The following is a 107768-nucleotide window of genomic DNA, read 5'->3' as shown; positions in this document are numbered from 1 at the left end:
ACATCAAGTATAGTTTAAGTAAAATTTTCTAAGTAAACTATATGTTTTCATGATCAAATTTACCCATTATTTTAAAGTAAATTCACTTGTACATACTAAAACAAAAATTTGATGAACCAAAAATCCTTTCTATAGTAAACCATGATGTTCATCACTTACACAAGCTATCACCATTTCCTTACACAAGCTAACCTTTTTCTACACTCCAAACTCTTGCACATTCACTTACACACTTCAACACTTACACATTTACTTACATACTTCAATTCTTACACATTCACTTACACATTCTAAATCATTTACACAAGTTATCCTTCTTTTATACTTCTAACACTCTTTTTCATACAATCTAATGAATTATAAAGTTTCCCAAACCCATTATAAATACCCCCTTAGTCATGAAATCACTTACACCACCATCATCAAATCTTTCTAACATTTTTTCTTATATTTTTACTTCATTAAAATCTTACTACCTTAATACCTATATTATTATTTGAAGAAATTTAAGAAGATGGAACTTAGAATACTCTTTATTTAACTTAAATCAACATCATTATGGAGCATTATTGGGTTATTACTTTGGGTACTTAATGTATCATTATTTTTTGAGTTTGGATTTAATTATTTTAAGAGCTTAGAAGATCATCATTATTTTGGGAGTTTGGATTAATTATCTTTGGAGCATTATTATCTATTTTGGAGGGTCTTATTTCTTATTATTTTCCTAATTAGTACTTAGTATTAATCCTTGGTGTTAGTATGGTATAACTTTTTACCCTCCTTTTTTTGTGGAATTTTACATTATATTTACTTTATAATATGAAAAGTATGAAATATGCTGATATGTTTTAGTAGGAAGTTAGTTTAATGAAATTATGATCAAGATTATATTAAGTATTTGTATGCTAAAAGTATTTTTTAGTATGTTAATTTAATAATCTTTGAACAAGTTTAGGAAGTTGGGTGCAGAATTATATTCGAGTGATATTAAATATGATTCATGTTATAAACTAGTGCTAGTATGTTTAGGAGTTATGTGTTACATTAGGAATGTTGTTATATTTAAGAATTTTTATGTTAAAACTTTATTAATATATTTATGTTAGCCTTTAAATTAGTTTATAAGGTAGTAAGTTATTTTATGAACTTATTTTTTTTTATTAAGTATGGTTATATTAAGAATATTGTTATTATACTTTATTTTGACATTTAAGTTTATCCTTATGGTTATAGTAAATTTCTAAGTTATAGCGTAAAGTTTTAATTTTTGTAAGTGATTATGTTAATTACTTAAATCTAGGATTTAGTATGATAAATTAAATTAAGTCGTTCTTTTTATGTGAAAAGGACTCAAAACACTCATAGGTCATTCGACCTCTATCATATAAAAAAAAGAGAGTGTTCGATTTACTATTTTAAATTATTACAACTATTTTTGTGATAATAATAAAATAACAATTTAAGAATATTTTTGAGAAATTTTTATAAGTTAATGTTGAAGTGTTTTTCTTGAATATATGAAATTTCATAATAAAAGTAACTTTTAATCACTATTTAATACAAAATATTTTATTTGCTAACTATTTGACCAAAATTTATGTAAAATGATGTAAAAGTATTTTTTGTATACTTGCCGCTCAAACTATGTGTGAAATATTGATATTGTGAGATTACAAGTTTTACTTGTTTATAATTAGAAATATTGACTTTTGCGAAAATTATAAGTTTGACTTATTTTAAAACTAGAATTGCTGATTTTTGTGAAATTATAAGTTTTATTTGTTTTATAACTAGAATGTTGATTTTTGAAAACCTAATAAATTTTCTTATTTTTCTAAACTTAAAATATTGATTTTTGGTGAACTTGTAGAATTTTGAAAACTTATCCAAATAATGCAATTTTAACTTGAATTTTAATAAGAATATTTGATTTTTTTAAGAGAATAAAGTTTTATTTATTGTAAAGTTGAAAATGTTAATTTTGAGAACTTATTTAAAGAGAAATAGATTTTAGTAGCTACTTGTGAAAAATATTAATTTGAAGAATATTTATTGAATATTAAGTTATTAGTGTGAATTTAGCGAACTCTTAAAAATAAAGTTATAAATAAAATTTAATGTGTAAAAAAATAATAATGAATATATAAAGAAATAAAGGTTAATTTTACGTTATGATTAAGAATTTTAGTAAATAAAAGAGGTTATCAACTAAGTAGATCAAAGTCAAAGTCAATGTCAAATTGTAGTAATAAAAATGTAATGTATTTGTGTGAATGAATATTAATTGAATGACCCTGATAGTAAAGTAATATGTAAAAATTGTAGTAATTAAATTATTATTTTGTAAATGTAACGTATAATTTCCGTATTTTGAGTTGGATAGGAAGTTATGCTCGGCTTTAAACGTTGATCGATTCAATCGGCTGTCATCCATATCATGGATGGCAGCATTTTGTAGGATTTTGTTCAGGTTCAGATCCAGGCCGCAACAATTACGATTTTTTCGAGAACTTAGTTGCTTTTTGTATCTTTATTGATGACTTGATGATGATGTATTTTTTTCATTTTGAGTTATCAGATGTAATATTTTACTTTTGTTTTAAACAGTTTCAGTTTTTATGATTTAAAGTTTTTAACAGTTCGGCATTTTGAGACTTTCGCAATATTTTTATATTAAGCATTATTATTAAATCTTAATTATGTATCTAGATTGCCGCCCCTGTTACACCAACTGAGCTAGATACCATACTATAATTCCAAATACATATGTAAGTAGGATTCAATAATCACATCCTACAAAACATTTATTTTTTTTGCAAACACAACACTATATAAATACACTATAAAACCTTTTTCAATATTCTTTATTTTCTGTTTTCATAAATCAAATATCTTTCCACTTTTTTTGCCAAAAACATTTCTTTCAAAGTCTAGAAATCATTAATCTATAAATAAAACTTTTTTTTTTTCTATTATCTTTACTAAAACTTATCCTTTCAAAGTCTTTAAATCGTAAATCTATGGAATGGAACGAACTTTCTTTTCCATCGGACTAGCTAGGCCCTCCGGATGACTATTAGACAAAGATCTCTAGTGTGCACGCCCCACAAACGTCCAAACCGTAGCATAAGATCTAAGTCCGAGGTATTGATCAACGTACCCCCTAACTATTATATTGTGTAGTGTCGAGATAATTCCGATGAAGTTCCAATTCCTTGAGACACGAAAGAGGTATTCCTAATCGTTTCAAAACATTAAACCATCTATATCTTTTCTATAACTATTATATGATTTCAAGGTTAAAAAAAATAACTTTCTATATTAGGAAGAACATCTCCCTGTATAACGTATTCAAACCAATCTCAGCTGAAATGAAATACATACCTTTGTATCCTTTTTCATAACTATAAAAGATTTGAGTAAGAAATTCTTCATTTTCGATTACAGCAAGACGATAAGCTTAGTCAATGCGGTTTCTCAATGAAATCAAAATCTTCAATGCAAACATATATGTGCTTACTAACAATAGATTGGACTTAATCAAATAATGAGCTATGCTTAACTTTAATTTTATGAAACAACCACCTTCTTATCCAAACTTTAATTTAACTAATTTTTATATCTTACTTACTCAAACAACCATTTATCCTTAATCATCAAAGTAACTTATATATTAACAATACTAAAACACTCTCAATATGTTAAAATTAATATTAAGGTTCATAATAAAACTGTTAAATATCCCAAATTTGAAATTAAAATGGAAACTCAAAATGGGCATAACTTCATTCTCACAGATCACAATTTGTAATATAATTACACCTCATTCTACAAAGTCATGATCAACTTCTACTTTTTAATTTCATGTGCAATTTACCCATGTCAATCTCACATTCCCAACTCATATAAATATTTCTACAATATATTCAAATACTAAATAAATCTTCAATTGAGGACACTAATCCGGGAGCATTTCTAAATGTCACATTATACAAATTCAAAGCAAACATTAAACAACTCAATTAATATCTAGAATAAATATAAACATCAAATAATATATTTCAAGATTCAACAACTCTTAGCATGAACAAGTAAAACTCAATGTTATTCCTCATTTCTCATCTTTCAATTCTACATCAATTCCTAGATTAATGCCAAGAATACCAAATTTCCCCTTCTCAAAATTCGATATCATAAACCACCTGCAAACTCTAAATAAAATCACAATACAAGGACAATTTATCCCAAAGCTTGTAAGTTTCATGAAATTCCAAGAAGGTTCAATAATACCATTCATTCTATTTCAAGACTAGTAAACTACAAACTTACTGAAATTAACCTCATTATAATTCTATAAAAACACAATCAATCTTTAATTCTTCCAAGTTTACAATTCTCTTAAATCCTAGTGTTTAAAGTAATAACTATTCATCACACAATTTAATTTAAGCTCAATTAAATTTATTTTGGTGAGAGTGTACCTCAATAGTTCAATCTAATCATTTTCCATGGAAAATTTCTTCACACCATCTTCTTCCCTTATTAATGGAGAAGAGGACCAACAATTGTGTGTTGGTCGAGTAAGAAAGCCATCCACGACCAGGATGGCTGACACAGCAAGGTGGGAAAACGAGAAGCTTATCTGGGACTGGTCATCTGTAAAGTCAGTGCGACCTCGTGCAGTCGCCTGCGATGGGTGGCACGGTGGTGCCTTGCTTGGAGAAGACATTTGAGTTTTCTAGAATCGCGTTCAGGTGCAAATCACAGTTCTATGTGAATCGCGAGAACCAAAAAATGTGTTACCTTTTTTAAGAAAAGGTGCTACTTTTACAAAAAAAAAACCGTGTTACTTTTGTTTTTTAAAAAATCTGGTACTTTTTACCAAAAAACAGTAACTGTCAGAAAAAAAATATAAATCCAAAGTAACACGTTTTTCTGGAAAAATAATACTTTTTTATATAAAAAGTAACACCTTTTTATGATTCTCACAGTTCTCATATAAAGATGGTTTTCACTTGAACTTCTTCATATATATATATATATATATATATATATATATATTGAATCTGATTTAGCTTTTTACTTTTCTTTTTTTTAATAAAAAAAATCCTTATCTCATCATTTTTACTATTAATATTTACTTCTTTAAACTACTACTATTACTTCTACTATCATTACTATTACTATTCTTATACAAGGAAGAAAGAATAAACTAATATTGACTTTAATATTTAGAGAGTATTACTTAATTTATTTTTAAATCAACACTTATATTTATTTTATACTATATTATCTTTATTTAAAATTTTTAGTTATTTACTTTTATAGCCTTATAAATAAATACAATATGACGTCACGAAAATAATTCAAACCAAATAAGTCTATTCAATTTAATAACTTAAATATTAAATAAAATCTTTAAACAATATAGAAATTTTTAAATTTAATATTATTAATTAGTTATACTAATCTTACTTTTAAACAATAATTAAGGAGCTTAAAATCATGTATTACAAAAATAGTTATAATATAAATAAACAATCCAAAACAAAGGAAGTATTATATAATTTATTACACCTTAAATTTTTAAGATTTCTTTTTATCTTTTACTAGAGAATTTAAAAATAAATGAGACGACCCTGGTTAAAAATGATGTGATATGTTTAAGGAAAGATAAACACAATTCAAAATTTAATCCAGCAAATGCAATTAGTGTTGTTGCGTTGGAAATTGGTGGAGTATTTAAAATTCAGCTCAAGAATAACCAAAATTGGTCTTCTTCTATTTGAGGCTTGTGTTTTAGAGTTTTTAATCTACATAGCGGCGTTACGCTGGTGATTAATAAAAATTAAGCTTGTTGAAGACAATTGCATACTCTTGATTATAGTCAATCTGCACCTTCAAATTAAATAATGTTGATAAAAAATGTGTTTGATGAGGTTTGAATTTGAGTCAATGCTGTCATAAAGCAAAGCTTCTTACTTAATCAGCACATATAATAGCATTTGTAGATATATGGTTCGTTTTATACATAAGTTGAATGCTAAATTTCTAATCTTTGTGTCATTTAACAACGAGGCTAAATGACTGAAACGGAGTAGTACATACTTCAACGCATACGATTTTTGTCCCTTTGAGTTTGATACTGAAAATGATATATTTTGAGGAGAAAAGTTATTTTAAGTAGCAAACTCAAAAGGACAAAAGGAAAGATAAATATGTCATATCAAATCATTAAAGTATATCCATACTATAAATAGGAAAGGGCATGAGCCAAAACATTTGTAGGTGCATGTACTATGCATGTATCAAATTTATCATCCGATAAAAGACAGTAGTGGTCCATATATTATGATGCTCGATCATTTATCATAAGGGGTCAATGTGTTACTCCAACAACTGAACTTTTTTCATTCATTTTCTAAGTTGTTTGCTTCCCCTAAGTTTTATTCTTAAATTGTTGTGGATGTCATTCTACTCATCCCATTCTCTATGATTTCATATGATCAATTATATACCAACCTGCTTAATATTCGTACGGTGGGCCATCTAAGTACCAACAAATAATTGAGATCCCATGATATGTTATATTCTAATAAGTCTCTTCACACGAGATCTTTTTGGGTTATAAATGTAGATGCAACACAAACTCTCTTTATATTTGGTTCTGAATATTCCTCTTTAAATGAGGGGCAGTTAAGATTCGAATTAACCTTTGACATCTTGTTATGCTGACTTCTGATATCATGTCCAAAAAGCCAACTTAATTAAAAATTTAAGTCTTAAAATGATAATTAAAATCTTATGATATATTATATATTTTAGCAAAGATAATAATACACCAGCATATAAAATTTTAGATGAGATATTTCAAGCGGAATTGAGTTGGTGAATTAAGTTAAATTGAGTTGATCTCAATAAAATCAAATTGAATTCTTCATGCTAAGAAAGTAAATATGAAGTCCATAATCAAACAATAGTGAATTGAAAATATCAAGTCTCTTATATGGACACTCACAATTTTTCTTTAATTCATAAAGAGGGCAATTTTGTGGCTTATAGATTAGCAAAATGGGTTAAATCTAGTGTTTGTGATAAGTCATAAGTTGTAGCTTGATGAGATCCGACTTAGATTTCTAAGATTATTTTTACGCTCAAAATTCATATTAAAAAAGCGTAAATAATCTCGACTTAATTATGAGATATACCCACATGTAACATATCAAATTTAAATTCTTTAAGCAAACTCAATGACTCTAATCCCAATCCTTAATGATCAGGGTTAAGTAGATTCTTTAAAGTTCTAAAGTAATTCAACGTTAAGTATTATTAAAATATAAGCCACTATTTATCTTTTTCCTTTGTCTTCTTCCAATGATATTTGTTTTTGATTTTTATCATTATCTATTGATATTAATGGATATATGTACATTATTATCGTATTTAGTATATTTCGCTTATAAAAAACCTTGATCAGGATATAGAAAAGAAAGAAAAATAATAACCCATACCTATAAAGAAAATGTGGCCAAAAAGTCTTTCACATATAAATTATCTGAAGTTTAGAAAATCTCAACACCCCTAAACGCCTACATAAATTCAATGAACCAATTGGGCCCAATAGATCCATTGAAGAGTTTCACCTGAAATTTAATTAACTAACTCTTGATTAGACAACAAAGACATGATAGATCAATATTAAAGACTACGAATCAACACAAGTATTAGTGCAGAATAATTATTAAAGTTGGCATTTTAGAATAGAAATCTGGTATAATATCTCCATATGCTAGCTTATTAAAGCATGTAATACTTTTTTCGTCAAACAATTTTAAATTAACATAATGTTGTAATTTTAATAGAAGATACCGTTTGTTGAATTAGATTGGGCTTAGTGAATGTCAACATATTAACTAGAAAAATATGAAGTGTACATATTTTATAAGCCAAAGAGATATATGCATTTCAAAACTATGTGACAATGGTAAGAAAGACTATAATAATTTATAAAGCGTATACACCATCTTTAATTTGTCAATGTGAGATAAACCATAACATCTCCTCACGTGCAAACCCCTGTCAAGTTCGCATATGGGAGTAATCAATTAGGGTAGAAACGACATTGTTTTCGTACCTAACATTTTCAATTTTTGATAGAACCATCGGTTTGGATACCATGTTAAATTAGACTGAATAAACCAAATAGATATATACCATCTCAAAATCATATGGCAATAAGAAGAAAGGTTCAAATAACTTATAAAATGTGTACATTATCTTTAATTTGTCGATACAGGATAAACCATCCAATACAGGTATTGAAGGAAGGAAAATGAAAATAGTAGTCGTAGGCTCGTAGCTACACCATTATCTGAACAAGTGGAAGCAGCTGTCAGAACGTCTTATGAACAAACGGCCCATATGTTTAGGGTGATGCTATTTTTCGCCACCCATTTTAATTTTATCGCCACCCCCCTGTAAAATTACATTTTTGCCCCTGTATTTAAAAAAATTACAAAATTGCCACTATACTTAAAAATTAATTAATAAATGTAAATCACACTTAATAACACTAATAAGAATTTAATGCGTAAGATTTGTCTATATATATGGAATTCTGAGATGCGTATGAAGTACGAATTCAAACACGGTACTATCTCTCTAAAAACTGGTATTATCTCTCTAAAAAGTGTTAAAGAAGTGGTAACCCGTAATTGGTTAAATATGGCTAACGAAAGCGACTATGAGTCGGATGCGGTACGTAAAGTTGTCGTTGGAAAATTAAAAAAAACAAAAAAAGGGCACAAATCTGGACGGCTGAACCATGGTTCAGGCGCACAGATCTGGGCGCCTGAACCATGGTTCAGACGCACAGATCTGGGCGCCTGAACCATGGTTCAGGCGCACAAATCTGGGCGCCTGAACCATGGTTCAGCCGCCCAGATCTGTGCGCCTGTGAATTTTTTTTTTTTTTTTCGTATTAATTTTTTTTTAATTATTATTATTATTATTGTTAGTACTATTTTTTATTTTCCGTATTAATTTTTTTTATTTTAAATTTGCAGGAGTTTGAAAACTTTGGAGACAACGTAGACTACTCCGGTAGCTTTGTTACGGATAGGGAATTTATCTCCTTAGATGAGTTACATAGTTGGGCCGATGCGATAGCAATAACAATCGGTTTTCAATTTACACCTGCTTCTTATAAAATGAAAGAAGGACGTTCTAGAGTTAGTGTCTATTTAAGATGTCACCGCTATGGTAATATTAGAGGTGATGTACATAATCTAGATAATACTGCCCGACCTGGTTCTAAAAGTAGAAGTTGCGGGTGTAAATTTATGATTGTAGGAAGTAGTCGTAAACCACCAGAAAGACCTTGGACGGTAAGGGTGTGTCCTGGTGAAAAGGGAAAACATAACCACCCGTTCTTGGTGTACAGAGATGGTCATGTAAGGGCAAATAGGATTAATGTAGACATTCGGGAGCACATACGACAGCTTAGTGCAACCGGAATGCAACCGGCCTTTATTATGAATTCTATTAGAGATAATTTTCCTGGTTTTATGCTAGTATGAATCAAATATATAATATTAGACAATCAATAAGGAGAGAAGAGATGGAGGGTAGGACTCCCCTTCAACACTGTCTTCATATGGCCACAAAACTTAATTATGTGGTCTGGACAGACTTGGATAACGAAGGGCAATTGAGCAGACTATTAATTGCAAATCCTACCTCTATCCAAATGATACGTACGTGGCCGTATGTTGTGCTGATAGATACAACGTACAAAACGAACAAACAAAAGTGGCCACTATGTGAAGTGATCGGAATGACGCCAACCAATCACAATTTCTTGGTTGCGTTTTGTTTGATGCGAGATGAGGCGGCTGTGTCGTATTCGTGGGTGCTGCAGGGATTGAGAGATATTTTCGGCACTGCTCAGACTCCTAGCGTCATTGTAACCGATCGAGACGAAGGTTTATCTGCAGCTATTCGTGACGTCTTCCCAGGTAAAAAGGCTTTGCTGATTCATTATTGTGGTTATATCTAATGATAATGTCTTAATTACGTTCAATGTTTTGTTTAATGTAGATGTGCGGCATTTGTTATGCATCTGGCATATTGGCAACGACGTTGAGAACATGGTGGACAAGTTGTGTGGCGGCAAGAAAAATCAACAAGGGCAGGTATTCAGGAAAAGTAGATGGAACCCCTTGGTTGAAAGTTCTACGATCGAGGAATATGAAGATAAATGGCAAGTGATCGTCAGTACGTGGTCGGTTAGGAACAAAAAGGTCGTTCGGTATTTGACTAGAACATGGATTCCACTGAGAGAGAAATTTGTCTGTGCGTGGACGAATGATTGTTTACACTTGGGTAACCGGACTACCAGCAGAGTTGAAAGCCAACACTCGTCTTTTAAGTATTACCTTGGTAGCGGTAATAGCTCATTCGATACCCTTTTCAAAAGGGCGCACGCACAGATTACAAATCAGCAAGCTACAATCCGACAAGCGCTACAGGATTCCATGTCTTCTGTACCAAGATCGATGCGACAGCATTACTTTAGATCTCTATATCGCCACGTATCTCTCTATGCCTTGGAGCAGCTCCAGCTTGAGTATAACCGCATGTTAGAACTCGGTGATTTTGTGTTTAACAAATGTGGTTGTGTACTTCAACAAACCCATGGATTGCCGTGTGCATGTTATTTACATATGTCCATCGGATCACATGGTGCTTTGTATTTGGATGACATTCATGAATTCTGAAGTACTTTGAGGTACACAGAGGTAGGAGACGAAACCGATGAAGGAGTACGATACCCGAACGCCAATGACAAAGAGTACTTTCAATCTCTGGTCGATGAAGTCCTCAAATCTGATCCCGCTGTTGTTCGCCGAATGTCTCAGTTACTTGAATATGACAGCCATGTAGTACGCTGTCTTCTGGGTATCCATGGCATGCGACCTATGACACAGCCGCATCAATTCAGCAACGGTTATGCATCCGCCGGTGAATGAACCTTTACGCCGAAGCTCAGACAGAGGCTCCCCGAACAGATTGGTGATACCAACCTCCCACTCCGCCTCCGAAGGCTCAGCCGGCAGAGAACCTTCAATAGAAATACCCAATATGCGTTGCACGTCATGCAACAAAATCGTCATCTCTCCCCAGGGCATGTGGAAGGTGTTCGTATCCGGCTGCCACCTCTCGACGAACGCAGATATCAAAGCACAATCAATGTGCTGGTGCATAATGACCGGTAGTCGGCCGAGGGAAGTGGCAGGTAGAACATCGTTTAGCGCATCGGACATATCCTTCAGTCCGATGATGGACTCCACCGGTCTCTTCCTAATACGGCATTCTAGAATCGGAGGCGTATGCTCGGAGCCGTCATAAATTAGTTTAGCTATGTGCCCGCCATAGCTAGGGAACAGTCGCGTATCTGTCGGCCCACCGGGCTGGGGTGATGTCACTAACCAGACCGTGTTAGTGGACTGTGAGGGCTGATTATCGACAAAACTACGTTCTGCGCGCTCAGATGCGGCAGAAGAACTCGGGCCGCCCCGGGCAAATCTGCCGTCGGGGCCGCGAACAACAGCCCAGTCCACTTGGCGACACTCAGTACCTTGGAACTGAACATCATCAGCATCATTATCATCATCACTATAAACCCCCCAACTACTCTGGAGGCTGTCAGCCTGGTTATCAATAGGAGTACGCACTTGGTTCAGCGTACTCGACCTTTGGGCCTCACTGTGTCTGACAGCCTCTTCATGCCTAGCCCTCCTAGCAAAACCCGTCACCCCCCTCTCATGCGGGTCCCCTCTAAGTAAAGTAGGCCTTGAACTATTACCTCTCAACAATTGCCTAAAAAAACCTTTTCCTTTTCCTTGATTACAAGCCATTTTCTACAATTTTTACAGTTTTATTTAAAGATAAATAATAATTTAACAACAAAAAAATTAACATACAAATTTACACTAATAATTTATAAAACAACACATGAACATATTTATAATAATAAAAAAAATAACAATCACATTAATAATAACATAATTAATTATAATAACATTAACATATATTTAATAAAAAAAAAATACAATCACAATAATAATAAAAATAAAATTAATAATAATAACATTAACAACAATAATAACATACTTCAAAATTTAAATTAATTATTCCTAAATATAACGAAAAAAAAAAAATTAAAAAGGGAGGCGCCCAGATCTGGGCGCCTCCCTTTCATTTTTTTTTTCTTTTGCATTCAAAATAATATATAAAATATATTACTAAAAAATATAAAAATTACACATTACAACATACAAATTTACAATAATAATTCAAAATTTATATTAATTAATCCTAAATACACGAAAAAAAAAAAATTCAAAACGAGGCGCCCAGATCTGAGCGCCTGTACCCCGGTTCAGGCACCTAATTTTGGGCGCCTGAACCGGGGTCCAGCCGCCCAGAACTGTGCGCCTCCTTTTCATTTTTTTTTTCTTTTGCATTCAAAACAATATATAAAATTTACTAAAAAATATAAAAATTACACATTACAACATACAAATTTACAATAATAATTCAAAATTTATATTAATTAATCCTAAATACACGAAAAAAAAAAAAAAATTCAAAACGAGGCGCCCAGATCTGGGCGGCTGTACCCCGGTTCAGGCGCCTAATTTTGGGCGCCTGAACCGGGGTCCAGCTGCCCAGATCTGGGCGCCTCGTTTTGAAACTTTTTTTTTCCTTTTGCAACTAATTAAATTAAAAATAACTTACCTCGATTAATAATTTGGGGATTGTACTTAATTTTTGTTCCGAGATTTAGCTTTAGTGACTTGTATTTAGTTGTAGTGAGAATAATTTTAGGTGGAGTGTGGTATATATAGGAATTTTACCCTTAATGGCAATGTTGTTAATTTTTTATAAAGTAAGGGTAAAATGGTAATTTACTCGGGGAGTGGCGATAAAATGAAAAGGGTGGTGGAATATAAGGATTGGGTATATTATGTCGGAGCTTTCTTTTAACATGGAGCAGCCTATGACAAGTAATACTACTTGCATTGCTTAGCTAGTTGGCCTTGGCGTGTGCCTGCCACAAATCATTTGGTCTTTATTTTCATGTAATTTTAGACTTATCTGGTAAATAATTTTTTGATTAACTTTTTGTTTTATTTTATTTTATGTGATTTCTCATTTGATTTTTTTGTTATATTTTAGGTGGGTTAATGGGACTATTTAGAAAGAAGAGAGAAAGGGTAATAAGTAAATTATTAATGGTTCTTTTTTATTTTAATAGTAATTTGGTAATCTGAATAACGATAAGAAGATAAAAAATACTGCTCCATTCGTTTCTTTTTGTTATTCTCATTTACTTTTTGCACGGTTTCAATACAAATTTTAAACCTCAATATCTCAAAATAGATATAATAAAAATTATAAAAAATACATAATAAAAAAGTATATATATATTAAGATGAATCTAACGAGACTCACATGGATATATTTTATCTTTTAAATATGTGTCAAAAACATTAATTTAATTTCTCTCTCTTTAAGATGGAATATTCCAAACGAAAAGAACATTAGAAAACAGAAGGAGTATTATAAATAGAAATGAAACTAATAGGGGGACCTAATCCTATTTGAAAATGGGTCTAATACAATATGAGTGAATATTTGATAAATAATTTTTTAGTTAATTGAAAAATTAGTTTTTATGTCAAACTAAAACTAGCTAGATTAATTAGCGTTTTTAATTGCCATATAAACTCACATTTTTTCTAATAAATACAATTCTTATTGTTAAAGTACATTCATTGGTTCACCACTTTGTCAAAATATCATTTTTGTGATTCAAAAGCAGGTCATGATAAATCCAAGGCAGTTAAATTCTTCTTTTTTAGACAACAAAACTAAAAATCTTCTTTTAACATCTATTAATTGCCTTGGAATAAACGTTTAATTGTCTTAGAAAAATCAACACTCCAATATGATATAAAAGTACGTCCAAACTCCAAAGTAACAAAGTGGCTTAGGTTTAAAGATTTATTTCATTTATTTTGGTGAAAATGGACTTATTTAAAAATTAAGATATAAACGTATAGTTAAGATTACTGTTTACAAATACAATTACTTTTTATTTATATGACAGGTGTCATAATAAGCTAACGAGAAAGTAAATAGCCAACAACTTATATATAGTATTGATTACGAGTGTTGTCCCTCACATGTTGAGTCTTTATGATAAAATAAGTATTTTATCATTGATTGTTGATTTTTCATTTATAAAACTATTATCAATACTAAAAAAACCATCCATTTATTATAAAATTCAACGGCACTCAAAATTATTTAAAAGCAATGCTTGATATTGACTAAAATAGAATAGTAAATATTTTAAACAAAGGATTAACATTGAGCAACTAAAATATAATTCAAGTGATGTATGTGGAATTGTTGATTCTTATAATTATGTGGGGTAATTTTATACACAAATTCTTAAATGAGATTGTCAATGGTGAGACTATTTTATTAGGCTAGCTCAATACATACTTTCCGTCTTAAAGTGATCACTTATAAATTTAAGAAAATTATTTTTTATAGTTTTAGAATGATTACTATTATAACCTTAAAACGATCACTTACGATCTTAAAATAATCAACTAAAGAAATGGGCTAATGTATTGGCCCGTCTCATGGTGAGACGGTCTCAACAAGACGAGATGAATTTTATATGTAGTGTATGATCTCGGGTAGCGGTGTTCATTGGGGTTAATTTTGGTTGGATATATTATAAAGGTTTAAAATTATGTCTTGTGCCCATATTAGTTTTTATGTAATTTAAAATTCATTTTAAAGTCATGTTATAGTCGAGTTTTGTTACAAAATCAGATAAATATCGAATTATAAGATTTGTTTTGAACATCTTTGCTTGGGTGTATTATTTCCATTTATCTTAGAGAAACTTCTGTATTAACTTGGTGTACTTAAAATAGCGTGCACTAACATAATCAAAACTATTCTTTTAATTAATATTGTTTTATTTGTTCAATTTAACATGAAATTACGATAAGATAGATTATTCTTTCTCATAAAAAAATTTGACTTTTATTAGAATAATAATCAAATATTTGGATAATGCAGCTATCTTTTCAAGTAAAACTGTTTTCAATTTGAGGATTAATTAATAATTGTATATGAAATTAATCTACCCTCTTTCGATCATTTAAGTGCTTGCTTTTCAGGCATCCACGATCAAGGGATGCTTTCAAATTATAGGAAAAGTACAATGCATATGAATATATGATCACTTCATGTTTTTTAATTGAAAATCTTATAGCGTGTTATATTTTTAATTTTAATGCGCTTTTATTTTTTTAATTCTTACTTATATATTTAATTTTTTTTATTTACTCATTTCTCATACTTTTTCATAAATTAATTTTTTTTCTTTACTTTTCATTCTTTTCTTAGGTTTTACGAGAATTATACTTGTAATAAAAGTTACAATATAATAGAAAAAAGCACTAATTATAATTCATAAGCACAATAGAGTTTTATTTGATTGAAGGTTATGACTTGACTGTGACGAGCATTATAGATTATTCCACTATGGAAGAAAATATATAGAGGCAAAAGTAAAATACAGTGGAATTTTTTTTACATTTTACCAGAAAAGTTCTTTTTTTTGGGGTATTGTGGAAAATATATCTAAGTTAAAAAGTAAAGAAATGTTATCAAATTTTAGGGTCTGGGCCTGGGTTTTGAGACTCAATAAATCTAGTAAATAGGTTTGGGTCTGGATCTACTCAATTTAAATTCACTTTTTGAATTTATTTAAGATGCGAAACAGCCAGAGTTGTCCTAGATCCACCAGATATGTTCTTGACCTAACCTTTTATACAACCTAAAATTAATTTTATACTCGTTTTAAACCTTTTTTATACATATTTGGACTCAATTTAGACTCAAATATAACTAATAGGCCAATTATTTTACTTAACGTATATTATGTAAAAAAGATATTGAACGCATAATTAAATCATAACCCATTTAGGACCATAGATCCGACCATCAGACTTGACATGCTAGGATCCAGGTCCTAAATTTATAAACCACTAGAGTCTCGGCATGGGTTCACAAAAAAAATGAATCTTGATTTGAGTTTTGTTGGATCCGATCTAAACCCGACCCATAACCATACCTTTTTAGCATTAGTATTTTTATAAAGCTTTTCTCATTCGCTACATAATAATTACTTTCACAATTGCACCACTAAATTATCACATTTCTTTGAGTTTAAATTAGATTGGCTACTAATCTATACGCCAAATATGCATATTTTGTGTTATATATATATATATATATATATATATATATATATATATATATATATATATATATATATATATATATATATATATATATATATATATATATATTCTCTTAATAATCAAATGCTTTGTACAAATAATACTTTTCTAATACAACTAACCATGAAATTGATATCTATTTAAATAGTTTGACCCTTAGGTTAGGCAGGGAGGGAGTAAGAGGGGCCTTGGACACTCATCACCCACTACTAATGTGGGCATTTATTCATTATTAATGTAATTGCATTTGTCGGGGCTCCCATCTTGCTACTTGTCGTCATAGGGTTTAACTACATAGATTGGCAATTGCTTCAATTACAAATGTTTTTTTTTTTTTTTTTTTTTTTTTTTTTTTTTTTTACAAAAAGATAGATAATAATAATTGAAAAGAGAAATTTAATTGGGTAAATAATTAAATATTGAAAAAAATTAAAATGTGTAAATAAGATTAAAAGAATATAATATGGCTCATTTTCAAATAAGAGTATACTTTAGTAGTGTCAACGGTTAAGAGACAAATTCAACTAAATCGTTAGTTGAAGCCTTAGAACATGTTATTACTCTTTCATGAGGTTAAATATTCCACTTAATCATATAAGAGCTTAATGAAACAAAAACTCATGAGATATCACATCAAAATACTATTTCAGCAGAAAAACTTAAACTAATGATTAAACCCCAGCATATCTTATATACTCCATCAACCACAAACAAACATGCATGTACTACCACTCAAATATTTCATTTTGGACTAAAGTTTGGTTAGCTTTCTTATCATAAAGAATAGTCCAATGCAACTTTGCAAGGATTTTTCTCATGTGATAAACAATTATTTTGGTGAAAAAGTAAGCTCACTTAATATTTCATTTTATAAGAGAATATAGAAGTTTGTTTGAACATACTCCTAACTCCTTAGGAGTGATCTAGTTTCCTAAATTAGTGAATAGTTAGTTAAAGAATATAAATAAATAGAAAGTTACTATTTGCAAAATTGCTATATAAAGTTTTAATTAGATTTTGACATAAAATTGGTAAAATAATTATTAAAATATAAAAATATGTTTAAAAGTTAATTATAGTAGTTAATTTCAAAACATTACTTAAAAAGTAATTTGTTTTTACAAATGAGCATTACACGAAGCACTATTTATTATTAGTAGAGATTAATTCAAATCAATTTATTTAAAATTAGCTAATATATTATATCGAACAACACGTAGAGAAGAATGAGATCTTAAACCATGTGTATTGTCTTGTGTAATAATCAGATTTATAATCTTAAAAGTATTCAAATATATAACATATCATATACTATAGGATTACTAATTTCTTAAATCATGTATATTGTCCCTCTAATTTTACATGTATTTTCTCTTATTTTTTCACTTTTAAATTTATGTGTATAATTTTATAATCCCTATTAATTTTTTAATACTTAGGTAAAATGGTGGGGACTTGGAGACTTCTAAGTGATGATGATGGTTGATATACAAATCTAATTTTAGTTGGTAGGGGAACATGATGATAGTACTTCTATTACATTTATTATCATGTACTATTTTTTGGGCTTTGGCCCATTATAATCATAAAATTTTTAGTACTATTTGTACCATATACTATCAATTGGTAGCAAACAGTTTGACCCAAGGAGGTAAGGACAAAGAAATCGTACAACCTCAATATGGGCCACATCATACGAATCCATGTTGTAAAAATCCATTATAACATTTAGTGTTGCCCTACATGTTTTGGAACTTGGAAGTATACCGGCCCGTTTGGTACATGGTTTTAGAGGGCGGTAATGGTAATAAAATTAAGTAATAAAATATTTGGTTGTTTGGATGCCTTCATATATAGATCAAATAGTCCAATAACATATATTAACACATTCTACCATTAATTACTTTAAAATTATAAATGATCACTTTAAAATAATAATTGTAAATTCAATACTTAAAATATTTCACACATATAGTTGCACTACATTTCTCTATATTGTTAGAATCCTAATTATAGAGCATCTTTTCACATTTATAAATTCTCACCATATCAAAATAAAATGAGACATTTACTAGAATTTTGATTTAGAATAGTGGTTGAGATTTTTCTCTTTTACCATTATGACAGATAGTCAATTTTCACCGCCTACAAATACTAGTTAAAAAGATTTAACGCAGATTTTATTGTTTTCTTAATAAATGCATCTCCAATAATAAAACAATAATTATCAATACGAAGACTTTCGAAGAACAATGATGAATAAAATCTCCTGGTGGTTGGTGCAAACACATTCTTATATTAAGAAATATAAACAACAAATCTACAATTGATCAAGATTCTATAGATAATTAATTTATCAACTAATATTTGTTAGTCTGTCATCATCTAACTAATAAATAAACTAAAATTTAATAATGATCTTTTTCTAAAAATATATAAATAATAAATAATTTTTGTTTTGCTTATCATAATTATTGTTTGAGACAGACTAAGATGCCCCTCATAAACGAATTAATTACAATTTTGATTAATTGCTTAGGAAAAATTACCATGACTAATACAACCTCTTGTTAATTTTTTTCCAGTAATACCAATTATTGATTAACTATAAATAATACCAACTTAGGGGGTTATTTTCCTAGAATAATACCAACTTTAGTTTATTAACTAATTTACCAATTTTTTTTTGTCTTATAATCAACGATAGTTTGATTTTTAATATGTTAGGGATTTTCTAGAAAAACACCCCTTTAAATTGGTATATTCATGATTAACCAATAGTTCGTATTATTATAGGGAAATTAACAAAAGTTTGTGTTATTCACGATAATTTTTCCAATTGTTTATTGAAATATTTGTTTGGAATTATTCATAAGAGGGGAGACCAACATAATGTAACATTTGGGAAAAATTAATAATTTAAGACGAGGAGGTTTAAGAGAATTATCAGTGCGAAAATGATCTTAAATACACATCACATAAAATATTCTCAATATTTTCTCTTCTTTTCTTTTTCTTTTAAATTAAAAAAAAATAAAAAAGAATAATAGAAACCAGTTTCACGCATTCCACTATTCATCATCATCTTCAACACAAAAAAAAAAAAAAATCAAACCCTTCTTTGCCTTCTTAAAACCTTCGAAACCCATGCCTCTCATCCCGTCATTCCTTGTCTTCGATTTTCAAAGAAAAATGCAGCTCTACCCATCTTCTTCATCTGATTTCAAAGCAACAATGTCCTCAACCATCTGATTTCGCGCCTAGTTTTTCAAGAAACATACTCCTTTTCTTGATTTTTGAAGGTGACGAATTAAAGCCCATTAGGTATAATCTCCTCGATTCTTTCTTTGATTTTTTCCAATACAGTATTGCATCATTCATTTTACCTGTTCTCTGAATTCGAACCTCAATAAGTGTAGAAGCAGTCGAAATTTCCCTTCCTTGACCCAGATTCTACCAAAATAGGGGAGGTTTGAGTGAGATTTGGTCCTGATTGATTAAACATCAAATCCAAGCCAAAAAATCAAGCTTTGAATTTGAATTCTCGTTTCTTGCTGATGCAAACAGAAGGTAATCCTTCTTGATTTCTTTCCTTGTTGACTAAGACAAGTGTGGACTATGATTTTAGTAGTAGATTATTTGAAGGATTTAGTTGTGGTTAGATCAGTGTTCTTGGATGAAATAATAACCTTTTCAGATTATGATAATGGTTAAATGTTGATTGATTAGTTGTTTTTGAAAGCATCTAGGGTTCGTGTGGAAATTATTAGCTGAATGGATAAACTAGCTGAGTCCTTCTTTTGGATAGTTTGTTAATCTTGTTTAGTTTCTTGGTTTTGAGTCTAGATGAACATGGAAGTGTTTGAATTGGAATACAAAGGGAATTGTAGAGATGTATAATCTTTACAAGAATATAAGCTAGACTAAGACAAGGTTATTTATTTTGATGATATTAAGGGTTGGAGTTAGATCTTGCATAATCTCTAAAATGAGAAATATTAAAATTGAAGATGGAACTAAGATGCATTCTTAGGATGAGATGTAATGAGCTATATGAACCTAGTTGTAGTATCGTATGCTTTGTTGTGATACTATATTTGTTATGCTTCAGAAGGCGACATTATCGAGGAGCCCTTCTAGTGATCGCGGAGTACCAGACTTAGCTTTTTGAAGTGTTCTTTTTGATGAGTAGTAGCAGTCCCTTAAAGGGTCTGATCAGACTACATTCTTAAAAATAAACTTTTTACTAAAGCTCTTTTGAAATTGAAAATTGTCGAGACAAATGTTGTTGTGACTGCTTATGTTGATATTATGATATGGTCAATGGATACGGCTTGTGAGCTGGTCATTGACGGAGTTGAGGGACATTGTTCCCTACTCCCTGTTTTTGAGGCGAATTGTCATTCAGATATTGACTAGCTTCACCCGAGAGCGACATAGCCTTAGAGCTATGGGGCACCTCTCAAACTAGATTTCCTATGCACACATAGATCTAGGAAACTGATGTTGTTTTTAAACCTATAAGTTGAATTACTGTGTTTTGTTGTTTTGGATTGTTATTTCTCATTCAGTTTAATTTAACCTTTTGTTGTTTCCAACTTTTAGTTTGTCTACAGATCGGAACCAGTCGGGAATAATAGATTAGCGGAGGTGATTAGAGGTTCCAAGAATGTATATTGAGCTCACCACGTAGGAATTTGTAGATTTGTATTGGATTTTGGATAAATGTAAATTTGATTTGGTTCAGTTGGTTATATCGGACTTGTAGAGAATTGAATGATTATCCTGTGTTTTAGTTAGATGTTTGTTTTGAGATGTAGTTGAGTTAATTACGTTGAAGAGCTGGTGACCCCTTTGCTCAAGTTTTGGAAGTGTGATTTCAGTTTCTTTGGAAATGAACCCCATAATGACCTTGTTTACTCATTCAACGGTAAGTCGAGTTGTTACACATAAAACGTGCAATAATCAATCAATTAGTAATAAAAATACCAAGTTTATATATTAAGTCAATCACCCATGTACTAGAGTTTAGACATTATTTTTTTGCAAAATGAAAAATAATGCTTTTTTACTAGAAATTTACATGTCTAAGCTTGCTCAAAAGTCAAAACTTGAATTATTTTATTCCAATATTTTGACATTGAATTGAGTAAATTAGAAGCTAGTCATATTTAGTTATGTACTATTCAAGATAAGTTGGGCTTGGGTTCCTGGGTTGTATTAATCATGACCTTTTTAATATCATAAACTATAGTATAAAAAGATTTTATCGAGAAACATGCTTTAAATTTGGGTTAAAATAATTTATATAATATATTACGAGAATATAAGTTTTTTATTTGAGATTATTTCAATATGTATTAACTTTTTTAGCATTTACTAAGATGTAAAAAGAGTATCCAAATTAGATATCATCTTAAAAATACAAATGTAGTATTTACGATCCGTTAGATTAGTGGTATTAAATGGTTATAATGAGAATGATTTATAGTTTAAAATTTCATCAAAAGTTTCATATCATTCCCATATTAATGAAACTTTGATCACAACAAACTTTTTTGTTTACAAATTTTCATTACCACTTAATACCACCTCTCCCAATGGTAATGCATTAGAATGCATTTCATGAAGAAAATTAGATGATTGAAGTTGGACAAAAATGTCCATCAAGATAGCCAAGAGATTTTTCAACCAAAATTACACTAGTTTTTCATTCTCATTACTACCGTTTATTACGACCTACTTAATGTATTTTTAATGCTTTTGTAATTTGTACCATGTATTTTATTCCTTTGCAAGATAAGCTATTAAGTTTTTATTGTTAAATAATGCCATTATTTCCATGTAATTTTAATAGTTGCTATATAAAAATAAGTTATATAATATTTTTTGTTGATTTATTATTAGTTACTACCTAGAATCATGAGTTAGTCTAATATAAAAAAAATTGTAAATTAAGCTTTTCAAGATAAGCTATCCGTTTTTATTTTTAATGAATTATTGTACAATATGATGTCATATTATTTATTACTAACGAGAATCATAAATTATTCTAATAATATTTTTTTTTTCATTGACCCATTTGACAAGAGTTAAAACTTGCTGTATTATTGCATCATTGTGGGGGCAAGTTGAGGAAGACCTGGGAGAACGTGGGAGGAACAGATTAAAAGTGACATGCATAAATTTTCCATCGCTAAGGATCTAACCAGGGATAGAGGTAGTTAGCTGCGCCTTATTCACGTCTTAGATTACTATTCACATCCCTTTTACCCATCATTTGTTATTGTTCATGGGCTTTATACATTGCTCTTTGCCTCCTTCTTTACTTTTATACGTATTCTATTTATTCTTTTTATAAGTTGCAATTATCTCTCTTTGAAGACCTACTTGGACCGCACTCTCCTCTATAGATATAAATTACCGTCGTTCTTCCCTCCACAGACTTATAAATGGGATACACTAAATATGATGATAATACAACTTTCACAAAATTTAATTTTCACTACTCTCTCTCTCTTTCCTATAGAAATTAAACTTCTACTTACTACATTTTCCAACAAAAAATTACCACAAAAATAAACTTGAATTTGTTAGTGATTAAGTTAAACTAAGATCGATCTAAACAATCCAACTTTAAACTAAACTCTAATTAAAAATAAATTATACTCATAAATTGTCATTAGAATAAAAAGGTTTAGTTAATAAATTTTGGTACATGTCAACGGCACTTGTAGGGACAGCTAGCATCACCCTCACTGCCTCCTCCTGATTATGAACTGGCAATAACAAACAGTACTTATCACTGCAAATGGGCCCTACATGGGCTGGTTTCCCAAGCCCAAAGTCAACCCTTTCTAGCCCAAGTCTAGACCATTGTGACAATATTAGCACTCCAACTAAGTCAGGACTTGTTCGATTCTCACTTACTAACTCGATCACTTCCCTTACATATTTATCATCCACCCTTTCCTTTGCTTTTTGTACTAATTCCGAAGCGTAGCCCAAACCCTTTTCGGTTAAATCTTTAACTGTGGTTTGGGCGCACCCTAGTATAAACCCATTTCCATAATACCCAGCGGGTAGACCCGGTTTTATTCTGTTACGGAAATTAACACTAAATAATAGCCTAAGTACTTGGTTTGATGGCATGTTTAATGATTTGGCCCAACATCCCCAAATATGGGCCGAAATAACCTCAAATGACGTATAACTTGTCAAATCACTGAGTCGACTCGTTTGTCGTTTAAGTTGATTGATGTGATATTTACTAAAAACATTTGAAGTTGGGACCAATGTCTCCCTAGAGAATCTTGCTAAGAACCCACAACAATCCTCCACTCGGGTAAACTCAGGATGACTGACTGAGTCAACACGGATACTTAATTTAGATTTGTTGGACGGACTCGGGCCAAGCAAGTGACGATTCCAAACGGGCTTAGGCCCACGAACCGTAACCCCACGAGTTAACTCAGCAAAAGAGTTGATAAACTCAGCACTCCCAATCCCATCACATATACAGTGGTTAAAGCCAAACCCAACAGCCACCGCCCCGTCAGCAAGCCACGTAAGCTGAACAACCAGAGGTGGGGCCCCTTTAAGAACATCATCCACGTGTAACCACAACAATTTCCGCCACTCCTCCACGTAACGTGGGGCCCTCTCGAAATCAGCCATCCTGTACCCAGAAACAGCCTCAACAAAAACAGCTCCTTGGGCCCTGCAAACCATCTGTAAAGCCCCATCACGGGTCTGTTGAACGCGACCCGCAAGAGGGTAATACTGAATCAAAGCCCGACCCAAAGCAGACTTAATACGAGCGAGAAATTCCCTGCGGTGAAGTCCATGAGAAGGAGGGTAGACCAGCAGGTATTCAATGGTGAAACGAAGAAAGAGCTGAGAATCAAGGGTGGAAAGAGAAAGAACAGAATTTGGAGTGGGGTCTACAGGGGTGATTACTGTGGCCTCCTTTACTTGAACAAAATTACTTGCCATCATTGATTATCTTTCCTTGTTCTTGAATCTTATTATTTTTATTTTTTTTTTGGTAATATTTGATGTTCTTAAATCTTAAATATTTGTGGAATAATTTGTGAACATTGCAGTAGAACTTAGAAGAGAAGAGAAGAAGAGAGGGGAAGAATTAGAGGAGGAGGAGAGAGAATAAATAAATTATGTGTGTGTGTGTTGTGTCTGAGTTGTGTGATTTTGTACAGCTCAAAAATGCTTCTCTTACGATATTGGTTCCAAATTTTAGGTTAAATGATCAGAATTGAATTAAATGTTGTAGATATTGATGCTTAGTGGTTGTAATTCGAAAAGATAAATATTGAGATTGTAATTTGCAAAAAATTTATTATTCATTTTATAATGATTATATGTTTTTGGTAGATTGGCGTAAAATTAATAAACTTTTTAAAATTATGCGCAATTTAAAAGTTACGATATTTTTCTAATGGTTTTATATTGAACACTTAACATATATATAACGTAATTTAATATTGAGACTTGTAATTTTATAGGGTCGTGTGTGGTTAAGCATGTAGTCTGAACATCCCTTGTATTTTTGCATATTTTTCACTAATTTTAATTTAACATTTTTAAAATTATTGCCATCTCATTTTCCCCACTAATTTTATTGTAAAATGTTTTAATGTCTTATAATCTCTATATCTCTATTATCTACTTTATTATTACTCATCTAAAAGATTTTATATTTTTATACTCTATGTCTCATCCATTTAATATTATTTGTTAATTTAATCAGTCTTATTTATTTTACATTAAATTCATCCCAATAATTCACTCCTCTTAATAGTAGTTATTATCAATTAATTTTAAAATAAATAAAATTTCATTAAAATTTAATGCAGTTAGCTATTCTTTTGTGTATGTCGTGTTGTTTACAATATCATCAACAAATTTGTTAAAGATATTAGTAATGATATCAAATTTGTAAGGAAAAAAGGGTGACTATGTGTATATTCGTCAGAAAATCTTAGTAAATAACGGTTATTTGTGCCTTATGTGATAGGATTTAATACGGTGACAGTTTTGTTATTTTATTTATTTTTTCTTTTTGTAGTGATTTACAAATCAGTGATTGATTATGAATTTTTATATATTTAGTGCTTAGTGTTTTAAATGAATTCTATTAATTTTTTTGATGAAATTGAGAAAATAACAATTATCTTTCACGTCTTATTCATGTCTTAGGTTACTGATGAAATTGAAAAAATGAATTTTTATATATTTTTAGTTAAACCTCTCGGCGGATCAAACTAGGGATAGGAGTAGTTGGAGACGCCATATCCATGTCTTAGCTTACTGATGTCCTCTTAATTTACCTTTTAGTATCCTTAACCTCTTGTTTTTATCGTTTCCTTTTTATTAGTTCTTTGTTTTCTTTTGTAGTGGTCCTTCTTTTATTTTTATAGGCCTTTACGTTATTTTTCACGTAATATTACGTCTCTTTATCTTCCTCGAGCCGGTGGACTCCTTTAGCCACACTCTCCTTTATGGATACGAGTTACCGCCATCTTTCCCTTTTAGACCTTGATCTTAGTTTTTTATGGACAAAATATACTGGATATGATGATGATGAGAATTATTTACACAAAAGCTTCCCATATCTTTGAGAATTATGTGAGATTCAAAAGGTTGCTTTAATTGACGGTGGCAATTAGTGCATGAGGAAGAAAATATGAACAGTACAATACAAATTTTAGGCTTTTATTATCACCGTACTCAACAGGGTTTTGTCATAAAGATTATTTTCACGATCCCATTACCCTTCCATTATAAATATGTTAATTTATTTATATTATTTTGATAATTTATATGTTGAATTATATATATTTTTTTAAAAAAATTAAATTTTGTAAAAATATACGATTAAATGATTTAAACAAAATTCCACTTGACCATATCTTTTTATACATACTAGCGGTAATATATAAAATAAGTTTGAAAGAAATAATAGTGTTAGCAAGTAGTTCAGAACGGAAAAAGTGTTATCAAACTAGCATATAACACTGTAGATTTAGTATATATCAAAACATATATAAATATAAATTTTAAAGTATATTTATAATAAAATGTAGTAATAACATTAACTTTGTTAATTCTCTGATTTTCATAAATAAATTATTTTAGTTCGTTCCATGTAGTATGCTTAATTACATTTTGATATAATTTCACCTCTTCCTACTAAGTTCTATTTTCTTTATTATTTGAGTTTGCATAAAATGTTTAATCTATAATATAAGTATGATGAAGTATAAATTAAGCATCACTATTAATTATTAAATCCCATGTTTTCATCCCAAAGAAATAAAAATGAAGCAACATGTCAAATCTCAAAACATAAACTTTCAATTGATTTTACTTTATAAACCAGCAAGAGTAGACATTATCTAATGCTACATTGTCATTATATAATTGGCAACACTAATGCTTTATTTTGGGGAAAGAATTGTTTGGATCTTTATAAGATTTGGGTAAGATTCTCCTACTCATCTTAATCTTAGGGTGTCACTCTTGTTTTTATATTATTATTGAGGGGAATTGAAATAATTAACAAAAAATATTAGCTTTCTAATACACTATCATATTATTGGTATTGTTTGGATCCATTCCTTTATAATGTAGGCTCTATATACTTCATCTGATTTTTAATAGTGGCTAACAATTATTGTTCATTAACGATTTTATTTGACATATACTTTAATATTTATAATGTAAAATATAGTCAAGTGAAATCTTATTTGACACGTTTTAATACATATTTTCATAATATTAGCTTTTTTAATTTTTTATCCCATGAAACTTAAGAAATTAAAAATTAAAATTGTTTATTCGATAGCATTAAAATAAAAATACAGCAATCATTAAAAATTAAAATTGTGTGTGTGTTTGTGCTTATTTAAGCTCGTATTAGTATATTTTAGAGCTCGCTACATTTTAGTTTAGATTCAACTTAACTTATATCTTGTCCGTTAGTAATTTTAAGGTTAAACGAAAATTCACTTATTGATTAGAAAAAATTATACTTGGTAATTGGGTGAATTTAAAGGAAAATGATGGATCATCTCGATACATGAGAAGATATTAGGTTAATGCTCAAATTTGTTTTACTTATTATTTGTAAATAAAAAAAAATTCTTAGTGTCCTTTTACTCCTTTAAAACCTTCAGCAAATATACCAGAATCCTTTAAAATTGACTTGTCGGTGGTGGTCTAATTTATTTTTATTACCCTTTTTTTTTGGAGTAATGGATGTTTTTTCTGTCGCAAACCGTACCATAATAATGGTACATAAATATTGATCGAAGATTATTTGTGTTGAACCTGCAGATATATACATGAACAGTTATACTAATACTAAAATATGAACTTTTAATAAAAAAATAATATGAATTTTCTAGTGAAAGATACTCCTTTTATTTTTTTTTCCCATTTACTTTTTATACAGTTTTCAATGCAAATTTTAAATCTCTATATCTCTAAATACACATAATAAAAAAGTATTCATTAAGACAAATCTAACGAGATCTCACATGGATATAATTTATTGTCTAAATATTTGTTAAAAACATTAATTAAATTTCTTTCTTCCTAAGATGGAATATATCAAATGGATAGAACATTAGAGAACGGAGAGAGTATTGTTTTTAGAAGTCAATTAAAAGGATAGAAGAAGTAGAGGATATTACTTAGCTATTCATTCGGGTCATCAAGTCAATATTGGGTTAGGTGTTTCAGGTCGGTTTAAAATCGGATCTTGTATCCACAATGATTTTAATGTAATTTTAAAGAGCTAATCTCTTGAGAGGTCGCTTCTCAGTGAAACGACCTCAAATAAAGAGCTTATAGCTCATAATATGTATAAGGGGTCGTTTGGATTGAGAGTAAATATTTAAGGGGATAAAAAAGTCAAGCTAATGTAACAAAGGCACTTAGAGATGCAAATAAAGTTATTGAAATAATTTTGATAGAGATAAAATGAAAGTAAATTAGAAAAGATGAAAAAAAAATAGATTGATTTCCCTCATGTGGAGGTAAAAAATTCCCCCACTCTTCCCTAGGGTAAATTTATACCTAAAATAACGAAACTAATTGCTATTTTCTATATTTTTCATTACTTTCTAATAGATTCTTCCACCTCTCTAACAATCAAATTTCTTTAATTATCTACTTAGCTGATTTTATTTTCCTAATTTAACTTTTATTTAACCCTTAAATATTTACCTCAATTTATAGGACTCTTATGATAGATTATTTAACTTATACATAGTTTCGATAAGATATCGGTATAAGTCGGAGAGGGAATCAATAAAAAATCGTGCATTGATCTCGTATCAGGAATATGATGCCAAAGAAGTATAATTATTTTATTTTAAAATGAAAATTCATACATGAGATTGAGAGATTCATCCAAAACTTTGGAAGAAACTCTAGATATAGAGACATGAGTCATCCTATAAGTGGTATAAAGAGAGCTAAAAACTAGTATTATTAATTTATTTTTTTCCAGCTATCTTTAATTAGAAAATTGGACTTTTTATGTTGCAAAGAGGATTTGCGTTGATTCCACGGTGATGTTTGTTTTATAGGGTTACCTTGACAATTGACTATTAATTAAAGCTATTAGCCAATTTATTAGTTGGTTTGACCAACTGAAAGTATTAGTTTATTTACTATTTATTTAAGCTAGTTAAATTAAGTCATTTGTTAAGGAGATTATTAGTAAAAATTATTTGATGATTATTAGTTGTTTATTAGAGAAAAAGCATGTCAAAAAAAAGCTACTATAATTACTTTTTTGGTTTGAGTTGAAAGCTAGCTTAAAAGGCTTTCAGGGTACTTTTATATTGACTGGTTGACCAATTAAAAAGTCAAAAGGCAAATAAAAAAATAAATTTGACAACTATCTTTTTTTATTGGTTTTTGGCTTTTGTCTCTTTAGATGATTAAACAGTTCAAAATGGTATTTGGTAAGTATTTTTAAACTAGCTAAAAAATAAATTTTTAGTCAAAATAAAAAACCTGCTTATAATAGCTATTTTATTGGCTTTTGACAATCAACAATTAATTTACCAAATATTTCATTTACAACTAGCTTAAATTTTTAACCTAAACAAATTACTTATCGGACAATATTTTCAACTAATGAAATTAGCTTGGCTAATACGAATACTTGTAATGTCTCCTGAGAAAAGGAACGAAGTGATGATTGACGAGGAATGCAAAGCAAGACTTGAGTGCCTAATGCAGGCTTCTACCAAACAATCACATAATTTGGGTAAAAAGATTTTTTCCGTAGCTTGCACTTTATGTAGTATTGTTGTACAAAAAGAGCAATAAATTTGATGAAATTTTCATAATATTATGTCAGAATATTTATTTTAAATTTATTTGTTTTAAATTTATTACTCATTCTGTCCCAACATAAAAAAAAACTCTTTCTAGTGTTATATATATATATATATATATATATATATATATATATATATATATATATATATATATATATATATATATTTCCTCTTAAGTCTTAATATATTATTAGGATTAACAACAAATTTAAAAAAACAGAGGAGTACGTACATGGACATATTATATCAGTCTGTTTTGTATGAGACCGTCTAATTGCGATGCGAGTCCATACAGAATGTTCATTAGTAAAAGACATAAAAATTAATAAAATCTGAATTCACACATGTAAAAAAAATTTATTTTAATTAATTTGAGCCAACCCAATTGAAATCGATTCACACTAAAATGACTTTAATAAAGAATTAATGCATACTATAATACGCCCTTACCAATAAATGCTAGTTCTACAATTTTTAAAAATGTAACACCGACCTCCTATTACTTCTATGGCTATTCAAGACTTTGTACGTCAACCAAAACAGATAATTTGCTGACATCTTATTTTTTTTTTTATGATTAATGTATGTATTTTTATTTGTTCTTATGCTGGATCGAATATATATACAATCTTAAATATATTAATTTTTATATGAAAAAGGTACAAAATCCCTAACAATAATAGTGTATATATATATATATATATATATATATATATATATATATATATATATATATATATATATATATATATATATATATATATATATATATATATATATATATTAATTTTGCATAGTCTAACTAATTTTCTCATAATTAAAATTATATAGACTCGAGAATTAAGTCTTATCTTTGTTGAATCATGTATTAATTTTTCTAAAAAAGGTTTTAAAATTGATTTTTCTTTTTCTTAACTTATCGATTTATAATATAATAAATAAATTAAATTGGGCCACTAATATTTATGTAGGGATTAGTGTAACTTATCGATTTATAATATGTAGGGATTAGTGTAACCTTCTCCTTTATTAGTGCCACCAATATTTCAGATTTATCGAACACAACAAGTAGCATTCTAATCAAACACAAAGGAACAAGAAATAGGGAATATAATCAAGCACACGTTAAAAAAGAGGTCCCTTTGTCTTCATATGCTATCACTATTTTGATGCATGTGTTTGATTGCATGTTCATTCAACATGTTACCTAGACCTTTCTTTTTTACTACATGCATGTTTCATGGACATTATTATTAGTTATTATTATATATATACTAGTCTAAATTTTTGGAGACCGAGTGAAATAAGAAATTTAAATTAAGGTTTAAAAATTCAAATTTTAAACTACTTAAAGTTTTATTTTTTTTATTTTTACTATTAAATTTTAATTTTGTGATGTTTAAATTGTGCGCCCTTATATTATTTATTACAAATTAGTAAGACGAGCTTCTTTCAACCCTCAATCACTTTACCCCTAATAATAAATGTAGTTGTTTTTTTTTTTTTATAATAAATAAATCTTACAACAAACTCATATATCACCCATCTCATAAAATGTATATTTAGTAAATTGAGTCTTGATAGATAACTCTAAATACTTCAAAATAAAGAGAAATTATTACCATCATTTAAACATTATTATACAAAATAATCTACATCACATGTTAAGAGGAAATTTGGAAATATTATTATTTAGTAACAATAAATTACAAAGTCAAATCCAAAACGTTTGTCTTTCTAACATTGTAATTATATTATAGGCTAAAGATAAACATCACAATAGTATTTATACTCGATCCATATAGCATATAGAATCAATATTTGCCATGATTGTTCTTTTGAGATGGATATGCACGGATCTTTTGCATTGCATGCTAATTCTTGCATGCTCCCTACTTTCAATTTGCATATTTTAATTTGAACTATCCGATTTATTTTTAATATTATTTATACGTTTTAACTATTTTTAAATATGCTATGCATAAATCAATTCCTCTCAAATTATTAGCAAATTCTCATATGTCGCGAAAAACTAACTCATATATATAAATAATACAAATTGAAAATAATGAAAAAAAAATACTTTAAATCCTTAATATTTGTAATTTGTGCCACTTTCCAAATACTCATGTTTTGATAGAATTGCATTAAAGAGAAAAAAAAGGATTTTTAAAAAATGATAATAAATGAAGAGAAAGAATAAATTATGTAAATGAAATTAAAAGAGAGTTAAAATATATGAATGAGATTAAAAAATTAGTAGGCTATTATTTAAAAATAAATTTAATTCAAATTAAATAAAGCGGACTAAAATAAAAAATACTTCAAATTTAATGGGATATAGTGTGTATTTTTTACAACTTGAGTCTTTTAATAAGTCTCATTTAACCATCTTTCACACCTTTTCACAAAAGCAGGAGGCAGAAAAAGATTGACTCCACTTTGTTTTTATTTGATTAAGATTTTGGTACTGTGTTAGATTGGATTTGATTAGAGAGTTGTGATCGTCAAGAATATTAGTTTTGATTGGGTTGTACTAAATAGCTTTTTTTAAAAAAATATATACCCTTTCAACTTTTTCCATATATAATACAGATACTACTAGGAGTAATGTTGAAGATTTCTAAAATTTTCAAAGTATGGTAAAAAAAAAAAAAGGTTTTTAAGGGATGAATAAATTATCAAAAAATCATCATAAAATCAAGAGGGAACCAATATTTAAAATTAGAAAGGTCAAATAGATGATACTATCAAAATAATTATAGTTGAATGATTTAGTTATAGTTTAATGAGATACATTACCATCCTTTTAGTTTTATTCCTCTTACTTAGACTATTAAACTTTACTTGATTTTGTGATATTTAATGAATCATTATATTTTTTAGGTCGAAATATTGATCCGCTAAGAAGTTATTAGAACATGAATATAGCAGATATGTAAATATTAAGGTGAATATATGAGGATACAAAAATTGATAAAATTAGGATCCAGCAGCTGAGAAAGCGAATTAGGGGTTACTCCATTATAAAAAACTGGCATTAAACATTTTGATATGGTTTAGTCTTTTAGACATATGAAGAAAAAACTATCACAATGTTCATGCCTATGTGCATTGTAAATCTATGGAATATCCAAAGACATCCAATAAAAACTATTTATGTACTACAAAAATTATCTTATTTTTCTTTATTCGTCTTAATAAATTTATTTGAATCTATTTTTGATTATAATTCATATTCTTTTTTCTGATACCTTTTTCTTTATTTATTTTCTCATTAAAATATCTATAAAGCAAAGTTAATGAAAAAGACTAACTAACATAATTGGCAAATAGTTAAATTCTAAAACCCATTTTTTAAAGGAAAAAAAGATATTGGTTTTAAAAAAGTTGCAATAATGGTTAATACTTCATTGAGAAAACGACTAGAGAAGGGTAGGAGTTGGGGGAGTATCTAGATTCTAGATTTTAGGAGACTCCAATGTATGATTATGTAGCTTTAATACCAAAAGAGCCATTTCCTAGGATATGCTCTATGCTCTTTACTCTTTTACAGCAAGACAACAACTCATCACAAATAATAACCAATATATACTTCTAATTTAATTTTAATATGCTAAATTAATAGTATAAAACAACTTTTACAAGTATACAATTGATTCAAATGTAATAGAAATGTAAAACTAAAAATTGTATAATTTTTATCCTTGTCTTTTTAAATTTGTATCATTAAACTTAAAAAGGAATCTAATATTTTAATTCTATAGTGCAAACTTAAAGAGACGGAGAAAATATATATACTTTAAGGAAAATGATATTTCTATAAATCTTATAAGCATAGTTGTAAATAAGTATAAAATTCATTTCCTAAAAAAGAACTATATTGTGCAATCATGATATTTTTCACCAAATATTATAATACTTAGTATTTTTCACTAAATATTTTTACTTTTAACGTCTTATACGGCCCTAAGGGTTATACTCTCTCCGTCCCTTGACTTTTCCTCATATCTTAATTTTGTTTCTCTCGTTACTATTTTTGATATGATTCCACCTATAATACCCCACAAAAAACTGAATTTTATTTCTTTTTTATATTAAATCCTATACTCAGTTGATTAAAGAATATTATCGCACCTACAATACTCCACTAAAATACTCACTTTTTCATTTTTCTTAATCGTTATGTTATCTCTGTGGAGCAATATTAGGGGTTGGAAGAGTATATATCATTATCCTAATTTAAATTGATGAGAAATTAAATTGAGCTCAAAATTAATAGGTAGAGGAAATTCAACCCAACCTTTTGGGCTGAATTTAATGCTGATCCAGCTTAAATGAATTGTTTAAAAACAATGGGTTTAGTTGGGCTGACCCAATCCACATAATTGAGCTTGAAAACTTTAACCATTTTAATTAGAAATCTGCCCCTACACGTAAGAGTTATTTTGGTTTGAAGGTACTAATTAAGTAATTAAATTGCTAATGTATTTGAATTAAGGTTGACAAAATTGAAATCGTACTTTAAATTTTGTAGATTTAAATTGCTAATCGAAAGTAGCTTTCAAAATCAAATTATATAATTGACTAATACTATAAATTTAGTAGAATTAATTTACAGATTTAAAAAATTATAGATGTTTGGAAGCTTTTTGAATGTAAAAATTTACTTAGATTTATTAATAATACATCAAAAATATTGCAATACTTAACATAATACCTTTGTCATGTTAAGGCGAGTTAGAAGTTTTGATACTACATTTAAATAAAACAATTAAGTTAAAAGCTAGTTTTATGAAAGACCGTCTTTCGGTGAGATGACCTTAAAAAAATCCATATACTCGTTATGTGTATGAGATGGACTATTTAACACAAATGTAAGACGCGTCTCTCGGTAACACTAAGACCATGAACATACAACAATTTGTGATCAAATTATGGTATTCATGCCTTTTGAAGTGTTCAAGCACATCTCATGTGATTATAGCTCAATTAGACAATTATATCATTAGGAGAGGAGGGAAAATTCAGTCAATGTTGAAATATGCCATTCTCATCAATGCTTTACTTCCAAAACGAAAGATGCAACGTTTGTATATGATTTAATTCGATTATTATATTTTTCCGTGCTATATATAAATATATTATACATTTTAGTATGTTGATAAATTTGTAATTAAATAACTCAAATTATAATCTAAATAGGTTCAATTTCATCTTCAAAGGTGGATTATCCTCTTGTTCAAATGAAGTGGTCAAATTTCTTTAGTGTGGGAAATGACATGAAGATCTATAGTCCACTAATAGATTTAAATCTGATAGAATATAATACTCATAACATATTATGAGGCTATGTTAGAGTCACCTTAAACTTTTGGTTGAATAGGTCAATGACATGGTATCAGAAGCCAACGTGACAAGAGGTTACGAGTTGAATCTCAACCATCCCTCATTTGAAGTGGAATATTTAGCGCCAGGTATGAGGAGGGCATCTGGGCCTATGCTGCATCCACACTTCTAGGCCAATGAGCTCTCGTGTGAGGGGGCGTGTTAGAGTATATAACATATCATGGGCCTCAACCATCAGCTTAAACTTTTTGTTAAGTTGGTTCCCTTGACAGGTTACAATCACAAACTTAAATTTTTGATTGAATTGTTTTTTGACATTGAAATTAATGGCCAAAGTGACGGAAGATTATGAGCTTAAATCTCATGCTCTCGTCATTTCAGTGAATTGTTTAGTGTTAAGTATGAAAAAAATCATATATTATATCAACTTACAGTCTGAAAAATTTTATATCGAAACGTGACAAAAAACACATAAATTATGAGTTATAACCATCAGCCTTAAACTCTCAATTGATGAATTAGTCTTTTAACGTTATCATCGGCCTATATCAATTTTTTGTGGTGATAACTTTTAGGGATGATAAGGTGGCTAGTTAAGAGTGCGACTCGTAGTTAGGCACAGGAAGTATATATGTTAGTATTGTCATAGTCATTACAGTTTTCTAATTTCTAATATAGAAGTATCAATTTTGATACAGTTTTCAAAGTGTAAGGTTCATGTATGTTCTCACTTATAAAAGAAGACTTGGGAAAATGATGGGGATAGTGCATTTAAGTTGCCCCATAGTCATCAGTCGCTTTAAATTTGCTACTGAAAATGACTTTTGAGTAACAAATTTAAAAAGATATGAGCTACTTTTATGAGAGACTGTATCTCGGTGAGACAACCTTAAAATAAGGAGTTAATAAGCAAAATAACTATATTAGTTGGGCTACTCATATATAAAAAACGTCTCATAAAAAAATCGTCTCACATAGAAAATTATGTTTTACTCCAATTTCTCATTCAAACTAAATCTCCTATTTTTTTAGGGTCATTTGTGCTGGTAAAGGTTGCTGCAAATGCTGATTTGCTACTTACACATCCTTCTCAGGCATATACTTTACTATATGTTATGGTATTACCTTTGTGGTAGCTTTTCCATTTATGTATGTGTCAAAGCGTGTAATTTGAGATTTGATATATTTTGATTATAGACAAAGTGTTACATGATTAGGGGTGTTAATGGGTGGGTCCTATTTTGAGCCCTTATTCGACCCGTTTTTAGAAGAGTTTTGTAAGGGTTGGGCCGAAAACCAGTCAAATCGAAAAATGGGCTATATATAATTAAAATGAAACGGGCTATAAAAGGGCTCAATAAGGGACGAAAATGGGCCTTTGTAAATAGCATAATCAATGAATAATTTGAATATTATAAATGACAATGTCAATGAAATTATTAATATTTTTTCATTTTAATAATTATAAATGATAATTTAATTGTTATAAATTGATAAATGGGAATTAAAATAATTATCAGTAGTAAAAATGGGTCAGACCGGGCTTTGCAAGCCCCAACCGTTTTAAGTCTATATTAATTTTAAAGGGCCTTTGTCCGGCTCGGACCATATTTACTTAAGTCCGGTCCGACCGTTATTCGGCCCATTAAATACTACTTCATAGATTTTTCTTAATTTTTCTGACAAATGTTAGTGAGGCAAAATTGGCGAGACAATGAGAGTATTATCATCATCATACTCAGTGTATCTTTCTCATAAAAAACTATAATTATAATCTTGAACACCATAGGTTAAAATGTAGAAAAGTTTTAAGCTAGACATTGGATATACTTCAATTAGGCACCTTTAGTATCGCTTCCACATGTTTTAAAACTCTCTAACAGTATGGATCCTCAAGGGCCCAAGGCCATGGGCCAATGACTATTGTTATCCATTGTGGTAGCTCCTTTGGTTATGATTTTACATTGTGTAGTCATTTAGGCAACTTGTATATTTTGGTTCAATTTCTTTGACAATGTCAGCGGTTTTAAGTTAGAAAAAACAAAAAAAAATTTGTATCCAAATTCATTCATTTATAGAGTTTGTGACTTAAGGTTCCACGACCCATTTAATCAATTCAATGTCAAATCATATTGAAATAATTTTTTTTTGAATCCCAATTTAGTTCGATAGATGTTTCATTCAAAGCCCATTATTATAAAATAAACTTTCTTCCCCAATAAAAATCATATAGATTTTATCAACATTCTACAACATTCAAGAATTTGTAGAATATTTTAAAACTATTTCTTTTATTATATTAAAATAAGACATTCAATTACAATGTTATTATTATTGTTTAACAGAAAAAATTAAAATAAAATAAAAAAGATGAAGAGAGTACGAGTATATATATACCATTTTCATGCTCAAAATTACAATAAACATTAATAGTCAATTACGCTCATTTTTGGTCAGTCTTTTATCGTTTCCAAACTATGATTATAGTGACAATAAGTATAATGTATTGAATATGAATATAATGATGAGGATTGATGAGTCAACATACTTATAAGTATAACTAGTATACTATTCTTTAATAAATGATGGTTTTTCTTTTTTGATGAAAATAAAAGAATCCTAAAATTTTTTTTAGCTTAATTTGTGGTGAATTAGGGTGAACAAAACACATAAATATCACATCAAATAAGAAATGTACAAGATAGTTTTGCCATACACAAATGTAAAGGTTAAATTGCATTTTCAGGACACTAAATATTAATGCCTTGTCCCCTACTCATTTTTATTACTTAAGAGAGCGATATTGCAATATGTGAGTTATATATTTTACCTTTTAAACTTAAAATTTTAATTTCATTTCCCACTATCAAACAATTTGTTTCTTAAATTATAAGGTTATGGAGTATTAATGTATTATACTAGACCCCATCATATATATTTATAAAAAAATCTTTATCAGTCTACATAATAGTCAAATAATTAGTTTAATATATTATTTCAATTTTTAAATTGTTAAAATGTTCGTTATTAATGATAAATCAGATTTAACCTATTTTACTTCTTCTATATCAAAATAAGAATACAAATACATTTACAATTGAAATTTAATCTAGATGGGATCGTAAATAGATATAGAGATGATATATATAATGATTTTGTTGTAGAAATTAAAATTAAAATTAAAATCACCCATATTAATTCTTTCATATACACAATTTAAAGGATACATAATTATTGGTATTAACATAGCTAAAGGTCCTTTTAAACATATTATTTCTTTGTCTTCTAAAATAACCATCTTTTCCGAGTTTAAAACTTAGGAATTAAAATTAAAAAAAATAAAGATAAAGATTAATTAGATGATCATAAAGGAAGTAGATCAGGAACTAGACCAAAGTCATTAATTACATGATCACTTTGGCTAAACTGATCTGAACTTATTAAATACTCTTCCTTGCATAAATTGATATGATTATTATTAACATTATTATGTTGATCTCCTAAACCAAATAAATCATTCTCACTAATATTATAATTAAAAGTATTATTATTACTATAATTATCAGCACATAAGCAGCTAGCAGCTTTGTATTGAGCCAAGCGAGCTCGAGCCACGGATAAGTCGTGCTCGAGCTGAAACATTTGTGTTTGTAAAAGCGCAATTGCGCCTAAGCAACCATATACCGGGTCTTGGAGCCGAGCCTCGGCTTCAAATAATAAAGAATTAACAGTCTCCTCACGGTGTTCTTCAGGGACTTCATTCAGGATCTTGCTTACATTGCTGGCTCCGAATACTTTATGAACATTGGCGAATTTTCGAGGCTCGTTGGCTCGAAAATAAGGTGCGAAGATGCAGCTTGGGCTGCATCTTCGCTTGAGTAGCTTGCAAGCTGCGCAAGATGAGCTTGATCTTGGCTCGTTATTATAGCACTTCTTCATGTTGGCTATTCTTCATTCAACGTAGAAAAATTGATCAAGAAAAAGACATAAGTTTTTGTGCGTGTGCGTGTGCGTGGAACGTTTTATGTTTTAGGTCCTAGGCTTATCTTTCATATTGCAGTGCTCTATTTATACGTGATTGTAGGTATAGGTCACTTTAGATTATGGCAAAGGTTAATTGATTAAAAACTGTATTACTATTTTTTATTTAATTTATTAGTTCTATTTAGTTTTTTATATTTATAGAGACAACATTTTAATTTTTAATATTTCTGATTGTTCTTAATTAAAAATTATAAAAAGTTAATATTAATGATCCTTGTATTAAAACGAATCAAACAAGATCCCACATGATTATGTTTTAGCTTATAAATTAAGAATAAACTACAAAATAAATGAGATTAATGGGTAGAATAGGAGGGAGTAATATTCAATAGTGTGGCGTATAAATGTGTAATCAATCATAAAAATCGTATTGTGTTGTTGGACCACTTATATGTTTTTGTCAGCGTGGCAAATTGTATTGTTTCAAGTCGTGTCGTGAAAAATTTTATGTCGTATCGTGCCGTGCATCACCTTCCAAATATAAATACCATAGAAATCTTATTGTGCATATCATAACTCGTGCCAATTGAAGTTGTGCGTTGAATAATGTTGAGTTGTGTCTTGTCGTGTATTGAAAACGTGTTTAAGAGGTTTGTGTGCCTGTCCACCTACTTCCATCTTTACATATACATGTAAAGATAAATAGTTATCGAGTACATACTAGTATTCTAAATTTGTCATTTTCTGAGTATTACTATTTTAATTTTCTTTTCTTTTGATGGAGTGAAGGAAGGCTTAATGGACACAAAACAATGAATCCCATTGGTGAAAAAGATAATAAAACGACAAATGTTGATGGCTTTATTGCTCCATATCATTCGATCATACCCTTGGAAATTTGGGAATTGTTCATCTAGTCCTTTCTAAAGGCCCCCAAGGAGGGAGAGTGAAATGGTATTAGACTATTAGTAATTACTAATTACTCAGTATAGTGATAAGGAAAATTAATTCTAGTCTAAATCAAAGCGAGTCCCCACATCCGTTTGATTGTTTGATTTAGTATGTTCATTGTATATGTGAATATGTGATTGCATTGTATTGGTTCATTACTTTTGAGTTTTGACTCTTTCATATAGAAGTTTTCTGAACACCGGATTAACTATGTTTTATGTATAGAAACAGTTCACACGGTAATGAATTTTCTTAGAAATGTTCTATAATTAAAAGATTAAATTTTTTTCTTGACAAATTCTCAAATTTGTCGATCTCAAACCATATCTATTGAGTTGGCACAATGTAAATTTTGAGTTCCGATGTGATCGCTTAATAATTTTAAATAATCACTTACAATCTTAAAATGATTAATTATAACCTTAGAATTATATCCTACAACCTTAAAGTAATCACTTACGATCTTAAAGCAATCAATTAAAATTAGTAATTATATGAAATAGTCTTATAGTGAGATAATCTCATATAATAGTCGGTGATTTCTCTTAGTTAGACTCTCCGAGGCTTATGCTTGAAGCATTAAAAATAGAGGCAATACTAATTAATCAATTGTGAGATTGAAGATAGAGCCAATCCTATCAATTAAAGTGATCATATAATCGTTAACTTCATCCTAATTTCATTTATATAATAAACATATAAATAGTTAACTGAAAGCTGAAATCAACAAGGCCCATTAGCTCAGTTGGTTAGAGCGTGGTGCTAATAACGCCAAGGTCGCAGGTTCGAGCCCTGCATGGGCCAATTTTTTGTGTACTTAATTTTTTGGTCCCTAGTGCCTACCTAGTGCCTAGTGAAAAAGGAATAGGATGCACATTTGAACAATTGAACCCCTGTTATTTTGTCTCATGGAGGAAATAGGAATTAGACAAGATTGTTCATTAAAAAAGGAAGTTGATAACACTCATTTGATTTAAAGAAAGAAATGACACTACTTGAAAAGTGCATTATTTCTTAGGCCTTTTTGCTTTGATTTGAAACCTTGCACTATGTAAAAGCAAAGGTCTCTAGTTACCTAGGGTTTTAGGTACTTACATGCCCTACTCCTACTTTGATTTTTAGTTCTCTTATGTTGATGATGAGTGTTGGATGCAATTTTAGAAAATAAAGTGGAGAAACTTTTGCCTTCTTTTATGTCTTTAAATCGAAAAAAGAGCGAGTTTTAAGAGAAGTATAATAAGTTGTGATATTTTGTTATTTAGTGTAATAAATATAATATTAAATAAAGAGAGAAAATAAATTATTGAATAACGTTAAAAGATACAGTTTTAGTGTATAGATGAGATTAAAAAAATGTTTAAGTTTATCTCCAAATAAGGAAATAATACAAATTGAGTTGGACAATTTATAAACAATTAATGGAAATAATACTTATTGGGCGCAGGTATCAGTTGGGGGGTTTCTTGACTGCGCGCATCTCTTTTTACTCTCTCCTTGGGGAAATGTATATGATTTGTCCGCATCTTTCAGAAAAAAACAAAACCCCCCATCCGGACTCTGCCTTATTCGAAACGCTGAAAGTGTTCTTTATCTTTACCTTTTTAATTCAAATTAATAAAAAGATAAAAATAAGATTTGAAAACAGCAGTAGAATTCAAAATCTAGTATATGAATTCCTAAATCTATGAGCTAGATCATAATGGATTAAAAACCTTTCCGTTTTAATACATGGATATCAATGTATTTTCTTTTTTCAGTTGTGATTTTGCATAAATTGATTAAAATTAGTTTTTTAACAATTTAGCAAACCAATTTTGGTTTATTTTGGGTGATTAGTGAGAATGTTGTTTTAATTTTTAAAAAAATGTTTTATTCTAACATTACTTTGTGTTGAAAGTAGCAACTAATGCTTAGAAATTATTTTCATCAATTACTGCCCATTATTTGTAAGATTCTTACTCATATTTGAAATAATATATTATTTTAGTTAAACACAACATACATTTAACAATAATTTAGAATGCTTGTTTTTTCTGAATTCTTTCTATATTATTATTTTCACAACAATTAACCAATAAACTCATGTAATGCTGACGCACCATTAATTGGTATGGAACAAACGAATAAATAAATTAAAATATTAAGGTTGAAAGAACTGTTTTTGAGATTTTGATAAGCTTAGGGCCGGTGAATCTAATTATTATTAGTTTCAAAATGATGTAAATAAATTAAAATATTAGGGCATTATCAGTACCCAAAAGTAAGAAATTAAACATATTATTCTTAAACAAATTAATTTATATCAAAAACACAAATTCTTGCGAGAGATGGTTTTTTTGTGAGACCATCTCTAATTGGGCCGGCTCATCATATATTTTTTAAAATATTATAAGTAGGTATTAAGAATAATGTAAGTAGACATTTAGGATATTGAAAGTAGGCATTATAAATACGGTAAGTAGGCATTAATTTTTAATAGGTTGGATTTGAGACTAAAATAATAGTTATTAATATACATTGATTTCCCTAAGATGCACATAACAATTCTTGAGTATTATTAAATGAAATATTGTTAATAGTTTTTCTGAAGTTGTAATTTATAAATAATAGCTTGTAGTAAATATCAATATATTCTGACTTGTTTTATTCATTCATACTCCATAATCTATATGTTAGCATAGAGTGATCGTGGTTTTAGCCCTATACTAAATACGATTCCAAAATCAAATACGACAATAAAATTACAATAAACTATGCGTTTTTTGAATTAGTAGCAAAAAAAAATAAGAATTTTTTTAAGCAAAAGGTGGACTATTAACAATAATTAAGAGGGACTAAAATCCGTTGATGAAATTAAAAAAGATTTATAATATACAAATGAGATTAAAGAAAATGATAAGTCTTTGATAAAAATAATACAAAATAAGTTGAACAGATAAAAATAATATATGATAATAAATAAGCGAGACGAAAACAGTAAATTCCATTTGTGAGCTTGAAAGATCAAGCATGATGGGTGGAGACTGGAAATGAAAGCGCATTAAGTGGTGCAAATTAGAAGCAATTAGTAGTAAATATTGGATCATCATTTCTAATGAACTATGTTTGTCTCTTCCTAACTAAATTCTTTCTTGATAATTACATTCGTCTTAGTGCTATGATTTTACAAATACTGACATGATAAAACAACAAATTTAATTAATCTAAACGAATTATCCCAAAATGAAAGTGCATTATTGAAGATTTTCCATAAGTTCTTTTAAAATTGCTACTGATTGAGGTTGTTTTCTTTTAGTGTGTCATTAACAGTACTAATAATATCATTCCTAGTTAGTACATTAGAAGTTCAATCTCATTCTCGACTTACTAATATGTTCACTCCGTTCATCAATCGCAAAAGTTGTGTTATCATACAAGTTGATGCACACACAGAAATCTTATGAACCTTTAGCACATAAATTGTTACATTGAAGTTCTACAATTGAGACGTGAATTTAGTACGCCTTATTCTCTTGTTCTTTCATAACGAATCTTTCAAATGTTTCATGTGCGTCTCTTCTAACCATAGCAGACATCCATTTGCTTGAAAACTTGATCATATACAATCGTTTTAGCAACCAAAAACTTATGGTTGTCGTTCTTGCAACCGGAGCAGCATGTCAAGGCACTCGGGTCTCATCTCTTGTCTAAACCCTTGTGCCACTAACCAAACTTTCAACACTTTATTTAGTTCCACCATCTTTCATTTTAGTTTCGACTGTAAATATATTTGTATCTCATTGGTTTATAACTTACACTATGTTTGGATAGTAAATTAGGAGAAAGGAAAGAAATGAAAAGAAAAGGGAGGGAAGGAAGGGGAAGGGGAAGAAAGGAGAGGGATAAGAAGGGAAAGTGTATCTTATTTGTTTAGAAGGAAAGAAAAAAGTATGAAAAATGAGTGTTTTTATTCCAAATCTTTCCACCTTATGAGAGACTATTTTTTAAAAAAAACTTATCCATGTTTTGCTTTCAAATTCCTCCCTTCTTTTTTTGTTATTCAAATAAGAGATTCTCCATCCTTCTAAATTCCTCCTCTTTTTTTCCCTTCATTTCTCTCTATCCAAACATAGTGCTGGTTAATCCAAAACCCGGGTATGCTATTCAATAACAAAACTAAATAATTCTTTTGTTCTTTTTTGACCATTTTACTTTTGTATACATTTCAAAGAAAATAGAGAGTAGGATTTTATCTTCAATACATCCCTCAGAAATCAAATTGAATTTCTCTCTTTTACAATCGACAAACAAAAGAGAACGAGGAAGTAGATTTTTCAGTGGTCTACAAAACTATAAAGACTCAATCCAAACCCCCTGATCCAAACATCACAGATAATTCAAAAAAGCAGAAAAGATAGCACGAAACAAAAATAAGCAAATACTCTCCTTGACCTAAAATACGAGAGTACAAAATGAATGTCTCAAATATTCTACAAAATTTAAGCTGGGAATCCACAGAAGGGTTAAGTGATGTTCCCAGAAAGAAGGGAAAATAATACGAAAACACGATTAAAGAGCGATATAACTGTAAATTATCATCCCATAAATAATCAATCATTCAGTGAACATGTAGCCCAAATTGAAACTTTACTACTTGGGCAGACAAAAAACAGCTCTCTCCCTAAGAACACAAGTGAATGACAAACCTGTGGTCATCATATAAGATCAGCGACGTTTGCAGGGAGCTCCTCGACCACCACATTGTAGAATTTCTGGATATCGTAAAGCATCTTCTCGTCATCACGGGTGACAAAGTTGATTGAAACACCCTTTCTTCCAAATCGACCACTACGTCCTATCCTGTGCAAATAGTTCTCCGGTTGGGTAGGCAGATCGTAGTTAATGACCAGTGATACTTGCTGCACGTCGATACCACGAGCAAGGAGGTCAGTGGTGATGAGGACACGGGATGACCCAGATCGGAATTCACGCATAATGATGTCCCTGGTGTTCTGGTCCATGTCACCATGTGTGGCTGATACGGTGTGATCACGGCTTCTCATTTGATCGGTCAACCAGTCGACCTTCCTCCTTGTGTTCACAAAGATCACACTTTGGGTGATTGCCAAGGTTTCGTAAAGGTCACAAAGAGTGTCAAGCTTCCACTCTTCCTTGTCAACGTTCACGTAGAATTGCTTAATACCCTCAAGGGTGAGCTCATCTCGTTTCACAAGAATTCTCACTGGCTTATTCATGAACTTTCTGGTAATCTCAAGGGCCTCAGGGGGCATTGTCGCAGAAAATACTCCAACTTGGATTTTTGGTGGTAGTAGTTGGAAAATGTCATAAATCTGTAAAAGCATAAGAAATTAATCCTGCGAATCAGACTAATAAGATTAGTATTGACATAAATGAAAACTCGAGCATGTCAAGCCACACCAACATAACATGCTACTCGTTACCTCACCATATAGTATCTATTATTCTTGTACAAGTATAATGAGGGTTCATAGAACTCCGACCAATTTGTTCCTGCCTCACATGTCAGAACTCGACCACAAACTAAAATCGCAATACCAGTAAATAAACCTCACTATAATAGCCTCCAATGAAAATTAGTAACAAGCAAACACAGGCACAGGCAGCACTAAAAATACCAACATAGTTTACATGAACATATCACTTTCTGAGCTATCATTCAACACACAAAGTTCCCAGTCCCTCTTAGTCTAATGTTTCAATTCCGGACAATCAAACTAAACAAAATGGGAGTAGCGGTAAAAAAGGATGGATAAATTTTTCTTTCAAGTACTGAAAGCTATTGGTATCAGATACAGTAATATCAGATTCAGGGACGATTAAGAACAATAAGATATACCGATTCAGAGTTCAAAACTTTTTTTCCAGTAATGGCAAAATGCCAATTAAAAGGCATAAATTAAAAAAAGATTTGTGGTTCAACGTAGCAGTAAGCAACAAACTTGAAGGCACTGATGTATAGCATACTTGTCGGTAAACAATTAATTATAAGAGTCGGGGTTTTAATCTTTTAAAACACAGTAGGCATGAAAGTAGTAACTGTATAAATGAAGTTCTGGATAACAAACACACATAAGATGCCACAACTTTGAGTGAAGGGAAAAAGTTGCAATATTGTCCAAAGACTAAATCATAACTTCAAAAAGTCATGTAAGCCAATTCCAGAACTTGCATATAAATGTGTACCATACCTGATCCTTGAAACCTCTAGAAAGCATCTCATCAGCCTCATCAAGAACAAACATTTTGATATTATTAGCACGAAGAGATTGTCTACGCAACATGTCAAAAACACGTCCAGGGGTACCAACAACGACGTGAACTCCTGAAGCAAGGATTTTTTGATCCTCACGAACGCTTGTTCCTCCAACACAAGCATGAACCTTAACATTCAAGTAATCACCGAGGGCTCGCATAACCTTCTCGATTTGTTGAGCAAGCTCCCTGGTTGGAGCAAGAACAAGAGCTTGGCAATCAATCAATTCATAGTCCAACTGCTGCAGGATACCCGAACAAAATGTGGCAGTCTTTCCAGTACCAGATTGAGCTTGCTGAATCACATCAAGACCCTTGCAAAAAGGAACAATTCCCCTTTGTTGAATGGCAGAGGGTTTCTCAAAACCTAACAAAAAAAGAATAAAATGAACTTAAGAATTAAGATAGATACACACAAAGAATACATGAATAAAAACACCAAATGCTTGAACTTACCATAGGCATAGATTCCTCTGAGAAGGTTCTCATCTAAACCCATTTTATCAAAGCTATCGTGAACTTCATCATACGAGGTGAAAAAATCATTTCCTTCCTCAGATAGTCTACATCAACGCATTCAAACCTTTCAATAACTATTAAAAATCCTCTATATTCAAGGATCGACTTCTATATGATAATAATACTCGAGTAATTCCAAGTTAAGGGATACTAAAACTTACAATTCAGACATTTTGTTGTCATAATGACGAGCATCAAACTGTGATCCTTCAGGTGCGAGTCCAGCCATAACTACATTGATCAAATAATACTTACACTCCATAAAATCACACAGTAAACTCACTCAAACAAAACATTGCTCAACAATCCCAATCAAGATAATTTTGAAAAGAAACATTACTCCCCAAAATCCAAACTCTTGCCTAGGCGAGAGTCACTCGACATTGCGTAATAGCATGTTTTTTGTTTCTCTACAAACCCAGCCTAGACAAGAGCCACACGCCATTTAGTTATAGCATGTGTACTTGTTTGAATGTTATTAATCTTCAAACAATGAAACATCTTCCAGCTAACCGTATATTGCAATCAAACAATCAAAAAACCTCTGATTAACCTCCAAAAATACCAATATAAACGATATCCAAAATCAATATGTCAATAAAATAATCCGACACAGTTAAATCCTCAAATTACACAATTTATTCACTCAAATCTTACTAGCTAACCATATATTGCATAAATACAAGCAACAAAAGCATCGACAAGAACAAGTATATTACAGGTTCATTTCGAAAACATTACAAGTTTGAACCAAAATCCACCAAAAACAAGACATAAACTTTCCGTTTTGATTAATTTACAGATGCGATTCATTAACTCAACAAATTTAGAGCAACAATTAAGAACTGTATCAGAATAGAACTTTCTGAACATGGTAATACAAAAAAAAAACCCAAAAGTATCAAACATCAAGAACATCAATAAAGATCGAAACACTTTCAACAGAAAAACACAATACAGCCCAAAATTTTCCAATTGTTTTACATAAAACATCGATTAAAATCAAATTTTAGACCAAACCAGATTTCAAAACAAAGAAAATTATACTTGTATAGATGTATGAATCAGTGAAGTGAAGAACAGAAACTTACTTGGGATCTGAAAGGAGAGAAAAGCTTATAGGTCTAAGAGAGTATTTGATGCAAAGAGAAACAATAGCTGCTATCCCAGCCGTATTTATATTAGGGTTTTTACAATCTTAAAGATCTGGAGCATTTATTGGACATGGGCAGGGCCCTACTTCGGTCCATGACCCGACCGAGTTTGCTATATACTCTGCAGAGTTCGATATCTGATTGGGCTTTTGATTGGTCTTTTATTATCGGATACTTTCATTTGGTCTTTTATTATCGGTTACTTTCATGTGAGACGGCCTTAGCCGTGCAACCGACCTTGACCCAATAATTTTTTAGAATATTCTAACATATTAATTTTAAGACTTAAAAGAACAATTTCAAAACTTAAAAATTCAATTTTAAGACTTAAAAGGCCAATTTCAAAGTTTTTAATATCAACTTTAATGTTTGAGTTATCCTACTTTTATAGTTGAAATGAGAATTTTAAGTCTTAACAATTAGTCGTTTAAGTCTTAAAATTGATTTTTAAAGTATTAAAGTTTACCTTTTAAGTCTTAAAACCGTCAAATTTCATGACTTAAAATGTCAATTTTAAATCCTTGAAATTGGTGTTTTTGGACTTCAAATTGGTCTTTTCACTCTTAAAAATTGACATTTTAATTTGTAAAATTGGTAAAAAATATATACAATTGGACCGACCCAATAAAACGCGTCTCACAAGTGAGACGGTCTCACCCAAGTTTTTGTGTTTTATTATAGAGTAGCTCAATGTCCAAAAAGAATAAAACTACACAAATTTACGTTTAAGACGTCTTATTTTGAGCACTAAGACGGTTGTATGGTGATATCATTTATATTGGGCTGAATTAATATATATTTTTTGTCTTAAAGTGACCACTTACAATTTTAAAATAATCACTTTTTATAGTCTTAGAGTAATTACTTATAACATTAAAACGATTACTTATGATCTTAAAGCAATCAATTAAAGAAATGGGCTAATTATATGTGTCCATCTCATGGTGAGACGGTCTCATACAAGATAGATTGTGCAAAATATTGGTTGAAATATAGACTTTTATATTTATACTTAAAATAATTGCAAAAACTCACAGAGAAAAGACTGTTTAAGTATGAGACGAGTAATAATGGGCTGGCCTAAACTCAAAAATTTTTATAAAAAAATTCAATTTCAACTTAAAGTTATCATTTCTGACATTAAAATGAGTAATTTCAACTTAAAGTGAATCTTAAATAGATCAATTAAAATAAAATATTTTAATTTTACCTAAAAGTGATCGATTTCTATGTACTATAGTTTATAACCTTAAACTGATTAATTATTTTAAGGTCTTCAATTTCGACGTTAAAATGATGAATTCAAACCTTAAAGTGATCAATTAATTATAAAATGATGTGATCACTTATAACATTTACAAGAAATCAATTTTGACCTTAAATGTATCAATTATGACCTTTAATCAATTATTGATCATGTATTGTAAAAATTTATAATTGGGCTGATTAGGCTATTTGGTCTCACATAAGGTATCTCTTGCATTACCTACTTTAAAATAATTACTTTTGATTGGTTAATGTTTAATATGACATTTTGAATGTTAAAGAGCATGGTTGACAAATGGTTGTAAATTGGAGTTGTTGGCTAAAATTTTGTTTAAGCCAACTGTTATAGAGATATTTGATTAAATTTATTCTTTGGTTGTTGGCTATTTATTAGAGCAACAGTTGCCATCAAACCAAAAGTTAATAAAAATATTACTATGAGTAGGTTTCTTTTATTTTTTATTTTATTTTATTTTTTTTTTGCCTGAAAGTGAACTTTTTGACTTGTATAAAAGTCTAAATATTTTTTAGTTGTTTGATGAACTGAAAAGATAAAAGCTAACCAAAAGGCTAACAAAAAAGCTAATTGTCAGTTACCATCAAAATCGACAGTCAATACTCTTGTGATGTATCCTCTCTTAATATAACAAATTCAAAAATAAAAATCTTATATTTTCATATTTTGATTAAAAATTAATAATTATTTTTAAATAATCACTAATAATCTCAACCCTAATATTAAAACTTCATAAATTTAAATTGCCTTAAATCTTTATAAAAGTACCTCTTAGAAGAGATAAGTATTTACACAAAGATCAATTTTTACATCTACATAAGAATCAAAATTAACTCATTTCCGCATCACTTTGACTATCACATTTATTATACCCGCCCAAAATCATTCCCAAAATCATTGCAATCAATAATTCATCATTATATATATAAGCCAGTCATAACTGACTCATTAATCCAAATTGAGCATTACACGACCCAAAACAACCTACATATAAAATCAAATATGATTGTTGGTATATATTTATATACAATCCTTCTTGTATGAGACCATCTTACTGTGAGACGAGTTCATACAAAATATCTATTATATTAAAAGTTTCTATTATTGGATATTTCACCTAAGTATAGGGCACGTCTTACATTGAGACTGTTTTATACAAGGATTTGTGATATTTATATATACATAAAACCAAAATCAATCAGATTCAAGATATCGTATTCGAAACTCAACCAAGCACTCAAATGGAGACATCTAAATCCGATTTATATACACAATACATGCACATCTAAAACAAGGTACCCATTTCAGCCACCACAACCGCCGCCACAAGTAGTAATTGTAGAACGACCAGCCGTTCCTACAATTTTCAACATCACCACGAGTCTCAGTACTATTGATTTTACAGCAAATGCATCCTAGAATACAAAAACAAAGGTATACAGAAGCTACGGCGCCAAACGCAACAAGCACCCCAAAACCAAAAGGGCTCATTTTTTTCGACTTTTGAATTTTGTGGCTTGTGCTATATCATTATTCATTATATATACTGTTGTAGCAGCTGATCATGTGCTAATAAAACTTGGTCAAGTCAAGTGTTTTTTGATGAATTTTCTTCGTGAATTCTTGTAAGAAGATGATCGTCGCCCTTCATTGATTTGGCTATCAGTATTAATGTACAAACTACCGAGATAAACTCGGCAACCATTAGCTCTATTCTAGGCTAGGATTATGCTAGGAGATATACACTTGCTAAACTTGATTATTTACCATAAATACAAAGTCAAAGAATATATTTGTAATATATTCTAACACTCCCCGCAGTCGTAGCGGGAGCATCACGGATGCTAAGACTGGCACGAAAGTCATCAAACAAAAGCCGTGGAAGGCCCTTCGTAAAAATATCTGCAATCTGATAACGAGAAGGAACATGTAATACTCGTACCTTGCCCTTAGCGACCTTTTCTCGTACAAAATGAACATCCATCTCAATGTGTTTTGTACGTTGATGTTGCACTGGATTGCCAGAGAGGTAGATGACACTCACATTATCACAATAAACAATAGTCGCTTTACGAATAGGAAAATGAAGCTCAAGCAACAAATTTCTAATCCAACAAGAATCAGATACTACATTAGCAACCCCACGATATTCGGCCTCTGCACTTGATTTAGATATAGTAGGCTGCCGTTTAGAAGACTAGGATAGCAAATTATCACCCAAAAACACGCAATAACCCGAAGTAGATCGCCTAGTGTTGGGGCAACCCCCCCAATCCGCATCCGTATAAGCTACCTATTTGTCAATAGAAGACTTATACAAATGCAAGCCAAAAGATAAAGTACCTTGTAAATAGCGCAAGATACGCTTCAGGGCACCCATATGGACATTGCGCGGATCATGCATGTGAAGGCAAACCTGTTGAACAACATAAGAAATATCTGATCTAGTAAAAGTCAGATATTGAAGAGCACCAACAAGGCTTCTGTAATTAGTGGGATCTTCATAAGGCTCACCATGAGAGGCACTAAGCTTAGATTTCGTGTCAACAGGTGTTAGACAAGGGCTACAGTTAGACATGCCAGCCTTGTCAATGATAGAAGAAGCATACTGTTTCTGAGATAAGAACATCCCATTCTTTGTACGAGTTACAGCAATGCCCAAAAAGAAACTTAGAGGACCTAAATCCTTCATTGCAAATTCAGAGCTCAAACGATCCATAGTATGTATCCTAAGACGGTCAGATGAAGTTGTAAGAATGATATCATCAACATATAACAGAATATAAGCAGTATCAGATCCCTGCCTATAAATAAACAGAGAATGATCAGAGTTACTGTTAGCAAATCCAATAGAGGTGACAAAATCTGCAAACCGCTGATAGCAGGCTCGTGGAGCCTGTTTTAGACCATAGCGAGGGCCTCTCAATAGACAAACATGATCAGGGCGACTTTTGTCACGAAAACCCATGGGCTGATGCATATAAACTGTTTCATTGAGATAACCATGCAAAAAAGCATTCTTGACATCCAACTGATGGATCGACCAAGAGTGAGAAATAGCAATGCTTAGAACAGTACGAATAGTAGTTGGTTTTACAACCGGACTGAAAGTCTCATCACAATCAATACCTGGCTGCTGAGTCTTACCATTAGCAACAAGACAAGCCTTGTATCGCTCAAAAGAACCATCAGAATTTCGTTTATGTCGAAAAATCCACATAGAGCGAATGAAATTCACATTAGGGGCCGAGGAACCAAATCCCATGTATGATTATCAATAAGAGCATTAATTTCATCTAACATTGCATTTTTCCAATTAGGGTCACTAATAGCACTAACTGGGTCCTTCGGTATAGGAGATATAGAGGTAGTGGTCATTGTGTTTAGGTTGAAAAAGTATTTGGGGTTAGGCTTTATAATGCCGTCCTTAGCTCGGGTGGTCATAGGATGAGAAGGGGGGGTAGGAAAGGGTGACGCGGCATGACTACTGGTGGTAGCAGACCTGCCGGCGGTGGCAGACGTGGGCTGGGATTGATCCTCACGTTGTGAGGAAGTGAGGATGGGCCTGTCAAACACGGGTTGGTGCAAAGTGGGGGTGTGCTGGGCTTCGGTGGTAGGAGAGCCCAGTTGCAAGGGTGTGACAGTGGAGCTTATTTGAGATGGTGAGATAGCGGGTGGAGGAGTGGGAGGCCCATTAGAAGAGATTGGGGATGTGGGCTGGGCTGGGGAAGGAGGAGGGTGTGGATGATTGGCGCGCAAATGGGGAGGTTGAGTTAATGGACTTGAATCCAAAAAATCGTAATCATCAAAGTTGGTTTGTGATATTTTGAGAATGGAAATTCGTTTTCTATAAATTTCACATGCCTACAAATGATGATTTGTCCATTTGATAAATTATAGCACTTCGAACCACAATGATTTGGCACGGGGCCAAGGTAGACACAAGGAGTGGACCGTTCTTGCAATTTGTTTATAGTAGTGGAAGGGAAAAGAGGAAAACATAAGCAACCGAAGACACGTAATGCCGAATAAATTAGATTACGTTGGTATAAAATTTGAGTGAGAGATTTATAATTTAATACTTTGGTTGGAAGATTGTTGAGAAGATATGTAGCCATGGCTAGAGCATGATGCCAAAAGGAATGGGGCAATGAAGCATGAGCAAGAAGTGTCCGAATGATATTGTTTATTGTTTTAATGTGGCGTTATGCTTTTCCATTTTGAGGAGAGGTGTGGGGACAAGATAGACGAAAGAGCATGCCTTGGTTTTCAAAAAAATTTTTAAGAGTACTATTAACATATTCAGTGCCATTGTCACATTGAAAGGTCTTAATGTTACGTTCAAATTGCGTTTGGATTATTTTATGAAAAGACTGGAAAAGATGTTTGACATGTGTTTTTTTTTTAAATTGGATAAGTCCATAAAAATTTGTTGTAGTCATCAAGAAATAATAGATAATAGCAATGACCAGAGGAACTAATAATAGGGGAAGTCCAAAGGTCACTATGAATAATATCAAAAGGAAAAACAGTGTGCGACATTGAATTATAAAAAGGAAGTTTAACGTGTTTCCCTAAAGGGCACAAAGAACAAAAAGAAGTACAAGCCTTATTACATTCAATAAATTGTTAACTACCTAAAGATCTAAGTACAACATCGCTAGGGTGTCCTAATCGATTATGCCAAAGATCGGAAAAAAGAGCAGTACAATTTGAATGTGTGACTCAAGAGTTGCCTTGACTGGAAGGAAAGATTGGATAAAGGTCACCGGAACTGTCAAAAGAAAGGGAAAGGAAGAGAGAAATAGAAGAGGAAGATTGATTGTCTTATTTCTTAATTTGTGAATCACAATTACAAATCTTTATATAGACAAGCTAACAACCAACTAACTTTCTCGCCAAAACCAACCAACTAACTAACTAATAACAACTCTTAACAAAACAACTAACAAAACAAAAAGAAGAAAGAAATAGAAGAGGAAGATTGATTGTCTTATTTCTTGATTTGTGAATTACAATTACAGATCTTTATATAGCCAAGCTAACAACCAACTAACTTTCCCGCCAAAACCAACCAACTAACTAACCAATGACAACTCTTAACAAAATAACTAACAAAGCGGAAATGATTACAATATTTTCCTTATTTAGTCAATTGACTAACTATCAACAATTAATTGTAACATGATGATAATTACAAAAACAGTTTGCTTGAAGGAATTTATAAGGTGTTAAATTTAAATGGATGATTCTGTTGAATTAGGGTTTGATCGGTTGAATATTTTGGAGCTTATTTTTGAAATATTCTTTTGGGAACTATAAAGCATAGAATTTACTAAGATTGTGTAAAGCTTGTTTCGGATTTGAATATTGATTAAAGGAGTGAGGAGTCAAATGGGTATGCTATTATATGAGGAAAATTTGGTTATTCTCTGTAATGTCACATAAAAAATTTTATGTTTTCTATGATTTTATACTTAGAATAAGTATTATTGGGGCAATTTTCTGTGAATTTTTGGATTTTTCTTTTTGTATTAACTTTGGATTGGAATGTGGAAGCTTGATGCTTAGATTTTGATTTAGAATATATTCAAATGTGATTTTGGGAAATTTAGATTGGGTATTTTCATTAGCCTGAAGTTGATTAGAAACTGTTCAAATGTAATTATGGAAAGATTAAGAGTGGGTATTTTCATAAGTCTAGTATTTTTGAAGGATTACAGGGTAAGCTGAGAGAAGAGGAGGGTTAGGTGAGAATCAAATTCAGTATCTTACTTGAGTTGAGAAATATTACTTGCGTTAACTGAGATAAGACTCATACCTAGTGAGTTCTTGATTCTTTCCCATTAAGTGTTAATTTGTTTCTGCGTACAATGAACTATGACGGCAAAGAGGGGCTGGAGGACGAATATATGGTGCATTTCAATTTGCAAAGAGATACAAAGAGATTGCAAAAAATGATGGTATGTGATTGGGGAAGTGAGCCTACTCCTAGATTAAGATGGTTCTGTTTAAACCGCATAACAATGGAGTCTGAAAATATATTTTGATGAACATAGTTCTAACGTTTAAAGAAAAAACTGTACTGGTAATTGGCTGCTTGTTGAATTTTTTGAGAAATATATTTTGATGAACATAATTCTAACGTTTAAAGAAAAAATGGAGTCTGGAAATATATCTAGGGGTAATTTGATATGGTAATTGTATATTTGTAACTTGCAGATCTTTGAGAATGTCAAGAAGAACATCATTTTGGGAAAACGTTCAGCAAGTGCACTGATCCTAAAATGAAATCCGATCCCTACGCCAGGCAGCAGGTAACTCCTCTCCTCTTGTTGGGCGTTTATATTTAAATAAACAACAAAATATTTTCTGAGTTGAGAAAGAAACTAAAAAAAGGCAAGCAGCACGATGGAAAGAAACCGCAAAATACGATAATAAAATGATTTTGGGTTGTTTCAATTGTTGGCTTTGCATGAATGGTTGGATTGTGTGTTCAATACAGTGTAACATAATTCGCCAGTTAATTCGTTTTTTGAATTCGCGATTCGCTCAAAATGATCATGTAATAGCCCAAACCGACCGAAATTCGCAAGAATGTTAGTGAATTATGTGACAATGATTGAAAAATTCATTCACAAGGAAATGTCTTGATGAATATTGAGTAGGTATGACCATCCAAATTTATGACTTGAGGATGTTGTATAGTTGAATTCAATCTTAAAATCAATAAAATATCAGGGCCTTGATTATGTTAGCATCATTGAGTGTCACAGATACATATTGAAGGAATTATTTTTGTTTTCTATTACAAGAAAAGAATTTTTATAGAATTATTTTCGAAGAAGAAATTTCTTTGCCTTGTAAGTTGACTTTCTCCGTCTCTTTGAAGTAACAATAATAAAAACTAACACATGAAGTGGTGAAGACTTTTAAATTGTATGAATGATGTTTAAAGAGATAAAAAATGCGTAGATTATGTTGAGTGTTCATTTTAAGTCTTACACCAAAAAAAAAGAAAGAGTTGACTAATATATAAGTGATCGAATTCCAAATTAATATGAAACCTTTTGAAAATGTGTCCAAAAACAAATACGTGCGAGTTTGGTTTAAAGCGAATAATATTAGAAAATTATACTAATGTGAATCATTCATGGCTGTTAGATCCAACATATGGATTTAAAGTAAGTTCGGGGAGAATTTTATAAAAAGAAAATGTGAAAGATAAAAGGAACAAACTAAAAAGGAACGTACAACTATTTCAAACGGTTTGAGGGCGTAGTTTGCAACTTGCAAGTAAATTTCTGCAAGTGAAAGGTCGACCTCAATCTATTTAAATTAAGACTTTAATATTATAAAATGCCTTAAAAGGTACATATTTAATCTCTAGTCCAATTTCATTTTTAGTCTGCATGAACATTTAATTTTAAATATTTAATACGACCATATTAAAAAAATGATCGGCATTTAAGCTTTTTTCTGGTCTTAAGAAAATTATACATGAATCCAAACATTCGTAGGTGTTATTCTAAGCCTTTATAATCTAAATTTATCTAAAAAAAAACATTTTAAAGAACTTTTAATATGCTAATATAAAATTAGTTTTACCAAGCAACATACCAACAACCACAAAGGGTTGTATGGAAAGTTGGAGCAACCAACCAACTCCCTCCAATTTTTTTTGTTTGTACTTTTGTAGCAAAATGGACCATAAAAAAGTAAAAAGTTAAAATTTGAAAGAATTAATAAGATGATGAAAAAACTGTAGCATATAAGTGGAAAAATATGAAAATTTTAGAATTATTAGTTGAGATGTAGAAAATGAAAATGAATAAAGAAAAATCTATATGAAGGACCATTTGAACTGATTTACTCTCAGATTGATTGTTATGTAGCTGACCTCAATTTTTCGAGATTAAGACTTTGACATTATTGTTGATAGAAACAAAATAATGCGAAAGCTGTATTTCATGTACCAATCATATAGTCACCCAACCAATTCAATAATATTTCATTAACTCAATGCCATTATTAGTTCTTATGCAGAATTTAAGGACGATGAAACTCGAATCTACACAACATTTCTCCTAAATCGAGCTTAATAGCTTTAAAGTTTCCTAACCAATCCATATAAATATACAATTAACAACTACATTAAGAAGTTATGACTAGTCAATACAATGATCGATTTTTTATAGGAGAAAATATGTGATTAATTCATTGATATTAATACTATAATTTATCTTAGGTCAACAACCAACCAAGCAGCCAAAAAAATGCAGGAAGATGTAGAAGTTGAGAATTAAAAGATCACCATGAATACATCTTCTCAACCTCTTCCAATGTTTTCGGGTTTTCCTCCTACCGAGCCTTTAATAGCATCGTTGATCACGATATCCAACGAGATTTCCTCAATCACTAAAAACCCACCTGTACAAATCAAAAACATCACAGCCATGACTCGAAGAATCAAACTTCTTTCTCCTCTGTTTACTGAGGCTCATGAGATAAAAACGCCGCTTCTTCCATCAACAATCCTTTGTTTTACTGAGCTTTTATCTTTGTTGTCGAGAGTTAAACTTCTAATCCAAGGTTGTATAGAGGGTAGTTACCTGTGGAGCCTTATTCAAACCGAAACCCTTTCAAAGGAATTTAACACAATTTTAAAGGAAATCGGTAAGGCTCTTGAAATATTACCTCTGCAATCATTGAACATAGAAATGGATGTTAAAGAACAAGTGGAACTTTTGCACAAACAGGTAAAACGAGCTAATTTATTACTCGATCCAAAAGAGTTGATACGAAGAACAGAAGTTTTGCGTATAATAGCGAATACCAAAGAAAATAATGATAAAAACTTTAATTTTCTTGATGTTGGAAGAACAAGAGAAATATTTAGTACAATTGGCTTGAAAAGTTCAGTTGACTATGCTAAGGAAATCTCAAAGCTGAAGGCAGAAGCAGTAAGTCAGGGCGGTACAGGTGGGCCCATAGTAGTTTCTAGAATTAATAGTCTTGTATGTTTACTTACATATGTAAGGTCTATGATTTTCAGTTATGAAGAGAGTGAGATCATTCTCGAACCGTCGAAGAAGAAAATTGGTTCTTCGTCTTTTCGAGCCATACTGTCGGATGTTCCTGATGGATTCCGGTGCCCAATTTCACAAGAGATAATGAAAGAGCCTGTAACTGTGGCGACAGGACATACATATGATCGAGACTCGATTACAAAGTGGGTTGATTCGGGGCGCAAAACTTGTCCGAAAAGTGGGTATAAGTTGACTCATTTTGCACTAATACCCAACTATAATCTAAAGAGTTTGATCCATCAATGGCACCAGGAGAACAATATCCATTTCGATGAATACACGTGGTCTTCCTCAGAGGCGTTTAAAAACAGAATGGGGAATCCGGGTAGTAATGCTGTCCGATGGACATCCGAGTTTTTAGTAGGGAAACTTGCAACCGCGTCTTCAGAATTACAATGTAGAGCAGCCTATGAGACTCGATTGTTAGCTAAAAGCAGTATGGATAATAGAAAAACGATGGCAGAGGTTGGTGCGATACCATTTCTGTTGAATTTATTAAGTTCTGAACATGCAGCAACGCAGGAAAATGCTATGACTGCACTGCTGAACCTGTCGATCCACAGCACGAACAAAATTTTGATTATGGAAGCTTCGGGACTTTTAAAGATAATAGAAGTCTTAGAAAGCGGGAAAACGATGGAAGCTAGAGAAAATGCAGCTGCAACAATCGGAAGTTTGACACTCGTCGATGATTACAAGGCCAGTATTGGAGCACATCCAAGAGTTATACGAGCTTTGTTACGTCTATTGAAAGAAGGAGCAACGACAGGAAAAAGAGATGCTGTTACCGCGCTAACTAATCTTGCACTTTACTACCCGAATCAGACCACACTTGTACGTGAAGGCGTTATACCTTTGCTAAATGACACACTATTTGATGATAAGGCGGGAATTACAGACGATGCCTTGGCACTGCTTGTATTTCTCTCGGGATCTTCTGAAGGATCGGAGGAGATCAGCAGAAACAAGAGTAAACATCTCATGCCCTTTTTGATTGATCTCTTGAGGTTCGGATCCTCAAAGGGTAAAGAGAATTCAGTCATACTTCTTTTGGCTTTGAGTAAAGATGGAGTTGAAGTTGTCAGACATTTGGATCCTCAAAGCTTTTCGTTACTTCGAAGTTTGGTAGGTAATGGATCATCTGAAGCTCGAGAAAGGGCTAGTCGACTTCTTAGGTTACTCATCAAATGTTGCTCTAATCCTACAAACTTTTAGTGTCGAAACAGACCCATATAATTATTTATTTCTGAAATTAATCATTTTAAAATTGTAAGTAATCATTTTAACGCATTAAATATATATGGGTCAGCTCAATAGACATAGTCTCACTATAAGACCATTTTATTTAAGAATTTGTACAAATTTCTCATAGTCATTTGTAATCAGGGTTTATAACCCATTTATATCATCATCATAACCTAAAAAAAACAAAAGAAATTGAAAGAAGACATACACATATTTAAACTATGAAAATTTAACAATTTTTTGTACAGAGGCTTGTGACCGGGCCATCGGAATACATAGGCCTTGATCATCATGTCATTATTTTTTTATACGTCTATGTTGAATAAGCAACTTTTTCTGCTTGCTATTTTCTTGTTTCAAAGATATGTTAAGTAAAAATAAATAGACTCATATATATATATATATATATATATATATATATATATATATATATATATATATATATATATATATATATATATATATATATATATATATATATATATATATATATATATATATATATATATATATATATATATATATATATATATATATATATATATATATATATATATATATCATGCATGTTTATAGAACAGGTACCTTACCTGTTGACTGTTGTAATCTTTTTGGTTCAGCAAATTTTCATTGATTTCCTTGACTTTTAGATTCATCCATGTTATAAAAAGACAATTGTACCACAGCTCGTCTATGGAGAAACCGTCTATTTAAAAGACATATTTTAAGTATAGTCTATTAAAGATTAATGCCTACTTATCATATTCTTAATGTCTACTTACATTATCCTTAATACTTATTTATCGTATTTTTAATGCTTACTTTCAATATCTTAAATGTCTACTGATATCATTCTTAATGCCTACTTATAATATTTTAAAAAATATATAATGGGCCGACCCATTTAAAGATGATCTCTGAAAGAGACCGTCTCTAACAAGATCATCATCATCATCATCATCCTACTCAGTATATCCCGCTCATAGAAAAACTAAAGCCAGGGTCTGGGGAGGGAAATACGGGGGCAACTCATACCCATAACGGAGAGCGCGGCCAAAGGAGTCCCCCAACTCGAGGAAGATGTAACACCCCGTATTTTATCGGGATAAAAAAATGTAATAAAATAAAACAAATTAAATAAGTATTATTAAATTATATTATTTACGTGGACAATTGTAATTATCGTTAACGTGTTTTATCGCGTAGTGTTTCTTTTTCAAAAAAAAAGCAGAAATAAATAAATAAATAAATAAAACAATAATAATAATAATTAAAAAAAATAAAATTAGGGGAAGGTAAGGGGTGGCCGGTTGGAAGGAGTAGGGGAGGAGTCTTGTAACTCCTCTCATAAGTGTGCATTATGGCACATTAAGTTCATTTCTTAATTGCCTATTAATCCTATAAGCATCATTTGAATTCTTCACTTTTCTAATCTTTCAAGTGAACATAAAAATTCAGGAAAATTTCTCCCCTTTGCTCTCTTGTTTCGGCATCTCAAAGAAAAAAAAATTGTTGTTCCATCCAATCTTTTGATCAAAGGGGTAGTTTAGTTGAATTGTTAATTATAGATTTTATATACAAGATTTCTAAGATGAATTATATTTTATGTATGATGATATCCTATGACTTTTAGGAGGATTGAGTATTTTATTTTTATATATAATTTTCTCTAATAATCCTTCAATAAACTTTAATTTGTTAAAAGGATTAAGTTATGTTTCTTTCAAAAAGAAAAAAAAAACTTCGTGATCTATATTCTTTAATAAAGTTTAAATTTGTTATAAGAATTAAGAATTAAGTTTATATTGATATTTAAATTTCTTTTATGATCTACATTTCTCTAACTAAATTTCAATTTGTTAGAAGAAATTTAAATGGTATGGATCAAGTAATGTAGTCATCCAAGAATTTATAAATCCTTTAGCAAAATTTGATTTGCTTGAAGGATTGTGTTTATACATATGTCTTGATTTAAAAGGGTAATTTGGTTTTATGAATTCTCTACAAAATTTTAATTTGTTAAGAGAATTAAGTATTTAATTTAATTATCATAATTTATGAAATTTTAAGTTTCTTGAAGGATTTTGTGAATGGGCATGTTTCTTTTTATTAGATGGCTTTTATGCTTTGTTGATGGGGTTTTGTGTATTAATATATGTGTGAAAATATCAGGTGGTTGTGTGATAGAAAAAATTTGTCTTGTTTGTTTTATCTTAGTAGTTGTGAAATTGGTCTTGTTAGATTTATTTTGGTCATGAGATTAAAAGAGTTAATAATTTGAATAATGTATATATATAAAATAAATAAATAAATAATAATAGTAATAATAATATAATAGGAGTTTCGGACAACAGCTGCTGCCTCGGTATTGGCGCCGATCCGGAAACGTTAGTCGTGTTCCATTGTTGTTTTATGTATCCGATGTGTTAAAAACTCGTTAAACGCTTAAAATAATTAAAAATAGTAATTGGATGTTAGAAATTATGAAATTTGGTACCTAAGGTAATTGACATGTTTCGGACGCAGTGGCGAAGTCGGATTTTCCATTTGAATTTTCTAACTGTCCGAATTGACATTTAATTTCTGGTTAAATTCGAATTTTTGGAACTAGTAAGATTTGGGTGAAACTATTTAAAATTATTAAGTCCTAATAGTGTCTTAATAGTATGGAGTGGATTAGATGTGTAAACACGTTCTAATACGTGATTTTTGTGTGTGTATGGTGTTTAGGACCTCGATTCATAAGAGGGTGAAATTTCTATCGTGATTGAACTTCGTTTTGTTTGCAGCGCTTCAAGGTAAATGCTTAGACCATACTGTTTACGTGGTTGTGCAAGTAGTGTTGTTTCATTTCTAATCGAGGCATTGTAAATTACATAAGGATTAGACATCTTAAATAATTTGAAAGAAGTTACTTGGAAGTTGAGGATTTATGTGTTTGTTAGCCAAAGAGGTTAACGTTTTGGTTTAGATTATTACAATTATTGTTTCCATGGCAGTTTTGGATCATTATGGTCACCATGGGGGTATGCATACTTTACCTCTGACGACCCGCACAAGACGGGCAACGTCTTAGGTCGGTGGTTTCCTTGGGATTAGCTCTCCCAAGTGTATTCCTCCAAAAAAAGGATTTTGATTTATACTTGAACGACCCGAACAGGACAGGCTACGTTACATGTTGAAATTATCTAATAATGAATGTATTAGAGCCTATGCATGCTAGGATAAACACATTGGTTGTATTCAACCTGTTTGACATTTGTATGAAGTTTCTGACGTGTATTGGATTGTTCTTTGGAACCTGCTACGTGTTGTCACACGGCGACTAGTAGGTTGATTGCAGGTGGGGACTAGAGTGAGGGCTCAACTTAGAACCCATAACCATCAAGATTATGTTTCCTTTTTGTAATAAGATTATGAGTAGAAATAACATCGAATTATGTAACAAGAGATTGTGTTGGTTTCTTTTCGCTTTCGTCTATTTTCTTTCTTTTATCAGTTTATCTAGAGGCCATTAGGCTCTCGAGTTGTACGTAAGAACTTCCGCTGACTTGTTTCTTTCGCTTTGGCACTATTTGTTTTTATTATATTTCTTTATCGACGAAACGTTGACGATTCTAGAGGAGACTTTTCTCTGGAGTTCGAAGAGTGACCCGGAATTCGTATTTTCATATGAATTTCCGAGCCACTTAAACCAGGCCGTTACAGAAGATAAGAGACGTGATTACACGTGGAAGATAATTTAAAAGCCTATAAAAAAGGGAACCACTACAAAAGAAAACAAAGAACTAATAGAGAGGAAACGATAAACGCAAGAGGTTAAGGACACTAAAAGGTAAACTAAGAGGACATCAGAAATCTAAGACATGGATATGACGTCTCCAACTGATCCTATCCCTAGTCAGGTCCGCAAAGAGGTTTCACTCATGCAAGTCAACTCTTATTTTCTCATCCTAAGTTCTCCTGGATCTTCCTCGACTCCTTTTACCCTCAACTTGTAACACCCCCAGAATAGGTCGGACTTTTGAAAACACCTTTAATGAAAAACATGAGCCAAAACCTACTCATGGGAGTGTTACCGCCACATCTATTTCTAATAAAATAAATGTAAGGCTTAAAGACTAAGAAATAACTTAATAACTTTAAATCCAACAAAGGGTCTTACAACATAAGAGAAGACTGAAACGCAATCTATGTCCATATAAAATTTAAACAACTTAAGGTAAAATTTAAACTGAAATACGACTCTAGTAAAAGTTATATTACTAAGTGATCCTCACTCCGCGATTCCCATGCAATTAATAACCTGCAATATAAGAATGCAAGAAAAACAAGGGAAAAACTCCCAAAATCAGGAAATTGAGTAATTCCAACTCCATCCCGTAAAACGATTAAGTTTGAAAATGATTTAAGAAAATAAAATATAATCAAATTGAAAATAATTTTAGAAAATAATATATAGCTGAGTTTAAAAGAAAAACAATTTCAGAAAACAATATGTATAATATAACATAAACCAATTTATTAATTTGATAATTAATAATGACAAACACATAATCAATTTTTAATTTGAGAGAACGAGAACGCCAGTAGGCCGAGGCTTTACCCCTATACCTACTTCATCAAGAGGTCGTCACCCCAAATAATTCAAGGCCAGCAGAGTAGTCTCAGGGAACCCTAGTGTGCACACCCCTTCTACTTGGATCACAACAAATATAAGAGCTTCATTTCCCTCGTGTTACACTTTATACGTGATATAATATATTTTAATAATTAGTCGCGATCACGCAAACATACATTATACATTTTATTTTATGATCATAAATTTTCCCAATAAATATATATCTCAGGAATATCTAACTGAAATCTCATTTTTCAAATCATCATTCTAACATCAATTGGTGGCAATAGAAATTAATATCATAAATATTTCTCTTTCAAATAAATTGTATCAAATTTCGATATCAAAATAATAATATAAATTTTATCAAAATAATAATTATAAATTCAAGTTTGACCAAAGAAATAATAGTAAATATAATTTGAGAATATATAAAACATAACATCATATAAAATAATGTCATATAAAATCATGCATCCTATCTAAACACCTTAATTATCACTTAGCACATAATACTAACGGGATAGTCCTAATTAGATGGACATTGAGAATTACCTTGTCATGCGATTCTAGACAACGTATGCTTTTAATAATCTCTGTCTACGAATCCGCTGTCTTTAATATCGAAATCTTGCGTTTTCTTGACTGAATTTTAAGCAATTGAAAGATGGAGGAAGTAATTTGTAGGAGAAGAAGGAAGTGTGAGTAATAATGTGAATGAAATTAAGGGTAATTGGTTTGATTTATAAGAGGTAAGTGAGGTTAGTTATGAGGTTTAGAGGGAGGAGTGGGAAGTTATTGTTAATGGGGAGTTTTTTTTTTTTTATTATCATTATTTTTAAAATTTCTGAAATTTATTTATTTATTTATTATTATTTATTATTTATTATTATTATTATTATTTAAAAAAAAGGATGTTACACAACTATAATGCTTTCAATCGTCTCTAACAAGAATTTGTGATAATATTTTGTTTGAGCTATTTTTTTAGAGATAGTCTCTTGACCTCTTGGTGAAACGACATCAAAACAAAAATCCTATGCTAATAATTATATTAATTAGACTATATAAATTTATATGAAAAATGTCTGATGGTGAAACCGTTTCACGTAAAAATGTATGCTTAATGAAACAATTTGTTATGAAGTATTATTCCTAATAGCTCGTTAGCCAATTATCCAAAAAGTCTAGACAAATGGTTTTGTAATTACTTGGGATTGTGACTTTAGAAGTGTCGTTCAAAAATAGGTGTACCCATACACGTGAATTGTGATGGCTCTAAAGCTCCTACAAAGGTTTTTGGGCTAACAAACAATTCCGGAGGCCTTGGCCTAAAAATAGAAGTGATATTGACATTTTCCCAATCATATTAGCCCATCCCTTAACAAAAACAATATGTAAAACTTGTCTACGTACATATTTCATAAACTCCGGCCCGTTTTAGACTAGTGGTTTAAAGACGAGCGTAATATAAAGCTAACATAAAAATACAATTCGGGTACGGTGGAGCAAAAATATACTATAAATTTAAAGGTCTTATTTGTTTTATATTTTAAAAAACTTTTAAAGTCTAAAAACAAATAATTAAACTAAGTAAAAACAATGTCAAACAATGTTAACTAATATTTGCGGCTCTTAAATTTAGGGTTATGTTATCAGACATCTTACACATGCTCAGAACTACTCTTGAATACAATATTTTATTATTCTATTGTTATTCAATAGGTTCCATCTACGCAAGACTATCAATAACAAATAAATATTGATTGACATGCCATGCAAAAATTTGTTGATAGCATGGTTATTAAAATCACGATTGTAATCTACGATTCTACGATTTTACGATCTAAAAATAAGGGGGCGATTCGAATCGTAGGTAGAAATCGTAAGTTGGTAGAATCTTACGATTCTAACTTAAATAAAATTTATAGAGGTAGAATCATAACACGATTCTACGATCCTAAGATTTAACGATTCAATTCTACAAATTTATTCTTAATTGTTTTTTAATTTTTCTTGTGTATCATCTTTCATTAATTTTTAATTACAATTTAACAATCCATCATCATAGTTTTTTAAAAATTCATTTCTTCATCGGAATGAAGATTTAAACTAAATAATAAATATCTATTTATTTCATTCTTAAAAATGAAGTGAATGAAACTTTAATGAATAAACTTAAACTTTTGAGGTGAATAATCATGTCTAGATAGCAAATTTAAGTTAATTGTAGAATCTTACGATTCTACGATTTGATTTTACCGATTCGATTCTACATGTCTGAACGATTTAAAGTAGAATCCCGAATTTAACCACTTTTGTTGATAGTGATTATATATTCTTTGTTAATATTCACAAAATAATTGTTATTACCATTTTTAGATGTTAAATTTATAATATTATATGGATCAATCCACTAAAACTTGTTCTTCTCTGATCTCTCTCTATATAATGATATTCTTAAATTTTATGTTAGGACCTTGGTCTTTGCATGTAGAGTTCTCTTTCTTCAACAAATTCTTTTTTTTTTCGTGTGAGCCTCAAATAAAATATCAAATATAAAATATTACATATATAAATTTAGGAAACAGTGTGTTATTTTTTTCATAAAAATATATGCAAAATTTTGGATTGCATCAATTATATGAAAAATTAGTAACAATATTAATTTTTTTGCCCTTATCAATTTTAATTCTAATTAACCTTTAAGACTGATTTTTCTCTCTTCTAACAAACATTTTTTTTTATATACAATTACGATAAATTACTTAATTAAATTACTTAATTCCTACTTAGTAGGAAACCTAATTCTAAACTCACATATTTAAAATAAAATCAGTATTATCACACGATAAATTAGGGATATAAAAATAACAGACACCTTTTTAGCCTTATTCTACCTAAACTTTCTAATATTCTATCTTTTTTATTAAAATTATTTCCAAATAAAAAAAATATATCTTCATGCATTGATCAACATAACTATAAATATCACTAGAAAATCAAAATTTCATATCATAATTCATATTCATATTCATATCCATATTCATAATTCTCACAAATACAACTTATTAATATACGTACAATATTAAAAACAAAACAAAAACAAATCATGATGAAAACCCTAATGTTCCTCCTCCTCCTCTTATTCATCACCAGCAGCTCCACCGCCGCCTCCGTCTTGCCACCAATCTCCGCCATCTATGTTTTCGGAGACTCGACAGTCGACCCCGGAAACAACGATTACCTTCCGACGGCCTTCTTCCAAGCAAACCACCGACCTTATGGTGAAGATTTCCCGGGTCACATCCCGACCGGCCGGTTCACTGACGGTTTAATTGCACCCGATTTTATGGCCCAATTACTTGGTCTAAAACAATTTATTCCGCCCTACTTAAATCGGTCCGTATCAGACCGTGATCTGTTAACCGGGGTTAGTTTTGCCTCGGCCGGGTCCGGATTAGATGATCTAACGATTGATTTTTCACATGCACTTGATCTAACGGATCAAGTTACATATTTTTCGGAGGCTATAAAGAGAATGGAAAATTCAGCGGGTCAAGAGATAACGAACCGGACCGTAGAAAATGCAATGTTTTTAATATCGGTTGGGTCGAATGATATGCTAATTAATTATTATGATTTACCAACTAGGGCTTTGTTAAACTCTCCTTCAGCTTACTCTGATTTTCTTCTTTCTAGGCTTAAGCCTATTATTCAGGTAATAATTTGTTTAATTCTATGCTTACATTTTTTAGGAGTCTTATAATTCTATTAATAGCATGTTATTTTTGTAAATATATATATATATATATATATATATATATATATATATATATATATATATATATATATATATATATATATGTCGTTAACAAACGTCTTTAATTTGGAAATTCGTTAATCAGAATATAAGTCAATTTTAATACAACAACTATGATTGATATTTTTTTTTTTGAAATTAAAGATGATCGAGTTTTAATCTAAAAAATTAGAATTAATTGGCTACATCAACAAATATATCAAATATATTAATTAATATTGAATCATTTAATAATTAATTATATTGCTTGGTTATAGGTAGAGTATTAAATTTGGAATTAATTATTTGTATTAAAATATATTAATTATGATTATATTATTTTTGATTTAGTTTTTGAAATATGTTATTGCTAATACGTATATATAATTAAGTTACAGATGTTGATTGATTTTTAGTTTTAACCTTTGACTAGCATTATCCAAGCTAAATTAAAAATTCTATTTTATTTTTTTGTATGAAATTTGAGATGTGTTTTTATTTTTATTTTTTCTTAATTAATTAAAATTTCAGCGTTCTCACTGGCCATCAATAGTGTAGGTTTTTATTTGGTAAAGATTATTGTCTCTTTGATAATGTCCCGCATGGAGATTATTTCTATAGGGGATTAAGATATTTCTATTTAATCATTTGTGAAGATTATTTAAATGCATAACGGAAAAAATTTAGATGAAGAGTTTTCTTGGCCTTTTTTTGGTGGTAGGTTAGAAAATTCTCATAGACAAGAGGAAAATCTTTAAACACTAAGCTAACTTATGATTCTCGGCTTTTTATTTATTTGATATATTCAGTAATTTAAAAATCTTGTATAAACTTTGTCCATATTATTTTAGTGTGTTTGATTGTATTTGTCAAATAACAATACTTACTATTTTAATATCTTTTAAAGTGAGTGCATACTAAAATAGTGTGAAATCAAATATATAAAAACTTTTTGTTTAGTGATAGAATTATTTAAGTCGTTAGTCATAAGTGTGGTTTACTTGATAGAATTGATTAATAAAAGATAAAAAATATTTTTGTTAACAAAGTTTTTAAAAAAGAATTTTTCATTTAAGTGGATTGATGGGCACTTAGAACTAAGATATGTTTGTTGCTTGAATAGACTACTCACCAAGTCGCAAGAGTCAAGAATGCATGACATAGCATAAATAATTAATATACCTTCTTGTCATCACATTGAACACCTTGTCACTCCTATGTAGAGGTGTTTAGTGGGCCCATCTCAAAAGAGTCAAGCCCGTTAGTTTTTCTAAAGGGTCCGGCGGCTTTTAACGGGTCGGAACAAGCCCATTGAACACCTATACTCCTATGTCTTATTGTAAAAGTGTAACACATGAACTTGGTTGTTGCAGTCACTCTACACCCTAGGAGCAAGGCGGTTCGTGGTGGCGGGTTTTCCACCATTGGGTTGTTTGCCAATTCAAGTGAGTGTTGGTAGCATCATCCCTAATCCACATTGGCTACAAAGAGTTTGTGTTGATCAACAAAATTCAGATGCAGAGATTTATAATGCCAAACTCCAATCCCTTCTTAATTTGTTGCAATCTCAAAACCCTCATGCTAGATTTGCTTATGCTGATATTTACACTCCTTTGCTTGATATGATTAACCACCCTCAATCATATGGTAATCTTTTTTTTTTTTTTTTTTTTTTTTTTTTCCATCATTTACTTGTATGTTATATGTTTTAATCACACTACCCTATGTACTTCATATTGTTTATAAAAAGTGGATTCATACATAATCACACTATCCTCAATTTTAATTTTTGATTGATTGACTATATAACATATCGTGGACCTCAAATATTAAATGCTGATGATTTAGATAGGCCTTATATTGTTTTATAAATGTTGTTTGACTATATAACAATTAATGAAATTAATTGAAATAATCTTATGAAATTCCACTAATAAAAAGCTCAAATGTTTGGTTATGATATAAAGAAAAAATGAATTATCGTTAATTTTTTCTGCATATTGTAATTTAGTTTTATTGTTATTAAGGGCCTATACAGGTAAAAGCCACTTAAGGATGAAATATAGTACTTTAAACGGGCTTGAATATACAAGATTTGCCCTACCAATTTTAAAAAATCCTATTAGAATAATCAATTAAATTGAATGCAAAAGTCGTATTGGATATATGATAAGACATTAAAAATCACATGCTTTCTCCGTTTTATTATACTTACTACTGATAGTGATAGTTTTCCGATGAATATATCAATTGTAAGTTTTTCTAAACAATGATAATTAATATTAATTATTATATTATTGTACGAACGGATTAATAATATTAATTAAATGAATGTAGGTTTTGAAAGGACACTAGAAGGATGTTGTGGTACAGGAATTCTTGAATCAGGCAGCCTATGCAACACCATGGTGGTGACTTGCTCAAATCCATCAACTTATATTTTCTGGGATTCAATTCATCCCACACAAGCTGCATATAAGGTTTATGCCAATGCTTTGAACAACACTGTGCTTCCAAAGCTACTTAGTTGATCACAACTAAATAAATTTATTTACAATTCATTATTATAAATTTAGTATTGTTTAACGTAGATATACTTTTTTTATTGTTTCTATTTTGACTAAATTTAGATTATTATTTTATTTTATAGAATTAGTGAAATTATAGTGAAGTAGTGTTAAACCCGTGCTAGTTCACAATATTTTTAATAACATGGTTATTGTTTGATTTTGATTAAAAAAGTTCAAATTTAATTTAATTTGGGTGGTTTTTTAAATATTTAATTTAATATAGTTTTAGAATTTTATTTTCATATATGTTAAGATAGATTAATGAATATTGAAAATTCAAAAAAAACAAAGAAAAATAAATTACAAATAATCAAATAGTTTTTAAAATTATTGCGGAGATGCTATAAAAAAAAAAAAACTTGACATAATTTAATATATATTCCATATACATACATAGATATACATAGACAGATATATGGATATAGATTAATATCAAATTTTGTGGTTTAATTCCTTTTCCCTTTGTTGAACATAATGAATTGATGATATTTAACATATTGGTTTTTCTATATTCATATATATGTCATCTATACCCATATTATATTATCATCTAATAAATGTTAAAGCGATCATATGCTAAATATCATAAATTCATTGTATTTATTTATCATTTATATTTAAATAAATTTACTTATTTTAGAGTCTCAGCTATCATCGTAAATACCTAATAAATGTTAGATACTCTATCGTAATTCTTATTATGTCTATCTATCATCTTAAATACCCTAATAAATGTTAAATACTTGATTCCGACTGTTTTAAGGATACTATGTTATAAGTCCGAGAAACATTCTATACTTATAATATAATACTATGTTATAAGTTCTAGAAATTTTTCTATTTATATCACAAATGTTGGACAAAAATAACCTTGTTCATATTTTTTTATATTTTAATAACGTTTATGGTATCCAAATATCTTCCACTAACTTCATTTTAACATTTTTATATTCCTTATGGTCTCCACATGTTTCTCACTAACTTTATAATAACATATTATTATTTGTTGTAGTCCACATATTCTATCCACTAACTTTCTTTTAATATTTTTTAATGTTTATTGTACCCACTTTTTTCCCATCTAATTTATTATTTAATAAAATAAAATATTCACTATTTAAAAGATTCTATTTTTTTCATTTCTTAAGTGAACTTCATTAAGAAATGGATGAAGTACCATTTCTGTATTTATAGCGGCCAACAAAAATCTTTTTTATCTTTCTTATTATGTGTGGCATTATTATTTGATTATATATATATATATATATATATATATATATATATATATATATATATATATATATATATAATCTTTTCAGGATCAGAAAACAATTGTTTTAAGCTTTAAAAATTAAAAAAAATCCGGTTTCCATGTAAGAATATTTGTCTTCATTAAGACAGCAAGAACGATAATCATGCAAGGATTCTCAGTACTTATGTACTTCGAGAAAAATCACATAAATCAAAGATGTATAATTAACTAATGTAGCTGCTCCTTCCTCTATGTTAACTTCCAGCAGAAAATCTATAAATATAACTATCATCCTATTTCAAATTTTTTATTATTAGGCAAGAGCTAACCAACATCCCGAACCTATTAATAAGAATAATAATATATTTAAAAGAGTAAATTAAAATACAAAGTAAAAATAATAAGAATAATAATATATTTAAAAGAGTAAATTAAAATACAAAGTAAAAATAGACATAATATTATATAGTTTGACGTGTAATTTGGTCATAAATTTTAAAATTTATCCTATATTAGATAATATAATTAAAACTTAAAATTTATTTTAATCAATTATGTAAAATTAATTTTATCCTTACAAACCAATAATCATTATTATATTATCATATTTTGTATACTAGCTAGGTACTTATAAGAATAATACATTTTGATTTCCTAGAAACTTATAGGATATTAGAGTTAAATGGATGCAACCAAAACAATGATAAAAATAAAAGATTTAAAAAAATAAAATATAAAAAGAGCTAGAAAACAAATAAACTTGGCATTACCTTTGTATATTATATGCAATAGATATAATTATCTACTTTTTGCAATACAGTTATTGATTTCAAACAAATACTACACCAAGATCTCACTCATCAATTGTCTTGTTTGATAAAGTTAGATCCAAACTTGTCCTTGCTTGCTTATTTTTCCTACTACTTGCATGATCTTCTTCCTTCAACTTGTTAATCAACTTATTATTATCGTTTTCAATCAGCGGAATACACTGAGTATGATTATAATGATCCGAGCTTGCCATTGGCGAAAATGGAGGTGGATTTTGTAAAGAAAGTGATAATTCACTTCCTAATATCTCTTTATTTTTTGCATTTTTGTTGGGTAATTGATCATTATAATTATTTTCATGTTTTGGAGCTAGGGCAAGAGAAAGATCCAAATCTAAGGATTTTCTTTTAAGATGATCTTTTGAGGGTTTTAATGGTTCTAATATTGGACTAATTGTTAGATTTAATTCCACATTAGATTTTGGTTTAATACTTGTGGATTGATAAGATGGGGATGGTGATGATGATGAGCAATAGGGTTGTGATGTTGGCGTGGCTTTTTTTAGTGTTTGTTGAATTCTCCAATTTGATAATTGCCCTTGGAAGAGGTTGATGCTAGCTTGAGAATTATATGGTGCATAAATTTGGCTTGAAGGACTTCTCCATGATGTATCACTACCATATCTTATGCAACGAAACAAAGAAAAAATGTTAGTTTTTGTATTATCAACATATTGATCAACTTAAAAAAAATGCAATTATTAATTTTGCCTATTTTTTTGGGTTATTTGTTTCATCACTTACCATGAGATAAGCCTGTACAATTAGCCAATTTCTCTAATTGATCACTTTAAAATTATAAGTGATCACTTTACGGTTATAAGTAATTACTTTAAGACTATAAAAGTGATCACTTTAACATTATAATTGTTCACTTTAAGGTTATAAGTGATCACTTAAAAAATTATCACTTTAAAATTATAAGTAATTACTTTAAGGTACAATTGATAACTGTAAAATTATAAGTAATCACTTTAAAATTATAAGTAATCACTTGAAAACTATAATTAGTATACATTAGACTAGCCTAATAGTAATAATTTGACCATGAAACCATCTCAATTCAGAGTTTGTGTATTTGTTTTGTACCTTAGACTAAACGGTGATCTTTGGTTATTGTAGCCTTGTAACATAGGCAGTTGGCTAAGATTGTAGATATTATCTCTTCCATCAGTGAATATTCCTTGATTGCTCATAGCTGCTATATAAACAATGAATGAAAGACATTAATACAAAATTAAAAGTAGCAAATCCCTATTTTATTTAATTAATTTACAATAATGCTTTAATGATTAATCTTTTACCTTGATTCAATTCATCAATCTTTTTGCTCCTGTACATCTAATAGAAAAACCAATTCAAAGAGTCAATAATTAAGTCAAAAATTACACATATACATACATATACATATAACAAAATTGCAAAATAGATATGCTTAATTATCCAATTAATAAAATAATTAAATTGCTCATAAACATGATGTATATAATTTGAGTACAAAATTTCATTACCTGAAGATGACTCTTGACATGAGCAATACTCAGCCCTTTGATATTCATCAATTGAAGAACCAATTTAGGTGTTGCTCCTACATATATACATATATATATATTTCATCAGTTTCCACATCACAAAAATTATACCAAAATCCACTTAAATAGGGCAATTATTAATTATAATTTAGTCTTTATTTCTTTAAATTTGATACACGATATTTAAAAATCTGATCTTATTTTAATCAGCGTTATATAACAAATTCATAAAAAAAATAGAGTACTACATATATCAAAAAGTGTAGCTACTTACTCTCTTGTCCTCCTAGCCTCTCAACAGCATGAACGAAACAAAGATGTAGATCCGGTGTCCATCTCAACCGTGGCAACTTGGACCGGTTATATGGCCTCACCGATCCCGATGAGGCCGACTTTTTCTTGTCCTCCTCGTCGACCGTGCTCGTACTCGAGCTCGATCCATTGACCTTCATCAACTCACTATTATTGCTATTATTATTGTTATTATCATCAACTTCTTCTGCTTCTTCTTCTTCATCTGCCTTGTCATCCTTAAACTCATCATTAATTTCATCATTAGAAAGGCTAGTTTTAGACCCTTCTATGTTAATCATGATTAATTCTCTTTAATTTCTCCTTTTGGTTTCACTAATATGTTGTTTTCCCAAGAATAATTCTATGATTAAGGATTAATTAAAGGGTTTAGTGGTAGTATAAGACCTTATATTATAACTAGCTAGGTCTTAGTAGGTGGGTATTATTGGAGATAAAATAGACTAATTAAAAAAAAGTATGGAGAAGGAATTTTTTTCAGCATGAAATGAGGTATTGTGGAATTTGAAAAAATTCTTAATCTTATACCATTCTTATATACTTTATAAGGTTAATAATAATACAAATTTTTAAACAATATTAATAATAGGTTTTAATAGTCTGCTTTATGTGAAGTATAAATATATGGTCTGCATTGAATGATGCTACTTTAATTAGTTATAGCTAGGGCATGCAACAATGAGATGTATAAATAAGTAATAAATAAATAAATACTTCCTTGCATACATAACATACAGATCATATATTGGACTTCATTTATTGAGGGTGTTGTTTGTCGTTAAAACTTGTATGAAAGGGTGAAAAAGGTAGAATTAAATTAAAATGGAAAATATTCTACAAATAAATATTAAAATAACGACGACACAATTGTGATAAAATAGGTTTCGTTGTCGTGAGGTTCTCTTAGTTTTTTGAATTTTGCAACGGAGTGGATGATAAATCAGTAATTTGTTATTATTATTAAACTTTCGTGACGGATTTAGAAATAAATCAGTCCGTCGCAATTTATTATCCTCATCCATGGTGACAGTTAGTGGTTGCATAAAATACAATGTATAATAATAATGTATATTTCGATCCTCTGGGTTGAATAAGTTGTTCAACTTAGCTTCTTGTTTTCATGTCAATTTTAAATTTTAATATTTTTAATTGTACATTATTAGAATTCTAAGAACATGATATTATTAAAACAAATACATTGAGATGAATCAAATAAAGAAGAATATACGTAATTATCGTTTATTATACATAATGAATAAAAAGTAAAATAATATAGATATTTGTTTGTAAGTGTGGCAACTAATTTTCATTTTGAGTAATGCCCTTATCAGTTTCTTTAACTTTGAAACATTTTCATTTTGAGTAATGTCCTCATCATATTTTTAACTTTTATCCACACATTTTCTTTTAAATTTTTGCCTTATAATCATATCTACATTTTTTAATTACTTTATTAATTTTTTGATTTTAATTCTATCATTTCTCATTGTATCAATCTCATGAGAACAGAGGTTGTAAGCATAATGGAAGAATCAAGTGATAAGTGATTGACATACAGATTAGGTCTATTTATCGGCTATTAGAGATTTAGAGAATTATACTACTACTAGGATAAACCCCTGCAATACGGAGTTGTTAGTATAAAAATTATTTTAATTAAAGATATACATTTAATTATCATAATTTTTTATATATATAATGCACGGAGTGGTTTCAATACATTTCTATTGATATATTTTAAAAAATTACTAAATTGATAAACTGATTTTAAAAGGGAATGTTAAGGTTTTTAATTTATTGACTGCAATAAACATAGTTACGAAAAAATATCGTCTAAATAATTTGGAAAATTCTTTTCCAACCAAAGATACTATTAATTAGACTTATTCTTTGCAAAAAGTTTTGAAATAAGTTCACAAATAGTTGTGATAACATCATTCTAATTAAATTTATTTAATTTAGAAAATTCTTTTATCACGAATTATGTCATTAATTAAGTCAAAAATTATATTTTGATATTTATAAAATGAATAAAATTGACTCGAATAAAAGATTTTCAATGATATTAATTGTTGAAAATTAACTCTATTAAAAAATTCTCAATGATATTGTTGTAATAAATTTTTTAAATAAACTATCATTTTTAAATGTAATTTTATATAGGGATCAACATCAAAATTTAACTTTTAACAATTTTGATCTATTTGAAAATTGACTATGAGACTGTCATTTATCATTTTACAACAAAATTATTAAATTATATGATTAATATAAATCCAAAATTGAGCATATATATTCTTGATTATCTTTAGTCATTTTCTTTCCTAAGCCTCTACTTGTACTTAACAAAATGTTAATCCTAACTAGTAACTATATGAAAAAAAAAATCCCGACCAAATGTCAATTTATTCACATACATACAATATTTTGAGTATATATATTCTTGATCACCCTTAAGGCCTTAATTATTTTATTATAATAATTTTTTATCTGATTTTATAAAATAAGAATATATGAGAATCGAGTCTTATTTTATTTTAAACAAATAATATTTTTTGTAAGTAAAATTTTAGATTTGATTTTTACCTAATAATTTCCATCCCTTAACCTACATATAACATAGGAATACATAATGAAGGATAGTTGAATGTTGACTCTCGTCTTTCAAGCTTAACAGTTTGACGTTAGACAACACATACACATTAATCTATCGGTCAATCATGGTATATAATTCTGAAATCGTGCGGCTATTATTGCATTGACAACTATGTTGACTTTTAACACAAACATTATTGTGAAAATTAAAGTTAAAGGGATTTTGTATGGATTGAAATGACTACTTTGAAAAATATTCTTCACTCGTGTGTGTTTCTTTCTTTCTTTTTTTTTTTTTTTGCCTTTTTGTGCTTCTTTAATTAATTTGCAAGGTCTAAATAAAAAGCTAAAAATACTACTTTTTTGTGCACGAATTTATATACCAATAATAATTAAATGCTTGAAAAAAAAGGCTTTACACTAAAAGGGTTTGATTAATATAAATTTGCCCGAGTTTGATCACGGATATCTTGAGAATATAAAAGTGAGCCGTCCAAGTAAATCTAGGTTGTATGATAAGAAAGATACTTTTGCTTGTGATGTTTGTTTATAAATCAATTGAACACCTCTTATCTATCAATATAATTGTTAGCCTCATAAAATGCTACAAATTCTCCATTTCTAGTATTAATTATAAATTGATCTAGGTATATTGAGTGGCATGTATAGTCCCCATGCTATATGTATGCCATGTGTCATCTATGCGCCTATAAGTGACAAGTGTACGCACGCAGTTGATTAGTAAGAGCAAAACGGGCTAACGTTTAGGGCCTTAATTTTTTAGGGTCTAAAAAACTTTTTTATGGACAAAGTTGATATTAACTTAAATTAAAAATATAATTTTTTTTGCTAAGCAATATGAGGTATTAGTGATTATCAACAATTAAAAAAAATTGTTTATTACAACTTAAGTTCATAAGGGCCTTTTTCATCTTTCACCCTCAGGCTCAAAAATAAATGAGACGACCCTGTTCATACGAAAATTACATTTGTTACGAAGCTTACCCTTGATATTTAAGTATATTTAGAAGTGCTCGAATTAGGGATTGACGTGGGTCTTGGACTTTGAGGATTTAGACCTGACTCGATCATATTTAAAAGGTTTGAACCCACCTATTTATGGACCCTAAGGGTTTGGGTTAAATATGGGTTCATGATCTTATATTAGAGTCCAAGTCCACATTTTTGAGAACTAAATTTGACATTAATTCGGCAAATATATTCTTTGGCATTTATTTTTTGAAATCTGAAAACTATTATATGTATTTGTTTGTTTATTTGATTTAAAACTTTGTAATTTTGAAACGTTGTGTGATTTGAAACATTATCAATTTATGTAATTTTGAAATATTGTCACTGTATTTTCACTTTAAATATCAAAAAACTTGATAAATATTTCTTTTAGTTAAAAATATTTAAATAATTTTATACGAATTGACAAAAATTACTTAATATTTTTTATATAGCTTTTTTGAAAAAAGTTTTTAAACACTATTAATCTGATCGATGCTCATCCCTAGTTAGCTAAAATGATGTGTTGATCTAGTAGTAGTATGAGGTTGTCACCATTTTTTATAAAAATTCAATTATAATCTAGGATTCTAGCCATCAATCCGAATTATATGCAGGATTATAATGCTAATAAAATCATACAGATGGCTAAATGAGTAAATTTTTTTTTTATTAGGATCATAAGATTACATTATATAAGTAAATGTCATAAACTAAAGTAAGATTATTACTACTTGATCATAAAATATGCATGGATGAAATAAGCTAGAAAGGAGAAACATTTAAAGGACGGACATAAACCTTCCTAACCAGTTTAATATTACGTGACCCTATTTATGCGGATCTTCGTATAGGTATGTCTGTCCTTTCCTCCATTATCAACAATATATACTCCTTCGTCTCTAACTCTCTATAAAAAAATACTATATAATTTAAATGTGTTAGTAATAGTATTTTTGATTTATGATGTTTTTATATAGTTAGGAGTGGAGAAAAAATTGACAAATTCTATAAAGGTCCTGTGTAATTTTAAAATTTATGATATTTTTCTAATAAATTTGTCGATTTAAACATCTAACATATACTAAGTAATTAATATTAAGTACAGGGAATATCCAAATAGGTTCAATGCTGTGCTAGAACTCACAGCCTTCTAACACCAACACCAGGGATCAGACCCCATTCAATGTGCTTTTTATTTGTATTTTTTTAGATTCAAACAATGATTTTTGGGTTGGGTATGGCGTACGGGATATCAATCTTTTTCTTTCACCCACAAAATTCTCTCTCTCCCTCCTCAACAGTTTACTATCTTCACTCTCGACTCTTGAGTCTCGCCGGAAGTGAGCCACCACCACAACCTTCGCTCGCCGGTGGCCGTCATTGTCGACGACCTTCTTACTCCTCTCACAGTGATCTTGACACTGTCTTCGAATCTCACAAATGACGCCCCTGCTTGTTTCTACCTTCTCCAACCCTTGGCGTCACACACCGAGCTCCCACAATTCCACTTTTGTTGGTTGGTTGGACGCCACCAGCCACATCTCCGACCATTCATCATTTCAGTTTCAATGTATTTTTTTTCCATTTCTTTAATCAGCTGGTCTTGGCCTATATCATCTCAAATTGAGACCAAAAGTGGGCCGATCCAATTCGCACGTATATTAACCTTACATGCTTTTTCTCTTTTTTTTTTCTATTTTTTGGGGTATTTTTCAATTTTAATCTTAAAGGTATTAAATTTTGATCTATCAATTTCAATTTAAGGTAAACTTCAAACAAATCAATTAACATAGAAATTTTCAATTTTGACCTATTTGTGATTAATTTTGACGTTAAACTGATCAATTTCTCTACCTAAATATAATTCTGTTTCACAATTTGAGAACAAAATTAATAAAATGGTATTATTTTATCATTCTATGGATGACTTTTAAACTACAAATGAATGGTCAATAACAATATCAATAATAGTGTTAAAACATTGTACAATACAAGTACTTTTATTCAATGCAACATGATGATTCTAATGGAACATAAGTGTACTTGTACTCTTTAATCATCGATCAATAATAGTGATATTATTCTTTCCTCAACATGTTTATATATATTTGTAAATAGTTTAAATTGAATATGTTTAAATATTACTTTACGTTGAAATTGATACCTTTAAAGTCAAAATTAATAAATGCCCAAAAAATGAAAAAATAAGGAAAAACGTGTGATGTTGTTACACACGCAAACACTCTTAGTCTCAATTTGAGGCGATCTGGGCCAACTTTTGTTATTCTTTAATAGTATACTCACTGAACTTAGTTATTTATTTATTGTATATTGCATTGTTGTTTTATCAACTAAACTGTTTGGTTTATTTTTTGTGCAACTTTTTGTTGATTGCTTAGATAGAACATTAGGTTGGTGTTTGTCATATCAAATAAATTATATTGAGTTAAAAAGATACAAGATTAATAAACTCTAACAATTAGAAATGTCTCAAAAATGATTATTGATTGTAATTTTAGTGTTTTAAATAGAGCTAGTTTGAAAAGAATAAGTATCTAAAAAACTAACTTCGGAGTTTGGATCACATTTTATATCTAGTTTAAAGTTTAAAATTTTTTGACATCACGTGATTTTTTCCTGAATCTGCCACTAAAATTGAGGCTCCTAATATTTCGGGACCCTGTGTGATTACTCAGAACCTCCCATGTTCATAGGAACAGTGGGATTAGTAGTTTATTTTCACTATTTATAGGGTTGTGCGGTACAAGATTGTAATAACTGTTTAATTATCTAATTAGTTGTGTAAGTTAATAATGTTTGATAAACGTATCAATTATGATAGTTGTTGAATAAATTTATTGAAAAGATATAGAGAAATTCTTAAATTGCTATTGAGGAAGCTATTTATGGTTTAGATTTGTTGGATCCCATTGAATTCTACAACTTTAATTCTTATCCATCAACTAATATTTTTTAAATTTATTCAAAACTATTGAAAATAAGTTTTGAAATGAATTGTCAAGGGAAAACGAAAAATAGTATTGTAAGTGACTAACATAAGGATAGGATATTAGAATAATAGTTCTGAACTAGAAAATAGAAAAAATTATTCAGATTAATCTAACTTATTTTCAATTCTTTACAAATAATTTTATCTTTTGAAAATTAAAAATTAATCCAACATTTATATTATATTTGTCATGAATGGACCCTTTTACTTACTAGCCTGTTACAACCGGTGTACCCTCTTCAATCCCTTCTTTTCCCTAATCTGATTTCAAAATCAGAAACCCAAGGCTTCATCTCCTTCACCATTCTCTCTCTTCCTCTTCAATGAAGCAAAGCTTCAAGCCTTTAACAATTCCAATCAAAAACCCCTAATTCCTTTCCTATTTCAATTCTAAATCTATAATCCCCATCCTCATTCAATCTCATTTGAGATTTGCCAAGAAAACGAGCAACACTGTGCGCGTCTTCTCACATGTATTTTTATCCTAATTTTCTGAAATTTCATGACCTTTACTACCGAAATTTTAATTTCATTTTCATCTTTCAATTTCAATTTCATCCCTAATCTTCTTCCTAAATTTTACAGTTCTCACATCTTCTTTGTCAATGGTTCATAAAATTCTAAATTTTCTCAATATTAATACTTTCTTGTATGAAATTTTTGAATTTTTATTTGTTAAAATTTTCAATTTTAATGCTTTTTTGTATATATGAATTTATGTATTACAAATTTTGTTTTGTTTGGCAATGTAATTACTTTTGCTATGTACTGATAGTTAACTAAGGCATTTTGTAATTGACAAACTTATTTAATCATTTTGTAATTGGCAAACTAGTTAATTAAGCAATGTTGATATTTTGTAGCCTTAATCTGGATGATATTTTGTAAGCCACAATCGATGGGATAAGTATGTAAAGACAATTACAATTTAGGCAAAGTTGATATTTTGTAGCCTTGATCATTTATCTTCTTGAAGGGTCCATTGACAACAAACTAAAAGCAAAGGTCGGATTATTAAAAAAATTTTAAAAGATGGGAGTATCGACAGGTAATGAGAAATAAGGAGGAAGAAGATGAGAGGAAACTTGATATAACATGTCGTTTTCTTAAAGGGTCCATTGACAACAAAATGAAAATAAAGGTTAGATTATTATTTAATTTTCAAAAAGTAGGATTATTAGCGGGTAATGAAAAATAGGTTGGATTATTCCCAATAATTTTTCCTAGAAAATATTACTCTCCATCTCAGTTTTTTATTACACTTTGACTAAAATTACGAGACTTTTTTTATCAAATATAAGCAAACAATAAAAACAAATGGAGGTAATTATTATAGACATTACTCAATACAAATAATTTATCCAACTTTACCAAATCTACGAGTTTGTCATAAAACATATGAGTAATCCATTAGACTGAGAACCGGGTCATGTATAAGTTGGAATTTACGTACCACTTTTTAGACTAGATTTTTGATTTAAATCTTGCATATACATCCTTTTTTCGGCTTATTCTATAATATAAAAAATATATTATATCGTAAATTAATTTATAAAATTCAATATAGACAAACTCATGACTATAGTTGATGATATTATTCTGAAGGGGTCCAAATATTTTAAAAAATTTATCAACCACTGCACTGAATGATGTGATTGTAAGGGGGAGATATTATCTAACCAATAAAATAAATTAGTTAAATTTAATTTTAATGCTTGTGTCGAAAATCAAGCAATATATATACTATAATAATATATATATATATATATATATATATATATATATATATATATATATATATATATATATATATATATATATATATATATATATATAAGTATTTTTGTTAGTTCTTTCATCTTTGCGTGTTTTTGACGTAATTTAGTTGATTGTTAACTCCTTGATCTTTCCTTGATAAGTAAGTGCCTTTTATTTAATTTCTCAATATAGTAGGTGATGGTTAACCTAAACCTAATGATGTGTTAATTCTAGTGTCTAGAATATAAATAGTGCTTATACTCCTTATTTATGTTTTAAAATAAAATAAATGTTATGTTTGACTTTGTATTTAATCTAACATGCTTCTTTGACTATTATTATTATTTTTTTTTTTTTGGCAAATAAGGTTTTTGTATTTAATCTAACATGCTTCTTTGACTATTATTATTTTTGATCACTTACATGTAATTAAATATTTAGTATTTAATATTTAGTGTATTTATTAAAAAAAATATATATTAAAACTTTTAATTTCAAAAGTTCGACCATTTTCCAAAAAAAAATTCAAAAGTTTGAAATCAGCTAAAAAACCAAAATATGATTTTTAATGATTATTCATGTGAAATCTCCTTCAATACTACCATCATGCATGTACTCATTCAATTTTACTTACATAAAATATTTAATTTATTTATTCAGATTAATATTTAAGATTTTATTTATATTTTATGTATAAGAACAATTTTACTTTCTTATTTAGCTTGCCTTAAGAACTTTTCCTAATTATACTCTAAAAGTACAACAAAGTTTTCCCTTTAAACAAAATTTAATTTTCCCTAATATCTACTTCACAATGAGTAAAGGTCACTAGTTTCAGTTAATTAGGACGTGCACTACAATAAAATTTACTTTTAGTGAGATATATTTAGTGACATTTAATTTAAATGTCGCTAATTTAATTTTCTAATGGTATATATAGTGGATTCGATAGCATTTATTAGACTCTTTAGCAGTATAATATAAAATCATACTAAATCTTTTCGCGACATAGGATCTAGTGACATTTCTCATAAATGTCATTATAAATGTTATTATATAGTATAGTAACAATTACATATGCCACTAAAGGCAAATAAAATGTCACCAAATCACTTTATAGTGGAACTTAAAATAAAAATCACAAATTATTACACTAAAAATATAGATTAATGTCATTTTATTTTAATGCCACTAAGTCCGATGTTGCAAAAAGTTAAATTTGCTATATTTGTATTAGAGATAAAAATTTGATACGAGTATAATTAGTGTTTCATTCTTTTCATTATGTTGTAATAAAGTTTGTTATGGGTATTTGTCAGCTGGTGCCTTCTGTTGTAACAACCTTGTGTATAAAAGGCCATCTGGTGCTATTACCTAAGGTACAATACACAATAATGAAACGTGTCCTTCTCTCATATTTCACATGGTATCAGAGCAGGAATACTGCTGTGAAATTGTTATAGGTTCGTCTTTTTACTGTTCCATTCATCAATCTTGTCTCTGTGGTGTTCATTTTTATTTTGCTCACTTTCTCAGCTTTCTTCCTCATTTTTCTTTACTTTCTTGATATATTTTTCTCTTTCCTCCATGGCTGAAACTATCATACACACTTCTTCTGATAATCAAACGCACCAAACTCATACTGAGATCCGACTCAAGATCCTTGATCTGTATATTACCTCTATCCATCTGATCATACTAATACCAAACTTGTCAATACTCCTTTTGATGGTAATGCTTTTGGTGATTGGAAAAGATCTGTCATGATTGGTCTTATAGCTAAGAATAAGTTTATGTTTCGTTGATGGCACGCTTCCTCAACCATCAACGGATGCTTCACATATGAAAGCATGGGATAGATGCAACAATATGGGATAGATGTACAATAAGTATGCTTCTAAGATATGAACTGATCTTGAGGAAAGGTTTGGTGTCTCTACTTCTTCTCAGATTTATTCGTTGTATGAGGAATTATCTAACATATCTCAAGAAGAAAATATGAGTATCACTAAGTACTACACTAAGGTAAAATCTGTTTGGGATGAAATTGATAATTTCAATCCTTTGCCTATTTGTACTTGTAATGGTTGTAGTTGTGGTGTCACAAAAAAGGTCTTAAAATTGCAACAAGACCAGCGTCTCATGAGTTTCCTTATGAAGGTGGATGATCAGTATAGTCAAGTGAAAACTAATGTCCTCATGTTACCTGAACTTCCGAATGTTCCCACAGCCTATCGTATGCTATATCAAGAACAAAAGCATAAAGAGCTTGCTCGCCTTCATGTTTCATCCTTACCTTCTAATTCTATGGCTTTTACAGCTAGCAAAAAATATTTCTTAGACAATAGTCATCTCACTAGTCGTTTTTCTAAGCATCACACTCCAGATGCTGGCGTGTTCAACAAGTACAAAAATGGCATTGGAAAAGTAACTCGAATTATTTCTGTGATCACTGTAAAATCAGGGGACATTCTATTGAGAGGTGTTTCGAAATTAATGGTTATCCACTTGGATTTAAACATAGGCGCTTTGCTGGCTCAGTTCAAAACAATGAAAACAAATCAGATCTTGATAATCTTGGCCTCACTGCTACGCAAATTGATAGTCTCATGGCTCTCTTAACTAAACACAAAGAATCTCCTATTGAGGCTGTGCCTATGGATCTTGAGACTAATGGTACTTGTGTGCTTCAGGACCATTTAAAGACAAAGGGTTCTTGGTAGGCTCTCTCATAGTCTTTACTATGTTGACATTCCTTCTCCTACTTCATCTTCACAAACTACAACATGTGTAGCTGCTGAGTACTCTACATCAAATAAGAAAAATATTGACCTTGCTAAGTTGTGGCATCTTAGACTAGGGCATGTACCTGTTTCACAGTTGAAAGTTTTATTTCCTACTATTAATGTAAATAAATTTCATGATTCTATTTTTTGCACCATTTGTCTTGCTATCAAGCAAACAAGACAGCCATTCCCTAGTAGTTCTATCAAAACTACTCGAAGTTTTCAATTGATTCACATAGACACTTGGGGCCCATATCGATATGTTACTCATGACGGTTGAAAATTCTTTTTAACTATTATCGATGACTATACAAGAGCTACATGGTTGTACTTGATGAAATCAAAAAAATCAATACATTTCTTTTCTTAGACAGTTTTATGCTTATGTGGAGACACATTTTCATTCCAAAATTCAAACCATTCGGACCGACAATGCCAATGAACTTTGTGACGGTGAATCAAAAGAATTTTATCTTTCTCATGGAACTATTCATCAAACATCATGTCGTGACACCCCTCAACAAAATGGGATCGTTGAACGCAAACATCGTCACTTATTAGAAGTTGCACGAGCTCTTTCTTTTCAGTCTAACCTTCCCACTTGTTTTTTGGGGGGAGTGCATCAAAATCACCACTTATCTTATTAATAGATCTCCTTTATCTGTTTTAGGCAACATCTCTCCATATGAAAAGTTGTTTGGAGAGCCACCCTCCCTCTCTCATCTTAAATCTTTTGGCTGCTTATGCTTTGTTTCCACACTCAAGCACAATTGTCCAAAGTTCAATACTAGAGCTGACATCTCTATCTTCATTGGCTATTCTTTCACTCCAAAAGCCTACAAAACTTATAATCCTCTCACAAAGTCTATTTTCTTTTCTAGGGATGTTACTTTTCAAGAGCATCATTTTACATATCACTCTACTACTCCCATCCATTCCCCTTTCTCTACTTTTTATTTACCTGCACATACCCCTATCCCTCCTTATGATGATTCTTTCCTACCTAATCCTACTTTTCCTATACCATCTCCTATTTCTACTACTGTATCTACACCTCCTATTCCTGACCCTCCTGCCTCCTCAAATACATTCTCCCCCTCTCCTTCTCTTAACTCTCCCACTACTGTGTCTTCTCCTACTTCTTCTTCCCCTTCTTCTATACCTAAAGTTTCCTTGGTTGTCGACTTGTCTCAACCTACTACCCTTCCATCTTTACCCACAAGAAGATCTACCTATACCTATAAATCTCCCTCTCACTTACACGACTTTGTTTGCAACACTGCTCATTAGTGCAATATCGTCCCCTTTGGCTCTTTGCCACTTACTCATCAATCTTTTTTGGCGTCTTAAAGTCAGTGGACCGAACCCAAAACCTAAAAACAAGCTGCCCAAGATTACTGTTTACAAAACACATCGGAAGACTCATAGAAGTCTAGGCTGAATCCGACCTGTGGCTTGATAGCCACAGCAAACCAATATCAGAGTATTTTAAAAATTTTAGATAATTTAAACTTAAATAGTTACAAATTATTTATAAGCTAAGTTTATACCTTACAAAATATCTAAATCTTTTAATTTTACAACCACATGATTCTTTAAAATGTCATTACAAGTTAACTTTCGCAAAATGTCGCCCTCGCTATCGCGACACATAATACATAAGAGCAGCAAAAGTCCATCCATATTAGAGTTGACCTGAAAGTGGATCTATCCCCCGTAGGGAATAGGTCCCATCAAAAACTATCAACAATTGAAATATTGAGTAATCCAACAAACTATTACATTTATATACAAGTCATTAACAAACATTTCTAAAAAATTCCTTTGCTCATTTGGTAACTACCCATAAACATTATCTTATCCAAATTCAAACTCTTTTTCGACACACAGCTATAACTTTACAAGTTAATAGCGAAATCATTAAAATACAGCTATTACTTTACATGTCAATAGCGAAACAATATGACAAATGAAATATATGATTTCATTGCGAAACAAGCAAAACTTTATATACCAAACATATTTATTCAAAACTCATATTAAAGCAATAATATAACAGCACTTTAAAACATGGAATATATGGACCATCAGGAAGTAGGCTTGATCTAAATCCCGAGAGTACGGGTAATCGTCATCACTGAAAATACGGTTCTTACAAGAACGAAACGGGATCGGGGGCTCGAGACCGATCTGAATAACCATTACCTATTATCAAGCTATAGGATTTCACAATAATTCGAATATAAATATCGTTGCCAATTCCTAAATAAAGACATTTTTCAATGTCGAATATTTCAATATAAAACAAAACAATAATTCACTTGATGTTCTTTGAAATCAACAATAATACTTCATTTTCATAATATGATATTTCAAGACTCATATTTTATAAAGCAATAACATACAAAACATGTGAAGATTAGAAAACAAAGTCAAACAAAGTCAAATCCAGTCCTGAACTGGACTCGCAGTCGCACAAAACCTCGCAATACGCGACCATAGTTCAGACCCAGTTCTGAACTTAGCTTGAACGTAGAAATTCGAGTATCTACTTTTAAGTATACGATTTTGTCCCAAACAATCAGCAGCAAAATAATACTTATAAAACATGAACTAACTTGAATTTAACTTTAAAAGATAGTAGTGTTTGTAAGATTATCTTTGAGCAAGTTTAATTTCCACACACTCACACAAAACTTGAAAATCAAAAACCAAAAATCCACTTGAATTGCTAGTTCTTCAATGGCTATTTTGATGGACCTCAAAATGGCTCCTTGATACTACTTCAATTATTCCAACAAAAAAACTTTCTAAAAACCTAACACACAACAATTCAAATGTCAATTTAATGGTTCTTTTAACCTTTAGATTAACATACACATACATAAAATGAAGATGAATATGTTTAAAACTTATTTTAACACAAAGAAATGAAAGATGGTAAGGACTACTTGAATTCTTCTACCCCAACAATATCTACAATCAATATAACCCCACTTCAAGAATGAATAATGGCCCTAAATTGATCTTAAATACCCAATAAATAACCAAATACTTGATTAAAAGAATACCCAATTGACTCAATTTGAACAATTAATCTCATAATTGGTTATTCTCGATTTTCATGATAGTCTGTTAGTATTTTGGTTGTAACTCTCTCATACAAACTCATTTGGTTGATAATGGTGTTGAGGTTTGAGGGGGAGGGGATCTCAATTTTGAGTCTGGTTTGTTTTCTCTATTTTTTTAAAGAAATGAAGGAAGATGAGTAAAGTGATATTGTTAAAGGTTTGACAACTCATACGTTTATGTGTCTAACCATGACAAACTTTACTTTTAACCCTATTTTCATCGTATAACTTACTTTTGTCCCAAATTTAAAACGAATGATATCCTTAAATAATAAAATATTATTCTGAGTCCAAATAAAATAACATACTTAAAATTTAATACTCAAATTAACTTAATTAATTACTATTAATTAAGTTGTTAAAATAAGGGCTGTCTCAGGATGATACGAGTATAATTAGTGTTTCATTCTGTTGTAATAAAGTTTGTTATGGGTGTTTGCCAGCTGGTGCCTTCTGTTGTAACAACCTTGTGTATAAAAGGCCATCTGCTGCTATTATCTAAGGTACAATACACAATAATGAAACGTGTCCTTCTCTCTCTTCTTTACCTGTTCTTTTCATAAAAGATTGTGCTGTGCTTTTTTCTCTGATATTTCACAAAATTTAAGAAGATAATAAAGTTAAATTATAAAAATAAAAGTCGATATAAAGGGGTATATTTCTCCTCCATTCCATTAGACTTAATATTTACCCCTAAAATAATAGAATTATTCTTTAATTCTTTCTAACTATCGCATTGCACTCCTACTTTTACTATATAATACATAAAGAAGGTGGTGTGTAAGATGATCAAAAAGATGGTGATTAATAGCCGCCGTTCATGTTGATTAGACCTGTGTAACGGGTCAGAGGGCCATAGGCACACCTGGATGTGACCCTTTAATACATGATCTTTGAATGGGTCGAGTATTAAATGGGCCGGACCTTAACTATACCTTTTATTTATATAAATGAAGTAGACTATAAACGTGCTATATACCTGTTACTATTATGATTTTTTTCTTGAACCATATGATACATTACTATATTTATAATAGTCAATAGTTTAATTATAATTAACAAATGTAAATAATGATGTTTAACATGCTGATTCTTGTAGAAATTTTAAAGAAAAACTATAAAACAAGATGGGTGGGGTTGAATTGATGAGATGGTCTGATCCATTTAAGCCTGTTTTAATTTTTGAGGCAATCCGATTCTTATCCGACTCATTGTACATGTCTAATGACGATAATGCAATAGTTGGAACAAGAAGTAAAGATACAAATGATATGAACGAGGTATTACGTTCTTGAGTCCTTGAGACCATGTAATAGAGTACATGTATAATATATTATGGGGTTATAATTATCGGTTTCACCTTTTAGTTGAGTTAATTCATTCAAATTGACATGGTATCAAGAGTCAACTTGACAGATGATCGATAATGATCGATGATTGAAAGATTGACATGGTGGCGCGCTGATGCCTGGAGTGGTGGAGGTTGTGCATGATTGTTGAATTATTAGGGTTAACAATGGAAGGGGATGAGGGTTTGAAGAGCAGGAATTGACTGATATTATAATATGTCGAAGGATTGGAATTATGCCATTTAATTACTAGATAATAACGTGACTTAGCTAGCTACGAAAATCACCGACAAAGTTTATGGAATTTTTTTGAAAAATTATCTAGAATAATTTAATATTTTCATGATTTTTCTATAATAATCTTATTTATTAATTAACTATGAATAATTTCAATTTAGGAGTATTTGCCTTGAGTAAGCTTAAGTAATCTGATGACCTGCTATAGTAAGTAATTTATCAAAAAAATAAACAGCAAAACAATGTAAAATTTGAAAAAAAATTTTAAAATTTACATAAAAAATTCTGAATAATTAAAAAAATCAGAAATATTTTTAACATTTTTTTTTAATTTTTTCAATATTTTTTTTTAATTTATCTTTTTCTTAAAAAAATAAAACTTGCTATAGCAAGTCATCCAATTACCAAGTTTACTTAAGGGGAATACATACCCTTTAAAGTTGGGATTATTCATGGTTAATCAATAAGTTGAATTATTGTAGAAAAATCATAAAAGTTGGATTATTCTAGATAATTTTTTTAATTTTTTTTTTCTTTTTACAAAATTTATTTTCTTCTACTTCCACTTAATCAGATGATAATGTAAAGTTGATCGAAGTAAAAATGTAAAACATATGTTTATAGGATCAGTTTATTACCATAATTTAAAAAAAAAATTATAATATAACACATTTTATGAAAATTAGAGTGAAAACTCGTTAACATCATTTATAACAACTAACTAATAACCTAGGCCTTAAGATCAAATATGATATACATTACAATGTTATTATCTCGATCGACTAATAAAATCATTAAAGCAATAAAATCAACAAATAACTAAGATAAAAAAAATATGTATGACTGTTTTCTAGCAAGTTATGAAAATTTTTAATCTTTTAAATTGTATAATTAAATTAATAGTATATAACATTTTCATGGAAATAAAAATGTGATACAAATTTGTCTGTATTGAGACAGCGAAAAGGATAAGATCTAAAACCAAAATTATGTGGTTAATTTATTAGTTTATTTATTTACATGGCTTATGATGAGTCGCGCTATTGCTTACAGCCCTAATTTTTTTGGGTCCATAAAAAAGTATTTTTATGTGCATGGTTGATATTAACTTGATTTAAATTTATATATAACTTACATTTTATGTTAAGTATGAGTTATTAATTTTTCTTATTAAGTAGTAAAATATCAAGAAAAAAATAAGGAGTGCTCCTATTATATTATATATTACGACTTAAGTTTTTAAAAGCCTTTTTTATTATTTATTTTGAAGCCTAAAAGTTAATGAGACAACCCACTTTATTATATCAATAAATTTTCGATTTCCTAGAGAAGGACTATACGAGCCACAGGCATACAACCAAAATAGTTACCATGCTAATATGATACGATAGATATATTCTATAACAACATAAATTTGAGAGCTAGAAAATTTTTTTTGGAGTTGCCTTTATAAAAAAATAAAAAATACGTCGGTTTCTCGCTTTCTTGCAATACTTGCGACATTTTGACTTTTATATTATTAGATACTCAATTTTGACCAATTTTACAATTATATTGTAAATACCCAAAAAAATTACAACTTTAAATGTTAGACTTTTTCTAATTTACAAATAGAAACATATAAATATTAATGGTCAAAATTGTGTATCGATAAGGCTGCTAGTTAAAATGTTGCAAGTAATAAGAACAGAGATAGATATACCTTTTTAGATAAGTTATTTTTTGGGAAAACTACAAGTAACAATTGTCTTCATTCATAAAGTGAGATCCAAACTTGTCCTTGCTTGCTCATTTCCTTCTTTGAACTTGCTAATGAACTTATCTTGATCCATTCTTGATGAAAATAATGGTGATGGATGTTGCAAAGAAAGTGATAATTCACTTCCTAGTACTTCTTTATGCTTTGCAAATTTCTTGGTTAACTCATTAAAAATTGTATCATTTGAAGCTAGGGTTAGAGTGAGATCTAAATCCATTGCTTTTCTTTTCAAATGACTAATTGTTTCCTTTTGATTGTTCTCCATTCTCGAGTCGTTTTCAAGGAAGCTTAACGAATTCGATTTCTCTCTTCCTTCAGCTGATCCCGAAATTGACCTAATTGCTAGATCAAACTCCATGCTAGACTTTGACGTTGGTGATTCATTAGTTTGTGACATTGGATCTTTTTTGAGTGTTTGTTGTGTTATCCAATTTGAAAATTTCCCTTGGAAGTCATGAACATTTGCTTGAGAATTACTACTTTTACTAGAAAAGATCACCCTTTCCGGAACATAATTGAAATTCAATTTGTTTCTAGACCAATCTCCTAACCTTGTTGCAAGAAAAGAAAATTTTAGGTTTATGATAATAAATTATTTAATCAATCGTTAATCGGAAACAACCTTTACGTTATTAGTGTATTATGTACTAACAAGGATAATATTACATATATTCGTCCCTCAAATCCTGCCTTAGGCGAAGCCACCTAAAATTTTATTAACTGGTTTTTCTAAACTATACACCAGGTGCATAGATTTAGATTACAAAATCAGTAAATATTTATAAATAATCTAATTGAAATATTTTCTAAAGATTTATCAATTTTACCAATTTTAAAGAAAATTACAAATCAAATTTAAACAGATTTACTTATTTTGTATTAAAAATTCGATAAATTATTCACAAAATGATTCTATAAGAAATTCCTATCTATAGCCTATAGGGTTTTTTTTGTACCTTAGATTGAAAGATGATCTTTGATTATTGTAGGCTTGTAACATAGGTAGCTGGCTGAGATCATATATATTATCTCTTCCATCCATGAACACCCCTTGATTGCTCATAGCTGTATAAGTAAAATTAATCAATCAATAATCAAAATATTAAAAGAATCATTAACTCACTTAGATCTGCAAAATATTGAGAATCTTGAATTATCTTAGTGGTTGTAGATTTTCTCTTTCACCCTTATTACCAAAGTTTAATTTTTACTACCCACATAAATAAAAAATTAATTCCCTTTCCCTTTCTATGTGGGATGCTTATACAAGATTTGCAAAACCCTAATTAGGTTATTAGACAATAAATTGATAAGAACTTATATTTACAAGGGGCTAATTACCTTGATTTGATTCATCAATCTTTTTGCTCCTGTACATCTAATTATAAATGGATTCAAAGAGTCAATAACACCAAAATAGAAAGGAAAAAAAAATTACAATTAATTATCTTATCAAATTTCGAATTAGATTGCTCATAAATCACTAAATTAAATAGATGTTACCTGCAGATGACTCTTGACATGAGCAATACTTAGCCCTTTGACATTCATCAATTGAAGAACCAACTTTGGTGTTGCTCCTACATATTTTCAACAATTTCACATCTCAAATATAGTATAAAAACTTCTCTTACAACTAATAGATTATATAACATATCCTAAAATTACAACTATCAATTTATATTTTTGTTTAAATTGATTCCTTAACAAGTTATCAAATATTTATAACATCATAATATTTTATATACTCTATAAAAAAGCATTAAAAATACATCAAGGAAGATATATATTGGATAATTATTATTTGATTTACTCTAAATCAAAAAAAAAAAAAAAAAAAAAAAAAAAAAAAAAGTCTACTTACTTTCTTGACCTCCTAGCCTCTCAACAGCTTGTACAAAGCAAAGGTGGAGATCCGGTGTCCACCGGAGGCGGGGCATCTTTGACCGATTATACGGTCGAACAAATCCCGAGGACGAGGAGAGCGTCTTCTTATCGCTCTCCTCCACTGTGCTCGAACTCGAGCTCGAACCATTTACTTTTAACAACTTACTATTACTATTGCTATGGTTGCTATTATCATCCACCTCCTCTATTGAATCATCCTCACACTCATAATCAATTTTATCATTGGAAAGGCTTGATTTGGATCCTTCTAAAGGACTACCACTTCTTGCCCTAATCATGATTATTAATTTCTCTCTAATTTTTCCTTTTGGATTCACTTATATGTTGTTTTCCCAAATTAATTTCATGATTAAGGACATATTAAAGGGTTAATTAGTATAAGACCAAAAATAATAGGTAGGTCTTTGTAGGTGGGTTAGTATGTATTGTTATTGGAGAAACAAATGGACTAATTTAAGATGCATAGGATGGAGGAAAATTCTAGCATGTGATGTACATGGCAGAATTTGAAGAAATTCTTAACCTTATTCTCTTCTTATATATTTTTACTGAATAATAGTTTATAAACATTTTTTTGATAATAATTTATTAAAAATAAATAATTCCTTTCTCCAACTACTTGTTCTTTTCCTTTCTTTCTTTTCTCTTTTTGTGACTACATTTCATGCTGGTGCTTTAATTAGCTAGCTAACTAGGGCTACAAAAAAATTATGAAAATTGCCTTGCATACACGTCATTTTTTTAATCCATTTTTAGAAATCATGTAGGGGTTGGTTGTTAAATAGAATTTTAAGTTAGCTTGAGTGGTTGAGGGTTTTTCCTTGTATCTTTGTAGAAGTGTTTATTCGGATCATCAAGTTGATTTTGGGTTTGGTGTTTTAGATCGGGTAAAAGTCTAGTTTTTTGTCCGCATTGATTTTTGCATCATTGTAAATGTATCTATTATACAAGGTCAGATAAATGTGGGTAGGTGGGTTAGTAATGCCCTCGTAGATTACCTCTTGGTGTTCTTACCATCCTGCTCCCCTCGTTTATTTTATTAGTTTTTTTTGTCCCCTTCTATTTTATTTTGTAGGTGGGTCTACTTTCTTATTTATAGGCCTTTTTATTTTTCACGTGTAGCTATGTCTCCGTATCTTTCTCAAGTCGGGGGACTCCTTTGGCCGCGCTCTCCTCTATGGGTATGAGTTGCCGCCGTCCTTTCCTCTCCAGACCCTGTCCATAGATTTTTCTATAAATGAAATATACTAGGTTGGATGATAATGATAGATAAATATGGATAGGATCCGTTTTGAACATCTTCACGCCCTTTCTTTTGGAGATAAAAACCATCACACCCTTTGACCCTTGTGACAAGGGTTCACCACCTATAGAAATGATTATTTCTCTCCCTTTTATTTACCCTACAACAGAATTTTCAACCTTGTTACACAATTGCAATATTAATTGAATTTAAAATTAATCATTATGTAATTAATTAATGATATATCTTTTCAATGCGGTTAAAGTGACTTTGTGATAAACGAGAACAATAAAACAAAGCAAAAAAAATATCCAATAAATTCAAACATATTGACTAAATATTTTGTTTAATTGTCAGATAGACTGAGTAAAGAAAAGTTAATTGAGAATTAAAATCATAACCTTTTTCTTTTAATTAGTAATATTTACTTTTTAACTGAAGTAAAAATTAATTTACGCTCAGTATTTTATTTTCTCAACAAGGCCATAAAAAAAATGAATCAAGTTTCTTATTACAATTTCCTAGGCTGAATTATCGCGATCTAGAAAAAACACAAGCTAAAGACACAAGGATCATTCTTTCAGTGGATGTAGTCAACACAGGACAAGTGATCTTAATAAATTTAAATATAATGTCTTGCATGAATGTATACATGTGAGTGATGATTTTTTAAATTTTAATAATTGGGAGGTATACAAATTGCCAGGAATTTTTTTCATACATAATATAGAATTAACAATAAAGATTTAATTTGAAGAAAAAAAAAATATATATTTGCAATATTCTATTATTCCAAAATTATTAATTAACTCTTAAATGGAATGGATTTAAAAGGACCAAATATACATACTTATTCTTGTCATCATCGACACTTCTGATTTGATGTGCTCTTGGTCATGCATATATTTGAAATATTATTTTGGATATAATCGAATATCTTGCAAATACATTAAAATCATTGCTATTTATAAAAGCCTGAATTGATCTAATGATACTCTTTGTCCTTCTGATAACAGATTGTCTTGTTGAATTATTTAGGCCATCTTTAACTTCTTTGGTTAGCTACTCACACATTAAGTTTTATATTATTACGTTAGTTTTCCCATTAAAATCGTTTAAGATTTGTCATTTATTAAATTTACGTGTATTTTTTGAATATTAGAACTCTTTAGCAAGTCTTTATACAAAAAAAAAAAAAAGAAGAGAGGTTGAGCGGCCTTCTCTTCCTTATTAGAGTATATAACATATTAAAAAACCAATTCAATTAAAAACTTAAACTTATAATTAAGGCTCCAGAATATATTATATACTCTAATATTTCTCAATTTCACCTGAGTTTGCTCTTTAGGAGATGACAAAAGGATTAAAAAAGTGTGAGTGGGTACGTTGTTAGGGAATTGTAAGTAAGTGAAATAATGTGCTTTAGTGGGGCAATATTTATAAGTTTTAATGTTGCAAGAGAAATAAATTGTACTCTTAGAATCAGGTGGATATTTAAGTAGAATCATGTTAAAAATAATTATTAGACTAATTTGGTAAGTTGAAATAAAATAGTTAATTGAGCAAAATCAGAGAGATATAGAGTATTTACCTTACAACTAGACATCACAAACGTATGTGTAAAAAGTAGAGTAATTAACTTTTGATTCTAAGTAAAAACATAAAATGAAAAAGTAAAAAGCATCATTATACTTTAACAATGAAACTTTTTTTTTTAAAAAAAAAGTCCAGCACTCGTGTGATTATTTACCTTTAAAATTATGATATACTCTCTTTTTAAAAAAAAAAAATAGTTCTATTTTCCTCCTCTTATTGAATTGGTTTCATTCAAAATTTTTCATTCTAATCCACTTATTTGATTTAATTTTTTTTTCTTATCTATATATTTCCATCATTTTTTTATAAAGATTTTTGCATTTAAAGCTATTTCATTGGGACAAAGAATATGTCACTCTTTAATTTGTGTACGAAATTGAATTATAGCAAATTATAATTATCAACAAAAAAAAATTAAAATGGTCGGTTTACAATTGCATATTCATCTTTTTATAGTAGTACAAGTATTCTCCAATTTTAATCACGGATATCTCGAGAGTTTAAGTGAGCCATCTAACTCTCATAAGTTGTACAAGTAGATCAAAAGATACTTTACCTTGTGATGTTTAATTTGTATGCCTATAAATCATTTTTCATAATAATTGTAGTAATTGTACACCTCCCATCGATGAATTTCATAATTTTACGATTCTGTTTCATTACTTTAATAACATTAAATAACTTTCATCTAAAGTGAAGTTTGACAAACTTTTTATTTCGGTCTATCTCTTTGAATTTGAATTATTTTTTATCACAATTTTTTCTTCCTTATAATCTTATTTAAATATTGCTTTTATCTATTTAATTTTTTAAATTGTTATTCAATTGTAAATTTAAAAATAACTACTTCTATATTGTCAAATTCGAGTTAATTGAGAAAGTATAGAATAGACATAAAACTCATGTTGTTCTAAATCATGCTGAAGCAAGTCACGTGTCTAACATTTTGTGTCAAGGCGTGACGCAAAACAATAACAAGTCGTATCATGCAGTTTTACATGCCACAACAACAGTTTAAACAAAATTCCAAAATTAATTCTAAAATGTTAGACCTAAAGTGTCAATGTGTCATGCCAATAGAACGACATTATGGTCCACATGTCGTGCCGCTCTGTTTTCAATCAATGGTGAATGTGGTGCGCCATTGTAACAATTGGCGAGCTGTGCCACTGTATCTAACTAGAGGCGGGTTGTGCCTGTGCCGATCGGTTTAGGCCGTGTCCATGTCAAAAAAAGGCCGAGCTTCAAAGTCAACTTCCAACAGCTTAAATGTCATATTTCCGAAGCCAACAACTTCAATATATTAATACAACTTTCTCATATCCAAAAAAAACAAGTTTCTAGGAAAAGTTATAGAAAGAAGTGACCCTAATAATGCGGATCTCCGTATCTGTTTACAATGGGGATGTCTGTCTTTTACTTGATATCAATTATTTATTGCCATAACGCATCTATCCATGTTATATAATTATGCATAGGTAACCATGCATTATTTATTTTTATTACCAGATAGGCCACAGAAAAAGAATGATGAGTGAGAGTTAAACTGAAAATTCTTTTTTAGAAATAGTATTTGCTTTTTAACTGAGACAACCCGTAATTCTTGAAAAACCATATAGTATAAGCATATAGAGTATTATCTACAATTTGTAAATTTGGGATGCCAAAGCTTGTATGCTTCAAGATTTATAATATAATTCTATATGAATATACTACTTTGTTTGACGACTTGATGTTGCTCTAACTATATAGTCCCTTAGTCCCTCTCAATTAACATCACATTTATTTTAGTTTATTCTATTAATTTTACATTATATTCTTTTTCAGCCAGTTTTTTGAGAGACCGTCTTTTTGAGAGATGTATCTCAAACCCAACCCAATAAAGATTAACGTCTACTTACTGTATTCTTAATGCCTACTTACATTGTCCTTAATGCCTACTTTCAATATCTTAAATATCTACTTGCATCATTCTTGACATCTAGTTACAATATTTTAAAAATTATATAATGGGTCGGCCCAATTAGAAATGGTCTCTCAAAAAGACCGTCTCTCACAAGAATTTGTGATTCTTTTTTTAAGCAAAATAGTTATGCTTAGCTTCTTTTAATCTCATCTATAAATTTTCTCTATCCATCTTAATTACACACATTCATTTGTTTGTCTTACTGTCCAATTCAATTCTTTTTTCAATTATCACTTAAAAAGCATTTGAAAAGGTATATTTTATGAACATTCGTACTACACGTCATTTTCACTATCATTTTTTAATGCCAACAACCAAACGGACCACTAAATCCTTATATATCAATTTATATTTAATATTTTACTAACTTTAGGTGCATGTTAAGTTTGCTCTCAAATCGGACATGATTATTAGAAACGATAAACTTAAATATAAACCGAATCATGGATATTTCAAACAGCCTAAACAAAGATCAACCTTTGGTCAAAGAAATAATGCTCCAAATAACCAATAAATTTACCCTAAATGGTGTGCTCATTGCCCAGCACGACTTGTTGCTCCAACCGCAGGCGCTGCAGTGAACCAGGGTCACTAATTTTATGAGATCAATACGGCATGACAGTGTGTTGCAGGCACTGCTTGCCACCAAAACACCAATCTATAACCAATTTTGGAGAAAAAGTAAAAAATTGAAACAATGTAGAGATTATAAGTATTATAAATATTGGAACATTGTATGGATCATACTCAAAAATAAATTTATAAAAATTAAGATGATCAAGTTTAATTATGCCCAAATATGTAATATAATTAGAAATTTTTTTTATAAAACATCAATCACAAATTCTTGTGAGAGACAGTCTCTCAATCTCTAATTGGACCGGCCCATTATATATTTTTTAAAATATTGTAATTAGACATTAACAATGATGTAATTGGACATTTAAGATGTCGAAAGTAGACATTAAAGATATGATAAGTAGACATTAAAGATATGATAAGTAAGGATTAAGGATAATGTAAGTAGGCATTAAGAATACAATAAGTAGGTGTTGATCTTTGATGGGTTGGGCTTGAGATATGTCTCTCAAAGAGACGGTATCTCAAAACACAAAAACTTGGACGAGACGATCTCATTATGAGACCGTCAATTTGGGTTGGCCCAATTCGAGCATGTAACAACATTTCAATTTTCTGGGTATTTCTCAATTTTGAAAATTGATACCTTTAAGATCAAAATTAAAAAATGATCAGAAAATGAAAAAAATACCCAAGTTGTTACACGCGCGAATTGGACCAGCCTAAATTTACGGTCTTATTATGAGGTAGTCTCGTCCTCATCCAAGACCAGCTGCTCTCAAAAGACTAGCTGAACATCAATTAAAACAATCCCAAATGACAAATGAAAACATCAAAGGAGAACCGAGGGAACATATATTATGGAGCAACCAGTAAATGGTGGATTTGCAATTGCAGCTAAACATATTGGGTCAACAGTAATTCGACAGAATATGAGGAATGAACCAAACACCATGTATATAGCCCACGATCTACATCAAGGAGTGTATTCTAGACAATTTTCTGGAGCCTCCTAAATAAAAATCATAGACACATAGCATCAGAATCATAGTGTAAAAACAAAGTTGCAACAACTGAATTGTAAAGGTTTTTAAAAAAACCAAATCTCTTATTGTTTATTGTTGTTGGTGGGCTGTAGATTGTTGTGAACTACATTAGGTTCTTTTTACCCTCAATTTTATCATCAATAAGAGAATGTTAAGGGTAGACTCCTTAAGAGGTCCCGTGGTTTTTATCCTTCACGTCGAAGGGGTTTTTCACGTATAATTTGTGTATGTTGCTTGCATCTTATTCCGCTTATTATTGATGCTTTGTGACTGAAATATTGCTGTCCACATTTCATATTCTTGTTGTGTGATATTTTGGGTTGATTGGTTTGGATATTTGAAGCGAAGTGGTGATCTAGTGAGTGTCGTAGTGACCTCTCCCGTTCCTTACAGTTACCGCGATAGAGACCGTTGCTGCATTTTGCACTCTGATCACGTTAATTGAAATTCTTCCATAGGATTATGATGTACACTTTCTTTGAAAACTAGTTAGGATACTTGGTAAGAGCAAGTTAATAGAAAGCCGCAACAGAAACTAGGCAAGAGTACTAAATACAAGTAAATCTATGAGCAATTCTAGATCCCAGTGCACTTTCCTTATTTGTAGATTATTTTTTGCACAATGTACACCATTTTTTCAGTTGATTGCTTGGAGAAAGCACTTGACAGTATTTTCTATAAGTCCTTTCCCTTCAGTGTTCAAATCATTATGGATAAGTAGAAGTTGGAAGAAGCATACATTACTGAGTAAAAAATCCCAGGCTCTTTCCAATGTTCAAAATGGGGAAGAAAAGCCAATTTGCACACCAGTTTTTCCATTATCATGCTCGAATCGCCTCACTAAGTGACAGTAATTAACCTTCACAATAAGAGAAAATATAATTAAGAACATTTCAATGATAAGATATGCAAAAGCTGAACATGAATAAAATATACCAACCTCGAGTCGGAATAGTTTAGTGGGAACAATAATGCCACAACCAACAGTACTTCGAAACGATTGCATGAAGTTATTTGGGGATATTTTCTGCCACTCATTCTCTGTTATTTTAACAAGATTACCAGCGGCAGCAAAGATATGACCATGGATCCCAGCTTCCTTGAGAACTTTCAATGGAAGATCAAATGAAAGATCTGCAAATGCAGAGACGGCCAGATCTCCGCCTAGAGCATCCCTCTCTGCAGCAGCACTGGAATCATCATACGGTATGTCTCTAGTTTGTCTACGTGGTTCAGTAGGCCCAAGTCCTCTACACTTGAAACCAAACAGAGAACTTGGCCCTGACAATGAGCAAACTGGTGAAGAATTACCACCCATGAAGAACCTATCCAGCAGGGATGATGGTCTGTCCAAGAATCCCCTTCCCCATGGGAAAATAACACCAGCTGATAACCCAAGATTAAGGGCTGTATGATAAAATCCCAATGGTAGAGCATAACGGAAATCAAACTCCTGTTGGTTACAAACAAAAAAGCTGTGTTGGATTAATTTAGAATGGCAAACCTATAAATTATCAAGTAAAAAAGGCCCTGACTCATAATTGAAATGGAACAAGCACAAATTGAAATAGCTACTTGCCAAATGCCGATGTATGGGATATCAGGGAACACCCATCATATATGTGTTTTTTCTTGATTCCAAAGGAAGGTATCCTTGTTCTATTCTATTTGAAAATTAATAAAAAGCATACTAGAACTCAAGCCCACCACTGAGCTGGACTGCAGAGAGGGGGGTAAACAAACTATGCGACAGGGTATATTGAAAACTTAGTAAACCAACAATTTCACCAAATGCCACAAGGGTTTATCACGTCAAAACACTTCCAAGATCAGAGAAGAAGCCATAATAGTGACATAAATCACAAAAGTAAAAGGGACTCCCCCCCACCCACAAATTTGTTTCCAAAACAAGGACCCTTTCCTCTTCTAAAACTACCCCCCCGAATATTGTAAACGTATTTACATACAAAAGTATTCAAAGTTCACTGGATACATCCAACATTGTGTTTACTCACATATGCACCCATCTAAAAAAATGAAATCAACACAAAGCTTTCAAAGACAAGAAACAAAGTGATGGGGATGGACTACGGGTGGCAGAAACATAGACAACAGTTCCCTGTGCAGAGCCAGATTGAATGACTCTGAGGTACATTGAACAGTTATCTGTAATTTGAAATTTAAAATTAACTCAAAAACAGATACAAAAGGGTCAACACAACAGTAACACATACCTGTCGCAGAAAGCGTGCACTCCGACAATCAGGATTCAAGCCAGCAAATAAAGTAGTAAATTTTAAAGCATATCCGCGAGTAGGCCTCAAAGCAGAATCTCTCTTATCAATGTTAAATGTGTATTTCAACGAAGACAATAAACTATGCCCAAGTTGACTCCTTACTGATTTACTTGCCAACTGTGATGGATCTGTTAAGGTGCGCCAAGTCAAATTGTATACCAACTCATGGTTCCTTGTTGATAGTAGACCAAGACTAAAGCCTAATCCTTGTTCTTTGTATGAAGAAGACTTTAGCCAGTCTTGGGTGAGTATAGATGCTCGAGCAAACACAGGTGAGGGCCAATGTCTGATTCTGGGCAGTGAGACACCAGTACTAACCTCTGTTGTCTGATCCCATCCAAAAGATACAGACCCATCCCAAATATCAGCATAACCAAGCAGATTCTTCAGCTTCAAATTTCCTTCAAGAGACCAAGATCTAACCTTTTAAAAGGAACGTCAGGGTCAGCAAAGATATAGCACAATAACATAAGCATTGAAAAATAACATGGAAGGAAAATGATTCTTCAATGGAACAAAACAAAGTTGTGCCAACTGCCAAAGCCATAAGCTCATAGTAAATGCTAAGAACCTTTTCAAATCACCCACCATTAAGCTTAATATGCCTCTCCATTTTTGAAAATATCACAACAAATGTAACATTTCATGGTGACCCCATTATTATGCCATTGGGAAGGTAGTAACATAAAGCTAATTTCAAGATACGACAGTAGACAGTAGGTTTAGATAAGTAATCATAGCAAAGATAAGCTTGCAAACAGAAATCAGGCTAACAAACAATCAGCCTGCTAAATCCCCAGCTTTTGTTAAGGGAGAACACTAAGGATAGAGAATTCAAAAAAAAAAAAAAAAAAAAAAAAAAGCAAACATTGATTCAGGTTATATAGTCAAAAAACTTCTAATTTTCTGTTAGCTACTGTTTTTGAGTCAAGCTCTCAATAGCCAACAGTAATGGAATAAAATGTCAACGGACACCATAAATAGTAAAATAACAGGCAAATCATTTCTCGATATTTTGAATAATGCTTTTTCCCCCATTGCATGTGCATGTACTTCATTTTCTTCTCTGCTGACTTTCAAAATCAAAATTCTTCAGAGCATCAAAGGGAACAGTAGATCTTCTAGCATTCTGTCAAATTCTAATATTGGGATGCAGCACTTTTGATATGGCGAAGGGGCTGGAAGTTGCAAACATTAAAGATAAGATGAAGGGACACGTCTTCAATGGTTTGGGGCTTTGGGCACGTGCAACAAAGGCTAAAAACAGAACCAAGGATACTCCCTTTGTCCCTCTCAGAATGCACCCCACACTTTTGGGGTGAAATTTAGTGGAAAGAGGAATTGGGTTGGAGAATAAAACAAAAAAACAAGTGGATGATCAAAATGAGTAGTTAAGTCAATGGAGAAAAATAATAAAGTATTTCATTAGAGGAAGAGAAGGCCAAACATAACTTAAATAGCAAGAGTTGTACACTTGAAAATGATGTTGGGTGTGCAATGGGGCATGAAGAGATGAGGTTTGGACCACTCCATGAAGTGACCAATGTTGATGCTTTGGAATGTCTGGGCCTCTTGGGCAAGGCAAGGCATGCCTTGAACAAGGCAAGAGAATACATAAGGAAGGTATTGGGTTGTGCCTTGAACGTGGCAAGGCACAAGAAGGTAGATGCTCGATCGAGGCAACAAAGGAAGCAAGGCAGTGAATGCCCAAGTGCAGCTGCTCATTTGAGGCCATGTGGCTCGTCCGAGCAGTGCTCACTTGGGGAATAAGTTCTAACTTGTCCTATGGTTTCTCTAAGATGCTGTGGGCTGTGGCTATATAGGGCTCAAATAGGATTAGAGAATAGATAAGAGAGAGCCCAATACATAGAGGCAACTAGGGTTAACACCATTAGAGTTCTTTCTACATTATATTAGTGTGTTTGTGAGTGCTCTCCTTTAAAGGTGGGATCTTTACCTTGAGAGATTATTCTCAAGTGTGTATGAGGTTTATTCATTGATGTATGTCGAATCATTAATGAAAGAAAACATCTTTTGAGGGGGAGGTATCTAAGATACCTCATAAATCATTGTGTTATTGCTTCCTTAGAGTAGTGCTTTGTTTTTCATTTGTTTTTTGCACCTTGTTCTTCGTCAAACATCTCTAAACCCTTGCATTTCAATAAGCTATATTGCAATATAGCAATTCTTATTTCCAAATTCTGAAATATTGTCCACTGTTACTTTCCCGCAAACACCATCAATAAACGGAGAAAAAGTAGACTATTTAGGTGAGCCTTGACAGTAGGTTTTAAGTTATTTTTAAAATTATGTCGGTAAATTAAATTTACGGTAAAACTACAAAATTTAACCCAAAAAAATCTACAATTTTTTTCTCGCATTGGGCCGGCGCCCGGCGCCACGTGTGGCCCTTAATAAGGTCTGTCATTGCCATTTCCAACCGAATGCCAAAAACCCTAGTTTTTTAAAGGAAAAAGCTTGTAACTTTCAAGACTATGAACAAATTACAACTCTACTATGACGAAAACCAGTAATAGGTAAGGCAATTTAAGCTAGCTTTAAGAGTTAGAACCGTAGTGACAGCTTGAAGAGGTTAACAGATGTGACATTAGGCAGTAGAGGGACCCAAGATTTTTTGAGATAAAGAAGTCCTTCTCATCTTGTATTCTTACTTATCAAACAACTACTTTTCCAAAACACCCTAGTTTAGGAAGCTAGAGCATACAAAAAAGCTAATGCCTACTTCAGTTACTTATGCAATGCCTACGTGTAGAGTTAAATTCACTAATTTAAACACTCCAGATACTGTTCAAGGCTAACTTTAGTCTAACAACACTCTTTTCCCCATCTTCAATGATTTAATCAGTTCTCCAAATTAAATCAAAGGCCAATGCAGTCCTATAATCAATATTCTAACATAGTAGCATTACAGTCTTATACCGATATCCAATGACCAATATAGATATCTTCACCATGTCACGCAAATTAACATTATTCTAGCTAAATACTCCACATTCTACCCACTTAAGTCAACCATTAATACTCAATACATTTATAACTAAAAACTCGGCTTCAATTCTAACATACCAAATCATCCTGGCCTCGAAATCGATTCATCTACACATAAATTACAACACATTCAAAACATTCACATTCAACAATCACAATTGCCCTAAGAAAATATCTTGCTATGCACATTCAAAATTAAAAATTAAAAAAAATTAAAAAAAAATCAATTAATCAAATTAAAGTAAGAAAGATATACCCCAGGCTTTGTATACATCCCAATTTGACCAGTTAGCGGACTCGTCGTCTCTGAAACCATAATAATAACATTCGTAGTACCAGGCAGCTCCTTAGGTCCAGCATCAAGAGTAAAATTAACCGAATCAAAGATATCCAACTGCCGAAGCTTTAAATCCGCAATTGCAGCAGCTTGAAAAATCTCTTGAAGAGTAGAAGCTCGCTTCAGGTCATCTAAAATCACCGCTTCAATTACAGAATCTTTAGTTTTCAAATTCCCCTTAATAATCACATCATGGACTCTTAAGGCAACTGGTGCAGACCTCATTCGATTAACGAGCTTCGTCATTTTATCCCTAATTAATCGATCGCTTGGTTCCGTTGACGACGAAGATGTTGCTTCTTCGTCATCGTCTTCTTCAGCGTCGTCATCGTCGTCTTCATTATCGTTATCTTCTGGTTCATCTTCGACAAGAACATTGTGGGAGAGCGGAGTGGTTGAAGAATTTGGTGGTTGATTATCTACCTCTTCGGTTTGAACGGCCATTGTTGAGGAGGGAGAGAAACGGTAACGGGGTGTAGTCTGTTCAAAACTGTAATGATGGAAAGGGTCTGGGTTTAGCCGTTTAGCACAACTACCTACTCCCGATTTCCTTTTACTACATTGCTACACTTTTTCATTATAGTTCGTTTTTTTTTTCTTTTTGTGAAAATATATTTTTCGTAAAAATGTAAATTTAATATTACAAGTTACTTTAATTTCTATTCGTATATATTATTTCATTAATACTTCATCATTTATATTATAATTAATTTTCTTTTTGGTCTTAAATTGTGATATAACAATATTTCATTAATACTTTGTTACATTTAAATTTTTAATTTATAGTTTTTCATAATAATTGAAATTATCTCGGGTAAATAGAAGAATAATTTTAATTTCAATATAGAATAGTAATCTCGATTAAACATATATTTTTTCAAATTTGAATTTTAAGTTGGATCTTGTTAACGAACGTCCTCGATAGAAATGGACATGGGTCGAATCTGGGTCGGGTTCTGCAAGACCCAGATTCAAACCCTAATTTTTTTATTGGATCCAAACTCGGACCCAAATTCGTAGGGTCTGAAAATTTTAGACTCGGACCCAACCCTAAGGGTCTAGCAGGTCTAGGGTCTGGATCTGGGTCCAGAGCAATATTTTTTCCTCAAAATTTTTTTCAAATATATTATGTAGCACAATTTTCGATTATTTGCATAAAATTATTTAAACATTTTCGACTAACGATGATCTTTTAATACTTTATACTAATTGAGCGAAATATATGAAGTTTTCCAACATTCAAGTTCTTATAACAAAATATTTATCAAGTCTTTAATTTTTAAAGTGTAGATACAACGACCACATTTTTAAATTATATGAACCGACAAAGTTTAAAATCACGTAATGTTCAAAAATATAACAAAATTTCAATCAAACAATTAAATATACATGATAACTAATATATAATTTTTTTTTTAAAAAAAAGATGTAAATGAGTCTATAGGTCGGATATGGGTCTCAAACGTGTAGACCCGGACCCTAAGGTCATGGGACCCAAATTCGACCAGAATCAATAGAGTCCAAAATAGATGAACCCAGAACCTTAAAATTAGGATCAGGTCGGATTTTGACCCATAGAGTTCAAGACCCACGGCCATCCCTAGTCC

The 107768-nt window shown here is 30.4% G+C and overlaps 8 protein-coding genes and 1 non-coding gene across 11 annotated transcripts; 3 read left to right on the top strand and 6 right to left on the bottom strand.

Moving 5' to 3' along the window:
- Positions 1 to 22970: 22970 nt before the first annotated feature.
- Positions 22971 to 24659, bottom strand: LOC130804543 (alcohol acyltransferase 9-like). The gene has a single exon (XM_057669012.1). The coding sequence runs from the start codon at positions 24396 to 24398 to the stop codon at positions 23070 to 23072; it is 1329 nt and encodes a 442-aa protein (XP_057524995.1). The 5' UTR covers positions 24399 to 24659; the 3' UTR covers positions 22971 to 23069.
- Positions 24660 to 38332: 13673 nt separating this feature from the next.
- LOC130804270 (LOB domain-containing protein 21-like) lies at positions 38333 to 39126 on the bottom strand. The gene has a single exon (XM_057668655.1). It carries the CDS (start codon positions 39062 to 39064, stop codon positions 38489 to 38491), a length of 576 nt encoding a protein of 191 aa, XP_057524638.1. The 5' UTR covers positions 39065 to 39126; the 3' UTR covers positions 38333 to 38488.
- A 1664-nt stretch (positions 39127 to 40790) lies between these two features.
- On the top strand, positions 40791 to 40864 carry TRNAI-AAU (transfer RNA isoleucine (anticodon AAU)). Its single transcript has one exon. It is a non-coding gene; the product is annotated as a tRNA-Ile (tRNA).
- A 3606-nt stretch (positions 40865 to 44470) lies between these two features.
- Positions 44471 to 48076, bottom strand: LOC130804148 (eukaryotic initiation factor 4A-9-like). Its single transcript, XM_057668485.1, has 5 exons — positions 47944 to 48076; positions 47014 to 47083; positions 46790 to 46896; positions 46270 to 46700; positions 44471 to 45390 (listed from the first exon to the last, which is right to left on the bottom strand). Exons 2-5 carry the CDS (start codon positions 47079 to 47081, stop codon positions 44755 to 44757), a joined length of 1242 nt encoding a protein of 413 aa, XP_057524468.1. The 5' UTR covers positions 47082 to 47083; positions 47944 to 48076; the 3' UTR covers positions 44471 to 44754.
- A 9286-nt stretch (positions 48077 to 57362) lies between these two features.
- LOC130804162 (U-box domain-containing protein 1-like) lies at positions 57363 to 59814 on the top strand. Its single transcript, XM_057668510.1, has one exon. The coding sequence runs from the start codon at positions 57604 to 57606 to the stop codon at positions 59590 to 59592; it is 1989 nt and encodes a 662-aa protein (XP_057524493.1). The 5' UTR covers positions 57363 to 57603; the 3' UTR covers positions 59593 to 59814.
- A 7541-nt stretch (positions 59815 to 67355) lies between these two features.
- LOC130803810 (GDSL esterase/lipase At2g40250) lies at positions 67356 to 70576 on the top strand. The gene is made up of 3 exons (XM_057668012.1): positions 67356 to 67964; positions 69419 to 69692; positions 70383 to 70576. Exons 1-3 carry the CDS (start codon positions 67356 to 67358, stop codon positions 70574 to 70576), a joined length of 1077 nt encoding a protein of 358 aa, XP_057523995.1.
- Positions 70577 to 72550: 1974 nt separating this feature from the next.
- LOC130804151 (myb family transcription factor MPH1-like) lies at positions 72551 to 75154 on the bottom strand. Of its 2 annotated transcripts, none has more exons than XM_057668488.1 (5): positions 74504 to 75154; positions 74209 to 74285; positions 74002 to 74038; positions 73787 to 73898; positions 72551 to 73321 (listed from the first exon to the last, which is right to left on the bottom strand). In XM_057668488.1, the coding sequence occupies exons 1-5, from the start codon at positions 74820 to 74822 to the stop codon at positions 72721 to 72723; spliced, it is 1146 nt and encodes a 381-aa protein (XP_057524471.1). In that variant the 5' UTR covers positions 74823 to 75154; the 3' UTR covers positions 72551 to 72720. The 2 variants fall into 2 exon arrangements, with proteins under 2 accessions (XP_057524471.1, XP_057524473.1); XM_057668490.1 differs by having other exon boundaries at positions 73787 to 73895; positions 74504 to 75153.
- A 16680-nt stretch (positions 75155 to 91834) lies between these two features.
- On the bottom strand, positions 91835 to 94626 carry LOC130804109 (myb family transcription factor MPH1-like). The gene is made up of 5 exons (XM_057668438.1): positions 94045 to 94626; positions 93684 to 93760; positions 93522 to 93558; positions 93137 to 93245; positions 91835 to 92731 (listed from the first exon to the last, which is right to left on the bottom strand). Exons 1-5 carry the CDS (start codon positions 94364 to 94366, stop codon positions 92176 to 92178), a joined length of 1101 nt encoding a protein of 366 aa, XP_057524421.1. The 5' UTR covers positions 94367 to 94626; the 3' UTR covers positions 91835 to 92175.
- A 5227-nt stretch (positions 94627 to 99853) lies between these two features.
- Positions 99854 to 106717, bottom strand: LOC130804286 (uncharacterized). 2 transcript variants are annotated; one of them, XM_057668674.1, is made up of 5 exons: positions 106081 to 106717; positions 102753 to 103238; positions 101459 to 101971; positions 101258 to 101377; positions 99854 to 100484 (listed from the first exon to the last, which is right to left on the bottom strand). In XM_057668674.1, the coding sequence occupies exons 1-4, from the start codon at positions 106603 to 106605 to the stop codon at positions 101294 to 101296; spliced, it is 1608 nt and encodes a 535-aa protein (XP_057524657.1). In that variant the 5' UTR covers positions 106606 to 106717; the 3' UTR covers positions 99854 to 100484; positions 101258 to 101293. The 2 variants fall into 2 exon arrangements, with proteins under 2 accessions (XP_057524657.1, XP_057524656.1); XM_057668673.1 differs by lacking the exon at positions 99854 to 100484 and having other exon boundaries at positions 100938 to 101377.
- Between the last annotated feature and the right edge of the window lie 1051 nt (positions 106718 to 107768).

This window comes from Amaranthus tricolor, chromosome 17 (assembly GCF_026212465.1).
Source record: "Amaranthus tricolor cultivar Red isolate AtriRed21 chromosome 17, ASM2621246v1, whole genome shotgun sequence".
Classification (NCBI taxonomy): domain Eukaryota; kingdom Viridiplantae; phylum Streptophyta; class Magnoliopsida; order Caryophyllales; family Amaranthaceae; genus Amaranthus; species Amaranthus tricolor.
This window is presented reverse-complemented; position numbering and strand designations above follow the sequence as displayed.

What these genes read in the sequence shown, in the direction of transcription:
- LOC130803810 (XM_057668012.1), top strand. Translation starts at nt 67,356, where the DNA reads ATGATGAAAACCCTAATGTTCCTCCTCCTCCTCTTATTCATCACCAGC. An exon ending in GGCTTAAGCCTATTATTCAG is followed by an intron (nt 67,965 to 69,418) that starts GTAATAATTTGT and finishes TGGTTGTTGCAG; the next exon opens with TCACTCTACACCCTAGGAGC. An exon ending in TAACCACCCTCAATCATATG is followed by an intron (nt 69,693 to 70,382) that starts GTAATCTTTTTT and finishes AAATGAATGTAG; the next exon opens with GTTTTGAAAGGACACTAGAA.
- LOC130804162 (XM_057668510.1), top strand. Translation starts at nt 57,604, where the DNA reads ATGAATACATCTTCTCAACCTCTTCCAATGTTTTCGGGTTTTCCTCCT.
- LOC130804270 (XM_057668655.1), bottom strand. Translation starts at nt 39,064, where the DNA reads ATGAAGAAGTGCTATAATAACGAGCCAAGATCAAGCTCATCTTGCGCA.
- LOC130804151 (XM_057668488.1), bottom strand. Translation starts at nt 74,822, where the DNA reads ATGATTAACATAGAAGGGTCTAAAACTAGCCTTTCTAATGATGAAATT. An exon ending in GAGGCTAGGAGGACAAGAGA is followed by an intron (nt 74,286 to 74,503) that starts GTAAGTAGCTAC and finishes GTATATATGTAG; the next exon opens with GAGCAACACCTAAATTGGTT. An exon ending in ATGTCAAGAGTCATCTTCAG is followed by an intron (nt 74,039 to 74,208) that starts GTAATGAAATTT and finishes TTTTTCTATTAG; the next exon opens with ATGTACAGGAGCAAAAAGAT.
- LOC130804543 (XM_057669012.1), bottom strand. Translation starts at nt 24,398, where the DNA reads ATGATGGCAAGTAATTTTGTTCAAGTAAAGGAGGCCACAGTAATCACC.
- LOC130804286 (XM_057668674.1), bottom strand. Translation starts at nt 106,605, where the DNA reads ATGGCCGTTCAAACCGAAGAGGTAGATAATCAACCACCAAATTCTTCA. An exon ending in GTGCACGCTTTCTGCGACAG is followed by an intron (nt 101,972 to 102,752) that starts GTATGTGTTACT and finishes TGTAACCAACAG; the next exon opens with GAGTTTGATTTCCGTTATGC. An exon ending in CTAAACTATTCCGACTCGAG is followed by an intron (nt 101,378 to 101,458) that starts GTTGGTATATTT and finishes CTTATTGTGAAG; the next exon opens with GTTAATTACTGTCACTTAGT.
- LOC130804148 (XM_057668485.1), bottom strand. Translation starts at nt 47,081, where the DNA reads ATGGCTGGACTCGCACCTGAAGGATCACAGTTTGATGCTCGTCATTAT. An exon ending in GACAACAAAATGTCTGAATT is followed by an intron (nt 46,897 to 47,013) that starts GTAAGTTTTAGT and finishes GCGTTGATGTAG; the next exon opens with ACTATCTGAGGAAGGAAATG. An exon ending in CAGAGGAATCTATGCCTATG is followed by an intron (nt 46,701 to 46,789) that starts GTAAGTTCAAGC and finishes TTTTTTTGTTAG; the next exon opens with GTTTTGAGAAACCCTCTGCC.
- LOC130804109 (XM_057668438.1), bottom strand. Translation starts at nt 94,366, where the DNA reads ATGATTAGGGCAAGAAGTGGTAGTCCTTTAGAAGGATCCAAATCAAGC. An exon ending in GAGGCTAGGAGGTCAAGAAA is followed by an intron (nt 93,761 to 94,044) that starts GTAAGTAGACTT and finishes GAAAATATGTAG; the next exon opens with GAGCAACACCAAAGTTGGTT. An exon ending in ATGTCAAGAGTCATCTGCAG is followed by an intron (nt 93,559 to 93,683) that starts GTAACATCTATT and finishes ATTTATAATTAG; the next exon opens with ATGTACAGGAGCAAAAAGAT.